Source organism: Columba livia, chromosome 13, assembly GCF_036013475.1.
Source record: "Columba livia isolate bColLiv1 breed racing homer chromosome 13, bColLiv1.pat.W.v2, whole genome shotgun sequence".
NCBI classification, from domain to species: Eukaryota; Metazoa; Chordata; class Aves; order Columbiformes; family Columbidae; genus Columba; species Columba livia.
The window spans coordinates 9,941,686-10,085,864 of NC_088614.1; the positions used below are offsets into that span (position 1 = coordinate 9,941,686).

Below are 144,179 nucleotides of genomic sequence, written 5' to 3' on the forward strand. Positions count from 1 at the left end.
TCTCATTACTTCAGGATCACTCAAGCCTAACAGCAGTTTTAAATTCAAAACATATGCCTTACCAAAAAGGAAAGGGAAATTACATTCTATTATTCTAATTATTACAGTCTAATATTTGTATAATGGCACTTTAAGAAAATAATTTTGTAATTTATGTGAGCTAAGAGTTGAACTAAAAGATTAGATAGATGTTCAATCAAAAAACATTCCCTCTGGAAGAAAACTGAGATCTGGGGCTATGTTTTAGTTACTTTGCCCTTCCAAAGAAATCCATGAAAATATCAACAATAACACAGAGATAGCTAAGCAGATATTTCTGAAAGAATATAGAAAAGTAAGCTGTACTAATTACATGAGAAGAAATGTGTATCATTTTTGCTCCTTACGGCTGTATGGGTTTTATCTATTATAGAGAAGGCTTAAAAAGTGTTGGTTAAAAGAAACCTGAAAACTCTTCTTGACTTCCTAAGATAAGATGCTGTCTACAGTGAAAGACTGAAAACCAGTGAGTTATAACAATTCAATAAATAGATATTTTGAACTCAGCAATTACATTTGGAAGAGTCCTTGCAATTAATGTAGCTAAGAACTAGATAGCCTCAATTTTTGCATCACCAGTGGAGAAAAATGCACGTGCTGGTTAAAGAAACAGCTCGACTGCAGTTAATGCGGAATACACATGGGGCTTAGAAGCCTTCCTCCTTCAGCATCAATACATTTAAACTGTTACTTTTTTAAACAAAAAATCACAGTTCTTTTCACACATCTCGTCTGTTCCTTCTATGAAAGCCGCTCCCTCCCCTCCCGAGGGCTGGTATTGCTACCGAGCACAGGCTTTTACCAGCTAAATGCTGAATTGCACTTGAGAACATTTCAGCTGCTACAAGGGACCGAAATGATGCAAAGCCAGGACTAAAGTCAAGACCAGCTGGTGCAGATGTCCTGTTCTGAAGTACAGACTGCTAAACGGGGTTAACAACACAAGACTATACAGACAGCTACATATATTTACACCCACCGACAATCTTGTCTTGAAAGATGGTTACACTTCAGAAGGCCAGATTCCCAGCATAATTCAATACACTGCAGCTTCCATAGAGAACGTTCTCAATGGAGACTGCCCGAAGACAAGTCTCCTGGAAAATCTGGCCCAAATATTAAATATTTGTCTTCAGATGTGCAGGTACATCACATCGTGTCTTCCTATGTACAATCATGGTTTGTCAGTTAAAAAAAAGAGAGAGGTTTACATTCACCACATGCTCACAATTTGTATCATTAACCTTTAATGACAGCTAGAAGCTACAGGTTTATAAATATATATTTTTCATAACTGTGACAACCAGTGACTAGATGCAGTTTTGGTGGAAAATAGTCTGAAGTACTGTAAGGCTAGGTAAATTACAAGGCATTATTAGAAAACATTGATTTTGAACATTTGGTGACATTACATTATTTTTACAAACATTAGAAACAAACATTACTTGGTAAAATATAAATATTGTAGAAGAAACCACAACCAAAAGTAATTTCCTAGTTAAGTACATAGTTAAGGAAGAACTTGGTGGGGGTTTTTAGACAATTCAAGGTAATTCAAGGAAACAGTGATAAAAACTTGCATGTTACACTGTCCTCAACAGACAGCAGCTCCATTACAGAGAGAAATAATCTGTGTAACACTGTAAGGGAGTTCGGTTTGCTTAAACCACGCCAAGAACAGTAATTTTCTGGCACAGCAGTCGATGTCCCTGCAGTGCCCCCTGGACTCCAGTCCAGACGCAGGCAGGTTTTGCACCCAAGCAATACTGATTTTACATCAACCTTAAAACCAAGCCAGTTACAGGACATACACAAACGTTTGTTATACCACAGTTTAGAAACTTCACTTGGGAGTAATCCCAACCAATTATAGTTTTACTACTTTTGATCAGCTTTAAAAACATATATGTATATTAGCTCTTTGAATTTAAAATTATCATACAATTTGGCTTATTTTTTAAATACAGAGATACAAAAACTTTAAAACTCACAACAGTAACACAACTTTTTGTCCTGGAAGGTGATAAAGAGTATAGTGTAACGCAGGAGACTTCATTACACAGTTTTATGAAATATTGTCTTGTTATTGTTATTCAAAGGAGTAGGATTGTGATTTAGTGAAGTCAGACTGGACAAAAAAAGAGCCTAAATATAAAATACTATTTAAGACATTCAGTTTCCTTAGTGACATTTTTAACAGAACATTCTATACACAATACACCAGTACAACAACTATACCGATCACGTTAATCGTTAACAAAGAAACAAAAGAACCGAACACATGAAAAACCCACAAATAAAAGAAACCAACAACAAACAGGTGCACCATAATATTGCATAGAAAGAAATCCCTGGTATTAATACACTGCAAGGGAGACTATGTCTTTTTCCCTGCCTTACTAAATCAAAGCACATACGTTTTTAAAAAGCACATCTCACATTTGACATTTTTCCTAGCTATATTCTTTGGAATCACTAGTGCATGTGTTATTTCAAGGACATTTTAAAATATACAATAGCACGCAGAATAAAAAACTAAAAGTGAAAGGAAAACAGCTTTCCAGCCACTTCCCCAAAAATGTAATGTAAAATAATCTATGTTGTATAAAAACAAAATCAGGACTTTGTCAACAACAGAAAGCTCAAACAAAAGCCAGGACAGCTGGATGAAGAAGATATTCATACAACATGGGAAAATCCAGGGTCAAAAATCCCCTCTGGAAAATAAAAGTTGTATTTTAAAGTTGGATAAAGGAAGAGACCAACTGATAGCCAATGTTGTATAGCTCAGCGTTCCCTCTGCTCAGGGCAGAGCTGTGCTCAACCCCACACACGGATTTAAGGGGGTCCCTTGTTCTCCTATCGCTTCACCATTCAAACCTTCCTATTGAAACAGGTACAGTTCCCTGAACAGATTTCATTTGGAAAAACGTCACCATCTTCCATTTAGAAGAAATACTGAACAGCTCTACATAAGGCTATTTCAAAAAAGAATTATTTCACAGCAAAAATGACTATACTTACTTCTAACCTTAAACGATTTATGCTCGAAAAACCTTAATTTCAGTGCTCAAAAATAACAGTAAAAGCTGAAAAGACCGTGTCTCCACAAATTGATTTCATAAAAAACTAGAACTTCTGGTTTCAGATAGAATATATATTTAGAATATCTGTGTAAGTGAATATATACAATAAATATATTTTGTTATATTAACTATAGTCACAGTTGGTGGTTTTTGCTTAAGTACAGAATTGCACAGGTGTACCAGGAAGACATCTTTCTGACTGTAATTTCACTGTAATAAGAGAAAATATTATCGAATTCTTCTGGCTGCTACAGATACAGGATCTCCAGCACAAGTGAGAATGTGTCAAGAATTAGAACTGACTATTATATTTTTAGTATAAACTTATTTTTAATGACAAAGCCGTTATCGAACTTTTGGTAAGAGAGCTAAGGAACACGTGAGATTTCTTCCTAGGAAATGCTGAAAGGCACATAAACATTTCTTTAACAATATGTTAAAAAGCAGCTTCTGTGTATTTCTGTGGGTGACTTTACATGAAGATACAGAATTAGCAGATGTTTGCCTGTTGGTGCTGCGGAAAAACATTTCATGTGTCTGTAAAGAGATCACGCTTATGCATGAACAGACATTTGTTCACTCAAGTGACACATTTTCCCCTCACACAGGCTGAAACAAAGAGCGTGCACCTATTCTGTTGTTTCTGAGACACCCGGGCACGCATGTCCGCATCAAAAAGTTACTTGCAAATGGTAAAAGATGAAAAAAATAAATTACCTGAAATTATGTACATTTATTTGAAATGAGTACGACAGCTTCAGTTGATGATTGTAGGCTAATAAATAGTAATATGTTTACCTAGCTGAAATTCCATCTACAGTCACTGAATAGTTCTGATTACTCTTAGGATTTCTAATTATTAGGGTAGATTTCAAAAATATTGCCATGAAAGGCATAGAATCACATGCAAAAAATCTACCCGTTGAAGCGTGAAGCAGCAAACATCAATGTATATGAGACATAGAGTACAATTTGACTCACTGCATCATTATATTGCACATAAAATAGCATGGCACATTTCATAAAGCTACAACTGTGCACAATAAATGACAGACATTTTTACATCTGCAGAGACACAAGCAATGAATGATTCACTCTAAAATGAAGTACAGGACCCCAGGATTATTGCCTTGCCTAAACCGTTCTAGTATCACTTGGAAAGGAAGGTGGCGTGGGTTCTATTCACGCAAATAAAAATACAAAGAGCTGATATTTTTTCCCAGGAAAAGGTTGGCTTAAAAATTCTCAAATATTTCACTTTGCCTGTGAAAGTTTGTTTTGTGGAACTATATTCTTCAGAAATGGAATTTTTAAAAGTTGGTTTGCTCCTGCTCCCATTAAAACGATTGACATCCCGCCAACAGGAAAATTCTCCTCTCCACCACAGTTTTAACTCCTCCAAGTCATCACTTGTATAAATATTATATAATCATTATTGGGGAATTTTATTTCATTTCTGTTTATCACAAAGCTTCTAGCAAGCAACAGATTGAAATCTAAAGGACTGGAAACTGCACATGAACACGGCCAGAGGAAAAAGCACTCCCGACCACTGCAACTGAACATGTTCCTGCAAATATGAATAAATCTTGCTTGGAAATAAATTGATGTGATAGAAGTGAAAATGTGTAACCGATGTAGCGCAGCTTTGGCATATACCACTGATAAATTTCTATTAAAACACCTAGAAATTCTTCCACAGACTTGATCAATAGCATTGCCTAGTCGAAGGTGACTGGGCACAACCTTACCTTGCCAGGCTTTAAAAAGCAGGTTTTTATATAAACTTCTAGAAGATCATATATTTTACTGGACTTGCACATACATCATTGATAATCTGTGATCAAGCCCGTAAAGTTACTCACAAAATGATGTGTTCAGGACAGGCTTAACTGCTGAAAGCTCAGGAGTCTCTGCTTTGCAAACCATTCTTCTGGTACGCTCCATCCTTAAGAGGTTTAATATTCAGATTTGTGTTTGACAAAGGGGGTCACAAATAAAAGAGCAATAATATCTATAAAGCCATAGCCCAATTCTGCCAACAAAATGTCAACCGAGAGCAACAGCAATTTCACCTAAGTCGTGATAAAAAAAATGGGTAATACAATAACTTGCTAGTGTATGCGATGCATGTACATCCATTCAGGAATTCCAAACCTGAAAAGTTTAAGCCACAGTTGCTATAAGGAGGTTGGGGGTTTTTTAATGATTAGAAACCTGCAGATGCTGCAGAAATCAAACCACAAGGAAAAGTGCCATTCACTGGAAAATTACTTTGAAATTCTAGAATTAGAGTTATTCACTGTTTAAAACGGTTTTAGCACCGTTCGTGTTTCTAAAGCCATTAAAACACGAACACTTGTTAAATCTTTATAAGCAAAATGCCTAGAAACTGTTTTTCCTCCAAGCATTTTCATCAATCTACGGGACAGTTGTTGGTTCACTATTTGGGTGAAAAAGGCCAAGCAAGAAATGATTTAGAAAGCTATAACACATAAATAATAGAGGTTTGGCTATAGTTCCACCAGATTGCAAAGTGCTTTCAAATGGAGACAAGTCCTTTTCCTTCTCTCCGGTATTAAGGCTCTTATAAAAACCATAACTTGAACTAAAAGACACTTGGGCTTTCTTTATTAAATATACCACTTAATACGCTTTAACCATGAACATTTTAAGATGCTAGTTCTGCAGTTCTAGCTGTATAAATATGTACTAGCAAGATATAGGATTGCTTTATTACATGATCAGGGCCTTAATATTCTAAAATGTTAAATACTCAGGAGATATTGACAGCATATTTCTTTCATATTCTCTTTCTATTAAAAACAAAGGGATTAGAAAACTTACTGGAAAATTAAAACCAAGTTACTAATACCACAGAAAGCCTACTCTTGATATTCTTTCTATTAAATCAGAAACAGTAGTCTAGAGAAATTTAATGAAATACTGTTTTCCTGCCAACTTTCCAGACCTTTTTTTCTCCCTCCCAGAATTTGTAACTTTAATTATTCTGACTCAACCAGACCCTTGGGAGGCAAAAGTGCTCTCAACTTCCACCAACATCAAAAAGTTCTGTGAGAACTCAACATTGCTTAAACTGTTTGGGACACTTGACTCATTCAAGGGACACAAAACCACAGTTAAAAATCACATTTCTTTCCTAAACAATCCACAGAAGATCCAAAACATTAAAGACCTGATCTTACAGCCCTTCAGAGTCATATCACACTGACACCGGTGCAAACACATCCCTCTCTACAACCTGGAAAATCTGCACCCGATTTAGCACCAGCACAACCTGTGTTCAGCCAAACTCTTGAAAAATCAAGTTTAAAAGGGAAAATACTATATTTACTGCTAATACAATTCATAACGTATCTCTGAAGGCAGAAGTCAGCAAGCTCTGCAATTTTCGTTGATATATCTTATCTGGCACGATATGACTCTCTTCAATTTGTCTGACTAAACTTAGCCAGCTTTGTGAAATCTGCCACTTACTGAAATTATTATGAACAATTTGGAGCATTTTGTTTTTCGGAAAGCAGGCTCCTGCACTGACACCTAAGCACAATAAATTCAATTAAACTGTTAACAGAAATAGAACTGAAAGTATTGCTTGGGGTGCAGACCGAAATTATGGATTCAGCCCTTGACATCTCTAGTTCCTTCGGTGCAATTCCACGACTTTCCTGCTGACCTGAGCACAAGCAGCTTTTTGGGACCAATCTTACGGAAACAACCATCAGATCCTGACACACGTTTACAACAACATACCAGGCGAATTATAACACAAAGCATAGGCTTTATAACATCTCCCAGTGGGGTGCATTTCAATTACTACGTGACGTTATTTTTCTTTTCTAAATACGCTTAAACACAGCTGAGTTAAAATTTTTAAAAGAAATATATCTTTGCTTTGAACCAATCAATCCTTTTCACAGCATAATGAAACAATTACACCTGGGAGCATCCATACTCTTGGCTTTTGGATCGTAACTGTGATCTGACCCTTAACCCTGCAGGACAATGAACACGAATGGGCCAGGGTGGCTCTGAACACGGGCCCAGCACCTCGCCAGAGCCAGGCTTTGCTTAAGCAGGATTAGGCAAACCAGACAGTTGGACAGACACTCTGTGACCCCACTCCCTGTGTTTCCAGAGGTGACAGCAGTTGATCCTGACCCCGGGCACCCGACAGCATTTGTTTGCACCTGTGGATCCTGGTCCTGGCCAGCAAATTCTGCAAATCCCCCGCAGCCCCCGTCCGCAGAGCCTGGCTGGGCAGCAGGGACCAAGGTGTCCCCGGGCTCCCTGCCCACACCCCCGCCACAGCATGGAAGGTTCCCCCTCGACATCGCTAGTGAAATAGAAAATATATTATCCATCTGTAAACAAAATTCAGAAAAATGTCTTCCAGCGACTTACGGAGAAGCGGCTGGACAGGAGGCCTGCGCTGGGCTGCGACCCCCGGGCGGGCAGGGCGGCCGAGGAGGTGCCGAACGCTCCTGCGAGGGGACTCGCCGGCCCTGGGCCCTCAGCGGGGGCAGGACCGGCCCGCCGGCCCCACGGGGCTCCTCGTTCCCCCGCGGGCAGCGGCTCCCTCAGGAGGCGGCGCCCCCCGCGCCTCAGATGAAGTGGATCCAGGCGCTGCTATCGGGGTCCTGCGGGGGGGTGGGCGGGAAGCGCTGCCGGCCCCGCAGCCGGTAGTTCGCGCCCTCGTTATTGTCCCAGTACTCGGCGCCGGCGACGCGGTAGCGGACGGCGAACTCCAGCGTGGGCTCGGCGGCGGCCAGGGGCAGGAGGAAGGCGAAGCGGTCGGTCAGGCCGTCCGCAGGGCCGCCCGGCTGGTAGGCGGCGGGCACCTCGGCGCAGCTGGCCCAGCGGTTGAGCGTGTAACGCACCGACACGGCCTTCTCGTAGGCCAGGTTGAGGACGCGGACGGCGCCGCGCAGCCCCGCCGGCTCGGCCCGCACCCACTCCAGCCTCACCTTGTGCTGCCGCACCCGCTCGGCGAAGCCGGGGCTGGCGCCGGGCTGCGGCGGGAAGAGCGGCTCCAGCAGCGGCGGCGGCGGCCCGAACAGCACCGGCTCCAGCTCGCCCAGCGCCGGCGGTTTCCTGGTCTTGAAGAGGTCGGCGGTGCGCGGCGGCGGCGGGGCGGGCAGCGGCACCTGCGGCAGGTCGGCCTCGCAGAAGTGGCGCACGGAGGTGAGCTCCAGGCCCAGGGAGTCGGCGAACCGCACCGTCTTGCGGCGAGACGGGCTCTGCTGCAGCGCCGGCCGGAGGCTGCGGTCGCCGGGCGTGGGCAGCGACTTGGCGCGGCGGCGCTGCGTGGGGCTGGGGGGCACGGCGGGCAGCGAGGGCTCCCGGCCGCGGGGCGGCGGCGCCGGCTTCTCCCCCGCCGCTTCCCGCACCACGGGCGTGGGCGCGGTGTCGCCGTCGGGGCTGCAGCCCCCCTTGCACTGCTCGGCCAGGCTGCCATAGAGGCAGGCGCTGCAGCTGAAGTTGCGTGGCAGGTAGAGCCGGGGCGGCGGCGTGGGCACCGAGGTGTGCAGCGAGCCCGCCTTATCCATGTGGGGAGCGGCGGCGGTGCCGGTACCGAGCGCACGGCCCGGGGCCCGCCGCCCGGCTCCCTCCCTCCCGGCTCCTCCTCTCGGGGCGCGGCGTGCGGATGGAGAGCGGCTCTAGCGCCCGGTCCGCGGGCTCAGCCCCTCGCCTGGACCCAGGGGCAGCGGATTCACGTCGGCGTTGTCCCCGTCGCGGCCGGCCCGGGGCGATGCCGGCGGGTGCATGTGTCCGCGGCGCTCCGGCTGCCGCTGCTGACGTGCCGGGGTCAGCCAGCGAAATACGCCCCGAGTCATCCTTCCTCCCCCATCCCTCTGCCCGCCCCGGCGTCGTCCTCGCCACCTTCCCTAATTACACCCCCGCGGCTGCCGGCCCCGCTCCCCCTTCCCGCTTTCCCCGATGCAACTGCCGCACCGGCTGCCGCCTCCTCCTCGCTGTGTTCTGGGTCTTTCCTGGCGGATCTCATCCAAAAAGAGGAGGCGGGAGGGATTCCCCGGTGGAAACATTAAAATTCATAGCGGCGCGCTCCCTCGTCCGATCCGTTACAGAAATAGCCGCTCGGAGGAAGAGCCAAAGCCGGGCTCTGGCAGATTAAACGGGCCGGTAAGAAACAGCTGGCTTGCAAGTTGGATCTCACAGTGTACATTTAAAGGAAGAAATCCAGCTAATCTGCTGTAATGCGTTTACAGTACATGTGCTGAATAAAATACACCTGCCGCAGCCCTGCTACAGATTTCCGTCTGTAGTAAAAGCAGCTCCAGTCTGAACCCAGAGGGCTGGTTATAAAACATAAACCGCGTTTGTACTTTTTGGAAGAGTCTTTAATAATTGCCGAGCAATATTCAAAAGAATTATAGTTTAATGAGAACCGAACTCTGGTGCAGACAGTTCAGGGAGTTAAAACACTATTTTAACACCTCACTTCATTCCAGACTATCCGTAATCTGGTATTCATTTTTAATTAGTAAATTGCATTAAAACCAATGATCCTGCCATCCTGCCAGAGACTGAGCCTGAACTGTGTTGACATGTGATTCTGATTTAGCTTCTGAGCAGGAGGTTTTACACCTTCATCATTTTATCTGCAACACTTGGTGTTCCTTTGAAAGTCACAGCAGTGGAAATGCGGCTCATGAGATTAAGAATGGGACAAGTAAACCTGGTAAAGACCAAGAGTTAAAAAAAAGAACACCAGAACACAGGGAAAAGCTCCCCCCGTCTTATAGTAGAACTATCATCTTTAACTCCTTTATTAAAAAGTATGAAAATAATTCCTAGGTTATTGCCCCTGGGTTCCAAATATTTTAAATGGCAGATTGTTCCTAAGTAGGGGGTGAAAAAACGTTCCCAGCAGTGTTAAATTTGACACCATTATGCTTCCCAGTGATTTGTCACACCATTGTCTTACATTCACAGGATGATCACAGATATTGCAAAATGAAATAGCAATAACGTAAAGGATTATGTCTAAAATCAGTAGCCCAGGATCTTAATATTATCTCACTTGTCCTTTAACACACACTACAGGAAAGATTTGTCAGGCCTCTTTCCCATGCCTCCCTCCCAGAAATGAGGATTTTAGGAAAATACCATAAACACGTTTGGTTTTCATCCACTCATACTGATTTGAGGAAGAAAAAGAACAAGTCCAAAGAATTGTTCAAACAAGTTTTAAGACTACATTCTTTTAAATTATTTAAAAAGTCATTTCTAACTGTTGTAATCAAAATTTTCTAAGGAATGAACACTTGTTTTTACTGATGTTAATTTTCCTTTAAAACCAGCAAACAGTAAGATCTTTATTTTTTACATTAATATGCAAAGTCTGCACTTTTTAACTAATGGGAAACTATTGGAACTAATAAACTAAATTGGGTTAAACCTGATTACATATTCAGTCCATTTTGGATATGTCTTTGTGGTACATGTGGAGAACACGACTGTTTGGAGTAATTTCGCATCTGCTATACTTTACACAATAGAAACGCCTTAGCAGATTTCAACTTCCCCTGCCTTCTGGTAAGTTTAGTTGCTTAACTTCTTGTGATAAACTCTTGCTTTTTCAGGCTTCTTCTTTTACAACTTTGGTAATATTTTACAGAACAACAAACCACCAAACAACTGCTTTCTTCACTGGTGATTTTAAGCAATGTAGTTTGTGTAACTGAGTTGAAAATACAGATCCCCCAAAGCTGGTAAATCAAAGGCTGACATCTTTCACTTCTGGGGGTGTCTTCCTTGCCTGATGAATGTAAGACAGACATAGTAAATGAAAGTTTTGGGCACTGAAATTAAACCAGCATACACACAGACATTCCCTCAAATAGCCTGCAGCCTTGTGCACCCTCCTGTGATGTGGAAACTGTGGCACAAGTTCAAAATAGGAAGCATCAGGCACCATTTGTAAAAGGAAGTTCTTTTGGTTTCGCCTACTGTAAATATTTGTACACAGCAAATGCTTAAATCCTTGGAAGGGAGCGAGCACTGCCACACATACAGAAACTATGGCTTAATATATGCAGTGGCAGGCATTCATATACCACCCACTCTCTATCTTAATTTAGTTCACAAAATTTTGAACGTGTAAGTTTGAAAGTCTAATCTGTCCATTCGTTTGTAGTGAAACATTAAGGACATTATCCAAGGCTCATTTCTAAATAAACTGTCAACAACAAAGCTGATAAACAAATTATTAGTACTGATCTAGCTAGCCCCTTTAAAGAAATATGTATTATCTTTTCACTGGAAAATAGTATTTTTGTGACATGATAGTTTTGAAGGTGTCAGCGGGAATAAAGCAGCCATAATGTAAATTCTAGGGCTATACAGTGTTGCTCTACTATAGGCTAAGAAAAGCAGAAGGTCTTACATTACAATCAGTGTTGACAGACTTAGGAAATGGCACTCGGGCATTGTTTTCATTCCTACAGATCCCTCTCCCTCTGCAGATTTAAATAGCATGGTCATAGGATAAAAGTTTGTCCTAATAATTTTTTGTGGACCCATCTCTGCATCTTCCAGCTGACATCAAAAATTGTAGAGACAGCCTCTTGTTCTGCCGATGTAGCACGGAGTGACCCTGACAGTTCTGTCGTGCCAAATTGCATTTAAAATCTGCCTGAGAACTTCCAACTAACTGAACAGAGATGCTGGGTCCCCTCTTTGCTTGAGATTTAAATGACTGGCAAAGAAAAAGGCAAAACTGGTGCAGACAATGAGCTGGGAAGTTTATTTTGCTGCATTTATCGGTTGTCTTGGCCCCAGGTAATGTAGGAGAAAGCAGAGGCGGGCGCTGGGAGCATTAGGCAGAACTACAATGGAACCATTAACAGGGAGGAGTGTCTGAGAGCCGGGGCTTATCCAAAGTGGGCACTGTCACATGTGCACTTCAACTTTCCAGAACAGGTTTATTTTTAGTAATGAGAACTGTGGGAAGATAAAAGGGATGTAAAGGCGAAGTGCATTACAATTACATCAGCTTTCAAGATGAAGTGGTGACTCAGTATGTGAATTGGAAAGGTCAGCTTCTGCTCTCGTTTGTGTCTGTGCCGCTCTCCCGAAGCTGATGAATTGTGTAGGTGTTACACTAGAGAGTAATATCACCCAGGAGTAATAATCATATGTGACTACCCGAATCTGACAGTGGTATTTACACTGACAGCTGTAAGCCTCGCGTGATACGCTTGCTCTGCATGCATATACTTCAAAAATACCTTCCCACACCATTTCACATTAGTGATTGACTCAGACTTTATTTATTTCTCCAAGAAAATATCTTAGTCACATCTCAGGGAAGTGCCAGATCAGAACTAGATAATACAAAAGAAATAGTATTCTGTTTAAGAACAATGGTATTGATCTTCCGTATCAAATATTATCTTCACCTAACCAGGATATGCAGTCTTTCTCTATTAAGATGCAAGTTGTGTGACTCCCCGAGTTGTATCAAGGACATTTGATGTCAAAGATCAGGGAATAATTTCCAAAGGGCTCCATGTTCTGCTAAAGAGATGTGACACTTGGAAAGGCTGCTTTGCGCTTGGTTTTTGGTTTGCGATTTTTGGGGTTTTTTTTTAATATGAGGATCCAAATGGAGATACAATATTAACAAGGAAATAAAAATGTAAGAGTTTACCTCAGTTCATGACCTTGTGGATCTGCCTTGCTATATGATGAAGCTCTCACACAATTTTATTAGTTAAGCATTAACTGTCTCTCTTGACTCTAAGTGATTGGCTTAACACTTCTGGAGAGAGCGACAGCTAAAAAAAGCCCCAGTTAAGACTACAGTGGAAGAGAAAAAACCCAAACAGATATATCTCATTTTGTGGAGATAACGAAAGAGCATTAGAAGTATTTTTCTTATATAAATAGTTGTGCTGTTTTTGCAAGGATTGAATGTTTTTAACAGGGATTAAGTAACACCTAGCAGGGCTAGGATGCTTTCAGTCCTAGAACTTTTATCAGAGATTTTCATGCAAATATTTGAGTAAATCGTTGGGGTGTCCCCAAATCCCAGCCTGTGGCCAGTGCTTGTGGCTCAGTCTTCATGCCACATTATAATATAACCACAGGACTGTTGGTAGCAGCGGCAGATGGTCTCAGTAGTGCTAGTTAATGATTTTAGATACAAGAATATGCTCATTGTATGGTTGTCATTTTTGTATTTTTTTTTAATATTTAAAGATCCATGGGTCAGGCAGTGATTCATCGTAAGCGATTATTTCATTCCTTATACTGTAAGATCAATTTGCCTCCTTATTTCTTCACCTAGCTCACAGATTTTTCCCTTTTCCTCCTATTTGCCCATTTCACATCCATTTTTCTCATACACGCTTACTCTTCATGTTTTTAAACATCCACGGAAATCCCAGCACCCAGGGGAGAATTTGAGGTCAAGAGGGGCCTCAGGAGCTTCCCCGACACCCACACGGCGTTTTCCCCTCACGGAGGACCCTGCCAGGCCCAGCGGCTGGTTTGGAGGCAGCCAAGATCAAGCACCTTGGCCGACAGCTTTGAAATCATTTTACAGAGATTTGGGGATGTTTTTTTTCCCCATCATCACTTTTACACCCACAGTGAAGAAAAAATGTGAAGGGACCTCCCCAACAGTGAAGGAGGGAGTGGGGTTTGGGTTTACCTGTCACAAGTGACCACATCGGAGGTTTGATTCATCGCGGGATAAACCAGAAAAGCCCTGTGAGGGACTATGGAGTGCCTCAGGTTCTTTAGTTTGGGTCTTTCACTGTGCAACAAAGTGAGGAATTATTTGTTATTTTATACCCAGAAGAAAACACAAATAGCATGAGTGCTCAGTTTTGTTTTTTTTTTTTCTTCTTAAAATGCTCTGGTTTGTCTTAGATTTACCATGCTGCTTTATTAGCGAGCGCAAGGCTGGGGTTAAACCGATCCACTCGCCTGCTTCCAGCTGCAAAAACAAGCCAAGAAATCAAAGGCAAATTAAATTCCCAACAAGTGCCAGTTTTGCTTAGACATGTTGCAATCTCTTGACAACGGCAAGAAGCCCAGGAAGCCCAGACCACAGAAAATCAATCAAAATCAGAAGGAGACTTAAGTGTAGATGCCCTGGCTGACACAGCTTCAGAAAATGAAGAGATTTCAACCCATTCTAGTAAGTCTAACTGTTGTCCTACAACATATGGCATTAATATAGAAATAGATAACAAGTTACACTGATCAAAGAGCCCAAGGTGAAATGAAGAATCCATCAGTAAAAAGAACACCTTATGTGGAACCGGGAAGATGTGAGAAGTGCAGAAGCTGTAAAGCATAAAGAGATTAATGTGCCTGATCCAAATGGTTCTGAATCTTTGACTTCAAGTCTTCATAAGTACTTCCACCTGTGAAAGATGCCACTCCCAAGGATACTTCAGACCCTTCTTGGAAGAACACAACTGGCATTGTCTCTCAGGAGATGCTCAGTGGTACTTCAGCTGAAGTTGTTTTCTGTAGTCATGATACTAAAGCAGCAGAGCACAAGGGACCGACATCATGAATGATAAAGCGAGGGGAAAAAACTAGAAATTCATTAATCATTATTTATCTCAAGCCATACAAAGGTCTCACTCCTGCAGGAATATCCTGAGCAGTTATACTGGCACTGTGCTTTTATATCACACTACTGCAACCATTTCTGATCCTATTGCTTTTAAAAAGAACAGTCGTCATACCTGTCTGAAGATGCCACACACAAACCAAAACCAATGTACAAAACATGATGACATCCCAGGCTCTTCAGCCAATAGTGTCAGGACAGGGATGCTGAGGTCAAGGAAGGAAACAAATAAAAAATGCAGGAGATTCTGGAGCCTTCTGAACTACCCCCTGTAACAACCATGTTGCAGGAGCTGCAGCACTCTATAGATTGACCCAGCATTTCTATATTGCAATTTCATGCTTTTCTTAAGCTTGTTAGACTGTGAGAAACAATCAAATTTCCCTGTGAGCAACGTGGATCTTTGTAGTTTTTGAAGATGCTATTAATAGCACTATAAGCTGATGAATGCCAATTACTTTCAGGTAGGTTTAGTTTCTTCCTGACCATAAGATTGATTCATTAGAGCCTTAAATAGCTTATTCTGGGATGAAGCACAACCTCTTCATTTAGATTCACTCTGAATAACTACGGTAGCCCAGCACGGTAATTAGGTATTTGATGCTGCCGAGCACTGAAGCAATGCCTAACTGTAGGAACATTCTTAAATCCATGTAGACTCCATAAGGCATTTAATAATATTCTGTTCTTAAAGAGTCCTAAATCCTATTGAGCTTTGCAAGCATTTGCATACAGTCCTTACTAATTGGGCGCCTCAAAGAAATGGAAATGACCTGGAAAGCAGTGGTGGGACTGACAGATATTTACAATTACTTTTCCTTACTTATTATAATTAGATTAATTTTTTAAAAAATCCTGTTAATGTGTTCTTTGCTTGTTTCTGTTTAATATGTATTCTGTGCATGCTGGTATTCACCTGATGCAAGATAATATTTCTAAGAACCACACTCACAGATTATCATTACAAGACCTGTAGCAGAACACCAGAAAAGCTGCTACTTAAATGCCTAGAAAATAAAGAAACAAATATTCAACACTTAAGCCATTGAAAGCTTAATCAAGTTACGTGCCCTGGAATACACTGGGTTCTTCCACCACAGGAAACTGCAGTTTCTTGTTTACGTGTAAATTCTCTCAAGAAAAAACCATTCCTGTTCAAGGAAAGGAAATCAACCTAAGGGCTTGATCAGCTCTAAGTGCTTCCTGGATTCAAGGTTCCAAAACAAAACAAGCGAAAAGAGAGTTGTTGACAACAATGTAAAATTACAATGATGGAACGCCTGATTGTTAAATCAACATTTTTTCCCTTTTGTTTCAGGTCCAAGCTTCCAAAGAACTGATTCCAGAGGACTCGCCGTCAAATCCAGGAGCCAGAAAATGTGCCTCTGTCTTTAATTCCATTGTTTTGATGGAAAACAATCAGCTTGCCAGCATGTAATTTCTTCAAGCACAGAGAAATCAGGAACTAAACACAAATTGGGCAGGGATGCGTTCACTGCCAGCACAAGACATAAGTGAATTCTCAGCAACAGCAAACAAGAAAGCATTTCAAAAATACATGAGGCTTCCCTTCTAAACAGCCATTATCTTCTTCTCAATCTGTTCTCAATCAAGAGTTAAGGTTTGTCCTGCCTTTTAGGCTGCCTCGCCATTTGTGAAAGTTTCATGAGGATCACTCTGTCAAAGCTGCTGACTTCTGTCCATGGGCCAAATCGGTTCTGAATAATGAAAAGCCTGAAGCAACTCAGCCTAAACAAAGCAGAATCACCCCTGCAATAAGAATTGGGCACTTATTCCTAAAAGGCGTATCAGCATCTTATACACCTGACTCTTTCATAATTTTAAATGCTCTGAACAGGAATTTAGTTTCTGTGTACGCGTGATGTGCTCCCCTCTGCAAATACCCTCCATATTTTGATGGCACTAGGGCTGAACGCTGCCTTGTGCAAACACCTGGGAGTGCGATGGGAGTGCGAGCAGCAACCCCCTATACGCTATACGTCAGAGAATGCTTCGTGCGTCACGAGAGCTGATGTAACGGTACAGACCAACTTTCTAACAAGGAGCTTCTGCTCGTTCACCTACTCCGAATTCTAGATACGAGATATACAGGCAACAGCAGAAATCAACATTTTACATCCTTCAGCTAACAGAAAACGTTGGGATCACAACTAAGCATGGGAACTGTACAGGAAAAAAGGGACAAAGTATGATCCATACTCCAACCTACTCCAGCTTTTTTTTTTTAATATTCATAGTTGTGAAAATTATTTTCTCAGTTATAACATATTGCAAAATAAGCTGTTAGAGAGGACTAATTTTCTAGTGGGATATTTTGAAAACTAATCATCATAATGCAACCGAATTTCTACTTGATGTTACTCATGATTAGAGAGATCCTGAAAATTAGAGGAGTGGATGGTAAGGAAGAATGCAAAGTAATCCTTCTGTCCTGAGAGTCTGTTGTGGAAGAAAGGCATCTGGTGGTGAGCTGAAGCTGCAGAGATATTCCATCGTGCACACAAGGTAATTAAAGATTAGACTGTGCACGCGCTGCTGAGAGGTTTGAGACTGAGCATCACTAGTGGGGCCTGGATGCTGCTGGGCAGAGGAATGTGGCCCTGGCTAAACGCAGCAGATTCCATGTGAAGCGTGGGCACAGGGTCACGGTGGAGAAACTCTCAAATGGATTTGTTCATGTTTATGAAATGTGGCACCTTGACATTCCCATTACATTTGTGTTGCTAGTTGTAAGGATTCACTGAGAAGCAGGACTACACAGGAAAACTTTTGCAGCCCCTAGAGATCAAGGACTGACATTCTAAGATAGTTTTAAATTACAAAATCTCTACCAATGCAAAAGACACCCAGTTTTCAAAAGGTAAGACATTAAGGAACAATGGGGGCTACTTGCTAATAGGCACTGACTACCCCAGCCATGCTTCTGGAGGCAGGAGAGCAGAGTCATTAAAACAAAAGGCAAAACTGATTGAAGTTAGCTTTATTCCAAAATATGTATAATTTACAGGACTAAGTGCTTCATTTGTGAACAAAACATTTCAATACTTGTGAATAACTTACTAATAGCTTTGTGTAACACTTCAGTTTCCAACAGAGGGAAATATGAAACAGCATTTTGGCACAAGTTTTTCTCTGCATGCATTAATATACTTAAAAGTTTCACAATTACTAGGACAACATTCCTTCTTTGGGATTGTCACTTGTAAAATAGTCTAAGAAATGAATGCTGCTCATTGCAAGTTTACTGGCTTAAACAGCAAGAATTAAACACGGACATCCTTTGAAAACTAAAGTTGTCCACCTGATCGAGATCCCACCAGCGATGGGAAGAAAAATATTCTAAGGACATTTCTCAGCCTTACTGAGAATAACTCACACATGCTTTGGGAAAGACTCACCCATGAGATTTATTACTCATCCATTCCAAATAGTTACAAGTTTAAATGAGATCATAGTCAGGTGTTGAATTCTGTAAGCTGAAAAATACATGGCTATCTTCCATATCTAGCTTTATCGCAGATGCGCTTGCAAGTACCTGTAGGCAGCAGTTCTGTCAATCCAGCTCTGCATGCGGCGCCTGCAGCAGGCACATAAAGCACAAGTTGTTGTGAAACGGAGGTTGTACAGTTTACATCATCACGAGTCATCTATTATATTCATTGCTAGTTGCACTGAAGATACTGCTGTAAAGCCAGGACATGAAAGAGAATCAGAAGCAAAAGACTTCTGTTATTTAACTCCAGGAGGTTCCACTGTTTCGGGCTGTCTGATTTCATTTTCGGTGAAGCGGAAGAGTCACGCACACAAATACAAACATACCCTCAACCTGACTGCAAGGCAACGCAGCACAGAACGGTGTAGTCCTTGGTTCTGTTCATTGCATAGCAATGGCATTTTAAATGAGAAAATTAAGTCATGCTCTAAGCAGCACACCCTTCTAGCACACAGTTAAATTCACATCAACAGTTTAAAAACAACAAAAGGAACAGAAAATAGACATTTGCACCATGCATTGGAGCTTGCTACAGCTAGACAACCATGTCCTCATAGTGTTCACAAAAAGTGATGGCGCGAAGTCTGTTCACAGCGGGCCTGTTCTATTAGGAACACAAGCACAGCAGCACCTTAAACCAAACGTGAATGACAAAGCTGACAAGGCCCAGAATGTTAACAACATTTTGGTATGAATGTATTTGGAACAGTAAACTGTACATTAAGATCATATTTTTAAAAAACAATGCATCAGAAAAAGATTAAAGCAAAAGAAGCTGTACAACCTTCATGATAAAGGCAAGTACATTTGGTTCACCTCTCAGTCGTCGTTTCAGTAACAGATACTCTCTTGCAAGTCGAGCACCTTCTGTTGATCCAGGATGTATTGTGTTAGTCCTATCAACTTCTCTGTGAAATGCCAGTGAAAAACCCTTAACACTCTAAGATCCCAAGCCTCTACCCAACCTCACAAACTCAGTTCAGATCTGACTAAGCACATGAGCATGTGTTGGCAGGATGAGGATTCACAGCAGTGCAAGGCAGTCATCTTTCTTTGTTCTGTTGCTCTACACAATCAAGGTACACGTGACTAACAGGGAAATGCAGCCTTTTGTTTTCAACAGAAAAAAATGACTGTGTGTGTGCCTTGGAATAAGAATTTGTAACAAGTGTTAGTTTCCTACATTAAGTTACAGACACTGATTGAATTGTTCAAAACTAGACAAGGTCTCCCAAGGCTTGAGTTACAGCTGATTCATTTACAGCTACAAGTATATATAGTTTGTAAGATTTTGTATCCTTTGGAAGAAAAAATTTCTAGACACAATCAGCTTTGCATAGCTAAGAATACGTAGTGTAAGTAAACTCTGACTTTAACCTACCAGTTTCTCTAGGCTGGGGGTATGATTCCCTCCATACTTAAAACAGAAAGAAGCATTTACAAGCACAATAGCAGAAGTAGATGCAAATAAAGCCAAAAGTAGCAGAAACAAACATCTACTGTTGTACAAACTTTTAGCATTGCGACAAACACGGAGGGCAACAAGACAGACCTCTCATCTTTCAGCTGGTTTGTGTTTATGTTCTCACAGAATGCACGTCCCAGATTCGATATGTTCATTTGTTTGATTTTTTTGTATCAACCTGAAGATGCAACATTACTAGAAAAATACTGTGGTAGAATACCTAATTTTGTCATTTATCTTAATTCTCAGTTTCAAAGTACGAAGGTAAATAAGGTTCAGTTGTATCTTCAGATGAAACAGAATTACAAGTGATGCCTTCCTTTTTGAATACATCCCAGCTTTAAAATCAGAACTCTAGACATTGTGAAACCTGGGGGGAGACTCTCCCCAAAGCAAAATCACTGTATTCCCCAGGAAAACGGCTTGATTCCTTTCTGCAGTTTCTTCAGCCAAAGACTGGAAGCGTCTGAACTCACACCCAGAAATGCCTAAAACTTAAACAGGCAACACAGCTGTGGTTTCAGGGTCAAAGTAAAAGCAGAGATGCTTACCACATCCGCATGTTAACTATGGCCATTTAAAGAGTGGTAGGAAGAGACAAAATTAAGAGTGTTGCTCATTTTCAAGAAAACAAGCTGGCTGCAATGGATGAGTAACTGAACCCCCACATCTGAGTTGAGGATATGAAGCACAAAGCATCGTGAGTCTTCAAAAACTAAGGCTTGAATGTACATTGCTGATGGGCCATCCAGTAAACAGGCAGCCGATACCTCTCACAATGGAGGAGTAAAGCCTGTGACAGGCCCAGGAATTTGACATGAAGAGGGTCCTTTTCATTTAAGGTAACATAAACTAAGCCTGCCTGGGACAAAAGCAGAGGCGTACACTTTACAGGTATTATAGTAAGAGATAAAATGAGTTAAGGCCAAATTCCGACATACATTCACAACTGGCTTAATTTTTTTTTCTTACAAATGAAAAATACTGCAAACAATGGTATAAAGGGTAAGATGGAACGTCTTTTCTCTGAAAAATCAGTTTGTTTGAATTTCACTATACTCAGAAAACCTCTCTAAAAGCTGCAGGAACTGAGGCCTGCAGATCAATGTGCAAAAGCAAGTTACAGCTGTTCTGACCAGGTTTCTGGGATTCCAACTGTTTTTGGAAGCTCAAAGTCCAAAAACAAGACCCTAGGTGAGTGTTTCAGAGAATTTAACTTCCCATTTCTAAAGGTTTCTATTAAGGTAATACAGGTATAAACCACCGTAACATTTCTCAACTTTCATCTTAATAGAGCTAAGAGAACTTCAGCAAAAAGAAATTATTCCAGTCTTTGAGGCACACACATTGTAACATTTGCATCTTACAGTCAGAAATAATTTAAGCAAATCCCTCCTGAAGACTCTAAAAATGGTAGTCCCATTTATTACACTAGCTAAAAGGATGATATACTAATTTTCCCTATAATTATGTATTCCAGGTTCTTTTCCTACCCTTCAAAGGGCATCAGTGCCACTCAGGGAAAAAAAAACAAACAACTAAGTACTGCTGTCTACATATTTTAAATTATAAATATATTCAACAATTCCAAGAGTCTATATCTAGTGTTGGACAGGTATTTGGAAAATACCCACTTATTCAGGAGAAAGAGCTGCAAAGGCATAAAGTAAAAGAAGACAATACAGCTTATTATGTTCATGTCAAATTTCAAATACAAGCTACTAAAAAAAGTAAACAGAAGCAGCTTACACTAATAGAATCCTCCCCATAAGTTCAGGGAAGCATCTGAATTGGACAGGTCAGAGTTTTGGTCCAGCACATTGGAACCGTATACATAAGCCAGGAATAGAGATATACACAGAACCACTTTACAAGTTCTTCCACTTAAATGAAAGCAGCATCAGCTTTCTAAAGAAGTTTGAGGAAAAAACATAGGCACCACATAATATTTTTCAAGGTTCAAACATACATTAACAAGTTACAGTCCTCCCTTCCCCCTTTTACAGACATGTAGCTTATGTAATGTTACATACGCAAACAGGACCTTCAGCATGAGAAGCCTCTTGGGCCAACTGCTCATGACAACTACATTCAATGATGCAAAGCGGATATCTTGGTCAATCTGCCTCTCCCACCCCAATAACTTAATTTCAAAGCACAGAAAAGAGTTCTGTTCCGTAGCGCTCAATGGCTGGGCTTGGCAGAGCTCTGAAACAAGGAGCACAGCTCTTCACAGGTCTGTGTTTCCACTGAGCTGAACTGGGACTCCATTGTATTCCAGGCCAAGTCAGCCAGAAGAAAGTCATCCATTGCTGTCTGTGTCTCGTTGCTGGTGAGGAACAGACTCCCTAGATTCTCGAAGCAGCTATCCATAGTCTGTGTTTCAGCACTACTGAGCTGGACTTTGCTTTCCATGTTCTGAGTAGGTATATTTTTAGTAGTCGGATACACTTCTGTCTGGGTTTCCGTATCAGATGAGTCAGTACTCATGGAGAAACTAGACTGCTTCAGAATACTTCCTAAAGGCAGATGGGTATTACTGTCCAAGAAGAAATTCAAGTCTGTCTGTGTCTGTGTATCAAACATCTCCAAACCTAAGAAGTTAGAATTTCCTCGGCAGCTATACGATTGAGTGGCACTGTCTGAAAATAAGAAATCAGTCTGTGTTTCAATGTCCAGTGACTCCAAAACTGGCTCAGAGTTCAGGGTACCAAGCTCACTCTCTTCAGTCTGAGTTTGGATATTGGATGCTGAAAAGAACTCTTCAATGTCAAAGTCTATTCCCGTGCTCTGTGATGGACCAGATGGCAGATGTGTATCAGCATTAGAACTTGTCTGAGACAAAAGGCCACGATTATCCAGTGTCTGGCCAGACATATTTCCTGAAAAGATGTTTTCCAGATCACTTAGTAGGTCCATTGTCTGGGTTTGATTATCCGTTGTATTTTGAGGTGGAAGTATGTTAGTCTGTGTGTTGAAGCTGATAAGGGATTCAGACTTAACCGTATCTTGATTCAGGCTCTTGCAATTACTCCTTTGCAGCAAGGTTTGATCTATATTTGCAGGCATTAAGCTGTTTTCTGGAAGTTCAATGTGAGTAGAAACATTATATGGCGGATGAACATTGTCAAAGATGTCCGAGCACATCACAGCCTGGTCCATCTGCACTCTGCCATCCAGCGAGTCCTGTGTCCTACTGGTTTGAGTCTCTCTAGAAATGCCACACGTTGGAAAACAAACCTGACTAAATGCATCAGTCTGAGCAGCTATGGATGAAGTTAGTTTGGAAGCAGGCAGCAGCGTCTGCGTTTGTACACTGATGGGTAACGAAACCTGTGAACTGAACGACAGATCTGTCTGAGAGCAAGAGGATACAGAGGAACTGGGAGTCCAGGCTGCAGCCGGTACAAAGTTCTGTGAAATATAAGATAGGTCAGTCTGTATATTTATTGAAGAAATTTTATTCTTGGGACAAACATTCCCCAGCTCTTGCCCCGTGTTATTCGATGCAACTTTATCCAAGTCAACTTGTACCCCAGTACTTACTGGTTCATGATCACCAGAATTTGTCACCTTTGAAACAGGCATACTATCTTTAAATACAAGTGTTTCTGCCTCCAGTGCTGGAATCAGAATTCCTATAGATTGAGGCAATAAATGAACAGTACTTACAACTGAACCGTGATTATCAACAGCTACTACAGCAGGTTTGACAGCAGAGTCTGTTGCAGATACATACACAGGCAGGGGAGCCAGCTGCATCACTGGGAGTTTAACCAAAGCCATCTTGGGCTTTGGTAAAAGCATCTTGGGTGTACATTTTGGCTGCATTTGGTTCGTGAAGTTAGAACTGCGGGAGCCTTCAAGAGAGGCCGCTAGTTTCACTTCCGAGGACTCCAGTTCCTGAGTGCCAGGATTATTGTTGTGTGTATTGACGAATGCTTCGTTTGCTTTCTCTGCCAACTGCTGATTATGGATGGAGCTTTCCATTTTTCTTTTCTTACTAGGAGGATCCCTGTAAACATGAGATTAATAATTTACACTCCTTTCAAGCACAAAATATCTGCTTTCCATTCTTTTGAGTCATGGCATTTAAAATAGAAACTGAAGTCACAGATGAGGTTGGATATGAGAAGACAACTAATCCTGATTAAAACATAAAAAGACTCCACGAACTTCAGTTTTGTAAAATTTCATTCCTAATTTAAAAAAAAAAAAAGGCTACCTCTTTCATGGAGACCTATTTCTAAATGTAGGTGGAATTTTAGATGGCTTCTTCCCCTTTGTACACTAAGGACTCCGATCCGAAGATGTTTAATTTGTTACTTTGCTGCTAACTCAGATTGAGCACTGAAGGTCAAAATTAGTGTATGGGTAAAGGTCTCTCACAGAAACTGAAGATACAATTAGCACTGCTGCAAAATTAAGTTTTGCATCTCCAAGACAGGACAGGCCTCAGGAAACAGATTACTCTTTATGAAATAGATGTACACCTTAAGACAAGTATAAATCTAAAAATGCATATATAGGCATTTAAAAAAAAATCCACTAATACTTGCAAAGTTGACTGACCTATAAAGAAAAGACACTGAACTTCATTCCACACCACAGTTATCAGCTGTAAACATTTCCAAATCATCTCTACTGTCAGAGAACTGTAAAAGCAACAAGAGCCAGGAGCATTTATGCCACGCAAGGCAGGGTCACCGGTACTATCACACTGACAGTACTTTTTGTTTTATATGTGGAGAAAGCTGATCTTATTGATTAGACAATCATCATTGCCTTCAACAAAACAGGAACTACTAAAAGCAACAGAACAAAGAAACTGCAAACTGCTTTATAGCTAAAACAATGTGAGCCTATTTCCAACGTAATCAACAGAAAGGAGACAAAAAGCCAGTACATGCGAGACAGAGGACTTGGTGATGAATGTAAGTATCAATACTTAACTGTTCACTTTTACCTGTGTTCTGCAGGAATTTCGTGGCCAGTTCTGTAAATATGAGACAGTAATGCGGTTCTGCTGGCATAAGGGCACCCACAAGTACACTGGAAAGTCTTGCCACAGACCTCTATGTGCCGTTTCAAATACCATTCTGTACCATAGGAGTTACTACACTTATCACATTTGTGCTTCTTTTCAGCATGCATTTTCATAAAGTGCTAGAATACACAATGAAAAGTAAACATCAGCCTTTAGCTAAGATAAAAAAAGAAATCAAGTTTAGGGGAGACATTAATATTTACATTTTTTTAGTTGTTAAATAGCACAGAAGAGTAGAATTAAATCTCTTTCAAAAGTCTCATTAGGATAAGTTACAAGCTTAAAGAAATCAACAGAAAGAATTTTAAGTTTGCAAATCTGTTTGTGCTACATGCATCTTAAAAGACAGATAAACATTTATGTGTCCTAATGCTATTGAAGGTTTCCTATGGACATTAATAAATCTATAGATAAACCTTGCCAAAGAGCATAGTAAGTGTATGTTGCGACATGTGCGCACTCCTCAAGATCTACAACTGAATAAACGGCCTCAAGTCAAACAGGTCAACTTCAGAGCAAACACCAGAATTTTTCCTTTTCTAAGTGCCAGCCACTCAACTCCCATGGTCTCCCCAGGTTATCACAGGTAACCAACAGCAGAAGAGTGCTCTTTTACTCACTCATGCAGAAACAAGGCTTACATGTTTGCTGCAACAGGTAAACAAATGCATTTTGATACTAAAGTAGATAAAAACTCTTAACTCTTGACCACTTCAAAAGCAGTTTAAAAGCATCAGCCACATTTTAAGCCTTTGTTAGTTCCTACTGTGATTTGCCCACACCCCCATCTTCAATCTTTATCTTTTTGATTTGTGGAGGGGGCTGTCTTCTAGTTTAGCAGAACATACTGGGCATCTGCCTGAGCAAAAGGTTTGAGTCCTCTAATATCAACATGCAAATTCATTAACCATATGGCCATGTGGAGTTTCCGCATACAATTCTCCAACTTCTGGATATATGTTGGGGAGCTTTGCTCGTATCTGAATGTAAAAGTGCACACTCTTCGGAGCAGAGACAGCCAGGACCAAATCAGTATGAAAAGAATACTCTAGGAAATAGGAATACCTGTTTTACAAGAGAAAACTGAGAAAATGGTCTGTTTGGTCCTCTAGGACAGCCTTCAATAGGACAGCAGTAGAATTTCTGTGAAGTTTTCAAACCTTTCCTTATTGGCGCATTAAGTTTTCCATCCTGAAAAAGAACCAATTGAAAAGTTGACAATTCTACAGGTTTGCATATTAAAGCCAACACTGAATACACATCAACTTCAGCTCACTGAGTTTACACACCCCGATGAGTTGAAGACACTTTCCCAAGTGATTTGAAAGTTCAAATGGAATTTTCCACCTATGTGGACACTACGTTGCAAATATACCATCAAAACTACCAAGTGAAATCACAACAAGCTCTATAGAGCAGTGTTACCATACTTTTACTCGCTGCCCCTAGTCAATTATAACCACCTTTTGTGTTATTTGAGCCAAAAGCTTTCCCCACAGATATTGCACTACACTGCCAATTCAATGTGCTTTTACTGGTTAGCAGCACAGCCTACTTGAAGCTCCATTAAAATTAGGCACACACTGTGTAACACAACACTGCCCTGATGCTGGAATTCTGCTGGCATGATTTAGAGTTTACTTGTAATAAAATGAAAAATGCCAAGTACACTCTGCCACTTAATTCAGATCACAAACCACATCTCACTTAAGTCTACAAAGATAACAACTGGTATGCTAATTCTGAACCTCCAAACATTAAATGGCTGCTATAACTGCGCTTTTATGTGATCTGCCTTCAGTGACCATCACACATACACAACAGAACTAACAGAACATGCTCAAAAAGGACCTAAAAAATACGTATTAAAACACACACCCTAGTGGGATTTTCCACATTGTTCAACCACATAGAACCTATTTCTATTGAGGACACAGCCATGGAAACCAGACAAGACCTGTCCCTCTAGGCACATCCTATCTGAAAGAGGCTCAGTGGAAACACCAGGCAACTGTGTCTAAGCAAAAAATTAAAATGAACTATTAAAATCTGATGCTCAGAGTAGACGTGAGTGCCCTTACAGCCTGAGACCAAGTAGGAGGCCAACCAAGTCCACAGAGCCAGTGACAGCAGTCCACGATGGCATCCCAAGATAATTATTCAGGGGAGAATCACCAGAGCATGCCCTGTTTGAGCTCTGCACCTGATTTTCCAGAGCATGAGCGCAGTGACAGTGAGCACAGTAAGTGGCAGAATGTTGATTTTACAGCAGTCACTCCCTAGCTGCCTTCCCTGGGCAGATCTCCAGCTGCTTCGTGTTTACACAAGTTAGACCAAACATAAAGAATCTGCAAAGCACAAATCATCCCATGTGAAGCAAATAGAAAGTATGTACCTTAAAGGGGTTCCCTGCTCACACCCGCAATTCTTACTACCTACAGTTAGTCACAACCCTCTGTGTTCTGAGCTTTTGAAGTGCTAATTTAATCTGCACATCAGCAATATCATGAAGCAGATGAGTGAGACACTTAAACGATTTGGGTTTTCCTCAAATCATCTTTCAGTCTAAGATACTTTTGTAAAATGTACTCCCTTCAAGCAACGTTTCAATTGTATTTCCACACACTCAACACTGCTACCTGCTGACATGGCCATAAGTTCATTTTTGTTTGTAACGCACCATACTCAAAGAAGCGAAGTTTAGAGTCTCTTGACCAAACTGATCAGCTGCCATTTCATCAGGGAAAAACTGGGGTAATTCTCCAAAAAGGGAGTTTTCATGTAATGTTTTAACCTTCTAAACATCTCTATGTACAGCAGTTTTCCCCATGGACAAATGATTCATAAACAGGCCTGGTTTATCTCTGCTGAATAACTACTGTGATTATTCTTCTGCTTCTGAGAGCCACCCAACAGGAACACGACCCAAAGAAATCTGGTTGTTCCAGCCCCACTACCCCCAGTTACACTTTTTAACCCTGAGTTCACCCAGAAACACTTTGACCAGATGCCAGTCTCCAAGTCTTCAGGAGAAAAAAAGATTTGCCTTTAAGTCAAAACTATGGTTGGTCTCTCCCACCGCAGACAAAAATCAATACACTTAGTAAGCGACAATCTGAGTTACTTCTTTCCAAGTAAGAAGTTATATTTACTTTCCAAGTTATATCTACGTTCCAAGTAGAAGTTATATTTCCAAGTAAGCGTGTTATATTTACTGTCACAACCCAATGAAAGACATGGTAATATGGGAAATATGTTCAGGCACTTAGGAGGTAAACCATAGTCAGGTTATTTAAAACTACTTAACTACTAAAGGTATAGAATAACACCAAGTGTTTAAATGCTATATAAACAAGAGTAAAATGCTTTTTTAAACAGCTGCAACATAGATTTTCAAGGCACAAATGACAACAAATTTGTTGTGACAAGCTGAAAGATACTCTACACATATAAATAACCCTATTCAGACAGTAATCTTGTTTTGACCCTCTTCAAAGTCCTCCAGGCTCTAAATGATTAATCTGATATCTTAAAAACCCGCCTGGCCAGTCACATTTCAGATGTTCTCACAAGTTCTTTCCTTGTATGTCTGATTTTACTTCCCCTGTTTCTGCAGTAGCCACCCACCACAATTATTGGTAGATATTTGTTCAATTAACTTCACACAACGCAGACACTTGTGTTGTAAGGAATCCTGGCACTGGACAGGGTTTGTGGCAACAACATCGAAAATGGAAAGTAACAACCCTGGCTACTGATTTAGTCAAGGTGAACTTAGTGACGTCTTGCTTTCCTGAAGCAGCAAGGCTTACTCCAAAGGATTAATTCAAAACAATAAGTTACTGTAGGCTGTAGCCAACTATTTAAAACACTTTTTTCTTTTTTTTTTTTCCAGCAGAAGATCATGCATTTCTTAACTAAACAGGCTGGAGAGAAATGCCTTTATTCTTATTATGACAACTATCATTGTAGTTAATATTTGCACATGGGTAACCTACCCCTTCCAGTTTAGCACTGACCGCAGCCCCGCTGCTATCACAGGAATCCACAGAATCCTTTCCTTTACATGAACTCCTCTAGCTTCATTTTTCAGCTACACAGAAGTCTTCCCCTTCTCCCCATAAAACAATACAGAGAGAAGACCGAAGAATTAAAAAAAACCCCAGGCCTAATATATTCAGTGCCAGTTTGCATCCACTGTTCTCATTTTTTATTGGCTTAGTTAAACTAAGGAGCCAGAAGATAAACATTTGTATATCAACACTTCATCATATCTTCTTGTGCTTGGCCAAACAAGGCAAATTCTTTTAATGTCCCTTTGTCAGTGACCCTTGCCATTCACCCCCCTTAGGAGCCCTTTTCTATATCTCTTCTGCTTTCATTTTAGCTTATTCAAATCAGATTTCTACCCTACAGCAGTGACAGAATATCCTTCTGACATATTTTAGGGCTGCCCTTCTCACAGCAACGTTACCCTAAGTGCTCATACACATATGACCAAACAGCTTTTGCAAGTGTTATTTCTGCTACAAACCAGGACTGATCAAATTGTTATCACTCCTCAAGACTCTAACCTCGTACTACTGCACTTGACTCTGTTTTCACAGGGAAATCTTGCTTTCCTACGTACATGTGCTTTCTCTGCAGCAACATGACCTCATAGTTTCTGGTATCAAAAGATCCTACCGGTGCAACTTTTATTAATGAAAATTAACCAAGTCAACCTCCCTTCTCTTCAGCACTATGTTCTCTCCTTTCCCAGTAGCTTCTTACCGTCTCATTTACAAAGCTGCCTCTTCACTAATTCCTCATGTTTCACTAACAAATGCAATCTACAAAATTATTTTTGTCTGGACAATCGGTTATCTCTTAAAAGGAAATATTAGTATGAAAATGTTAGTCTGAGTCCATCTCTTTCTGGAGAGACAGAGTAACACACACCTCTCTCATATATATATATATATATATTTAACCTTCACATCTTTATCCTTTCATTCAAGATGCTTTGCTGAGCTATACATAATACTGAAGATATTTTATCTAAGACATAGTACAGAAAAATTAGCCTCAGTAACATTTTTCTCTCAACTACAATGCCCTTGGAATACACCAAATGTTCCTGAAAACCTGCATCCATCCATGTTTCGGTATTTATCACAAAATTTAGTAATTATGAGTGAGAAATATGTTAAAATTCTAAAAGACACCAATAGTTAACAGCTATCTAAGCAACTGGTGAGAAAGCAGCATTTCCTCACCCATCACAGCCCAAACATGGGTTACAGAACCCACCAGCCGCAGTCCTCACTGGCTGCTGCATATCCTCAGCATACAAGCTCACAACCAAAATAACCGTCTGCCGAACCCAAATGAACATTTTTAACTTCTGTTGTACCTCCACTCATACGCAGAGGTGAGATATAACACATAACACCCACAAAAGTTGTTAGTGCATACTAGGAAATTAAATAAAACAATCAGAGATGGGAGATGCTTGAAACTATTTGCTTTTGTCCATCATCAATGACCATCTGTAACACACACTTTATTCTCCAATTAGCCATTTCACAAAACAAGTATGTTTATTGTTTGCCCACTGGGGCTGCACTTTCAGAATGCAGCTCTGAATGCTCCGATTTCCAGGAATAGGACTTGTCCTTACACACTTGGCATTATGATTTTGAGAACAGGGTATCTTTCTGAAAGGCCCACGCTCAAATCCACGCTTGCCGAGCCGTGGCTCTCCTCCTCCCCAGCATACGCTGCGTTTTCTCCGAGCACTATGGTAATGAGGGCTTGTTTCCAAAATGGCATCCACCTAGAGCTTTTTTCGGCTCAGACACTTTTAAAAAACAAACAAAACCCCCAGCATAACAGCACTCAGGGTTCGGATTATGATGGTTTGCCAACTGCTAAGAGTAGGAGATGCAGCATTTCTGCACAGCACCTCACAAGCAGGGGTACAGAGTCCTCCTGATGAGAGACAAGCGATAAATGAGTGAGATAACAGACACTGAGCACCAAAGAACTTTAAACTGCTCTAGTTATGCTTAATGCTGGTACAAAATCGGTTATTTTCTGTAAGCAATGTTAGTGGAATTCCCAAGAGGACTGCTCGGGCTGTGCGCACTCACTCGTGTATTTACACATACACCGGCACAAGCTTAACGCGTGGGGCAGATTTAAACAAGAGATAAGGAGAAACGCGTCGTTACACCCATGTGGAACAACCCCCTACCCGGTCTCGCGACGCTCCCCAAACCACAGCCCAGTAAAGCCAAACGCCGCCGCCCCCCGGGCCGGTCCCCAGCCCCCGAGCCCTCCCGAGCGGGAGCGGGTCCCCTCGCCGGCCGCAGCCGGCGGCCCGCGGCTCGGGGCGACGCCTCGCAGGGGCGGGGGCGAGGCCAGAGCTCCGGTAGGTCCCCCCGGTGGCTTCGACCCGGAGCTCCCCGTCACAGAGCCCCCCAGCCCGCAGGGCGGAGCGGGAGGGAGGCGCCCGGCCCGGGCTGACCGCGCGGCGGGCCCGAGGCGGTACCTGGAGCGGGTGGGCCTTGCTGAGGTGCATGTTGAGGGCCGGGCTGTTGGGCAGCACCTTGCCGCAGCCGGGCACCGTGCACAGGATGTTGGTCCGCACTTGGGACAGCTCTGTCACCGAGGGCCGCACCAACTCGCCGGCGGGCGGCAGGTCCCCCACGGGCACAGGGGCGGGCGCCGGGGGCCGCCCCAACCCCCCGCCACGCCGCCCGGCTGCTGCCGCCGCCATGTTGCTGTCAGCTGCTCGGCCCCCCCACTTCCGGGAGCGGCCGCCAATAGGCAGCTCCGCTGTTGAATATTCAGCAGGCGCGTGGCGCGGCCGCGCCCCCCTACGTCGACGTCGCGGGCGCTGGGAGGGGAGGGGAAGCGCCGGGGCGGCCGCCTCAGCGAGCGGGACGGGGAGGGGTGGGCGATTTCAGGGGAAAATGTACAATAACGGTGAAGACAGCACACGGAGCTTATAGAATCATAGAATGTCAGGGACTGGAAGGGACCTGGAAAGCTCATCCAGTCCAATGCCCCCGCCGGAGCAGGAACACCCAGATGAGGTTACACAGGAAGGTGTCCAGGCGGTTTGAATGTCTGCAGAGAAGGAGACTCCACAGCCCCCCTGGGCAGCCTGGGCCAGGCTCTGCCACCCTCACCAGGAAGAAGGTTCTTCTCAAATTTAAGTGTAACCTCCTCTGTTCCAGTTTGTACCCATTGCCCCTTGTCCTATCAGTGGTTGTCACCGAGAACCGCCTGGCTCCATCCTTCTGACACTCACCCTTTACATATTGATAATAATTGATGAGCTTGAGCACTTGAAGACATGTCAATACCAACGTGGATGGGGCTGCAGTGTCACCTCCACGGCTGGGATAGTTTGCACTTATTCCCTTGTGGAGACTTGAGTTTTAAAGAACCAGTGACAACACACAGGAGTGTTTTCTCTTGGAGTTTGGCCAGTTAGAGGAAAAAGGGTACACGGGGCCCATCCTCAACGGGAAGAGCGCGGTGACGTGCGGAGCTTCCAGGAGGGACTGGGGCCTTGGGCTGGTTCTACGGTCCTGTCCTGCGGCCATTCTGTCCTTCTGAATTATTAAATATTATTCATGCCTGCTTTCCCGAATTGCTGCGCCACCCTTACAATAGCCTCGGTGGAGATAAAATGCATATCTGAAAATAAGACCAACTTTTGGGTTGTCAAGGGGATGGAGAACGGAGCCTGCCTTTCCCAGAAACAACAGGCAGAAACAGGCAGTGGGCCAGGTGCAGTGGTTTACAGTATTTTGGAACCTCATGGTAAATCATTATCATCTCAGGTGTTCGAGCTATTTGGGAGAGAGCATTAGGAAGAAAAGGTTGCAGAGTGAAATGCATACTGGAATTTTAATGGGTCTGACTCCTGGGAGGCTCTGTGAGGGTATGAGAGACGGTAAGAGCCACCTCTGAATGTCCATCGTGCATTTTGTGTATTGCAATTGTTTCAAAATCCTAACATGGCTAAATATTTTGTCAAACTAACATTGAAATCACACAGGTGTAAGTCCTAAAAATATATCACTAGCAGATAGTCCTAAACTAACATTTTATCTGTGAGTTATACAGAGATGCTGAAAACCAAAACAAATGAAAAAAAACAGTCTGTGTTAAGTCACATTTCAAAGTCAGGCCAAACAAAGTTCTAGGAGAAGACTTAACTTACATGTTTATTTACAGTTTTAAAAATCAAAACATTCCCATACAACCTCTCCAAATATTCACTGTGTGTGCCATGATGCTATGAAGAGCATCTCACCACACCGACCTACCTAAAGTAAATCGGAAATTCCACATACACAAAGTACATGCACAAAGTTTCCAGCTAACAGAATTTAAACAAGAAACATTTGTACGCTATATCTGAATTTTCAGATCAAATCCATCTCAAAAATGATGCAGCAAGTTATACAAAAATCCCTGTATTACCAACTATAAATAACTCCAGTATAAAGCTGTTGTTTGCATCAGTGACTGTTGCCATCTCGATTCTGCATCTTTGTGTCCCCAAGCACAAGCAAGCAGTAATGTGCAAGGATTGCAGAGGGATCAAATACTATTTGAAATATTCTAAACCATGGAATTCTTCAAAAGAAAATTATTGCCTGTTTCACTGTATTCCTTTAAGATCAAATTTCACAAGACATTAAATAACAAAAAACCAAACCTAAACAAAAAAATCAGTCTGTTGGTATTAAGTGTTTGTTATTGGCTGTTGAGCTTGGTCAGCAAAAACTCTGGATCTGAATTAATACCCATTAAAGCTGGACTGAAACTTCTTACTGACATCTATATTCCAAGAGTCTCTTCTTCCCCTTGCCCTATAATGGTCTTTGAATATCTTCCTCATCTACCGAGACAAAAACGTGCCTGACTGGCAGACAAGTAGTTCTGCGTATTTGAATGGGGCTGTTCCCGTGATGAAGTGGGGCAGGTGTTCTGTGCCGCTGCTGGGCTGGAACCGAGACACGGCCACCTCCAGTATCTTCGCCATCTACGTCATGATAGTAAACTGGATCGCTACAGCTCTCTTCTTGTATCTTTAGCTTTAAGATAGCTTAACCTTCACGAATACTACTAGAAATAATTAAAATAACCACACATTCTCTGTTTAAGCTTTGCTACTAACTTTTGTTTTAAAATTATTGAAGAAAAGGGCTAACTCTTCTGTTCAAAATGAGTGTGGAAAAATAATTCAAAGTAATAATTTGGAAGAAACTTCAAAATTTTAACAAATACGTTATTTTTTAAATATCTGGTTTAAGGGTTATGATGATTTAGATTAATACCAGTAATAAATGACATGTATATTTCTCTATGAATCAATTTTAAGTTAAGGGCTTACAAAGCTTCCTGGAAGTAAACCTTTTTTCTCTCTAATTTTAAAGTAATTCCTAGCTTTATGTGGTATACATGTAAGTAGTGGTGAAAGTGGTGCGTCAGCCATACCTAGAGAGAGAGACAGATAATTACAGCTTAACTCAACCAATATTTACCTTTCATAACTGTTCTAAAACTAAAACCACAGCTTGAGTATCTACATACAAACTAGTAATTCTAAAACCAATCTGGTTGTATAGAGACACAAGTTTTTATAGTGGTAACATTTTTATTCTGCTAAACTTCTATGTATTTCTAAACAAACTCTGAAGGTTCTCCCTTATGCAAGATACAAGCAGAATGTAAGATGCCAAAAATATTTAACTGCAGATTTTCCTCCATTTTAAGGAGTCGGAACACTTACCCGCGGGTGCCAAGGATTTCAGCGATTCTAAAAGATGTGGGCTATGAAACCTGACCATGCATCTGAACGGTTCTTTTTTATCCAAAACCTCCAGTTTAGGATCACTTGTAAACATCGTCTCAAGCTGTGAACACAAAATTTAACCAGGGAGTAGAAGCAATGAATATATTTTCTTTATATGTTATTATTTAAACATTACATTGAAAATGTAACAAAACTGTATCTTACTTGCCTATTATTTTTAATGTTAACGTGATTCCAGCTAGAGGAATATTTTAATAAAATCAGAGGGTGCCACCATGTGGTAAACAGTTTTCTGCTGAAAGGGGCAGCTTGTTCAGTAATATTGTAAAACATTAAGTATCATTTAGAATGTCAAAATGCTTAATTCACAAAGCTGATAAACATGATCTAGTAGTCTGAACAAAACTCATACCTGTAATTATTTTATTTTAAAATGTCCTCCCTAAAGTTTATTTAAAAAATCTAATATTTCTTCAATTTGCAATTCAATGTAGCTACAGCTACACTGACGTTATGGAAGAAAAAAATAATTGTTGCTTTTACTACCTTATATTCTGCAAATTCGAGTTTTGGTTGGGGACCATCACCGAAAGCTTCCCGATTCACTCTCAGTATTCTTTCTTTCTCGTTTATGTCTTCTTGGACTATCCTTAAACCTGCTGCAGGGGAAAATTGTAGGGAAGAGAGAAAACAGAAAGACAACTTTGTCAGTGGATACAATATTGTTTTTCTGCTGAGGGGATTACTCCAGTGAAAATCTCAAAATAATTTTAAAGAATTCATTGCGATCTTTTTTTCATAAGCTTGCTGTGTCCATCGTTTGTATTTTCAGTTCTTACCAAGAGATAAGCCTAAGATGAGGTGGAAGGAGATGCTGGGCATTGGGTTGTTTTGGTTTCATAACCGTGTCTGGTGACAGTCAAGGGGGAAACACGCCTTGGAGTGACACCCACCAGGGTGGATGATTATATGTGAATGTAACGTATGTACATTTCCTGTTACGAGTCTCATTTCAGAAGCCAGCAGTAATGACATTCAAGCTGCTGTTTAATTTAAAATATACATACCAGTTTCTTGTGCTACAGTGCTTTCTTGTAGAGGTCTTGGGCAATAAGTTTCGAAGTTCTAAATGGAGAAAAAAAAAATTCAGTTCACTTCCACTTTTAGAGGCTGTAGCTGAAAAGAACTTTCCAGATTTCTTTTTACTTCTCATTCTGGAAGTATTCTTCCAATTTTTGACAACTACTAGAAGTCAGAAAGCCTAGCTTTATTCTGAGAAAAGAATGCCTATCCTATATTTGCGAACGTTTCCCTACTTAAAAGTTTTACACAGAGGAGCAAAGCTAAGTGTCCCTTTCAATAGCCTTCAAGTCATTTCTCTTGAAAGTCTAGTGAAATGATGCTAAAAAATCCTATGACTGAATTGTTCATACCATTTTTTAGACTGAGTTTAACCACCAGGAATAACAATAATGAAGATTAGATGGGATACCAAGTAATTACATTCCCATTGTGATGTTACCTTAATGAAAGGCTGTCCAGCTCAGTAGTTCAATATTATTTTAATTTGATGGTCTCTTGGAAAAGATTAATTTCCCCCCTGCTAGGGGGTGAGAACTAGGCCTGAAACAAAAAGCAAGACTTATCTTAGGATGTACTTGTGAAGCGGCTCACCTGGCTGTATCTTTTAAACACCATATCTTCAAGGGAGTTTAAAGAATGACTTCGAAGCTCCATTTCATGGATGTCTTGGTAATTGGAAGCAACAACCAGGGCCTTTAAATAAAAATTGGAATTGTTTTAACATCAGTCGTAATTATTACTGTGTTCATAATATGGAAAAAATACATTATTTCTAGACATTGTGATCTTTTTGTTTCAAGGTAAGCAACTGCCTTTAACTAGAAGGATTCTCGTATCTGAAAAAAAATGTTGAATAGGCTGCTATTAAGCTCAGGTTAATATTTAAAAGCATTCACAGGATTAACCAGATAAGTCATATAGCCTTATCAGCTGAAAAATAAATAAAATAAATTCATTAATAAAATAATTTAATTACTACAACAGAAGTGTGCTAGAGGGAAAAAAAACTACCAAAGCTGACAGCAGAGTTCAGAGAAAATGTCTTTTAAAACTAATTAACAGCATTCCTTGATGAGCTCTTACATTTATTGAAGTTGCTGTGATGATGTAATATTCAACTTCTATGAGAAAATTTAACTGAATACTCCTAACAAGAAATTAGAACAATTCAAGGTCATCAAAAATCCCAATAAACTGAATTTGTTCATGATACACCATTCCAAAAGTCACAAAGATCTTGTGTTTTGCCCCATTTTTACTACATAAATCGATACATTTAGTGACAAATCTTTACCCATCCTCTTAAAAGCTAACACAGTTCTAGCTCTACATGACTGTGGTGAAGTCAAGGTCCGCACAATTTTATTCTGTACCTGGCATAGCAGAGGCAAATTGCTCTTAAGCACTGAGAGTGAAATGAAGGCGTAGGGGGTCTGTGAGTGGTAGACAACATAGCTGGTTTTGTACTGGTTCGGTTTTGTGTACGGTGTTCCCCAGGCAATTCGGATCCAGATTGCATTATTCTCATATTCTCTGAAGTTGATGGTGACCTAACAGAAAAATAAAAGCTTTGATTTACCAGCACATTCAGGCTCCCAGAAAGATTTTATTGTCTCTTCACCCCAGGTTCACAAGACTCAAACATAACTTAGTGCACCACTGCCTGAATAAGAAATAGATCCCACTAGTGTGGTCAGGATTGTATTGAAATCAAATTTCCACAGAAACACGACAATATTATAAACTGGAGAAAAAAAAATCATCTTTCACACTTTAATATGACTTTTATCCCGTTGATGTACTTCTGAAGGGTGAAAATCAAAATAGCTTATTAAAAATGCCTCTTTTTAAAAAAATAAAACACCAACACAACAGAAAGATTTCTATGTAGAGGGAGAACTAGTGGCAATATTGCCAATATGTCCAATTCTTGAGAAACTCAGCTTTTGATCAGCTTGTGATTTTAGACCTGAATGTAAAATTTATCACTGCTCAAGAGTACACAATCAGAAAAAGGTTCCCTTTCCTGTTTTTCTGGATTTGCTCCTCGCTCGGTTACTTCTTTTTACCTCGGCTCAATCTGGGTGACTTAAAAGTGGGAAAACTTCCTTTAAAAAAAAAAACCACCTCCCTTTGACTGAGGCACATCTAGTCAAGCTTTTAGTCCAACTAGGTCATAAACTATTTAAATCGCTGGACCAACATAACTTCTCAAAGTTTTAGTGGATTTTTTTTTAAATTACAGTATTCCAAAACTTTATTATAATAGAGTTCTATGAACTGCAGCTGATTATCTGTCAGTCTGATTTGTATTTGTTGCCCTCTACTGTTGCCAGCAGGAATCCTTTGTGTGTCAAGAAGTGACTCAGCTCACGAGCCAGAGGTGTTTTCTAGTATCCAGCTTAAATGAAGCTGGTGAGCTAAAGCAAGATAAGGCTTTGGCAAATTGCTCAGTGAAAAAGTGAGATTATAATATTTCCTTTCTATTTTTTCATGCCATGCTCATTTCTGTAGTCTAGAAGCTGCTTCTTGCTGTTGACAATGGTCTTTCGGTCATTACAATGTAACGAGATGCCAGGGCCAAGTTCTCACAGCCATCACAAAATATCATTTCAAAACCAGAACTAGAAGAAACGGATACAATTTTGCTACTAATCCAAGTCATAATAACTGAACTTCCTTGTCCTCCCTACTGGCTACTTCAAATTCCCTCATATTCTGTTTGATCTGATTTTTGGTTTTGTTTGTTTTCCTGTATTGTTATTGGGTAAAAGGACAAACCAATATCAGAGTTGCCAAGCAACATATACAGACAGGACAAAGATTTGATGGAAAACATAAATGTACTGCCTTTCTTGAAGTCTGCCATATTTTAAAACAAACTTACATTTTTATTTCACTCCAGCATAATTGCAAAGTTGCTAGAACAGATATGCAGTACGTTTTCCTATTTCACACGCAGTTCCCACCATTCCCAAATGAATAATTCCATTTAATTTTTGATGCAGACTTTAAGAAAAAAAAAACAACAAATAACAATCTTGCGAAAGTTATGAAAACAATCTATTGACACCAGAGCAATGTAACAAATTTAGAATGGATTTATTCTTACATTTTTCAAGGTTGACCGAAGTTGTCTTTTAAATTTTTTTCTGAAATCTGTTAAGTCAAAAAAATCTGTTTCTTCCTCTGTTACACAAGGGAAAAAAAAAAGATTTGTGTTTACATGAACTAGTTAGGAGATGTATTTACATTTTTGCCGAAACAAAATTAAGCAGAAAAAGCTGAAGTTGTATAGCCTTATGTGAAAAGATGTTCCTTATTATTAATTTGAGCCTCATTATTGCTGTATAGAGAAAAGTTTAATATATAATTAGTAGTTACTAACTTCTAAAAATTGCTTGAGAAGTTAATCAAAAGTATTCTAAAAACACTAAAAATATTTCTATTGAAAAAAACATACTAGAATATATTTGTAATTAAATTGTATGATATGAGGCAGCACTGCAGTAAATTGCTGAGAACTTGAGATTACAAGAAAAGGCATTTTACCTGTTTTGTTCATCTGGTAAACACTCCATATTCTTTTGTTTGGGTAGCTGTGGTTGTCTAAGAAAAATATGAATTGCTCAAAAACAGTGTATTATCAAACTGTAATTAAAGGTACAAATAATTTTACAATACTTTTATGACCAGATTATTTGAAAAATATTACTTCTGATAATGCAATATAATTTATTCAGCATTCTTAAACTACCACTTAGAGTGAACCTAAAAGCAAAAATGTTTTCGTTAAGAAATGGGAAGATCTTTTGTAATTCAGTTAAGCAAATAATAAACGGTATCTCCAAGGTTCAGTGTTTAAAGAAGAATTTTGCCTGAAATGACCAAAATTTAGTCTAAACTCAAAAGAAAAAGTGTAGACTGGTAAAAGAAATCTTGAGATTTAAATTATTGTATAATGAAGTTGGGAATTGATATTGGAGTTAGGAGTTCCACCAGGAGCACTTGCCAATAGTTTAGCCTACGTCACTCTCTGCTGGAGCATGATATTGCTGATTTTAGGGCCTGGTGCACACTGGAGACAAACAGCAAGGCCTGTTGTGACAGGACAAGGGGTGATGGTTTTAGGCTAAATGAGGGGAGATTCAGGCTGGACGTGAGGAAGAAAGTTTTGACACTGAGGGTGGTGAAACACTGGCCCAGGTTGGCCAGAGAGGTGGTGGATGAACCATCCCTGGAGACATCCCAGGCCAGGCTGGACGGGGCTCTGAGCAACTTGAGCTGGTGAAGATGTCCCTGCTCATGGCAGGGATGAGACTGAGTGAGCTTTGAAGGTCCCTCCAACCCAAACCCTTCTGTGATTCTATGATCCCTCTGTGTGTGCTGGTTGTGTCTTACCACAGTTCACATCTTTTAGACCTCAGAAGAAGCAAACATGTTTTTGTTGATTTTGAGCTTTTGAAAGTTTTTTTTTTTTTTAAGTCAGCTCCAATAAGTTTCATCATCTAAAATGCATCTGTACCTCACTAGAACAATTGCTATGTAATTAAGTGCATTATCAGGTTACTCAGAAAAAATATAAATATGTTATTTTTATTAGGTGTTTTGTTTTGTTTTTTACTTACAAATTATGTCTAGGACAGCTGCTTGCTTTATGCTTGCAGAATTCTCCTGGAAAGAATAACAGTGCATAGTGAATTGCAGATCCAGAATTCTCTATCACACCGTTCACTAGGTGAAAAATCTCAGCATTTGTAGTTGAAATTATACTGCACTGAAATCCACACATTCTCCTCAAAGACACTACACCTTCTCCCAATGTGCACACAATTCAGTTTTGAGAAATCAATAATGAAAGATATTTCATCAGGGTTTATGTGTTTCTGCAGTGGCAGCAAGAACATTGTCTTTATAGTATGATGTACAAGCAATTAGAAAGGAAAATTCATGAGCATTCATGACATTATGCAACACTGATTAGTATTTCATTGTCAAAAAACATACTTGATTCCTCCTAATTTAACCTTTACAGCCTGAAGATTTTTAAGAACTTCCATAACAATACTTGTTACAGATAAGGATGTTTCAGAAACAAAAGCTATTTTAAAACATTACATTAGCTATCTCACAAGAATAACTTGACCATTTCTTGCCTGCATCCTGATCTACACCCCATGTAACTAATATTTGGGTATGATATTCATAAAGAATGATACAAAAAGCTATACAATTTGAGATTTTGGTAATAACTGTACCTATCTGGGTTTTAATACTCTATGTAATGACTCCTGGTACATATAAAGATTCCTGGTACACCAAAATCAGAGTACGTAAGTAGGAGACCAGAAAACTTTCTCTGCTTACAGTACGCAGAATGGAAGTAGCTGTGGCCAAGGAAAAGTCTGAAAGCTATAAACTAGTGCTATCATTACCTGTACTAAATAGATTTAAATAAGCACTATGTAATGAGTAGACATCTCAATAAATGCCTTTATTTTACAGTTTAGAAATACACCCATTTCTTACAGGTTTATCACACAGAGATTTTATCTATGTTGTGCAACTTAGAGCTCAGACATGTACTTCCATACTCAGTAATGGCCAATCCTGCACTCCTATCAATAAGACTAAATTGGTGGTATTACCAGGTTAGCTTTACATTTTCCAGACTACAAACTGCCACCTGATGCTGTGTTACAGTCAAAGAAAATTCAGTTATTCATAAGAATGTTTTTCGATGGTGCTTCAACACATGTCCTGTCGGTCACTGACAGGCAGTTCCCAACGCAAGGATTACCTCGCAGAGCTGAACAACGTCTTGAGAAATGTTGTCCTTCATCTGGTGGAAGTTTATGGTCTGCAGCTGGGCCTCGGAGAGAAAACCCCATTTCTGTAGCATTGTCTTGATTTCATCCCGTGGGATTTTTAGTACAGTCCTTCGGATATACTCAGCAACAGTTTCATCCATGATGAAGCTACCTGAAAAGTTGAAATGTTAACGATGAAGGCACAGGCAGGCTCGAGAGGCTGGCTCCCTTAGAAAAGCACACAAAGCTGCACCCAGGCTCGACTAGAACACTAGCATCAATCCTAAGTGTGACGCTACCACAGATTTCGGCGGACGCCAACAACAGCGAGGTTTTTTTCCCCAAGCCCTCAGAAGTTTCCCTCACCAACCGAGGCCTGGTGTCAGTATCTGGAAAGGGACGGGGCGGGGGCCCTCACCCAGAGCCGTTACTGCCTGTCCGATCCCATAAGCGTCCAGGTGGCCTCAACGGACACGAAGGAAGCCGCGTATCTGAACAGAATAGAACAAAATAGAACAGAAGAGAATCCCGCACCCCTACCTGCGCCCCGGGCAGCCGCTGCAGCCGCCCGGCCGCGGAACCGCACACACACCAGCGCTTCCCTCCCGCCAAGCGCTAGGCACCGCCCACCTTTCGAAGTGACCAATCATGCTCCGCAAGGTGCCCAATCACAAGGCGCCCCGCCTCCCGCCCCGCTGCGCGCAGACGTCGGTGCCGTGATCGCTCTTCCCGCGGCCGGGTGAGCTGAGGCAGTTTCCGGTCGGGTCTGGTTGGGCCACCCGCGCCTGTTCCCGGCGCAGCGCGGCTGGTGGGTCGGTCTAGGCGCCGGGCTCGTCCTCTGGGGACCGGAGTAAGTGCGAGGATGGCTGAGAGGGGAGGCTTTGTCCTGGCCTGAGCGGGCAGCGTTGTTCGTGTTTAGCCCTGAAGGACACACGGGTGTGTGAGGAAGCTCCCCCATCCCGTCGTCCCGGGGGAGCCGTGCTGCGCCCTGGCCGGGCTCGGGGCCGCCTTCTGGACTCCTGTGCATCCTCCTCCCGGATTCGGGGAGGGCTGTCCTGAATGGGAATATGGAGTTTTTCATTGCGGTGTCATAAGCTTATTTTTCTTGTGTCGGTGCCCATCCCGCCACCGTTTTAAGGACCCCTGTGAGCACTGAGAAGTGTCCGTGTGTCCCACCGCTATTTTAAGGGCTCCTGGGAGCACTGAGAACCTCCAGACCGAAAACTGTGGCTTAGTTCAGTGGGTTCCATTTCTGGCCATAACTGTTGGTAACAGCATAGCTGCCGCTGGCAGCAAAGCTGTCACGCTAACTGTGTCCATTCTGCCAAGGGCTCTGCACCTTTCTTCAGGGTCCTGCTGCACAAGGGCTGAGCTTCTGTCTTTTCCATCAGGGGAGCGTGATCCTCTTGGTCCCTTTCTTTCCGAAGGCAAAGAGCAGTTCTACAGTAAGGCAGAAAATCCTGCTAGCAGTACAAAACTTACAGTGTTCTTATCTGCTACATCAGGAAATGAATGCAATGGTAATGAAATGAAGCCAGGTTTGGTGGTTGGCACTCAAGTTCAAGAGCAGCTTGCAAACAGGAATTTGGTGGCAGCACCTCATATTTGGTGTGATTCAGTGCTACACTGGCTGGGTCTTGTCATTCCTGACTCTATATTCTTCATAGATACAGTAGTCATAGAAAGAGATTGCTTCAGTAATCTTTTGGGATACAATGTTATGTTGTGCAGTGTGACTTGCTACATACAATGATAAAATATTCTACTAATTGTCTCATGACTTTGCTGACGTTTGTTTTGTGAATATGACCTTAAATAATTGGCAGGAGGTGAAAACACCCCATTCTGCTTTACTTGATCATTTATTTTAGCCAGAAATAAAGTTGTAGAAATTACTTGGTAGTCAAGTTGGTGTTCAACTTGCTGTATTCGTTATGACTAACACATTCTTAACTTGCTTTACTAAGTATGAAATCAAGTATGATGTAGTTTCATCAGATAGTTACTGGTAATTATAGTAGGTGAGTGCTCATTCTGCTGATGTGAGGGGTGTTGAATTGTTGGCAGAAAGTGGTTATGTAAAAAACAAACAAACAAACAACAAAACACAACAACAAAAAAACCCCAAAACAAAACTGTTAGACTCGGTATGAATCTTATTTATTGAAGTGGGTTTTATTTTTTTTATTATTTAGGTTTGGGGAAAGTAAATGCAATCTACACCGTATAAAAACATTTTTCAAGTAGACATAATCTCCCCTCCACATTTTTTAATTTCCTTACTATTTACAGGTTTTCATAGATAGGTATCTAAATTATTTCTTCCCCCCCCCATTCTAATAGGTAATACTGGAAAACCAGTGCATAGATTTGAAGACTGAAATTCAAGAGGTTGTGGCTAATTTTTATAAGATTTAGCTGAACTTGGCATATTAAAGTGAAGGTGCCTGGCTAAACTTCTTGGAAAAGTTGGAAAGTTAGAGGTCATTCCCAACGTGCCTAATTGCAGCCTTAAGGAGAGCAGCACAGAATGATACTTCATTGTCCTGATCTGGAAGACGTTAACCATGTCACCGAAAGCTGGAAAGGGCGTCCTTAGTTCAGAATTCCATAGGTTTTTGAAATGGTATTTAACTGTGATTTCTCATGACTGATCTCCTGAGTATTCTAAGCTGTTATAATCAAAAATATTTATATATTGTGTATGATAGATAGTACTAGGAATGCAGAAGTTCTGCTGTAGTGACATGAATGATATCTTCAGGTCACCCCAAATAGGTGTGGAGCTGAATCTGTTTTTATGCTAAAACTTTGTCTAATCTTACAGAAAACACCCATGAGTTGAGTAAGCAAAAGAGCTGGTTGATTTGTAAGTATTTTTCTCCAAAGCCAAACAGAACAATACTATGTAACTGAAAACTTAAACCCAAAATGTCTGGTCTTGCTCAAATTAGGCAGTGAAATGAAGTGCAAAAGTAAATGTTGCACATGGTGAGTGACACAGTGGCTTTATAGGAGTCTGCGGATCTGTTTGCCCTTCCCTCTGTCAGTGCCTGTTCTGGTTTGCACGGCCCTGCTGCCGCCTGCTGGGAATATTTGAGTGTTTGCAGACAGCATGTGGGGTTTGTGCTGCACACAGTTCACTGGTTCGGGTTAAGCAGTTTAATGATTAGCAATGTAGACGCTCAGATACAATTTTTTGTCTTCAGGGTTGGTACATGAGGATTTGCGTTTTGCTTTAAAAAGTAATTTTTCAGAGCTATATGTAATTTTTTTAACTCTTTACTCTAGACATTTGAAAAAATTAAATTACTTGTTTGTGCAACTTCTTAAATGGAAAAATTAGCAAAACTTGGTTTAAGAAATAGTCTTCTAACATGTTTTAATGAAATATGGAAAAAGCATCTTAGGAAAACAAGTATGTAGATTTAAACCTTTCTTTCATTGTTGTATCCCAAACCTGGACATATTACTGTGAATTCCAGAATATGTGTAGGTTCCTTTTGCACAGTAATATTAAATATTTAATGTATTGAACATGTGCACAGATCAGCTTTTGGGTTGGGAATGAGTATCATTTCTTGATAACTTCCATGTTATTTCTTGTTAGGAAATCTTTAACAATTTGATGTGCTTAATGTCCAGGATTGCTTATGCAAGAAATTATGAGTATTATTTTTCTGAAGAAAAATATTAGCATTGGAAAGTCAGTATCGTTGTCAGAGAACTTCTAAGTCTTTTTTTCTTTGTTTGGGGTTTTTTATCTGGCTTAGGTTGGAAACAATAAAACTAGAACATCCCCCATTTTCCCCACTTTAAGATAAACTACACAGAACATGATACTGGATCCAGACAATTACTCTTTTTTTCTTCTTTCCCCTGAAGGATAGTGTAGATATAGAAACTGGTTAAGGAAGTTGAAAGATTAATCATCTTTATCCATGTCTCTTAGCTTCAGAGGCTAATGGTTTATAGAAATTTGCAGTAGTTCTTAAGGCATTTCAACAAAATCATTTAGTTACAGACATAGTGTAATTTCAAATAAGGAAGGAAAAACTGCACAGAATTCAAAATCTCATATAAACCACATTACAGGGGAGACCAGTTTTGTGCAACCCCGTGAAATATGTCAGCGCCTTTATATAAAGAGTTCATCTAAATGCTTCTGTCCAAATATGCAATTCGGGTATTAATTCTTGCTTAACATTTTGCAGGCCATTTTCCTCCTAAAACACTTCCTGTATTTTCTTAATATTGTCCTTCTACTTCACTGCTAATAGTTCTTCTACAGCAATTGCACGTTTACCTTGACATTATCCAGCATTTCTTTTAGTGGTTTTCTCAGAGCAGTTGATATTGCTTACTTGCATTTCTTTTCTGTGAGTTTTTTTGGTTTTGTGGGGATTTCTTTAGTGGTTTTTCATACTTAAATTTCTTATGAGCTACCACCTATATAAAATTCTGTCCATGTGGACTTAAATTCTGGTAAGATGGCAACTTGCTGTCTTTATTTTAGATTAGAACATTATTAAAAAGAAAATGAGGAAACCAATAGCTCATTCTGTCCTTTTCTTCATATGTGTGTTTGTTACTCTTGAAACTCTTTTGTCTGTTAGTCATTCCCCTCCAGCAGAAATATTTTAACCTTCTCAGATCGTTTCTAGATCACTGTCTAATCTGACACTCCTAAACATAAATAGAGTATTGAACACTGACAATGCTGTTCAGTCATGAACTTCACTGGTACTTAAAGGCTCCAGTCAAGCCTTCCCTGACCACTGTGCGGTGTTTTGTTGCTTTAATCCATCATGGCCTGTGTGAATGGAGGACCATATCTGGTAATTGAACTTGCAAGTTTTTAATATTAAATGTTATTTGAAAATGAATTTCAGGACTACTGATCCATGAACTGGTGTGACAGGCAGGGCCTCTGATTTGTAGCATCTGTCCTGCAAGAGGTGCCATTGGAAAATTCATTTGAGTTGTTAGAAGGCTTTTAATTGATGACACGCAGCGTTGCCCATCTATTTGTGGCATTAGTAGCTGTTATCCACTTATCTGGGAATAATTTAGTAAACAATGGCAGTGATTACCAACCTTAGTTTAGACATAATGATTCTTTGCTTGAAATGCTCGCTTTGACTTTCTGGCCCATGCTGATGTGTTTGGCACCTTTTTCAGCGGGACACTGGTCTCAGGTTCTCCTGAGCCAGCCAGCCCAGGTGACAGCTTCAGGAAGAGCACTCGGGGGCTGAATGATGAAGAGGTTTAATAATCAACTTGTAACGCAGTCATTGAGCAGGTTACCCTCTCAAGGGAATGCTAACTCCAGCGCTATCAAAAAAATCTACTGATAAATTTAAAACATATTGACTTTGTGTGGCATGCAATCAAAAGCTGGTGGCAATAACACAGCAGGGTTCTTAATCACTTTGCTGTTTCAGTCGTGCTCCTGCTGTCATATTTCTAAAGGTTCATTTGCTAATTTGTTGAATAGAATGCTTAAGCAACTTGTACAGTTTCTAACTTCTGTTCTAAGAGTATATGTAGTGTAATATTAGACTTCCAGATGATATGGGGGAAGATTTTTTGAAATAATTTCCTGCATGTGTTTGCAACACTGCATGGAACATACTCTCATGGGTCTTAAGAGGGTTTAAATCTGTTCGGATTTTTAAAAATTTAGTTTGCTTGTGGGAATATAACTCTTGTTAAGATGAACACGTGATGGGAAATATTGTGTAAATGAGTGTACATACCTCTTCAAGCCGAATATATTACTCGAGTATTCTAGGAGTAGTAGTTTAGATTGTAGCTGCCAGCACTGCAGCTGAATATTGGGATTTTGCAATTGGAAAATCTGACACTGGCTACTAGTATTTAACTTGTCTGTTTAGCTGGAGTGTTAAAACAGTGATGGCTGCTTCATACAACTGTAGTGGTGTTTGCCTGATGGATTGCAGCTAGAAACATGATCTCTTTGGGAGGAGGGGGAATGACAAAATACTAAGTAAATAAACAGAAAAAGGCATCTCTCTAATTCAGTGGCAGTCATGCAGGTAGAATTTTGTCAAGATGAGACTATTTGTCCTGGTATGAACTGGATGGTTTTTCTTTCCTCCCTGGTGGTGTTATCTTCCACAACAAAAAACATCTTATTTCAGCCACTGTCATATGGTGCTTTCATACTTTTCAACGAAATATCTTGAAAATTACTTCTGGATTTTTTTTTTTTTTTTTTTTTAATGACATATATTTAGATTTTTAAAGCAAGAAAGAAGAAAACAGGAGTAATTTGCAGTTCTGCAAAGATTCATGCTACTAGGGAGTCCCTGAAAATTAAAATCCCAAATGCATGTTTATGTCCAGGATAGCAAAGAATGTAAACTTGTAATTAACTTTTAACATTTGGGCTCTATAGAAGAACAGATGTGCTGGTTTTAATTATTTTAAATGTGTAATAGAAATTATGCATATTAGGCTGCATGATAATAATGCGTCCTAAGCTGTGTGATAATATCTTAAGTCGTACAGTCAAACTTTTTATTTATACTTTCATATTTTAATGTTGGCAGGTGGAAGTTCTCTCAGATTCTTGTCCTTGTACTACTAACATTATCCTGAACTAAAGATGCATCCAGACCTGTCTCCTCATCTGCACACTGAAGAATGTAACCTAGTTATCAGTCTGCTCAAGAAGTGTCACAAGGAGGTAAGGAGTTTTTAGCAGAGAAAAGAGTGGGTGGGTTGGGGAAATGAGTGTCAGATAAATGAGTGAGACTATTATATGATCATAGAGAGGAAAAACCTCCTCTCGGCGGAACAGCCATGAAATGTAGCCAGTGCGTGTTCACTGAAGAAGTATCTGATGACTGTGTGTAAAATTTTGCCAGTGATTTCGTTAGGAAATAAACCATGCCTTAAAATTTCCTGTCCTACAGCTTGAGAAATGTGGACCTGTTTTAAGAACTGAAACAATTTCTTCACCTTTTAGTACTGTGTGCCTCTCGAAAAAACAAATAAAAGCAACTTCAAATGCCCCCCCCTTTTTTTTTTTTGTATGCTCACAGCATTTCCATATTCCAGCTGTCCACTGAGCAGATGCTTCAGTCTATTTGTAAGCAGATGTGCTGATGGGGATCCGGACACGCAGGGTGTCCTACATTCAGTGCTTGAGAGCTAAATGCCAATTACTGTTTGACTTCCACCTTCTTAATAGGCACCTACCCAAGGATGTAAAACTCCAAATTGGCTTCAGGCTTCTCAAGGCTCTTCATTGCTTCAAGAAGATAGAATCTTCATCTCACTCATTTAAGAGCCTTTTTAAAAAATCTGCTCTGTTGTAAACCTCTAGATGTAGAAGAGTCAGCCCCTGAGGTGGAAGCAAAGATATCTGCAGCATTGTTGGATATTGTTCATTATTTTACCAGTTCTCTCATATATTCTAAACAGATGTTCTGTACAGACATATTTCTGTATTAGTGCATAAAAAGTTCAATTTAATAGTTTCCACTGAGGAAAGGTTGTAAAAGCAAGATCAGCTGGCAGTGAAGTGACCGTGTATCACATGCAACTGCTTCAGAGGGTCATCTGCTGCCCTTTATAAAGCAGAGAGGTATAAACAAGCTAATTATAGCACTGCTATAGTTAAATGTTTGTCATAATCTTTATTAACCCACTTCTACTTTCAGGCATGTTCTAGTGGCTGCAACTGGGCCACTGCTTGAATTCTTAATAGATTTTCCTGTGTTATTTGTGTAAATCCATCTAGCTGCTCATCAGCTGTAGAAATGCACATAGGTTTCCCTCTGACATATGGAAGTGACTTCACTCTTACCTCTTCTGTTCTTCATGGCCTTTTTTTTAAAAAGAAATTCATTAGTTCTCCAGAAGATTGGTCAAATAGTCTGTATTGATTATACAGCTGTAAATATCGATTAAAATCTCCACTCAGGTCTTCTGAATTGCTCAGATGCTCTGCGATGAGATTCTGTGGCATGTTAGCAAGCATCTCTGAAAAAGTTGTCCTGTGAGAAGGATGCATTCTGAGAGCTATTTGATGGCTGATAATATGAAATCACTTCAGGAAATCCTGGCTAAGAGGACAGACTTTTATGGTGAATATCCTCAGGTTAGCTGGGAAATGCCTTTCTGAAGACAGTGCCTGCGGTTGTTCAGTTGTAACACTTGAGTATGCGTAAGGCCCACAGTTGAGCTGCGTCGTAAAGGTGGTAAATGCATCTTATTTGTTAATCTCAAGATCCGGAGAAACTTAATCCCCTGGGTTTTATACTGTTTCTAACATTTCAGTCATTTAAACCCAGTGCCTGCTTGTTTTGGACCAACACCACATTCTTCATGTGGTTGAGCTGATGGAGCATCAGGTCCTTTGCCTCTCTAGGTCGTGAAGAAATAACGAAAGCTAAAGCACAGAGGACACTGCCTCCAAGATGCCTCTAGATCTCCTTACATCTTTCTGTATCACAAACCGGAGTTCAGAATAGTTATTTTTTGTACATTATTCAAACTAGTGTGAGTGAAAGCTGTAAGAAGACTGATTCCTAGATCAATAAAATATATGTTCTACATTTAGACTTTATAGCTTCAGCTAAGGTATCCTATTGTAGCCTGGTATACAACATGGTAGCTTCAACTTTCAGCAAGGTTCAGAGTGGTTCAAATGAGGTTCGGGAGTAGCTCAAACTTGTGGCTACTCAGTAAAAACCTTACAAAGCACCTTTTTTTACAAAAAGAGAAAAGGCAATGAAGACCAGGAAATCTTGCAAAATGTGACTTCTATGAAATTTAGAGCTTCAGAGGAAGGAAACTTTGAACTGTAAATTTTGTTTTTCTCCCTCTAATTTATCAGCACAACATTTTGAAATTTTTTGGCCATTGCAATGATATTGACCGGGAGATGCGGAAGTGCTTGAAGAAAGAGGTAAGAAACAAATTTACTACAAGTTAAAAATTTAATTTTTTTAACAAAAAGGTCTATGGACTAGAAGTAGGATTGCTTTTTACTAAGTAGTAGAAATCAATAAATAGGCCTTGAAAAGTTAGCACATTCTGGAGTGGCATTGGAGACCAAATTTAAACTTTTTTTGATAAATATGTCTGAGAAAAATCTGGCTTCAGCAAATGGCATGGTCTATTTTTGGATATACAAAAATAGGCAAACACTCATTTTAACCAAACAAATATTGCAAATAGGAGCTGATGCTTCACAGGTTGCTTGTTATTTTTCTTTTTTTCTGTTTTTTCAGTAGTGGTATTTGCACAGAATAGACTATAAAGCAGTAACGGGCACTTCTGCATGAGTAACACTTGCTACTGAAGTCAGTTATGTTGTCTGAAGCTACTTGATGAGCTGCTGAATTAGGCCCTAGATGAAAATATTGCTGCTTAGGATGAACTCATTGTGGTGCTACAAGTGCAAGAGAATGGAAGACTTGAGGAGTTAAAGTCGATGAGCCAGCTCATGGGCACATCTTCAGAAGAGTATCAGCTGCTCTGTAGATTTGCAGTTGTCACATCTACATGACAGAACACAAAAAGGAACTTTTCACACACCTTTTCACTTGAAATTGTACTTACTGATTTTGACATGAATTTCATGATTGTGTCTAAATAAGGAGATTTCAAGTGCGTGACAGCCGGGCCAGTTTGGGCCCGCTCTTTTCCCCCAGTCAGTCTGTGGGAATTAATTTCATTTGCCAGTGTCAAATACATTTTTCCCCCCAACCCCTGGAAAAAACTGTAGCCCAGATCCAGAAAAGAATGAAGTACCATTTCTTCCCATGTAATGTTATTTTGTTTCATTGAAGCCTTTACATTAAAAGGAGTTCCTGATGGGCTATATTTGTCTGCCTTCTTAAAATACGGCTACACTGATATGGCATTACTAGGAAGCCCCCAAAAGGCTGTTCACAAGTACAGAACTAGGTACAGATGAAGCTTTTAAAGATCCATTGTTCTCATTCTATAAAAAAACATGCATGGATTATTGAAAAATTAAATATTGGCATGGGAAAAAGTGAAGCATTCTGTAAATGTTAAGTAATGCTTTGGACCATTATTACAGTTATAAACGAATCAGTACAATGAGTGAAAAACTGCAACTCCTTTCCAAAAACAATCTACTTAGTAGTTTATTACATTATATGGAGAATTGAGTATTTGTGCGTTACTTTGGTTTTGTTCTTATATAAATTATTAAAAAATTGAACAAATATGTGCTCTAACTTATGGCCAAGAATAATCTGCTTCTCATGAAGTATATACCAAATCATGCCTTGATTTTAAATTTTTCATTTCTTTTAGCCATGAAAAGGTTTCCTTTTTGGCTGCAATGAAAGGAAGTTCGGCTCTTCCGTCTCCAGGCTTTTGCTAGTGCAGGGACACACTTGAAAGCATGGTGATCTTATGAATAAACCTAAACCACGAAGGCTTTCTTGATTTCATTTTACACTGGATTCCCATCTCTGTGTTTCTTTTTTAAACCATAAAAAAACCCTCAAAACACCCTACCCTCACTCAACCCAGATTTGCCTTTGGCCCTTTCATCTGGGGATACTACTTTATCTGTGCTTATAATTAATGACCAGGATCAAAAATAGACCAAGTCTGTGATGAAAAATTCTTGTTTCAGAAGGCAGACACGCATTAATCAGTATCTTTTAAAAGACCTGTGCTCTAGAATAGCACTGAGGCAAGTTTTTTTCTAGTTTGTGTGTGAAGTGCAGCTGTAGTATATAAGATGGCTGTATAATTAAGTTCCTTCAAAGATTAACTGCATGTTCTTTATTAGAATGTTCTAATACTCTTTAGCTTAATAATCTCAAACTTAGAAACAGGTATTTTAATCAAGTAAATGTTAATTTCAAAGTAAAAATGAACCAATATATAGATATTAACAAGAACTGCCTTTCCAGTGCATCAAAGATATTGTTTCTGTTCCTGAGAAACAAATGCTTGCTACACTTTTAAATTTGACTTATCTGTTTAATGTTAACAGCTGATCTATTAATTTCCTTATCTGTCTTCCAGTTTGAAGAAAAAAGGGCCAGGAACCAGGAGATACGACGGAAACTAATTAATGCTCACAAAAGCTCGGAGAAGTGAGCAGTGCTGGAGCTGGACAGCTGCTCCTCAACAGGGACGCTCGGCTGAATGTTGGCAAATGCTTCTTTCGCATCACCAGTGCTCAGCCTGCGGTTTGTGAAATGGAGAATAAAGCAATGCACCTAAAACATACTCAGTCAGCAAGGCGAACAATGTGGAAAAAAATATATCATAAATGACCACTCACAACTTAATTTTTGACCTCTGAGAGAAAACGATGGTGGCAAGTCTTTGTTCGGGCATAGCTTTGTTATGATTGTTAAGTCATGAGGAGTCAGGGTGTGTGGAGTATTATGTATTCAAGGTTGCTATATTCCCTGCCTTGTGCTGAGTTGCATCTATTTCTTTGTGTTTAACAGTTTTTCTTTCATCTCTTGGTTTTTTTTTCCTTCTTGCAAAACACTGAATGACTTTTCCATCACTCTTTGTAATGTTGTGATAACACTGCTTAAATGAATCGGCAAAAGAAATTTTAAACAGATGTGGATTGAAATTGAAAATTGCCTATCAAGTAATAATTGGTTTTCTGGTATTTTTATTGGAGCTAAAATGATGAAACTACCATCTTCCACTGAGAAGATTAAAAATCCTTCCTGCCAACCGTATGTACAGTGTAGACTGTTGTAGGACAATATGTTCATCATACCCAAAGCAAGCGGCTTTAGAAATTCAGAATGGAACATTTCCAGGGATTTGCAAAGCATTGCCTTGATTTTTGTTGAGTACAATCAATGTGTGCTGAGTGATTTCTGAAGAGGAATGCTGCCAAAAATACAAGCTAAGTAGTTTTTCCACATACTCTGGTACAAAGTTGAAATCAAATTATGACTGTTGCTGTTGACGGAAAACTAGTTGAAGTGAAATAAAGTGTAATTTGCCTTTCAGTGAGGCAAGTCAACTAGTGTTCTACTAACCAAGTTGCCTTGTCAGCCCAAAAGAGCTGTTCACTTGCTGTCAAACTGCAGAAAGTCCTGAACAAGTGTCTGAATTCAGAGGATTTGATATTAAAATACATTGGTTTCTGCAGTGATAGAGCTGTTTCTCTGATTGTCTGCTGGATCCACCTTATTTTTAAATGACTCTTCTGATGTGCCTACCAACAAAAGACTATTTAGAAAAATAAATGTTGTCGAGCCAAATAAACTGTCTCGCTTAGGCACACAGAGTAGGGTGTCTATTCTACAGTGGATTCTATGGTTTGTTGTAAGAACTTGTTCGCACTCAATCTTGAAATTAGTACATGCACCTGTTTTTGGAAGAAAGCTGTATTTTGTGATCTACTTTGAGAGATTAATTAGAATAATTTTACTTCTTTTTCAATATCTGGATGGACCCAGTTAAATTTGTAAAACTTAATGACAGTTTTAAGTGGAAGTTCCATGAAAACTAAAGCAGTTGTTTCTGCATCTTTTGACATGCTGTCTGCTTTCTTAGAACAAGTAAATGATGCATTATTTGAATTAAATACTTCAGTGGTTGGAAGTGGTGCAGTCTTTTTATGGGTAGTCTTCAGAATACTTTTGAAGAGTACTTCATAGTGAAGTTCCCTGACTGGGAACTCTGCATCCCTGGTTCTTCTTCTATTTGAGATGACAAAATCTACTTCAGGCAAACTCTTAAATAGCATTTGGTGATGCTTATAATCTTTAAATATATAAATAGAGAATTGTCCTAGAGATAAGGCTGAGAAGCTGATATCTGAGTACAGAAGCACTGAAGCTTTTCTTTCTTTCATCACCTTTTTTGAGTCCAGATCTTTCAGTAGAATAGTAACAAACTGTAATAAAAATCCAAGAGCCACTTAATACAGCTCATTAGTGAGAATCATATTTTCAAAGATCAATGTGCTTAATGAATGAAAGACCAAATGCCATGCACAGTTTCAATTAACACTTTGAACTCCATCTAGCAATAAACCTATTTTCCAGATAAACTTAGTTTACCTGGTGAAATACGAGCACATTCATCCTTCTCTTTGCTAATTGCCCACTAGTTGTGAGATACGATTCCTGTGGGTTTGTTCCATTTTTGAGAGGGATTATGTTCCCTATTTGATCTTGAAGCAGAGAAACACTATTGTAATAACATGTTGGATTTATCCGACAGAGAAAGAGGTGAAATGGTAAATGTGTTTTTTCCTAAAGTGACCTGAGTGATGATTAGGGCACACGGTGGGTGAAATAAACCTTATATGTAAGGACTGGGAAAGCACTTTATTGTAATAATTAAGGTGCTGAATGAACAGGTTTAAAGAAATAGGTTTTTTGTTAGCGTGAAATCGGTGGTCTAAAGGCAATACTGTATCTTTACAAAATCTTTGATTACAAACTGTTCTTGACCTTTGTTGCCAGCAACCTAGGGCTAGAGAATTTTGTCAGTAAGTAAATATGTGGAACATTAAGCCGATTTCTCCTGGAGCATTAAGTCGAAGTGGTTCCATGTTCTGTTCCTCGGTGGTTTCCAACGCCATGTGTTGCATTGGGAACCCGAGGGCCGGCGGCAGCTCCTCAGGGCGCTGCTCTGAGACGCCGCTGGGAAATGTTTTACAGCCCGCAAGAACAACACTGCGAGTTTTTGGGTATTTTCCCCGAGCCCCTCAGGCTGTCGCGCAAACACCCGCCGGACGCGCCTCCCAGCCAGTCCCACACCGCGGGAAACGGCGGCCGCACCGAGCTCCACAAGACAGCCTTGGCAACCTACTGGGGCTGCTCCGGGGCCGGCCGCCAGTGCTCGGCGCTGCTCGCTCAGCTCGGCCGGTCCCGTTTCCTTTCACCGCCCGTAACGCCGCGGGCCCCCGGCCCGGCCCGCTCCCGGAGACAGCGGCCACCCCGGCCCCGTTCCCGCTCTCGCTCTCCGCGGCACCCGCCAGCGCCGCCCAGCGGCCGCGCCGGCTCGGCCCAGCGCCAGCGGGGGCGGCTGCGTGTGGCCGGGCCGCCATCTTGGACGGCCCAGGGTGGCGCTGGGTCGTCCCGCCCTGCCCGGCCCTGGGTCACCGCACGGCCCGGCCCTGCCCAGAGGCTGCGGGTGTGCTGACGAACGGCCTCCGTCCCGAGAAGGGCTGTGTGCAGGGTGCTGGTGTGGTTGGCTTCGTCCCTGGAGGCTGTGGGTCCAGCTCTACCTCAGGTAAAACGACACCCACGCTCCTTCAGATTTACAGGTGCAAAAACAACATCCCCCACTCCATGACTCCTCACGTTCCCTCAGTGGGTCCTTCGGGACAAAAGTTCTCACAGATGTACCCCATGCCATGAAATACTCCGGAAATGTTATTGGTCACCCATTTTTGCCAAATTGTCTTGCACAGTCCTATTTTACCAGCCACTTGTTTTTAAAATTAAGTTGATGTTATGCTCAGAACAGCATTGTTGAAATAAGCAAATTCAGTTGGACTTTGCTGGGCTCAGCTTTGAGCAGGGCTGTAGCTCAGAGCCTCATGTCATCACAAATCACAGAAGGGAATGATGCGCATCTTGTAAATAACCCTCTTTATGTTGTTTGGTAGGAACAGAAGACTACACCTCCCTTTCCCCACGCATTGGATTTGTAGTTATAGCTGTAACAGGATTTTAGAAACAGCGATGATGTGCCCCAGCACAGTCTTTCCTCTTGCCCAGAGTTCAGGAGGGTGTTTGAACAGGCTGATGTGCCGGCTCTGGAAGCGGCCAGGAACACAAGGTCATCCTCAAAGACAACTGGCATTGTTGCAATTTATTTTATTAGTGATTCATTTTGTGGAGCGTAGTGGTTGGTTTGTCACTTGCTTTATGTATTCTGTAATATTTTAATTGTTTCTCCCAAGGCACCTTAGACTTTGGGTGCGAAACAATCCACCTGAGCTGTCTTTGAACTGAACTGAAAATTCCAGCTTTTAATTCCTACATTTTTCTGTAGTTTTCAGAACTAAATGTTTGTGTGGATTGCTTGATAATTTTTTTACGCTGAGGGTGGTGAAACACTGTCCCAGGTTGCCCAGAGAGGTGGTGGATGCCCCATCCCTGGAGACATCCCAGGCCAGGCTGGACGGGGCTCTGAGCAACCTGAGCTGGTGAAGATGTCCCTGCTCATGGCAGGGGGGGCACTGGATGAGCTTTGAAGGTCCCTTCCAACCCCAGCTATTCTGCAATTCTATGATTTTGGTTTCTTTTGTATTCTGACATTACTGGTAATGAATATATAAAATACTTTGTGTATAAGTGGTGTTAGACAGCTGTGGTTACAAGCAGCCCACATAATCATCTTAAATCAATATTAAATATGTGCTACTGAATAGTTGTTTTTGGGATGCTGATGGTCCCAATTTAATTTAAACTTCATCCCACTAGTGCATCTAAAAAACCTCAGAGGAAAACAAATAAAAAATCAAATCCCCAAATGAGTAATTCCAAATGGAATAACAGATCTTTCATAATTGGTCCACAGTGGCTGTGTTTAGGTGGATACACAAGTGTGTGGTATGTGACAGCAACCAGTCCAAAATCTGGTCACTGCCATACCGCTGGCAGGTGGCGACTATGGAGAATGGGCTTTGAGATACTCTTTTTGTGGGAAGAAAATTTGTTTAAGTAGGAAAATAGAAGAGGCTGGTTTGAGTTACAGTATTTGGTGTGAGGAAAAGATTTAAATACTACAAGTTTCTTCAGAAAGCCAATTTGCCCTCACCCTGATGCAGCTGTGCTGCTGTTGGTTCTGCTTCGCAGGATGGCCAAGAATAAATCGCATGAAGGGATAGCAACAAAGAAACCTGAAACTCTCCTCTGGAGCTTCTTGGTATTCAGTATGGAAACACTTGAATTATCTTCTAGTTATAATAAGAGCAAAACATCCTCCCTTGAATTTTTGTGTGCTGGGCTTGTGATCAAAGGCTTCTCGTTCTGTGCTTGGGGTTCAAGGTGAGGGGGAAAATGACGCAGTTGAACCAAATCTCCTAGGTGAGAAGTCACATATTATTGCAGGGAGTGGTGCATCACGGGCAAACCAATTCCAGTGTCCAGTACTCACTGGAGATGTTGTAATGTTACTGCTAAGTGTTTATTTGGTCTCACCACGTGTTACAAGATATTATACATGGTCACACTGAGGAAGCAGGAAGGCCATACCTGCAAGTGAAGGAAGAACTCTCCCTTTGGGCAGAATGGCATGTCTGTGTGAAAGGATCTCTGGTTTAATAGGTTGAATATCTGGGGAAGAACTTGTGACATTGTTCATAGGGACTTTTATTTGTGTCTTGATGGGCCTTGCATTAGTGCAGGCCAGTTTTAGTGTATTGTGGCGCTATTGAAGTTTCTTCACATCCTTACACCAAAAATGGTGCTTAAGAGATGTTGCTCACATCTGGCAAGTGCAGCTCATATGATCTGGGTCTCTGGTGTGTCCTTTCCTTCCCTGTGGTGTTGCCTTCCATTTGCAGCCAAGAGGGTTCCAGAGGCTGCACACCAACACTTGTCTGTTTTACGTGAGTGAGTTACTAGGGAAGAGGAGAAAGTAAAGGCAGTAATGTAGGGTTGTAGAACTTATTAGGAGCATGCAAAGCTACGTTTAAGTGGTAGTGTGTGTGTATGTATCCATATGTTTATGTATCTATGTACAAGAATTAGTACAACAGTGAAATAAAGGAAATGGCAAATGTAGCCAACATTTCAAATATGAAAAGTATACGGTTTTTGTTTTCCTCTGAGGCTGCCTGCTGTGTTGAAACCCTGCAGTAATACAACAGGGCAGCCTTAATTATGGCACTTACTTTTGGTTTGGGGGGTTGATTCAGCATATGAAAAGTGAAAAAAATTACCTAAAATCAAGAGAGAAAACAAAATACATTGTCTGTTTTTATTTAGATGTGTTTGACTTGGCTTTGACAGTGAGAGGAGCTAAAATAGCTTAGTAGCAGCAAGAAGTTTTGAATTATCATCATCTGCCTCAGTGCTAACCTGCATCTTAGAACTGTTTAAGCTAAATACATAATTACATTCTGGATCTTGCCATTATCAAACAAATCAGATTGCTAATAGTAATGAAGGATGTGAATGGTGTACAAATACAGCAAGTAAGAAATTTGCCATTTTTCAACCCAAGAGAAGGCATGACTGGCTAGTAGATTCGCCTGCAGACACAGATGCAAAGTATTTTTCCTTAAATAATGATAATGATTTCTTTTAGTAAATACCTTTATTTCAACATGATCAGCAATGACAAGTAATAAAAGTTGTTGCCATAAAATCTTTTAAGTATTCATGTAATGTAAGTTAAGTAACTCTCCAAAGTTAAATCACCATATTCTCATCTTCATTTCAGCTTCCTGTCAAAGTGGTGTTGAATAAATGTTTCAGCGTACCGTCCTGGGGTCTATGGTACATTACAAAGACCCAGTATTTAGCAAATATAGCCAGAAATAGCTTGGAAAAACACTTCATGATGGGCTCAAAAAAAAAGCCATGGACATAAACATCTGTGAACTTTAGTTCAGATTCAGATCTGGTTTTATTTTACAGCTTCCTCTTATCTTTGTAAGCAGAACCAAAACCATGGTTTCAAGTCTCTTTTGTCCTGAGGATTAGATGTGTGGGCTTGAAACTAAATCCAAATTTGGTGGTTTAGGCTTCTGCTAGTTTCATCTTTTTTGTTTTGTTTCTTAATGAAACAAGCTATGAACACCACTTTAGCAGCTGGCCATACAAGCTGCTGTTTTACCGTAGCTAAATTAGGGTTCTCAGTTTAAGTGTAAAATTGGTCCTTAGGAAAGGGAAGAACACAAGATGCTGCCCTGAGATGGTTGGCAGGTGGCAGGTTGATGTAGCATTTTCCTCCAAACCTATGCATGGCCCCTCAATCTTGACTTGCAATGGAGTACTGGAGTGGTAATATATTATTACTCTTGAGCAGAGGCTGCTTACAGCGTAGGTCAACAGTTGCATACATATAAAGTGTGTGAAGGCATCAGATTAGATACAGTAGCAATTTTCTGTTATAAGCAAGTATGTAGACAGGAATTTGTAATTGCAGTTGGTTTTCTGCAGAAATTATTATATTCTGTTACATTCTTTTCACAGCAACATCAGGGAGTTCTTTCAATTGGACATCTTTTGAAATTGGTTTAAATAATGGTATTCTTTTTAGTTTACAAATAGATGCTGGAGCCAGGGTCGTGGTTTTGTTTTGTGTGGTTGTGGGGAATTGTTTAATTCTCCTTTCTGAGTCCTCTTTCTCTAGGTCAGCAGCCAGCAGTGAGGAACATTAAGTAAAAATAAAACTCCTATTTTTAGTTCAGCTACATAATGTCCTATTTATAATACTGAAATTTCAGCTACTACCTGACCCCTTTTCGTTCAGTGAACCATCTCTCCTCTGTTAGTCCTCATTGCTCTTTTTTCATATCTGCCCCATTTGATTATTTTGCAGTTGTTTTTATAGGTTTGGGGATGTTTTTCCAACATGGCTCTTAATTCTGCACAGTGCTGTCAGCCATCGGTTCAAGTCATTTGAGTAGAAGTAAGAGCAAGTAGCAGCTAGCAGGGGATACTCAAATCTTGGCATAATTCATCCTCAAAATTTGAACACCATTATGCTCTTGAAAAAAAAAAAAGCTGCAATCATAATGATATATCAGTTTTTGCAACATCCAGATAGATGTTTTGCTTCTGGTTTCAATCCCTCATGACTACTGAAAATAAGATACTTTAACTTCATTTTCCTCAGGATGATACATGACAGTCATTTGTGGTTTTTCATCCTCTTTTGTTTTGTATAAATTTTAACACGCCTCACCACACTAACAATATACCAGTGAGAGGGAGACACAGAAGAGCATGTACATAAACATCTCCTGGCCAGCCAATAAGTTGCATAGTATTTGGAAGTGAAATTGTTAAAAATGTGTTGAAAACCTCAGAGTCTAGCTGAATTCTGGGGTTTGGCAAGTAAAAGCTGGTCCTCAGCAGAGGACCTTAGGAAAAATGCATTTGTGCAAAGGCAGTTTTTAGCCTGCCCCCCGTCTGGGAGATGAGGCAGTAATTGTAACAAGAAGAATAGTTCAAAAATACATTTGTCAGCTTAAAGAGTTAGAAGGAAATGTTGACGTGCCACTGGGCATGGTTCTGCTGCCACCATAGAGTGGGCTGCAAAATGGGAATATCACTCTGGTTGAGCCAAAACTAATGTAGAAAAGCTCCCAGTTAGAAGCAGCTTGTGAATCCAGATAGACCCTATTATGCACAAGGAAACAGGCACTGAAAATGACTTTTTTAAAACATTTTATTTATTTCCTCCATATGATGTATCTCACTTGAAAGAAATGAAATGACTTGTAGACCTACTGCTTTTCAGCTGGGTTGAGTCACGCTAGAGGCTGCTGAGGAACTGGGTGGGGGTGGAGGAGGAGGGAATGTCATTCTGGTAATGTGGAGCCCTTGTCATTGTGTGGCAAAGTCTGAGTTTTAAGAGCCATGATTATGCCTGAGATAAATTGTTGCATGATATGTATGATATGTGACGCCAGATAATACTGAGCTGGGCTGTGCCGCGTTGGAAACTGAATAAATAGATCGAGAACATAGTTGGCCAGGCATGGCTGGTTTGCTGTAACAGAGGAGGCAAGGTCTGATGGCTGGAAACAGCTGTTCTTCAGGAAGATGGGGAGCTGCTTTAAGGCAAAAATAATGTAAAACCACAGTTTTTAAAAAAGCAACAAACCCAGTAACCCATGCTGCTTTGCAAAATTCAGTGGCAGAGGTGTGGAACACTTTATGTAATTAGAATTAATACATAAATAGCTCTAGATTTAATGAAATTTCAGTTATCTTCTGAACAACAACAGCTATTGTTTCTTCATGTCCTGTTTCATTTCCTTATTTGAATACAGGTCCAAAGAGAAGTTTTCGTTCTCAGAGAGCAATTTTTTCCCGTTCTTTAATATGCATTTTAAAATATCAGAATAAATGATAAGAAAGAATACATGAGGTATAAATAAAGCAAAAATACATATTTTATGGCTGCTCTGTCTCAAAGCCTTCATCTGTAGTTGGGTAAAATATTCATCTTGGAGAGCAGGGCAGCGGCTGGAATGAGGTTGGGTGGGATAAGCATGTAGTTCTAGTCTTACATTTAGTATTGTGGTATCTGTGAGAGGAGAGAAAGGTGGCAGGGTAGAGATCTGCAAAGGGGGAATATTTGAGGGTTGTCAGTCCCTGCTTGAGGAGAGGCCACACGAGTGAATGAGGTCAACAGAAGGGTAAAAACAGAAAATGTGAACAAGTGGTAGAGTGAGAAGAGCCCCTCGGAAAATGCCCACGGTGTATGAAGGGAGGAGGAAGAGGAGACAACTGAACGTAGCTCTGAGAGGAAAGCCAGGAAGGAAGCCAGGGAGGATGCAGCTCTGCACCAAACTGAAGATTTAATGGGTGATGATAATTTGTGGTGTCAAAGGTATTGATGGGGGTTTGTAAGAGATGATAAGGAGAAGACAAAGTTAGGTCTTGGATTTAAGAAGGCCATCAGTGATGCCTGTGACAGCTGTTTTAGCAGAAGCTAGAAAATCCATTTCTGTAGAGCTGATGCAGAGAAATGTTCTGCACTCAGAACAGTGAAGAAAATCCCACTTTTAAACTTCTTTTCCTTTAAGAAGTTATGATCATTTCGTGTCTCTTAACAGACATCCTCCAGCTATTCACTGAATGACTAATATTCTTGCACTTTGTACAGTCATAAGTAATGTGTGTTAGATGTGACCATTCCTGGCAGAGCTCCAAACTCTGTTTCTGCAAAGAAGCATTTGTTTGCCTTCTACTTAATAACAATGGAGGGGATTAAGATACTGCTATAGTATTTTTTTGAATATTTGGAGTGTTCACTGCAACATAATACATTTGCTAGTCATTGCACTCTCCCAAATTATGTTTTTAAATGACAAACACCTCCTTCTTGATCTCCCTTCCACTGTTCACCTTTCACTTTGAGCAGAATCCTTTCCAATGCAATCAGCTGGATCTGACACAAGTAAAATATGCAAAATTACACCATTGTTCCTCTGTTTTTTCCAGAATTTTATTTTTCCCCCTCATTTAATGCAAACCGATACTGTATTCTTGGCTTTGTGGCACATGGTGCATATATTTAGTATAGTGTTTCAATTATTTCTGTGTATTAAATATCTTTTTGGCTTGCTTTTCATAAACAGTTCCAAACTGGTGAAGTTTTCAAACCTGGTGCTTTACTTGTTTGTAGAGCCTGAAGTGCCAACATAGTATGGCTATATCTGCATTTGGAATTAAGTATCTTCACTTACAGACTGGTGTAAGACAGGTGAAAAGTAATACTGACATGGAATTCAGTAATTCCCTTCATTTGTGTTAGAGAAGAACACTTAGTGGAGGCAGTGATGACTTCAGATATTTGAATTAGATTAAAAACTACTATTGCTCTAGAGAATAAAATGTGACAATAAAGTGGGAATACAGTGCTTGCTTTTGCACACATGCATTCTGCCTGCTCTGGATGAAAGATCATAACTGATAATGAAAAAAGTGTGACAACAGTTTGCATCCCTATGTCTTTGTTTCATGAACGTAGCTAGTGCACTGAACTGGATTGAAAATAAGCAGAGGGAATATTTACAAACACAGATGATGAATAATTTCTTATGGTGATGTAAACTGTTCAAGCTTGTCTGTTCCTTGGACACTAACGGAATGGATTGGTTTTGTTCCTTGTGAAAAGGGACAAGTGCCTATCTGTTGGGTTGTATTAACCAGTGTTATCAAATTAAACTCTAGGTGAAATTCCACCAGGAAAGTAGCTGATCCACAGAGCAAACAGTATGTAACTCTCTACCACTGAGATGGAGATAATGAAGCAGAGATGAAGTAGAATTTAAGCTTGAGATACAAACCGTGGCTTCAGAATCCAGAGGTTGTTCATTAAGTATCTTGGAAACCGAGAGCCTTCAAGATGCTGACTCTTCCTTAAATGTTTTTTTAATAATTAAAATATCAGATTAATCACAGAGAAAAATGTTCTACATATTTTGCCCTAAAATTAGGAATCTCAATTTTTTTTTCCTCATCCTAGACAGAAAATTAGTACTTTTATTCAATGAAATTAGTAGGTGAAGAAGCACAATCTTGAAAACAGAAAAAAGAAAACTTCTTTAGTGTGGGCTGAGTGCTGCAGAATCCAGACTTATGTCCTGTAGAGGTGAAAATGCCACCTGCTGAACCAGGAGATGGTTCAGAAAAGGCAGAGATGCTAAAAGGTGTAAGCTGGATAATCTGAGCGAGAGCATGTGTGGACCTAGAGGCAGTATTTTGCAGAAGGTGCCAGGAAGAATCAGGAGGCAAAACTGTCTAGGTGGAGTACATAAAAATCTGGAAATGGAATAGAAAGAGAGGGAGAAGAGAGTCTTTTAGTAATTGCCGTCCCCTCAGTATGTTTTTGAAGGTCCAGGAGAGACGGTTTGGTTTTCTCAGTGAATGAACAAACTCCTCTTGTTACTGTAGTGCAACCCCATACATATCTAACGATACATAAACAAGTTAACAGAAAATAATGTAGATGACTGCTGTAAAAACCTCATAACTCACAGTAATGCTGATGTGAGAAGCAGCTTGGATCTCGAACTAGTGAAATTAGTGCAGCATATTTGAGCTAGCAGTTTATTGATGTAGAACAGCTCATGAGCTCAGTAATTGTTTAAAGAGGGAAACTTTTTTCTAGGTACTTCAAGTTCCTGCCAGCCAAGTTCCTTCAATAAGGTGATGTCTGCTTTTGGCTTTGTTGAAGATATTTTAAGGAAATGTAATGATTAAGACGTCTTCTTGCTTGAAGTGCACTGTAATCCATGGATTGGGCATTTTGGTCATCTTGCCTGATCTGGAGGCATTCTTCAAGCGCAAATCTTGAGTGTGGCCCAAAAATTCACTGGACTGAAGGAGGACTGGCTTAGTACATGGTAGTATGTGTCTAGGACTTGAGAGGACCAGACTCTTGGCACTCTGCTTTCAGAGCTCATTTCTGACCTCCCAGATGAGTGCCCCACCTGTGAGCCCACGGGCTGTTCCGCAATGGGGTATTCCCAGTCCCTTTTATCAAGTCTGTTCTGCTTTGCATGAAGTATTCAGATGCTAATGGTTACTTGCTTAGCCTGTGTTCTGGTTTTGGTACCAGTAAATGTATGATAAGTTTTATATTGGGTGCTAATTCTTAAAACGGGGGACTAACAAACTTGATGATGACACAGGACCCTGTAATTTTCGAAGTTTATCAGTTCATCCTTTGACCTTTCTCTTCCGTTGCCATTTCTCCATGTGGTTTTCCAAAAAGACTGGTGAAGGGTGACCTATCTAGTGCAACAGCAGCAAACTAAATGTCTATTTGAGGACAGCCAGAGAAACAATTACTGAAATACTGACCAGTGTCTGTCTATCTTTAGAAAGTGAAGCTAGAGATGTTAATTCAGAAAAAAATAAATTTAGCTTAATGACGTGCTGAGATATTTTTGTCTATTCATCTCAATGTTTTTGTTGAAATTAGGTAAGTTGGTAGTATGACATCTATGATAGGTTACTATTTTTTCAATCTTTTCAGTAGTGTATTAACAAAGAGCTTAGTAGCCAATTGTAAGATGATCCCACAATACAGTGGATTCACAGGTTCAGTTGATAGGTAGCACAGTCCTAAAATCCTTGCTCTGCTGAAACACAGTGTGCTTAACTGAGTGAATCTACCAGAGAAGTACTTACTGGTGATGATAGCAACGTAATTGAATTTAATAGAGAATAAATAATAAACATCAAGGCCTTTATGATCGAATACAAGTCGTACTTTGTTATATGCTGAGAATGAATGATGAAAAATATTGCTGGAATTTTATGGTTTGCTACCAACTATGTTTAGAATTTAAGGTATGGCTTTATTGTGTATCCTCCAGGTTTTCAATTCTAAACCTGTTTTTCCTGAATAGAGTTGGATTCTGAAAATCTGAGTGATTGCTGTAATTTGCAAGAGCATTTGTGTAATCGCACTTTGCAAACTAGGTGATAAAAAAATGCATTTTGTGGAAGACAGAACAAGGTATGAATTTTTATGCTTCAGAAAAGCTTTCTTTCCACCGTTGAATATCATCATATCTGTAGGAAAATGATAAAGTATCAGTACTACATGAAGAAAGAAATGCACGGACCTCTGAGCACATATAGAGAACCTGGTTTTCTTCAAAGGACTGGGGATCCCAAGTTCATTAAAATGCCATGAAAGCTTTGGTTTTGAATACTGTTTTGGATCTCCTCTGGAACAAGAAGGAAAATAATGGTGAACTCCCGCAGGAGTAGTTCTGAATCTGGTCTGTTTCTGCAGACCATTTTTTTGCCACTAATTCATGTTTTGGGTATGCGTAAGTAGGACTTGTCTGTTCTGGTGTTGGATGTCCCAGGCGCCAAATCTTCTCACTTCAGTTGGATAAGCAGAGAAAAGCAACAATATTAACAGGTATATGTCTTGTCTGATTCAGCTGTGGAGAAATCCAGGTGCTCCCTCAATTTGAGTGACAGCTTTGGACAGGTAATTATCATGTTATCCCAGTCATCTTCCTCATTGTTAAGGGATAGGTGAGTAGATACTGTTTCTCTGCTGGTAAAGTTCACAGCAGCATAGCAAATTAGCTTTAAGTAGGTGTATTTCTGAAATGTATGTTTTTCAGTCCCTGTCAGGAATTGGAATTTGTTGGCTGTTATGGTTTTAGTTGCTAGTTAACACATTTTTGTGTTTTATTCTTGGGATCCATGTCACGGATGTCTGTGGCTCATCAACAGGTGATGTGGCTCAGCCACAGGCTCATCCGCATGTTTTGCATGCTCTGCATGTCCCATTTGAAAATGATTAAAGTGAATTGTACAATTTATTCCATGCAGGAATAAAGCAGGTAAAGATCCTGTTCACTTACTGCTCCTGACATGTTCTTCATTAATGGTGGCACATTAAGAGGAGGAGGAATATAGTATTGTTTCCTTACTGTTAATGTGAAGTAGTTATTCTTGATTGGAATTTGGTAAAAGCAGTGATGTTTCTATGGAATTATTCATTACTTGATACTTAGTGCTTCTGAAACTGTATAATTTTTGTGTGTTCTCCTGAATTTTATCCTTTTCTAAAATCTCTTAGTTTCGACCCTTTCTCCTTTTTCTGTGTCTCCATTACTGTGTATAAACATAAATAAATAAAAATTAAGACAAAAAGTCGTTTTTGATACAAATACATGCAATAAGAAACTTAAAGGAATTATGTTCCACATCGTGGTGTTGCCACCAAGACTTTCTAGACTGGTGTGATCCATTTTGTTTTTCAAGCAGAATGCAATGATCTCTGCGTTTCCCTGTCCTGCTTTTCCTGCTGACATTTTACTATAATTCTGGAGAAGGAGGAATAGGAGCCCTTTTTTAGACAATCACCGTGATTTCCTGGGAAGGAGTGTTTTTACTTTCTCCTCAAATGCGTGCACATCTTACAGACTCGTTAACCTTTGAGACAAACAGAACTTTTCTCATGCAATGTTGCATAAGGTGCCTAACGATAGAGGCCAACCCTTACAACATTTCTCCTCTTACTAGGTATGAAACTTGAATAAGCAAGTGTTGGTCTTTCATGTCTTGGCTGTTTGTCTTGGTGCTGTTCTCTTTCCCCATCTATCTGTAATATTGATCATAGCAGCCATCGAGGCATGTTGAAATGATCACTGTACTGTCACTACTGAATGAACAATGCATGTGGCTGTTTTGCCTCTGTGACAGTCTTTCCCTTGATACATTTGCTGCTTCCAGATGTGTGGGGTACCGAGCCGGGTAAGCTCTTTTCCTTGGACAGTTGTGCATCATGCTTAATTTTTTCCCTACTTCTCCCTGAGCTGGCAGTGATTCCAGAGGCAACAAAGCAGTTCATTGACAATCATCCAGGAAGAATCACTTTGTTTTCTTTATTAAACTGTGAGACTATAAGACAGGGACTGGAAAGGGCTTAGTTCTAGTAAGTTAGAACAGCCTAAAGGGTTTTCTGTGCTATACCAGCAATCTCCTGTGTACCAGTGGTAACATCCCTACTGCAGTGTAAATCACTGGGTAGCTCATCATACCTTTTATTTAGCTGAATATAAATAAACAGCAGGATACTTGAAAGAAATAACACTCCAGAGAAAACACAATCCTAGTGCAATTAGAGCATTTCTATTTAGATAATTGCTCACTGAAATTATAAACTTGGATCTAATCCTCAAAGGATACTGAAAATTGGCAGTTCCAGGATGATATGCTTCTTTCACTCTTCCACCCCCAACCCCCTCCAACATGAATATCTTTGTTTCTCAAACCCTGAACACTGGGGTTTGGGGTTTTTTTGGGGCCTTTTTTCCTGCTATAGTGAGAGTGATACTGAAAATTACAAAATAGCAAAGGATGCCCTGGAGATAATCGAATTTTTGAGGGAATATGTGTAGAGGAGCGATAACAAGCATGGTAATTTACTGCTGCTTGAAAGAAAAACATGACCTCATGCAGTTACAGAGGGGCTTGCCCTAATTATGGGTGCAGACAGGGTGGTCACCAGGGTATTGGTGAGACAGGCACAAATCACAAACAAGTATTTACCTCAATGTGGCTGTTCTCCCCTACCCTCTCTTTTATAGGACTATGCTTTTGGGGAGTATTTATTTCCATTTCTAAGAACTGTACTTGGTGCTTAGACTACGAGGAAGAGTTCTCTTCTGGCTTGGATATGAGTTTAGGTCCACTAACTCAATTTCTTTGGATCTTTCCCCCTATTTATAAAGGGGGGATTACCAGCCATGGGTAGGACACTTTGAGTTATTTCACATGCTTTAATTTGGTTTCTTTGTTCACTTCTCTGTTTGTAGATTTTAAAAAAATCCTTAAATTTTCTGTTAAACTGAGACCATTAAAAGCCAGAAAACTACGAGTACAAAGAGACTCCCCTGTTACACTACTCAGCACAGTGCTCTGAAACAATAATGTTTTGGCCAGAAAGAAACTGTTTTTAAATACTGATGTGTAAAACAAATCTCCCCTATAATCCATGTGACTGCTTTGTTCAGTTGCATTTTCTTAAATGTCTCCTCAGTTCTTTGTTTGCAACACATTTTTGAGACATTCTTGCACTTGTGGTTTATAGAAACACTTGCTGCTTTGAACACCTGCCAAAAAGTAGGGTTTTTTTAAAGGATGGAACTAGAGTAAAGATCTTAGGTATGTTGCAGTTCACATGATTCAAATCAGAAGGTTTTTTAAAATAACATTTCAACACATTAATTACTGAGAAATTATTGAATGCATTGATAAAGCGAAATGTGAAGCCAGTAAAGGTGTGTATGTAGTACCCTTATTGGTACTGAAAACTATCTCTGTATTTATGTAAGATTCCAGATCAGAAAAATTGAATGTTGCCTCGTGTATGACTTAGAAATACTTATTGGCTAAAGGAGTAAAATATGCCTTGAGATGGTTTTTTTTCTGAATATTCCAGAGCTCAGATTTTTTTCACAAATATGTGAAAAAATGGGTATGTATCCATATGCAGTTTCTGTGCACTAGGCCTCTTCCCCAGTGCTTTAACATTTAAGGGAAGGGAAAAAAATGTGGGTGTGAAAGTACGGGGGCAGTTTGAGAAGCCGCTCTTTAAATGGGATGGGATTGTGTCATTCTGTCTCATAAATTCCATCGTAAAACCATAATTTACTTCTTAATCCTACTTCTGAGTAATGAATATTCATCGTATCTGTTCTTGGTTTTTGGTTGCTCCCATCACTAGGAACATCTTTCCACAGCCACCAAAGAGCGCTCTGACCGTCACTCCTCAGGACCGCAGGGACGTGGATTTGCAGGGACCTGCTCTGCTGGGTTTGGAGCCTGGAAGGTCTGTGTGCAGCAGGGAGAGATGAAACTGCTTATTCTCCTTTCCACCCTGGACTGTGATAGCACGGATCAGTTCCAGTCCCTGGCATAAAGTCAAACGGATGCAGACTAAGCCTCTGCCTCAAAGAACTAGTTTTCTTGATTTCAAATTGGTAAAATACAGTGCCGGTCTGCTCAGTATCCTCCATATTCATGGTGTGTTTGACACTCCCAAATGGGAACAGAGCAAAAGCCACAACAATTGAGAATTCTTCTGAGCTGAGGAAATGCTTGTTGACAAATTTCCTTGATTTTAATTTTGGATCACACTGTTAGATCAGGGCACAGCAGACTTAATGGCTGATGAAATCATCTCCATTTTCCTTTGTCGCTTGTGGTCTGCTGAATGTTCACTTGTGTTACTGCAGGACACAAGTTTATGAAGTTGATGTGTTGTTATCAAAGCCTTTTAGTGTGGCCATTAGACACCTCTTTTTTTTTCCTCCTCTTTAGCAGTCAGCCATCTGCAAGAGTTGTGTATTGTATCCAAATGATTGTGATGGCATTCAGTTAGGGTACAAACAACAGCAGAGCTGGTTTCATTAGCAAAGGGCATGTGGAATCAATGTCTAGGTCTGATTCCTTCATTCTTAAACTTGTATCAGTATAATTTATATTTAAGTGGTTAACTTTTTATTTACTTGAGCTCCAGTGAAAACACATACAGGTCCACAGACAGATACTATTCATGTTGAAGGGAAACCATTTATATTGCTGCCAAATTGTTGGAGTTTTTTATTACAGTGGCAGTGAATAAAAGCCAGAGTAAATCATAAATTTCACTACCTATAATATGTGAGAAACTGATACATCTTACAGTAGCAGCCCTAAATTAATTCACAACATCATTTGTCTTCATTGTTTTCTACAGAGGTTGGCTGAACATTTTTAATACCCATAGCTTTATGGGCACTGGTTATAGAATACAGTTAATTTTCTTAGTGTAAAAACACTCTTCACTGATTATATAGTGTTTGTCCCAGAAAGAAAAACAGTAGAGGGGCTCCCATGTCAAATTTTTATTCCTGAAGCATCTCAAAGAATATATATTAAAAAATCCCAAACCAAACAAATAAACACCCCCCTACCGCAAGAACCCCCACACCCACCTCATGAATCTGAACTTAGGCTGCCACATTTCTCCATCTCTGCAGGCAGTATATCACAGATGAAGCAGGCTTTCTCAGGGGGGATTATATCTCATTACTTGGGAAAGTTAATTGGTAGTGCAAACCCCACAGAAACATTGACTTCATCTGCAGACACAAGATACCTGAGCTGTCCACAATAACCTCATTTTCTAGTCTTAAAAAGGAAAAGGCAGAGAGATGAGGTTTGTGCACTTAAATATTATGAATTTAACTAGGGCGAGTCTATAAGCTGCTGAAGCAAATGGTTGGCATCTTACTGAATGCTGGCAGGAATCAGGTTTACTGTGTCACCTCCTGCTACGCCACCATCACTTCTTGAGAGAGGGTCACTGTGCACAGCACTGAGGAGCACGTGCATGGAGTGTTGTATGTGGATGTTCAGGGAGGGAGGTTATGGCCAAAACCAGCTGAAAATGTCTCTGTGTCACCAGACTCCTGTGAATTTGTGTGGAAGACAGTAGGACTGGAAGGCAGCGGCTTGGCTGTATGGAACATATACAAAAGATGGGAGTCAGAGGGACTTGGACACACCACTATCTTCTGTCATATCATATAAAAGTCTGCCTGATACTTATCACAATGTACCTGATTTTCCATTTGCATAGACTTTTTCCAAAAAACAGGTTACTTTTTCTTTGAATCTCCTTTAATAGGTATATTGGTGTTGTTACTGGAGCGAAGATGCCTTTCATTTCTGTATGTCTGTGGGGAAGGTCCCATGTTCTGCTCAGCATCCAAGCTGAATGGATATTAAAACTGGTGCTGACAATATCATGTCATCACCAGTTCTTTGGAATAGGGCTTGTGCTCATCCCAATGTTGATTTTTTTTCTCACAGTACTGCATTCTAGAAGGCATAAAATTACTAGTGCAGGAAAGAGGCTGGATTCTGTGTGAAAATAAAAGCAAGATTATATGAAAATAAGACAATATTTGAAATGACAGCAGAGGCTTCTCAGCATTCACTGATGTAACTGTTGTTACCTCTTAGAGACAACTGGATATTAAATGCCTGGAAAGTCTATATCATTCTTCAAGGTTTTTATTATTTTTCTTTCTGCCAGTGGATCCCTACCTAAAATTGTTCCGAACATACCCTTTCTTGTTATAACTTGTCAAATCAGAGGAATAACTGCTGATTCAGGTGCTTCAGGCAAGTTTTGGGAAACAGGGACTGGTTTTGTGTCTAAGCAGTTTCGAGAAATGGCAGAGAATGGCATATATATATATATATATATATATATATATATGTATATATAATCTCGTGTACTTGAGAGGTTTTTGGGTGATGAACTGAAGCTCAGAAGCTCATTTTTGGGGATCGCTGAGCTGGTGGGGGAGTCTGCTGCCCCCAGAAACTTCTCTCTACCAGAAGTTTCTGTATTGCAACAGCAGCTGTGTGAATGCTCCCTAAGCAATTCTAACTAATGGCGTTAGTCTGCCTTTGCTGGAGGGTACTGACCTGGTGGATAATGATGAGAAGGTCGAGATGGTCCCAGACTTAAGCTGAACCTGGCAAAGATGTCTCTTTGTGGTTTCCAGCAGGTTGTGAACAGGTCAGCATCTTCCAGTCCTGCCAGTAGAGCTGCTATGCAACCAATTTCTGTCAAGTTAGAGACCTCTTCTACAGCTGCTTCTCGTTGCCTGTCAGATTTAGTTGAACCATTTGGTGCCGTGCTCACACAGCATGTCTGAGAGATGGTGGCAATGGCATCATACTGGAGGATGTAGGTTCCTTCTGTGGACATGGCCATTTACCAGGTTTGTGGTGCAACCCACGTGTAAGCACATGTAGCCTGTATTGGTTCACACCAACAAAAAATGTCACACATAAACACGGAGAAACAGGGAAATCAGATCAGAATGAGGATACAGGTGCTCTCAGAGATTTTTCTCCTTTGTATAATTCAGCCCACGCTCACTCTTCTCTGCTGTTCTCTGCTGTTGCTGGTTCTTTGTGACAGTTGCGCAGAATCTGAGAGTTTTGGTGTTAAAATATAAGGTCAGGATCAGCCAGGATATGAAGACAGTTTGTGTTGTCCCAGCAATCATAAGGGCCCTGGGTAGACCCAAATAAATGGAGAAATGCTTTGCCACCTTATAATCGCACGTCTCTCAGCTTGCTCTGACTCTCACAGCCATGGCATAAAGGCTTCTGTGCAGAGTCATCCATGGGTAAATGTAAGAAACCGGCTGAGGGGGTTAAGAGAAAGGGAATTTTGTGCACTGTGGGCTCAGTTATGAGGCTTCAATGTTTTGCTTGCCCCAGGATCTCAAACAGCTTGTGGTCTGAAAGCCAAGGTTGGGCTGGAGTTCTGTGCTTTGGGGTGACCCAGATCAATAAGTGCATGTTGGGAACAAAGGAAGAGAAAGTCTTTTCTTGAGAAAGTCTTATTTGGGGTCCTCCTTTCATCAAATACATGTTTTAGTGATGGTCCCAGTGAAAAGTTTAGTAATTTTACAGCAAAGAAGCAGAAAAGGAGGAGATTTCTTGCACAGCACAGTTTTTCTTGACCATGCAAGCAATGTTTGGATGAAGTAGACCTTTATTGTTTTGAAAATAAAGTAGTGCTCAAAGCCATATTTGGTTTAGTACTTTTTATTGCAGCATTAAAAAACCTAATTTCTGCCCTGAAGAACTTACACTAAACCAGACAAGGCAGAGGAATAAGGAAGCATGTGAAATGATGAGTATTTATTATCATTTTTCCAATGGATGGAATAGGATCAATAATTTGCGAGACTGTCTACTGTAGGAATTTGGAGGGGAGTGAGTGTTGTTTAAAGGGGTTATTTCCATCAAGATCAAAGAGTGTGTTGTTGCAGGGCTTTGTATCTGTGAAGTGCCTGGATTATCAGAGATACGCGTTGTATCTGGTGCTTGTTGATTGTCAGCTCAAGCAAACTAACCTTCAGGGATCTCCTCTTGTCCTCTGGATGTTATTGATCCTGCTGTACTGCTACTTATATATGTTCTTTCATATGTGGCTGAATAACATATTTCTGGCTTAATAGTAATATTTTGGCACTTAAAACATTTTATTAGCTAGACAACTTTCAAAGTGTGGGAATGAAATAATGTTTCTGGAATGGCATAGTAGGAGTTTGGACACCAAGTGAAGCTATTCTGGGTATGTGCTTCCAAAGGAAGAGATTAATGTTTGTGCTGAAATGTACTCCAGGTACAGAGGGAGGGAAAGGACTGTCTTGCACTGTACATAGACCACGCTGCATGCCAGACCTCGTGCCGTGCTTTATTTGCCAGTGTAAATCTCCACAGCTATCCAAGGGGCTGGCAGGGCTGGGCTGTGTGGAGGATTCACCTCCACGTACCATCTCAGCGTGAAGTGATCAAGCGGTCCCTTCTTGGTTCACATCAGTACTACTTAATGTATGTCACACCTGATGTTTTTGCCATCATGGACTGTTAGAAATATGATTGCTCAGCTTCTATAAGGAAAGATAATCTTGGAGTGTTCTGCACAGAGCAGTTTTAGTGAATAGGTTAAATTTGTCATGGTGAGATTTACCCAGAATGCATTAAAACTTGTTAGTTTTGTGAAAAACTTGGTGAGATTGTTACCCGTGCAGCGGGCAGGAGGAAAGTGAAGAGCTCTGAAAGTTTTGGTCTGAGCTTGTTGCCATCGTGTTACAGAAATGCAGTTGCCGTAGCTAAGGGGTAATTAGCTTTTAGGTTGATATTATAGAGCTTTTGAGTTACCTTTCCTAAAATACACAGCAGTTCTGCCTTTGTTGTTGTTTTGTTTCCAGAAATTAGACATGGCATATTAAAAAATGCTCCTATGTACACACGCACATGCACTCTCACACTGTTTTTTCCTTTTTTTTTTTTTTTTAACCAAGCAAACACTGGAATACAGACATAAAATTAAATATGGGACAAATGTTGTAGTTATCATATGCATAAGCAATAAGTAGAATTTTGAACATGACAGTATTATCTGTTGTACTCCAAAGAAGGGAAACTAAATCCTTTCTACGCTGACAGAAGCAATTGTAAAATTTAAAACATCATTTCTCAGGTTCTATAAACCAAACTGATGGATGTGCTGTCTGCTGATATATACATTGCCTCAAAATAGATGCTGCTGTTATTTTTTATATGTCTAAACTTTTAGCGATTTGTCTTCCTCAAAGACAGAAAAAGAGGTGGAGGAAAGAGATTCCTAGCTTTTGCCCATAATGAAGGATTCTTTTTACTCTGTATTTCAAATCTTTCTTGATCAAACCCGTGCCATTCTCTGAACCGCTTTTCAAGAAGGAAAGCCTTGAAGAAGAAGAAGCCTTGAAGACAAGAATTAAACAGCTTGCCCTAGAGGGCTCTAAAACTAATAGCAAGGGTGAACGCTCTTGTAATTATTCATTCTGCTGTTTCAGGTTTGGAAAACGTAAAGTGAAACAATCTGAATAGTCTTTCTAAATGGTCGCACAGCAGAAGATTTGCTTGTCTTGAGAAGGACAGGAGATCTTGATCCTAAAGGAGAGGAAGACCTGGGATGGTCTTCCTTGCAATATACTTACTTTATTCTTTTCTGGGCCATTACTTCTGTAATTTATCTGTTGAAGGGGAAACAATGTTTCTCATAAAGTGAAATTTCTCTCTCCTATTTATATCCTGAAGATAAATCCATGGCTTCCTCGGTACTTTAGTCCAGGATACACCAAGCCTGCAGCTGTGAAGGGTCTTCCTGCTTTCCCCCTTCCCCCAGTTTTTCCCTTGTTCAAGAAAAAGTCATTATTTATCTATTTAGCATCTGTGATGCCTAAAGGGGCCAGTTAAGTGTTGTTGTTTGCATGAAGGGGGGGATGAGTGGATGGGAAGGGGACAGGCAGGGCGTGCATTGCCAGTTTTCTTTACCCTACATTCTCTAACAGTATTAAGAGGCAGGTCTGTGCTAATCGAGTTTGTTTTGGCTGAAGCAGTTTTGGTACCAGTTAACGTGAACAGCTGGGAGCTGCTCTGAAGGGGCGGTTACCGCTACAGCTGAGCTGGTGATGAACATCTGGGGATGAACCCTTTCCACCAACACAGCTATTTGCAAGGTGGGTGTTTGTCAACACCCTTCATTTCTTCTCTCTGCACAGCTGAACCACGAGTCTAGTAAAATAGATGGCTGCATGCAAACCCCCTAGATAGCCATTTGGTGCTGAAAGATCTGCATGTTAATTTCTTATTATCTCATATTATTTCTTGTCCATTCCTAATTGGGCAGGGACAGTATTTTAGTTTATTGGAACAGAGCACAAGGAAGTTTTGCTACGACATATCTCAGGAAAAATATACTTAAGCATAATGTTCGTTAAAGGATTGAAATTTTACTTCATAGTTGCAAAAATATTTTGAGAATTTATTGTTCTTTCTTTTATGTTTCTCGCATTAGTTGAAAGACTGATTTCTTCAGGAATTAATAGACCCAACTTCTGTCTCTTCCCATCTCTTGATCAAGGCCACTGAGGATCTGCAGCAAGATAAAGCAGAGAAGAATCGGTGCCAGAAGTTGTGTTTCGTGGTATTGCCAGTCCAGTGTTCTTCATTCTTAATCAGGCACAGATTAAGAATCCATGGTGTTTTAATAATCTGAATTGTAACAAAGCGTGAGCTCGTATTTCTTTTTCTCCAGTCATCCTACACAAGGTTTTGGAGGAAACCAGGGTAGGAACGAGTGCCAAGTCTCTCCCCAGCACTTGCACCATTCAGGCAGCAGCTGAGTGAAACTGTTTGTCTGTGCTCCAGAGCGGCAGCTGTTGGGACAGTGTCTGGGTGTCCCCATCAGCCTCGTGACACTTCCATGCAGAGCAAACCTGTCCCATTTTTGAAGTTTGGGAGCAATGTTATTAAACAGCAATAAATGAAGCATGTTCCTTTATGCAGCGTGGGCTGTGGGTGATAGTGTGGACCTCTTAAACTTTGAATTCTTGGTCCTGGTAGAAGGTAAACTAGTACCCAATCTGTTATGAAAATTCTTATTATGAAAACTGTCATTGCCAGAGTTCAGTACACACAACACGAAACACACTTAAGGCAGGTAAAAATATTGACAGAAAGATTTTTCTTAGATTCTAATCTTCCTCATCTTTCTTGTCGTTGTTTTGTTCTTGATTTTTTTTTTTTTTTTCAGAAAATAATGGAAAATGCCAACATCACAGAGCTTGGAAATTTAAACTTGGATAAATGCAGAAACTGATGTATTAAAAATTACGGAAGCAAGTATCTTTTACTAAAGCAGAGTCTTCTGTGCAGATTGTAGTAGCTGAAGTTGGTTATTTAGCCTTTCAGTGAGCTGGCTTATATTTTATGATGGGAGATTAGAAGTGTTATTGAAACGTGATAAAAATCAGCTACATGTTCTGAAATTAGTGGCACTATTTCATCGGGCTGCTTTGTTTTTCGTAGGGTTCAGTACCTTCCGCAGTCTAGTGCACACCAGAGGACCTTCAAAATGAAAACATCCTAGATTTGATATTTGTATCATGACCAAGGGAAAAAATATGTCAGTACAAGTATATAATGAGCAAGATTCTCCATGGATGTAAATTATCACGGCTCCAGTGATTTCAGTAGATTATGGTATATAATGTAGAACTTGGGGATCCTTTTCTGAATAACATTCCTTACAATATTTGGTGCCATGAATATTTATGTCTGTCTTTCTTAGCAGCTATGCTAAACTAAACAACTCCCAAATATCTACATTAAAAAAAAAAATCCAACCAGAAAAATGTAATTTGAGCAGTTTGTGAGAGGAGCAATTGCCAATCCCAGTATTGTATTTGAGCTTCAGGCTTTGTTCATGCCTTGGAAATGGCAGAAGTCTTGGCTGGGATCATGTATTGGTTTTAAAACCGAGAAACCTAGTTAGAGAGATTGATATGATCTCTGCTTCCTGCTGCGTTCACTCACACCTGTAAGAGGATATTGAATGTCAGTGTGCTTGGATAGATTAGTGGTGGTTCTGGCAGATGATACAGACTGGTAAAAACGTAGTCTTGCTTATTACAGATCAGTAAGAAACAAGAAATTGGGTTAGCAATTTTGTTTTTAATACAATGTGCTTTGGCTTTCATTGTTTAAAAGTGTTATGAGGGAGTACTGTAGTGACTCTCAAATAAACTGTCTTCTCTAATGTCGTTCTCATCTACCCCACTTCTCAAATTCTGAAGTTAAAAGTAAAGAACAAAATAAGTGAAATACGTAAAGTGAGCTGCATTTGTGAGCTCATAAATACTACCAACAGCCCAGGTTCTTCTCAGTATATCCATTTGGATACTGGTGCCTTGTAGTAGTTCTGATGAAGTGCAACTGGCTGTAACAAGAGGCTTTGGGTTCATTCTGAGTACTGGCAAAAAGACCATGAGATGGGAACACAGGAAGCTTTAGGGCATGTCAGAAAGAGAAAATATAAATCTTATATTCAAAGAGGACTATGAAGGCTAAAAAAAACCCCAACCAGTTTAATTTTATCTATGGTTATAGGCTTTGCTACAGTAATCCTTGCACATGAGTGCATGCATTCACAGCTGGTTTTTAATGTACAGAAGCAGTGCACGTATTTTTTCTGTTCTACATTGTGCTGCTTCCTCCTCCTTTCAGCAGTGCTGAAAACTGGTCTTGCAGATGCTGGTAAAACCCTTGTACAAAGACTGTAGTAAGGAAGCTGGGGCTTTCAGTAGTAAATACTTGCTTATCCGGGAGTGTGTATGTTTTCTAATGTACTTATAGTCAGGGTTAAAAAAGAGCAAGTTATTTTTGGAGCTTTTAGTGTTGTTTCATGGTTAATTTTTTCTCTGTAACATCAAGAATTCATCTGTAGTTCCTGTTCCACATGTAGCAGAGTGAGAGGAATAGAAAATAAGCTCTGTTAAGAAAAGTGGTGTTATTGAGGAAGATTTGCTATGTGGAACACTCTGCAGCTTATTTTGCCGTGCTCAGAAAATAAGTGAATTTCAGTATGTGCATGCCTCCATCAGAAAGCTGAAACTTTGATTGCTGGTTTCCAGTTTATTGTAGACTTGTATGTCAGCTGAGTTTGATGTTGAGCATGGTATCCCTTCTGTAAATGCTTTATGTAAATTGCTGCAAGCACATTGTCAGATTTGCTGCAAAGGTGGTGATTTCAAGAGTGAAATTCAGGAACAAACATCTGTATGTTCAAATGACCAGCAACTTGGTATTTTGTTATTTTGCGATTTTTTCATGTGACTTATGCACAACATTCACCCTCAACCATGTAGACAAGAAGATTCCTTCAGAGGCTTTCTTGTATAATATGTTTGTTCTGTAATCATCAGGTTTTTTCACAACAGTCTGAGAGATGTGTGAGTACTATTCCCATTTACCAGGTAATAAACTGTAGCAAAGGAAAATGAATGACAGTTTATACTAATGCTGGTGCCTAAACTGAGACACCTAGGACCTAAGTTACTTTTTTTCAACCACCACATGGTACATACACTGGGATCAGGACTGGCTTCCACTGCAGCCAGTCACTGTTCAGATACAGTGTACCCAAGGATCTCCAGGCAGAAGCTCTGAAACTGTGGAACAAGTTTGATTCGAACGATTTTCCAACTATGAGAAAGTAAAGCAGAGATGGAGGTGAAATCCCATTGCGTCGTGCAATGTCCAGGTGTCCAAACATGAAACTGGCTTTCCCTTCCACCTGCAAAGTCTTACGCTGCCTAATGTGTTTAGTTCTCTTCCTTATTTATCTGCTGTTCTCCCCCATCTCAGTAGTTGACTGGCAGGGATGCTTGAAGTCTGACAAAGACGTTATCAACCAAGAGCAGAGTTGCTGGGCTTTACCTTGATGAGCTGCTCAACCAGAGGATTTCTGTGGCACCGCTGTACCTTACCGAGCTGCTGCCGTGCAATACCTGGGCATGTTTTTGTGAGAGACGCTTTGTTGGGCTTCGTGTGTAATGATCTGTTGACTTAAAGCATAAAGCAAATAATCAGGCTGCGTACCGTCCCTAAATGGAATCAGACTAACCTTGTGTAACCTCTTAACTACTTTTTGTGATAAAACCTCTTTAGTAGACAGGCTTGCTCTGTGAGATCATGCCTTGTCCTAGCGACTGGCCCTGGAACAAGACCATTTAACTGCTGAAACAAAGGTGCATAGAGTGTGGAAAACAAATTTTATGTGAAAAATCACTGCTAAGTCTGTGTGGTTATATGTTATTTTACATAGTCTCATACATAAAACATGCCACCACATTGGTTCTGCATATATGTGTAAAATAGGCAGCTCAGTTTAAGCTTCACCTATACATATATCCCTTTACTTTCTTCAGTGCATAAGAATAACCAGGCATCCTATTATTTTATTATTTAACAGCATGTTGTCTACCTATTCAGGGGTTTTACTGTAGGTTGTGATGGTAGAAAAAAAATACAGTGTATCTGTGGCCACTGCGTAGCATTGGTGGAAGAGCTGTATTGAAGCCTTACTCAGTGACACAGAGGAGGGAATTTTTCTATACAAATGTCATGACAGATGTAACGATAGAAAATAACAATATTTTAATGGAAGTTAATATTTCAAAAGTAATGAGTATATCGTGGCATTAGTGACTTTCTGCCGTTGTCCATGGAGCATCTCAAAGGCATATTTAAGGTGCATTAAACAAGAACTATTTAGTGTTTTTTCTCAAAACTCTCATGAAAGCTAGAGCACAATACAGGAGAACCTTGTCCGTCATCTGTCGTTTCGTTTGCAGTATATTCAACAGTCAGTCTGTAGTTTGTGTTTCCCTTTTCTGGAACAAATTGCCTTTACTTGTGCACTTACAAAATGTGCAAGTACAGTTGAGCATCTGTGGTCCTTATGTTTTGATTTGTGGGCATTTGTGCTTGTGTAAGCTGGGAGCTGCAAACTAAAACTCAGAGATTTATGTGCCCGGTTTTGAAGACATATCTGCAGTTTTGATGGTATGAACACCTGAACCTTTTAAAGGTAACAGAGAGAAGAGGGATGATTTGAACTTGTTGAAATCTGTTATTGGAAGGGTAGAAATGTCAAAGGCTGTTAATAGCTTTACTTTCCCCTATGTGAATTATGTATGTTGTAATAAAAGACCAAGTGTATGTTGGGATGAATGAGTAATTGAATGAACTGTCATATCTCTTTCCCACTCACCAGCTCGTGGAATCTGTAGTTAGGGACTGTTCGCTGGGATCTCAGCTGCAGGGCAGGAGATGTGAAGTTCACAGCTAATCTAGCACACGCACAGTTAAAATGTGTGCTTATTGCTTCAAAGGCATCTCTGTGAACTCTCACGCTGGGATTCCAGGAGACCTCATAAAAAGTTACTGTTGGTGAATGTGCAAACACAAAAGGGAAAAGGCTCAGTAAATAAAATGGCCCTTCAGTCTTGCAAGTAATTCTTGAGATATTCAGTGCTTGGTTTATGCAGTTGATATTTTCAGGTATATTCTTCTCAAGTGTAACTTCCCTCATAGATCGTACCAAAAACCATGAAGCTCTTCAGTTCAAGAGTTAAAATAGCTTGATCCAGCAAGGAAGCAAAGTTTTGAGGTTTAGAATGACAGTCTAGATGGAGTAAGTAATTTCTTCTAAAAGTAACCTTACCCGGGTGTGATGTATTTTAAAGTGTGTTTGGTAATGAATGCTATAGCTAAATTTAGACTTGCACACTAAGCCTGTTTTATAAACTCATTCCTTTTCAGCAGTATTTTTTCCCATCTTAGAAGATGATTCTGTATGATTTTAGATTTTGAGAAAGACTGCAAAATCTTTCTTTTCCTCTCTTCTGTCCAAGCTTCTTATATACATTCAGACTACATAATAATTTCTGAGTGGTTTTAATATTCACCAGGGTCACAAGCCATACCACATGACTGATCTCTTTGGACATTTTGTTCCCCCAAACTTCACCCCCTTTCACTCTTGTGGCCTCCCTCCTGGTCCTGCTTTCATTGCTCCTTCCCCAGGGAGGCCTCTCTCTGCCTTGGATACATTTCTTCCAAACTGGGAACTGTTTTCACCCTTCTGCAAAAGAAAAACTGTAGAGAGCTTGGAAATTCCTTAGCTGTGTAAAAATGCAAGCCAAGCTCTGGAATGCCTGCAGTGATGGAACTGGTGTCACTTGATTCTCTGAAGTTTCCTGACAAGGACAGGGAAATGGAACTCGGTATGCCAATATTAAAATAAAATGGTTTAGGACCTCTCTGCTTCCAGGTATGCTTCCCCCTCCCCCCAGCTTCTTTTTACTTTTAGAGGCACAGAATCACATACAATATTGTTGAGAAATGCGAACAAAAAGAAACTTACTCTTTCTATTTCAGCCTGAAAAATTATTTCATATTTTAAATTAATAATCCCTGAAAGTAGAAATTGTACTCATTTAGTGTTCATGGAATCACCATTAATAAGAAGAAAAACCTCAGCTTTTTGTATCTCAAATGAGCGCATTATTCACATGTTTAGGGTAATGTTTTCAATATGCATGTGTGCATATGTTGAAAAAAGCTAAAAAATAAATTTATCCGTTAACATTAACAAAATTTCATGAATAGAAATTTGATTAATTTAATACTAATATTTTCTAATTTCCTGCTCTTCTGAGAATCATCTTAAAACAGGATATTGATTCTGTTTACAAAAAAGAGCCAGTTATTAATACAAAATTGGAGTTGTGCCCAGATGGAGATGTGCACTCCCTTGCAGCTTATCTGCCTTTTATTGGAGCTAAATGCTGAGGTTCACCCACCATCCACAAACAGTACCTGACTTGACAGTAAAGGACTTTTGGGACTTCTTTTTCTTTTTCTTTTTTTTCCTCTGTGGATCTTGGTAGATTTCCTGTAGAGGTTACATGACTGGGATCTGCTGAGGATCTGACCCAGAGCCAGTTCAATGTCTGAGTTCTCAGTAGAAGCCCCAAGGCTCTAGTCCTGACCTGTGGAAATTAGTCTGTATTTCATCATTGGTCTCAGTCCATACAGAGTTATGCCCTTTCAAAGAGAGATTTCTTGACAACTTTTATGCAATATGTATTAATTTATTTACAAATATACTTGTTCAGTGACTAATTTCTTCATCACTTTGTTTTGCATTTACTTAACTGAGGAGCTGGGAATTTATTTCCTGTGTGCATGAATGGTTACTCTGTGTGGTGTGCGTAATTTTTCAGAGGAACCTCAGTATATCAGAAAAATACGCTTAACACAAGTGTAGAGTGGTGTGCACGTATAGAACAAAAAATCTGAGCTTTTAAAAAAGCTTATGTCTTTATTTTATCTCTTTTGGCTTGTTCAGTTGAGCACAGTTTTGGAGTTTAGCATGATAATTTGGATAGAAAAGGAAACTGATGGTGGAATAAGGTTCTTCATTGATGCAATGGTGGAGGGGATCACAGTGAAAAGTACCTGAATATCTTTGCAGATTGAGACCAAAAGCAGATCAAGCACAGCACATGTTCTGCTGGAGCAGAGCACCGAACATGGATTTTGTGTAGCTGAATCTTCCACCTTAACCTGCTGACTTGTTTTCGTTCTATAAATTGGCTAATTCAGTTGAACTTCAGTTGAAGTACGAGCTGATTCACTTGAATGATTTGGATGTACTGATTCATTTAGAAATGCACGTATGACCATGAGAAAAGTAAACAGTAGATTGCAACAAACTGATATTGCAAAGACGGGAGAGCAAATTCGATCTGCTGTGGTGTGTTCAGCTCTATCGGCTGGAGTTTAATTTGGGGAAAAAATACATTACTCGTAAACATGATTAAACAATGCAGTAGAGCATCTGATATTTTTCTGGTAAATGACTGGTCATGTACAAAAACCTCTCAGTCTTCCACCCTCACAAATCATTTAAATTCCATCATTCCTTGGGGTTTTAAAATTACTTCCAGTATTTTTAGAAGGGGCTGTTGACTGGAGATGAGTAAGCAACCCTGCTCTTGAGATAAAATAGACTCTTTGGCTTGCAGTCCCTAATTCATTTGTCTTGCTATCGGTCACAGTGGAATTATCTTTGTATTTTTTGAATCATATGTTGTTCATAACAGTGAACTCAAAAATCGATCATGTGATGCTCACTAACTGCTCGTTTGCTTGTTAATGCCATTGTGCACTTTGAGGACAATTAATTCTCAGCATCCTTACATTTCTGTGGTTATTTTAACAATTGTTCTTTATAGACTTTGAAATATTATGTAAATTAATCAGTGCTTTACTCCTTCCCTCATGTTTAGGCCTGTTCCTACCTTCCTTCAAATCACTAAAAGCTCTTTTATCTTCATCTTTTACCTTTCACTATGCAGGCTGACAACAAATCCATAGATGCATTGACTAATTCCGAGTCTTGATTTTGAGAGAAACATTTTATTTCCCCTAAGTTGCCTTAATAAAAAAATGTACTCAGCCGCCCTCTTTTCTTTTAGTAAAGCCCCATTTTCAACCTCTTTTTAGTACTTCACCCTGTTGGTTTCCAAGCCGTGTTCATGGAGTTGTTTCACAGTTCTCTTGGAGTTGCAATGATTTGTATCAGCTGCTAACCTGCGCTTCTTCCTACTTTTGCCTCATTGTCTCTCTGTCCCCAGCCTCAAACCCCATTTTTAAATCTCATACAAACTTACTGTGTCTCTTTCTGCTTTGTATTGATCCCGAAGGCCTCCCTCTAATGTGATGATTGTGATAAATGGGACTGTGCAAAGACTGGGTAGAGTCTGATGAACAAAGCTGGTGTATTTCCCATCTCTGAGCTTGATCCTATTTCCATTCAACTTGGTGAAAAATCTCTCATTGATTTTAGTACAGCAAGGTCAATATTAAATTTCCATGTATCTGTATTTATAACTCTGCATTTCTGATGGTGAATTTTCCTCCTTCTGGGACAGGAGCTATGTCTTTGTGTTACCACAGTATCTTGGCAACTGAGCCAGGTTTGGGTTTGGGATCTCATCTCTGTTGTAAGAGAATCATAGAATCATTTAGGTTGGAAAAGACCCTTGAGATGATCAAGTCCAACCATTAACCCAACACTGCCATGTCCACCTCTAAACCATGTCCCTAAGGGCCATGTCCACCAACATCAAAGATGGAAAGAAAAAGAGGGGGAAAGGATTTGGTTGTTACTGACCCCCTTGCTGCCACAGTGGAAACAGGGACTTTGTCCACTCTGTGTTCAGTTTTATGAATTCTTAGGTGAGAGAAGTTTCCCTTTTTGCTTGGCTATATTATTAACATGTGAGCACTGTGTGTGATCTCTGTGTCTACACCTGTTATCATGATCCTTTTGTCAGTTTCCAGTGACAATGAAGTGTCATAATGCTCCTACTGTTTTGGGTTTGTTTTAATTACATGACTTAGTGTTATTTACTAATCAGTCTGGGAAGGTTCCTTGAATTTAACTTACATTGCTTTAAGTTAACAGTAATAACCTGTTAAGCAGTGGATATATGCCCTGTTTCCCCAAAAATAAGACAGGGTCTTATATTAATTTTTGCTCTGAAAGGTGTTTACTTTTTTACATGTATAGCTGTCTGGCCATTATTCAAATTGACTTTTTAAATGAACTGTAACTAGGGCTTATTTTTGGAGTAGGGCTTATATATCCTCAAAAAGCCGGGAAAATCATGCTAGGGCTTATTTTTGGTGTAGGTCTTATTTTCAGGGAAACAGGCTAATACCACAAGAAATAAAAGAAGACATAATTCTCATAAAAATATAACAAAATTCTGCAGAAAATGAACTTCTGGATTCAAGAGGCCTGTCTTGTAGCAATCTCTGAAATTATGCTTTCATCTGTAAAACTTGAAGAACTGAGTATATGGACTGAGTCTACACTAGTTAATTTAGATCTTGTATTGGCCAGCATTGCAATGCTGCAGTCCTAAGGCTGATGAGATCCACGGCCAGTTAGATGTCAAGGTTACTAAATGAGTTAGAGCAGAGGATCCAAAACCAAGCAGGAAAACTCAAGAAAAATTTAAAGCTCGTGAAGATATACTATTTGTTCTATCCAGTATCATTGCTTTTTTTCCAGAATATGGAATGTGGGAGGTGTAGCTGTAATTTCCTCATCTACTTCATGGATTCAAGGCTACCTCCTGCAACATCCAAAAGTATCTCCCAGATCATGCTTCAAAGTGAGGAGGGCTTCTCAGTGCCCCCCATGGAAACCGTTCTGCTTTGCCAAGAGCTGATAAATGTTCAGTAGGGCAGTGAGAGAGAACAAGCACATTGCTGGCACTTACTGCTCAGGGCACTGGTCTGGGTGGGTGGAAATGAGGTTCCCGTTCTGCGTTAGCAGTGTGGCTTTGTGGATCAGCACATCTGGAAAACAAAGTGCTGTACATTTTGTACAAGGGGAATCCTGAATAGAGTGTGGTGACTCAGTACAAATGGGTTTGAGCAAAAACAAGGTGCAGAATTGAGCAGAGGAGATGCAATCTAATCTTTGTTTCTTGGCCAGTGCTGCTGCTCAGTGATCTCCTTGATGATTCAGTTCCATGGTGAAATCAGTTTTCTGAATCCAAAGTAAAAAAGTGGCTTTTATGACAAGGGACAATTCTTTCTTGGCAATCTGTTCGCACAGTAGAACATTAACTCACTGCAAATCATACTCCCATAATATAAATGTCATCTTTCTTAATGTTCAAAGTGCAGGTTTTACACTGTGAAAATTGAGAGGTCTTGTAGAATAGAAATGAGAACATTTTAGAGCATTAATTGACTTACGGGGTGAGAACCTCACCCCAAGCATGTGGCTTTTTGTTCTTGGTTGGTTATAGTTCTTTCTCTGTCAGTTGAAGATGACCTATTTTTCTAGTGGCAAGATTCGAATCTCTAAAAAATGTACCATTGTCAAGTGAACAAGACCTTACTCCTATTTTAAAATTATAGTTATTTTCGTGCATATAACTTGTGGTCAACTGCTTTAATTAAAAAAAGAGAAGTGTGATTTAGTGTTTTTGTAGATCATATGCAAGTAATACACTGGCAAAAAGAATACAAACCCCTGCAAATGCAGAATCTTTGCCAACCTGTGTTTTATAAAGTGATATGAAGGCTTATTTTCAAGAAATAATGTTTTTGAACATAGGGCGGTTACACATGTTAAGAATATGACTCTGAAAGCTCCATTAGTGAGCACGTGCTCAAAATGCCACCTCAGTGGACATAGTGGAGTCCGGCAGCACTCACAAAGGGGACACTTCTGGATTTTAGAAGGGATTATTGGCATAATTCTAAGTGAACAAGGACTTTGCCTAAACACTCTGAGAAGCCTTTCCAGTGAAAACACAAAAGACAGGTTCTCAAAAGCAGTTATGTAAATCTGGTACCTAATTTCCATGGCTGCAAATCTGGAAAAAATTGCATGAAGTGGTGCCCTGTTTTCTTTGTCTGGGAAGGAGCTCCGCTGCTGCCGTGACCTGTAGTACCGTCATTCCACAGGTTGTCTTAAAAACAAGTGAAACTCTGGCCTCAGGAAATCGGAGGGTTTTAATGGTGCACAGACGTGCCAGGTTAGTCTGCAAATCATAAAATAATTTATGCTGGAAGGGCCTGCAAAGCTTTAGTTTAACAGAGAGTAAAAATAAAAATAAGTTTTCAAGTTATTATGTGTATTATAAGCTATTTGCCATTGTAGTAATTGTATGAATGTTACTTAGATTTTATTTCAGAACATCAGTACGTTCTCTGGAACCAGGGCCCATGTTTGCTGCAGCCTGTCATTAATTAGTCCAAAAGACACAAATTGTTATTACTGAGGAATATAAAGATTCTGTGAGCAACTTTGGGACATGTTAGACTGTCAGCTACACAGTGCATTTTTACTACAAGTAGAAAACTAGTGTCATCAGTAAGAGCTGTTAGAAAATCAGAGTTTCTCTGTACTTGATATTAGTTGTTATCTTCTAAAGATAATAATAATATAAATTATGTCTAAGTTATAAACATTTTTCTCTCCAGCGCATTTTATTTAATTTCTACTACGAAGGCAGTTTTGTGGGACTGCATTTCAACATCATCCTTATCATTTTATGCCCTGAGTTTTTGTCTTCAGTGATGTATTTTTCAGTTCTAAATATGTGCATTTTCTTTTGGTTGAAATTCATCCTGGTTGTGCTGAGTTTCTTTTGCCTGCTGCACATTTTGCTAACACACCCAGAATTATACCGGTCCATCCGTACCGAGCCACAGCAAGACATTCTGGTGCCTGTTCCACCAAGGTCACTTGTGAATGGAAAGCCTCAGCCCTTTGCTGTGTGCTGCTGGGGACAGGTTCATGCAGCATCCCCCATGTGTTCAGCGGGTATCGTGTTCTTCCCAAGAGGCTCTTCCTTGTTTTTCTGGTAGTTTTTCATTCCAACTGTGCAGAAGAGCTGCCGGCCTCACTGCTACTGTGGGTTTATTTGTTCCTGTGTGTTTAGAATGTAATTTTATTAATTTTTTCATTTACGATATAATCTCGGTTCATGTATGGTGGCATGTCTCTGTGCTTCTGGTGGGCTTCTTCAGTGCTTTGGATTTTTTTTTTGTTTTTCTTCTGCAGCTCTTGATAGAGACGCTTCAAATGTGCTTTTAAATAAAAGCCCCTCCTCTGTGACTTAGAGCAGAAGTTCCCAGCTTGCCTGTCCGCTGGCCACTGTACAGTGGACATTGGAAGCCTTTCTGGTTTTAAATGGAATTGCACAGCGCATGAAAACTGAATGCAATCTTTTGCAGAATAGTTTTTGCACTCTTTTTAGTAATTACATATCATTATAGTGCTATTTAAATGCAACCTGATTAAACATTTTACTAGTACTTTACTACTTAATTAACAACTATTGCTGAAAACAGTCCCCATACTCAGACTTATTTCCAGTTAAGCATCCATCCTGATGAAGCATAACTCCCCATTTGAAGGAATATATGACATTCTGTGGAATATTTTTTCTTGGTTGTTCCTTGAAAGTGAGCCACTTATTTTGTGCTGAATATCTGAAATGATTTAAACCAGTCTCTGCTTATGTTTTCTGCATGAAAATTGCAGAGACTATATAAATAAAATTTGCACCAATAATTCACACTCTTATCTGGCTGAAGAGCTTTCATCCAACAAGCCGCCAAGTTGTAAACCATTCGGATTTTTCTGCTGCTAACTCGACAATTGTGTTAGTCTTGTGGTGCCACTGCACGTGTCACTTCATTTGGCCTCTTACTCTCCTGGTCTGTTCAACACGTTCCAAGCAGTATGAGCAACCAGTTCCAACTGGTATAACCTGCATGTGTTCACATTTCCCAGCTATGTGCACAGAGTCCAAAAAGGTGTCTGGGTATGGGAGTGCAAGAATGGGCAAATAATCTTCTGGTTTGTTTTTTTCTTTAAAGACAGTTTTTGATGGAGGAATGCTGGGTGTATGAAATAGAGCTCTGGGGAGTTCTGGAGCTCTGCAGGATTTCTGGGAATTAGTGCTGGGATGATGATGGAAGATTACTTAGAGCTTTCTGCATACAGGAAAGATGTGTCATGATTTCCTTCCATAAACTGCAAGCTTAATACTGCAAGCTGACAATCTTTTACATTCCTCTTTCTTTATGAATTTCAGATGGAGGAATTTAACAGCATACACAGGGAATTTACTTTCAAAACTGAAGTTCTGCAGGACTTGATTCTCTTCTCAACTTGTGCAAGCCAAGTGCAAATCATGACAGAGTAATTCACAGTGAGTGACATTGATTTCTCATCAGAGTTATCGTTTGGTCATATTTCTGTATTTCCAGTCCATAAGATCATGGTGGAGAGGAATTTGATGTTTGAGGAGACAACCTCCTTCTTGCTGCTGTGTTCCTCTGTGGGAGGTTGCCATCTTTCGAGTCTCCTAGATTATTGTCCACCATTTAGGGGCCTGGAGCACCTTTCTTATGAGGAGTGACTGAGAGCTCGAGCTGTTCAGCCTGGAGAGGTGAAGGCTGAGAGTGGTCTCATCAATGTTTATAAATATCTCAAGGGTGGGTGTCAAGAAGATGGACCAGACTCCTTTCAATGGTGCCCAATGACAGGATGAGGGGCAACAGGCACAGGCTGAAGCACAGGATATTCCATCCGAATGTGAGGAAACACTTCTTTATTTGAGGGTGCCAGAGCCCTGGAACAGGCTGCCCAGAGAGGCTGTGGAGTCTCCTCTGGAGACATCCAAACCCACCTGGAGGTGATCCTGTGCGATCTGCTCTGGTGAACCTGCTGTAGCAGGTACGTTGGACTAGATGATCTCCAGAGGTCCCTTCCAACCCCAAACAGTCTGTGATTCTGTCATTTGAGCTCACAGTCAGCTAAAACTGATCTTTGTGGAGATGTGGCCATCTAATCTGCAGCCCCTGCTACAGTTGCTAACATCTGACAGACAGATGGAGCTGAAGGATGGGGTCAAAGTCTTTTCAGCCACCCCAGCAGGGTTTGGCAGGGCTTGTCTCTTAATGCTGTAGGTGTGATGGTTTTGTCTAAACTTTGGGCTTAGGCTGTTAGACAGAAGAAAAATTATTTCAGGGATCTGTGCAGGGAAACTAACTATGAGTATTTCTATCCTGGGCATACATTAGATATTTATACAAACTGATTCTTATTGTATCTCCATAGTTTCACAGCCCAGGCTTAATCCAGGGCAGGACAAACGATAACATTAAATGGATGCTACCAGCTGTGAGTTAAGTTCCTGCAGAAGACAGCTCAGGCCATGGAGTTTCATGGGGCAAGATGTGTGAAAAAAATTATTAATTTCTGTAGGTGTTGGTAGGATTGAACAGCTTGAGGTGCAGCAGAGCTACCTGTTCTCAGCCTGTAACTGGGAGCTGTAGTGTTTGTTAATGGGGGAAAGCTGTGAGTTCACAGCTGGTCTATAATTACCCTTGACTAACACTGGGAAGGTAATAACTAGAGGTTTTGGTTTCTCACCCCCTCCCCCCACGATTCCCCTCCTTCACAGGTGTCCAATGTGGTTATTTACACCTGTGAAGAGTGAGAAAGAAAGTAGGTATAAAATGCTGCCATTCTGGTTTGGCAGTGTTTAACAACCTTGTAAATGAGTGTACAATTTTTTAGGTGGAAGACTGGGTCATCATTAAAAATATTTTTAAAATATTTTTAATCCTCAATCTTGTTATCCTTTTTTGCTATCCTGAGTAGAATATCTGGCGGGATCATGCAAAGTGATGCTTCAGTGGGGAATTTCTTAAGGGGGATTAATTTAAAAGTGATTTAGGAAATCTCATGATTTCATCAAACACTCCACAAGAACACTGTGAAGCAAAGTAGCATGTGCAGATACTCCTTTGGGAATATGACAGATCCTTTGAACTGTATTTTCATTAGGAAAATATACTCCTTTTTGTATCTGTGCAAGTATTTAGTATTATCAATTCTAATGCTCTCATGAAATCCTTCTGCACTCAGCCTTGCCAGATTTATCAGTGGGATTTTTGTCGGAGTAAGGATCGTAGGACTGGACTGACACGTGTTCATGAGCCTCTTTCTCAACAGTTCGCAATTGCTATTTTCTTAAGCATTTGTCCTAATTTACAGTGTGAGAGCTTCTGTAAATTGGAAGAAAATTGAGACACTTGCCTGTACTAATGGAGAAAAAATATCAGTAATTTTTTTTCTTTTTATGGAGCATTTTCATTCTGTTCGTAAGAAAAGTGTTCTCTGGCGTGAGGGTTAAATGCATTCTTGACACTCGACTCCCTCCCCTGCCTGCTGACTCACCGTTGGGCTGGCACCCGGCCACGCTACACTTGTGAGGGTGTTTACCCAGCGCTTGAATCGCAAATGGAGCACTCTTGGGTTTTCTCAGACTTGAAATCGTTGGGAGAAGTTTTAGCCTTCCAAATCAGCTGTCTCGCAGCCTACTTCTTTAAAACTCAGTTTAAGCTTCCAATAGATTTTTAGAGAAAGTGGATTTATTTAAGAAACATTGTTTAGAGAGTGACAATGTCTTTGCCTTCTAACTAGTTCCAGACATGTATGGAAAATGAATCCTACCGGGTTTAACATGTTTTGGGATATTTCTTTTCAACTGACATTACATTAGCATCCTGGAAAACACATCTATCTGTTTTATCCTGTTCCATGTGAATCAATATCCTGTTTTTCTGGTCTGATTAAGCTAGACACAGCGTGGTGCTGGGATACTATGGGTGATGATCACCTTGTCCTTGGCTTTTTTTAGGTGAGCCTGGTCACTGGTGTAAGAAACTTGCAGGTTGCTTTACAGTTAATAACTCACATTGCTTCAGATGTCATTCTAGGGAACAGCCGCGTGCAAAGGAGTGATGAAAGGTCATTATGGCAGGAAAACCCGCAGAGGGCTGGACCACTGATACCATTAGGGCTTGCTTTCAGAAATAAAAGCAGAATGAGGGCTGAGCAATTGTTGACTCCAAACCCTGCGCTGCGAGCAGTGGGCACGCTGCTCAAGGTCAGCAAAGCCGCGCTCAGCTGACCTTCACCCTTGGAACAGCGGGGAATCCCTTGGCAGCTCAGCTGGCAGGAGCTTTGAGCTCTTGCTCATTATGAGCCTAATGGGGAAAAAGTGGACTTGGAGGGAATTGTTTGCTGGAGCCGGAGTCCCTGACAAAAAACTTGCTGCAGCTGCATACAAAATAAACAAGCGAGAGGCTAAGATAATGCAGATCTTGAATAATTAGGCATGGGAAGAGTTTTATGTGAATGCCTTTATCCATTTAATGAACCTCTTGTAGAAAGTGAATACCCTGGAGCCTGGTAAGCAGTACGTGTAATTGCCACACAGAGGGCTGGAAGGACAGCGGTGTGGAATCGCTGATCTTTCTGGAATAACAGAAATTGTAGTGCTTATTTACAGATGCATCAAAAACATTTCTGAATGACTGTGAATAACTTACTTCTAGATTACAGTAATTAATCCTAACAAGTCAAGATTGCAGCTTAGTGTTTCAATCATTTTTCGTTACAGAAACTCTAATGTTAGATGCAGCTTTTCATCAAAGATCTTAGGAGGCAGTGGCAGTTCAATGGCCCCTGTTCAAACATGACTCTCAGTTGCAAAGAGCATTTTCACTTTTCTCTTTATAGTTGTTCACCGACATACTTCTGTCTGTGTCCAATGTATAAAATAAGTTTCACAGATATTACGGAGTCATTCAGAATCCAAGCTCATATTAATAAAGGTGACTGAAGGGTTGAGGAAGGTTAAAATCCAGCAGAGCATGTATTTCTAACAAGAGTCAGTGATAAAATGGAAAATGTTGAATTTTATTCAACATTTCTTACACAGTGCTGTTAAATTTTGAACTACAGATATGGAACCCTGCCTCTTGTGCTAATTATGTCCTTCTGATCAGTGCTACATGATTTTTTGAAGATGCTTACAAGATATTCCCTGGTGAAGGAGGTTGCTGGGGTATCTGTCAGCCATTGGGGTTGATCTAGAAGTAACTGAAGTCAGTGGGAGGATCTCCATTGATGTTGGTGAGTTTTGACTTAGATCTGCTGAATTTAATACCGTGACATCAGTGCCAGGAAGCGGCAAAGGAAAGGTGATATGGTTTAGTTTAGGAATTTTAAGGTTACCCTCTGCGTTACTGACTTCGGCTTCATGTGGTTCATATATTGTGGGAAAAGTGTTGTGAAGGCTTAAGTTACAGATTTCCTTTGGCATCATGACACTCCATTTTTGCTGGGCATGGGGACATCAAGTCACACTGACAGTGCTGTATCTGTCACGTACAGACCTCAGGTGTTAATGACCTGGATGGGTTATTTAATTTTGAATAATTTTTGCTTTCCTTTAAAAATGAGTAATTTAAAATAAAATTCAAATGTTGCAAATCTATGTTAAGACCAAAATTTGTCCATAAAACTTTAGACAAGAAAGGTGACATACTCTGTTCACCATGTGCACATTGCTTACAGCCCAGTGCAAGCCACGATAAGTTAATTCCCGACAAGAGTCACCCTAAGAAATAATTGGATTTGATGGTGAAGCAAGACTAAATTGCTCAATCCTCTGCTCTAAATAGCTGCCCACAGTTTTTACTAACAATGTCTGTCAGTTAAAGCTAACCGATATAATTGCTAAAGCATAATTGTTGTCCTTTGAATCAAGGGTAGGTCATTTTATTCAGACCTTGTTTTATAGGTGGTTTGGGTACCACTGTCTCCCTGTAAAAATATCCTTCCTTTTCTGCCCCAGGCAGAAGTAATTGAGAGTTCCTCTTTTAATCATGGGAGATACATGGTTGGAAACAGCATCCGTGGGTGCTGCAGCCAAGCGATCACCTTGTGCCCCAGAGACCCTGCGGCAGGATCGTCATCTACAGCCACGCAGGAGCATCACAGGGTGATCCAACTTCACACCGCTCTAGGGCAGGTCTGGGCTGAATCTTGACCTCCCTGGCAAATACCACTTCAAAATCCAATTCCCTTGTGTGGAGCTGAAATGCTGTATGCGGGAGTTGGTTCTGGGCAGATACGCTCTAGGTGACGTGCACACATCAAATAGTGGAAGTGTATTTATGGACAGTTCTCGGTGGTTTTCTTAGATCTGATCATGAGACGATAAATGAGATGGATCATGATGAATTATTTCAGAGAGATAGGTTTGCAGTGTCTTTTGGTGCTGTGGTTTTTGCCCTTTGAAAATGAAGTTTTACGTGTCTCTTTTAAAAAGTCTGCTTGCTTTCAAATGGCAGGAGTCCATCAGTATCTTTATCATATATTAACCAATAGCACCTATTACAAGGGTCTGTGGCTACTACATCACATTCATTCTGATTGTGTAAAACTGAAAATCACTGCATCTAAATGAAGTTTCAATGTTTTTATTCAAAGCAGCTTCTCACAATGTATAAATACTGCATATTAACACACATGAAAAATACAACTTCTAAGGCACCCAGAAATGTGTCCATACACTAGTTACAGGACCATCAACAAGTAAATTGTGTACAATTTGATCTAGACAGTCAATATTTGATATATCAGAAGATACAAGTCCCTCCGTACTGTACCAGTTTCAGAAAATATTTACAACACTGTGATATAGGGGTGCCTGTACCCTTATAATATTATAGTATATACTCATCATTACAAATATTAGAAACTGTTTTAGTCTGTTCCATGGTGTCCCGACAAAATAACTTAAGGGCCTAATTTGCAAAGTTCTACAATTAATTATTTGTGCAAGTTCTGAAAATAAATTTACATTGACATAATTTGTGAATTTTTGGTTCTTTGCTTCGTCTCCGAGGTTTGGTAATAAGCCTTACCAATAGACATGCCATCCTAGCTGAGCGACACTCCGTTCCCAATAGGTCTGTGGATACATCTTTTCCCCTTACACTTGACATGGATGAGAATGCAGCGTTTGTAGCAGAAAGAGACTATTTGATCTGCAGTAAAATGTCAAACTAGTTCACTGGCGAAGGAACTCATGCTTTGTTAGAATAATGCGATTCTTTGGTCCTTTGTTTTTTATGGAAGGCATAATATTTTTATTCACTAAAAATTGAAATCCCGTCTGTGAGTAAGCAAGCTAGTGAATGACTTTCAGTGTAGTATTTAAAGTAGCAGTAAAGAGATTTAATATGGCTTAAAACATACGGTTAATTGGGCAGACACAGATAACACATCTAGGATACCAAGTACCCAAATGTACTATGATTAAGATTGTCTATAAGTCTCTTATGTAAACTTCTTTAGTGTTTCCTAAAGAGCGCTGGCTTTAGCCAGATTTGACTTTTATAGACCCAGCCACACAAAGCCTGAGATTAAACTACTGTGGTTGGGAGCACAAATGCACAGTTTATATATAACAAAGCCCATGCTGACACATCTACCTATGTTGTTCGAAAGAAACAACCCGTATTATCCTTTTCACAAGAAAAACTTAAGGCCCTGTACTCTGATTTGCAAACTTTCTTACAGCAATTATTTGGGGAAGTCCTTAGTTACTACATAAGGAATTATGTAGCTTTAAAGATTTCTGGTACCTAATGGTAAGGCTTATTCACAAATGCAATATATTTATAAATTACATTTAAAACTGTAAAGGCTGGCAAAATAATAATAAAAAAAATTAACAAAATAAAACAAACCCCAACGAAAATTGTCTGTTTACCCCTAACATTAAAAGAGCATTTTATTCTAATGAAAAACTATTGGCACAAAACCATTATATTATAGATTAAAAGAACAGTTAATAGTAGTGAAAAAGATTGCCTAAAACGCATACCCTAACCTACCACAGAAATATAAAAGTTTATATTCTGAAAATATATACTGTATTAAAGTTTGTAAGCTTATTCATTTAAACAGAAATGTACTGAAATAGTAAACTAAGCAACACTTATCTACAGCAAAAATATACATGCAGGACAACACAAAATAAATTGCCTACCTTTAATATCTACAAATGCAAAACTGTAGATTTTTAAAGATTGTACAAAACAATTTACACAAGAATAAAATAACATACTTAACAACAAATTGCATTTATAATCTTAAATACTGTGAATATTAGTAAAGGTACCCAGACTAATATGTACAGTACATCTAGATATCTGAATACCCAGTAAGGACAGAAACACAAGAGAAAATTGATTCTGATCTTTAAATACTGGAAAAGAAGCTTTTGACATTGTTATTACTCTTTTTTTGAAGGGAAAATAGATTCCATGAAAACTAGATTGTAACTGTATAGATATGAATAATTAAAAATGTTAACTATGGTTAGCGCTTGCTTTAATGGAAAAATAATTCTAGAAAATGTATTTCAACCATTCCTTTGTCATAAAAAATGCTAAGATACAGATATCTGAAAATTCAGATGAAACGATGCAGTTTAAAGATCTAACAAGTTATGATGCTTCTCTCTCTGAAAATCTCCTATGGAAAGCATACCTTCACATTGCTGAGCAATTTCTCTATATTTATCTACAAAAACAAGCATAGTATTGAAATAAACATCCTAATATCTTATTAACACATGACTAGGAGTTATGGCTCTCTCGACGGGAAGAAAGGAAATGAAGGAAATTGAGGAATCATGGTACTTTCCATTGCTTTTTGTCTGTTTGATTTTGAAGTCCTATGCGGGAGGCCTGATTGTGCAAACACGTACGCATGTGAGTGCTTGTCACTTGAGTCACCCTCTGGTTGCGCCGGGGGCTGCTCGGTGGCCTCGGGGCAGGTGGTGGAAACAGGCAAGGTTTAGTATAAAACAAGCGGTGCATCTGTCGCTTCAAAGACTTATTGAAAGAGTTCCGTTTCAGACATCTAAAAATCAGTAAACTTGCTTTGATAGGTTTTTGGAAAGCATTGAAAACAGGCGAACTAGAAGCCAGGTTTTTGTCTTTTTAATGAAGAATTTCCATAAGAACTTCTGCCTTTAGGGTTTCCTTAAAATTCAGTGGTACAATTAGGCCACAGAAACAGCACTTCTAATTCTTTGTGGAAAAACAAATGTTATATTAATATATCAAAGGCTACTGTTTGCTATAATCACCTGTTTGTTAACTTTACAAAGGCTTTGTTGAAACTCTTCATGGAAATACGGGGAGGGAGAAAACCCATCAGCCTCATTTGCAGAGGTTTAAACCATAACCAACCATCACTGAGCTCAAGGATGGAGAGCAAGTGCACAAATTACAAAGCAAACAAATGTGCAAAGCTTCTGCTTCAAGAGGTTTTAATCTGGGCATCCTAGAATGGCAGGGGAAGTCACAGAGCGTGCTTGTGTTATTTCCATATTAATTGCCTGACTAGCAAGAAAGAAATGAGAGCGATCCAGTGTTCAGAAGTCAGTCAGTGTCACCGAAAAGTACTAGGATCACATTCTGAAATAGTGGATTGGGTTTGTGTCGTTTATCGTGGACTGCTTTTACGGATAGCCGTAAGTTGCTGGAACAGATGGTGGGGTGGCCAGATGTGGAGGGCCGGGAAAAGCAAAGCAAACCCTCTCCCTCCACTGAGTTCAATACCTAGCACCTTGTATAAACTGCTGGCGCACACCCAAAGGCCTCCAGAGCAGAAATTATCTCAGACCTGAGGAATCAGGCAATTAGACTAAGGCTCATAAGGATTTGCTTTTAGACTTCAGACCAAAAGGGGATGTTTAAACCTGAAAAACAGTACGATGCCACATAACGGCACCACTCACCCTGTTCCTGACATCCGGATAACAGGAATATAGTAAACTTAAATAAAGCATCTTGCTGGCAAGCCCTTCAATGCTCCTCAAGAAGGCAGAAAGTGAAGAGAGACTCAGGGGGGACTCACTTTCAGAATCCACTTCTTTTTTTTTCCCTTAACCCTGGCAAATGAATCTATTTCATACATTTTTTGTACATTTTTGCACATAGAGGAGCATGCACGTGGCCGTTTCTTTTACTGCCCACAGCATTCTGTGTGTTTTCTACATATTCTTTATTTTCTACACAATTTGCCGCTAAAAATGTGTTTCCATTCTCATGTGATGCCACCAGTTCAGTCAAGGGAAGTATGAAAATAAGATCTGTCATCAATAAACAGCTGAATATGAACACAAAATAAATAAGTTAAATAAATTCAACAAAGAAAAAAAATCCTAGGAGTTTTTGTAAACTAACTTTACATATTATACATATAAATTATCAGATTTTTCCATTACACTGTTAGAACTTAGAAAAAAAAAATCATTAAAGTATTTCTAAAATATGGTGTTTGGGTCTACAAAATATTGCGCTGACCCAGTTTTTCGATGGAGCCCTCTGTGTCAGCCCAGATGTGTTGCAACAGCGAGAATAAGTTATAAGAAGGACAGACAAAATCCACCGTGACAGCCGGTGTGCCTCACTGGGCCTCCGCGGTGCTTCTCAGCACATGGAATGTACACTTTTTATCGGGATGAGCATGTGGAAGATGCAGCCCTCTGTCGAGATTACGTGCACGGAACAAGCCTGCCTACGTCTCGCTTACACAAAATCAAACCAGCTACGAGCAGCCGTGGAGCTCACAAGGATATCGACACAACCATATGGATTAGGAGACACTGTCACAAATTCCTCAATGATGCGTTGCCTCTGCTTTGCAAACACAGCTAATGTTCGACTCTGGTCACAAGTGGAGCGTTTTCTCGTTAAGTTAGGCCAAGACATCAGACTTCATAAATTTTGTCTTGCAAGTAGCTGAATAATGAATCTAGTCCTTTGGAAGAACTCCATAGCTGCTTTAGCATCTGACACTCTTTCTCGTTCACATCTTCAAGTCCGGATTTCAGGAAGCTCCGCACGAGACATTTGGACTCTTCCAATACCTAAAGCCAAAATATTGCTCAGTATTTTATTCTGAATCTGAAAACATTATTATGGATAACGGTGTGAACAGCATTTTTACACTACTGACTGTTTCAAAATCTAAGTAAGTCCTTTGGGCACAGAAATTAGCTCTGATTTACAGCCATAGCTCCGCTTGCTGATAGTCAGCATCTTTAGGAATTAAGGACTTCTGAGGTTTATGCCTTGGTGCCAACATTTTTAAAAGGAATGAGGGATTCTGAAGTGCATTAGTTTGTTGAAGGGCTGCCATGAAGCACTAGAAGGAGCTGAACTCCCTCTTGTTGAAAATGCGATCCCTTGAAATGAAAATGTGCGAGGCACGATACATTTGCTACCTGTTGTCTGGAAGGCAGTCTTTAAGGTTATAGAGGTTGGAAATGTCCATCATCTTTAACAATTTTCCCTCATGCATCATTTACTTAACAAAACAGAAATGAACAGGAAAGGGCCTTTACTGCAAATACCTTTTAAAGTTTATACCAGTGAAATATTTTATAAAGAAAGGGTGTTACGCAAAACAAGCACCCTCTGGCTGTGTTCTGGATTTAGATTTGCTTAGCGTACACAAGTAGTCATAACAAATCACCTGAGGTTTTTGCAAAGGAAAGCCCAATCTGAAGCCCTTCAAAAATTGCTGCAAGTTCCTAAAGGCCTGACCAGCAGGTCCAAGGTCACTCCCATAGTTCAGCTCGTTTTTCCCAGACCCATTTTTTGAAATATTGAGATTGCCTTCTTTAAAATTCTTTTTGAAATACATCACACCAGGATGTATCTCACAAGGAGCCCAGCTACTCAAACAAAACCATTAATAATTCATACATTACTGTTTTTTGGGGGGCAGAAGACAATGTAAAGTAATACAGTGTTTATGGTAAGGGGGATGCATGGTCTCCAGTCCGCTTTGTCAACATCTACATGTTAATTCCAGTTCCTACGTGTTTTAGGTTACAACACTGCTATTCCAAAATAGTATTTTTCTTTAACTCAAGTAAATGGTGTTAATTGCAAATCGTGGGGCCTGTGTATTTTTTTTTTGGTCTGTTTGTGAACAAGTATCCACAGTGACCTGGGATGAGCTCATCATATTCATTGTTTTTGTGACTTCAGCCTGATTTGCATTTGGGATCTTGGAGAGTAAATCTAGTCTTTGACAGTTTTACCTCTGATCCTTGTCCACAAGTCAGCACCAGTCTTCCCAACAGGTCTCAAGAGAAAATTGCATTGGCAGCCAGTAACAGTGAAGGAAGGAAGAATTCACAGGAGGGCCCAGAGGTTTTCCCAACTCATATAATACACGGTATATCAGCATGATCAAATAAGCTTACGCTACGTTTCCAGGGAGTTTCATTCTGAATGTCTTTTGTGAGATCTAATCTACACTTCATTTAATTAAAAATCTCCTGTGTCTCTACCTTCTCTTTTACAACAGATCTTTTAAATGAAACTGAGGGATGCTAAGACAGTTTCAAGCATAGGAAGTACAGCAAGAAACTGTAACAATTTGCACTTTAGTGCAGTTTTATTGCAGCCAGTGTCATTTTCTTCACTGCGTTGTTTTCAACAAGGATGTGCCCAGAATAGGAGTATATCTGCCTGGAGGGAAAAAACCTTAGGATGTAAAAATAGGAAAGGATTTTCTTTCAACTTATATGTACACAAAAGGAAAGTTAGAATACGGTGTGACCAGACTGTTCAAATCCCCCTGTGTCTGGATCTCCCCTCCAGAGCAGAGGTTACCTGGCACTATCCTACCTATGGGTAGAACAAACTGCAGAATCAGGAACTGCGCAGGTGCAGAAAAGAAGGCGGATTCAGCTGAAACACAGTAGGCCAGCACAATGTGAAAGTTAAATATATTTTCTTACTGACCCTGTGGAGATTTCCCAGTACAGCTGTATTGTTTCCAGACTCTTCCACCTTCATGAAGGAAACTTATGCTAAAATCCTCTTTCAATATCTTGGAAAAGGAGGTTCCACTCATACTGAATAAATGTGAAGATGGGGAAAGGAAATAACTCTCCCTGCCCCCGAAAACACCAGGAGCTCACTTATCCATATCCAGATTTTCTGCTGTTATCCCCCTTCTAGAGTTATGGTTGTGGAGACTGAGGACCCGTGCTTCTGATGTGATGAGCCTTGGGAGCACACCTGGCCTCTCTGAAACATAATTTAATCACAAAGGAGTTTGATTCCTTACCACTGCACTGCAGGACGCCATCTCCTTCACTCGTAGCATCACTTCTTGGCTAAATGTTGTTGGCCAAAATACTTGTGACACTAGTCCTCTGCTGCAGGCTTCCTGCGCCGTCAGCTTTCTCCCACAGAACAGCATTTCATTTGCCTGTGAAACCAAAAGAGTATTTGTGATCTTGGGTTATAATTCCCTTAAAACGTATTCCATACTTGCCTGTTATTTTCAAGATTAAATTTAAAAATGGCATCCTCTATCTTTCCATACTGCAAAATACTTAAAAAAAAGAGTTTCGGTAGCTGTTTAAGGATCGTGCAGGTGGCCAGAACACAGCATGGGTTTCATTTAAGGGAAATGTGCTGGCATGCGTGATGAATCTGTATCACTGGTTTTACCAGAGTAACTGTCAGTGATACAGTGACACTGTGTCAAGTGTCATGGAACTTAGTACGAAATATTTTGTGGGGCAAACTCTGCTTTGTTATACTGGTAAAAACTAAGTAACCTTACTGGAATCATTATGGATTGTCTTTAGAGATAGGAGAGCAGTATCTTGCTCTGTTACTGCACAATCCTAACACAATATAGACAAGTGCTCTGCAGCATTATTCTGCTAGTGCATTTCTTCACTTTCCTACCATGATCTTGACAATTTTTGCTTCTTCAATCTGTGTTCAACCTTTTCTGTACAGAGCATGTGTAATATATTGAATTCTGAGGTCATTTTGTGATAAGAAATTGGTAGGGATTACATGAACTTCCTACAGGTTTCATTTGCATTCATGGCAATCAAGAGAAACAGTTGTTTTCTGTTTTACTTTTTAAAGGGAGAAAGAAGAGCATGAATTTAAGAAAGGTTCTTCGGCAATTTGAGGTGGAAAACCTTACCAGTGCAACACCCAGAATTTGTGGGAATGTATATGACGAGCAGCCAGCCGGAGTGAGTCGGATTGTTGCGTATGGTGTCTGAAACCATGCCTTCTCACTTGCCCAAACGATATCGCACAGGGGTAAAATAGAAGCTCCTAACCCGAGAGCAGGGCCGTTGATAGCAACCACAATTGGCTTCTTAAACTGAATAAAAGCTTTTACAAAATCCCTAAAATAAAAAAATAAAAGAAAGATCTTGAATACAGAAGTTACACTTAGATAAATACCCAAGCTTAAAGTACTTAATCTGAAAACAAATCAGAACCACAGATGAACAAAATAAAACGCCATGGCCCAGATTTATGAGGTCAGAATTGCAAGCTACTTTCTAGTTTGCACATGGAAAATTTTGCTTATATTTAGTTATTTAAGCTTTCTGAGGACCTGGGATATTAAATAGTTTTGTATATGTTGTATATGAACTGACTCTTGTACTTTTTGCAAATGGTTTGCTTGGGTTTAGTTTTACTTCTGGACCAGTAACTCATGAGTTACACACAGCTCATCTCAGTTTGTTCCACAATGGACTCTGATGATCTGGTTTGGCTAAACTGATGGACATATTGTAGTGTGAAAGACAGGAAACTCCCAGGTGGATTGGGGAATATTTAATTATTTCAAAAAGTTCTCTTAAGATCCTATGCAAAGGTTGCTGCAAGTCCCATCAATGGAGTGGGAGACAGGGAATGTTTATGGCACACCAGTGGAGAGAACAAGACTCACAAAGGGGAGAGAGAGAAATGTTTGAACAGGGAAAGAATTTGGTGAGTGATCTGTTGGATCTTCATTGCAAACGTCTTTGGCAAAGACATAACAAAGTAGATGCCCCTGCCTGCCTACAAATGTGAAGCGATGGGAAATAAAGGGGAAGTAAATGTGATCGGATTTGTCTGGATGAATGAACATGTTAAATTCTGTGTAACGAGGAGGTATTTTAAATGTTACCTACCAGCAACTGCAGAAAGACATCTGTTGAATGGAACAGCCTGTACACCAATTAGGGAAAAGCATGAGTGTAATTGTGGGCAAATTACGGGCTCCAGCAGCTCAGTGCACAGCAGGTATATGGAGGCAAAAGAGATGCTCAATTACTTTAGAAAAGAGAAATGTATAAATCAAATTAAGAACAAAAGATGAGATTCTGTTCCTGCACTGGGTATTTATTAGATCCAAAGTGCATCTTTGCTGACAGATTTTAGGAAAGAACATTTTGTCAAACACGCCCTTTGATGAGTTGCAACTTTCTCCCTGAGGTCAGAAAGACCTTCTCTATCTGAGAACAGGAGCTGTGCCTTGCGGGTCAGAGGGACCATTTGGCAAAAATGGAAAATGTACCGAAGATAAGTATTTTATTGGGCTGAAGTGCAGGGGCATTGGCTATATTTTAAATGAAAACGAAGAGTTTGAGGTGACCCAGTATTAAATGTTCAAGGAATGAGGTCTGGTTTTCAGGCCATCTAGTAAGAGTGGATTTTTGACCACAGGAAAATAGTGACTTGTGGGAATTGATGCAGCTCTGTTCACACAGTGAGTAATAAAACAGAAGATTGGAGGCAAGACAAAGAGAGTGAAATCAGGAACGCCCTATTTGTCTGTTCAAGACCATTTCTTTCTCGAGGATTAGCATGGTTAAGGAGAGTTGTGGTTCATTTTTGTTTGCAGAAGAAATGCCGTTCCCTTATCTCGTTATTTCTTCTGTTGTTTACAGTTGAGTAATGACTGTGGATCACTGCACCTGATTAATTCCAGAGTTTTGAGAAACTTAGTAGTTAAGCCAGTAAGCCTTCCAAGATGGGAAGAGGGATGTGACGAATGATAGGGAAAATAAAAAACTATGGGTAAGTGGTGGCAGCAGGTCTGGGGATCATGTGGAGGCAGAAGAAAAGAGTGTTGTGGAGAAAAGCAGGAGGCATGTGGTGATAAATGGGACTGGAGTGAATATGGAAAAGCAATTAGGGATGTGGAGAGAAAATGGTTGGATGATGGGGAGGAAGAACAAAGCAGAACACAGTAATGGAGGGGAAGGGCTGAAGGAAATGTGGAATCTTCATATGAGTGAGCAAGGAAGGGAGGACCTGAAGATGGGGAAAGATGAGAACAGCACATTGAGAAGACACAACGAGCCTCTGCCATGAGGAAAGGATGGTACAATGGATGGGTATGAAACATGACACCTATGGAATGGAGTGGAGTGGAAGGCTGAAATATTGGGAGATTATCAGGGTAACAAATGCCTGCATTTGGTCTACAGAAGTTGCAGTGTCCAGCACTCCACTTGTCCGTGTTCCCTGTTTGGAACATCTTTTGTTTCAGCAACTTGTCTTTGTACCCAGGACCCAGGATGTTTCCATGTCTCTGAACTGTAAGTTCACGCATGTAGTTTCTGGGGTAGAAGATCCTTGTTTCAATTCAAGGCAGTCTTTGAAAAGGACTTAGAATTGTAACTGTTGTTCCACAGCAGAGCCAGAAGCTCAAAGACAGGAAAAACATCACATGCAGAAGACTTTTGGGTTCGCAAGAGAATATCCGGGAAGCTGACCACTGAGTACACTTTGGGATGCTCAGATACCTTGGCATCATTGCAGAGGTCTTGCTGCAGGTCAGGGCTCTTAAGTACGCCAAAGGGTATAAAGAAGTTAAGCGAGTTGTCCTTTGCTTTCTTCTGAGCACACCCAGAATTTTATGTATTGGGTCACGTAACTATGCCCAACTGATGATGTGACAAGGGAGCCTGGTGCCGGGAATGCCAGTGCCTTCCAGTGCGTCATCCGATTGCAGGGCTCTATAGGCCACAGCTGCAGGGCAGTCTGTCTGTCTGTCTGCCCCTTCCCTGCTCTGACAGCACAATGCCGGACACACGGCAGATGATGGCAGCTCAGGTGATGATCTGTGGTCAGCACCCAAGGAAGCTGCGGTGCCGCGCACCTCTGAGCTGCAAGCCCCAAGGGACAGGGGCCAAAGGAAGAAATCATTCACGTGAGATGAGATGAGATTCGGTGGGTAATTCACCTTCAGTTTTAACTTGTGATCAGTATAGGAGATGCACACTATATAAAGTGGAAACACGGTAATCAAGATAGTAATTTCATTTTTATACAAGTCTAACTCGATGCAAAGCAGTGGAGGCAGAAATCCGTTCATGTGTTTTAGGACATCCTAACCACTCAAAAAGAGAAGTGTGCTTTTTTTCCTGCTCTTATTACAGTATATTTTCCATGGGTTGAGTCCTTTGTTCGCATAAAGCACAGAGAGTGCTAAATGGAAAATGTAGTCTATTGTTTCAAGAAGTATAATAAAAATCTGTTTCCAGTGGGCCTGAAACCGACAGTCTTGACAAGGAGCAGTCCATTGTACCAGTGTTTCAAGAGTGTTCTCTGAGTCCAGGGATGGAAAAACTGAGTATCACAGTCTGGCTTATACTCATTTAGATGTTGAATTAAGTATGCCTGTATATTAGATGTATGTAGATAAATGTATACATATATAACAATACCTATTTACACAATATTTACATGAATCATATTAAATTTGTAGCTTCTAATGGAATGTGAGTGTGCCTGTGTTTTCAAACAAGAATAGTGATTTTCTTCCCTCACGTTGTTTTCGGTTCTACATTATTAAAGATCCCTCATGTTAAAAAAGAAGTATAAAATAGGATGTGTCCTTCAATGGGTTTTTCTTTTTTAAAATATCACTACATGATACTCAAGCATAGCCAGCGTCTTAAAAACAGCTCATAAATTATTATTGTTAAGAAGTACATTTTAAATTCTTTCAAAATATTTACTACTTTGAGAATTTCAGAAGTATCAAACGAAGAATCCAAACTGATCTGCAGTAGTTGTAACCAAGATAATTGGTGGTTAATACGTCATGTAACAAATAAACCTGATCTTCTGTTATACTAACATATCCAAAATATAGATCTGTTGTAAAACAAATCCTTTCATATTCCTTCATAGAATTGTTGCATAAAGCAAGAATAATACTTATTTGTAGGGAGTGGGGGAAAAAAAGGGGCCAAACCCTCTACTGGTGCACACTGGTGAAATACCATTGGTTTAGTGGAGTAATGGTGATTTATACTGGAAGATCTGCCAAATATGTATGAAGTATAACTTGTGGAAAATGGAAATATTTGGTGATGTATTGTGCAGATTGATTTGGAGACTGCATGTCATAAACCCTGGGTTTCTATTAAGGTAATGTGATATACATAAGGAAAGTCGCATTTTAGTTATGAAAAGAAAACTATATTTACATGTATATTAAATAATTCAAGTTTAAGAAAAAGAATGGAGACCCTTCTAATAAGGTTCTGAAATACAGTGGCAGATTGCTCTTCTAACAGGGTATGAGTAAACCATGGATTCCCATTTGTACTGAAAATCATTAAAATAATGAACATTAAAACAAGTAAAACATCTGCCTTTCAGGAACCACTTCAGAACATGAACCAACAGCCAATTTGGAAAAACAACAACAAAGTTGTATTTGAATTTGGAGGAATGATTTGAAATATTAAATACAGAGAAGTGGAATAAAATAATCCCTATGGATATTAGCACTGGAATAAATGTGCTTTCTTTTCTCATACGGAAAGGTCCAAGGTTCTTCTTACTAAACAAATTTGTAGGACTATAATTAGAATGCAATCAACATTTACATATACAACATGTTTGGACCTGATCAATATCTTTATAATCACACACTGCATTTCATAATTTAGAGATCATAGGTAAGCTTGGGTCACCTTATAGCTTCTGCAATCCTAGTGCTTTCCTTTCTTCTGTCATTGGATAACCTGCCAATTAAATATGAGTAATCTAGGCCACTACAGAATACACTTCCCACTGCGCTGAGAAGTAAGAGTTTACTGTCATCAGCTGATGCATTGCACAATGCTCTCCGAACTTCCTTCATGATCTGTGGATAAAGAAAAGTAAACAATTCGACATGCATGCCGTTGCAATATCATTGCCCTACATTTACAAACCTTATTGATTTTGAGAGACTTAAATTTTCGGCACTATTAATACTTACATCAATGATAAATATTTATATAATTTTAATAGAATGAAAACACTCTGAGTTTACAAAGTATTTTGTATTTGGCAGTGCTTTGTAGATGCTTATTCAAAGAGTTTTTAGAACTTGGCTGTTCTTTGCTTATTCTGTGGGAAATTCTAGCTAGCTTAAGCTATTTGATTGCAATTTAATAATTCCAAATATCACTTTTTAATTTTCATAGTGTATATTCTGTGTACATCACTGTGTCCTCTGCAACAAAGTTATCACAACAATAGCCTATTCACCTCAAAAGGTTGTAACCAAAATGTGTAAAACCCACTTTTCAGTTCTTCAACTATTTTGGTTTATATGACTTGAACCAGAGCAAGGCAGGACAAGAAGACATCGTATACATCCACATGACAAATCTATTATTCATTTTTCAGTGGTCAGTGATGCTGTTAAAGTCTACAGAAATTAGAGCAAAAAAAGCCACTTGAGAGACATTTTTATACGCTGATTTACAACTGGATCAAGATATTAATTACACCATAAATCAAACTTAATCAAAATCTGTACAGAACTGAGCTGCTGATATTGTAAGAAAATGGCCTTTCATCTGAGCAGAATTGGTTTTCTAATGATTTTTAAAAGGAAAGATTATTTCATAAACTTCTGATGGGCAACTTGTTTGGTCACAATTCAGCGTAGCTGTGAGCTGGAAGTGATTTGGCCATTTGAGATTCTTCTATTTAGTGATTTGCTGCTCCTGAAGTCAGGCCATGATTTCATCTAGTGGGACACTTTCTGTGCTTAAACATACTCATGTGTCCAAGTACTTCACATACACAGGGTCTTGTTGAGTCCAGTTTTTCTCTTTTGCACTGGAAGATTTGCTGTTAGTCTAAACTTAGCTAGAAGAAGTCCTTTATTTAAGAACGGTCCCTGAACACAGAGTTTTGTTTATACCATTCTAGGCAGCATTTTATTAGAAATCCTGAGGCTTGTGAGCCCAAGCTTGAACTCGTATATTCAAACCACGCCATGCGGTGGTACCTGTGTGAAAATGATTATTCCTGAGACCAGGACAGGAGAAGCAGGTGGTGAACTTTGCGATGCTTCATTTTTACATGTGCACTTCAAAATGCCTGTAATACCGAGGATGTGACAGTGGGTGGAAGTGAAGTAATTAAGAGCTGCAGAATTTGGAAGCATATCTGAAATTCTTGTGCAGGTACAAAAATGTCATCAGTGATTTTACAAGAACTGTTTATTCGCAGAGTCTCAGGGGCTGTCTCAGCCCTCAGCTGGTAAAAACACAGCAAACCCATGCATTTTGTAAAGGAGAAACAAGGGAAAAAGCCACCTAAAACCTCCATTCAAAGTTAAAAAAGAAACTTTAGAAGGTGGTAGATTTAAAAGAAAAAAACCCAACAACATATTTTTATTTTCCTAGTTCCACATGAATGCCAGATTGTGCTACTAGTTTACTTCAAGTCTTCTCAAAATCTGCTCTTTCTTAGGGAGGATGTATAAGTAATATCAGAGAACACCAATCAAACATTTTTATGTACAATGCTTTAAATATGGTGCCATGATAGGATGCTCCATTCAGCAGATTTCCTCTCTGTTCTCCTTCCTCCAGTGCTATTTGTGTATGTACCAGCTCCTGGATGTCACCACTGCTGTCCTTCAAACGCATCATTACCCTTACAAAACTGTCTCTCTTTCATCTTGCCCCTCATTGATGTGGATGGCTAAAGCCATCTAAAAATACACTGAATTTTTGAGCAGCGATTATACTACTTGTAGGAAAAACCAATATTGTGCTATCACTGTTTTTTCGGTGTTTTGGAGAGGGTGATATTAAAAGTTCATTATTAGGAATTGGCTTCTCCGATATAGTTGAAAATGGGAAGGCTTTGACAGCATCTTGGATGGTATTTTTGAGCAAGAGTGGAAACTGAGTTCCACTGCTCCACTAGTTTCTAGCAAAACCATATCAGAAACCAGGAAACCATAATGTATCGGTGTTCTCAGGCTCCAAAAAGTACTTTTTTAAAAAAAATATCTGTATGTTTGTCATTAGCTTTAGCATCAAAAGGTGCTTGGAGGCTCACTGGAATACACCAGTGCCAGCCAAGTCAGTTCCAACTTGCTTGTTTTGTGCAGGATGCCTTGGCTGGTGCTGTCCCATGGTCACCTTGTCACCGGGGTTTCCTCACCAATCATCTGCCTGTGAGGATTTCTCTGCAGATGTTTATAGGGTTATAGGAAAGCTACTAGCAATAAAATAAAGACAAGAAGATGGCTCGTCTGCGGGGTTGTAGAACTGCATATTAAACTGCAGTATTGCAAACAACGTAATCTTAGGTGAAGACTGCTGTCTTGTTTTGAGCACAAATTTCCATTTAATGGAAATATAGGGATACTACGTGTCTTTATTTACATTTCTTTGTCAGATCCCATATTCTTTTTCTCTCTTCCGTACTCCTTAAACCTTCTCTCATCTTGGCATAACTACGGCATTTGTCCATTTTACTTTCTCTAGTGGACCAGACCTAATATTACTATTTGCAGAGCTTCATAGCAGTATTCTCCAGTTCCATGCTTTTTTAAATTAGCTTTTTCATGGTCTTTCAGGTAACTTTCAATTGTGGGGACAGTATTCCTGTTCTAATGCATTGGACTAACATTTTTGAGGAAGCATTTACAAAACAGTATGGGCCAGTATGATAATCTATCAGATTATAAATTTAGACCAGGCCTAAAGCTTCACTTAACTGTTTTATTGGAAGTCAAATATATAATAAAATCATCACTTTTTCAAAAGTTGCTTATTTTTTTTAATCCTGTCAAGAAAATAAGCTGGTTATTTCTTTAACAGGACACCTTATATAGCAAAATAAACATAAAAAGTTTAAAAAGTTCATTAAACTTCTAAGAGCTTATTTTAATGCCTTTCACTGGACACAGGAAATTTTAAAAGGCATTTGGTGCCCTTTGCTTTTTAATATTGCTTACATTCTGGGGAAATCAGAGAGCTGGAAATTTATCAGCATAATTACACAAAGTATATTGAACAGAAGTCTCTTGTTCATATAAACAGATGTACTAGTTTAGAAGGTGAACTTCTCTGAATCTCTAAGGATTCACTGTTGATATTCTTAAAGGTAAATATTCTGTAAATATTACAGTAAACCAACACTTTGAAGACCTTCAGTTGTTCTTAGAACCTCTTCCACTATTTCACCACTTCACACAAATACACTCTGTGTTCCTTACCGACTCTTTGTGCAAACACATTCGGAGTCCTTTCTGTTTGAGAAATAAAGGACTTAGGAGCCTATATGGTGGTTTCAGGCAGAAGTCCTGGCCAAAACTCACCATTTCTTTGTATGAGAGCAAAACTACAGGTAACAGTAAACTTGTACCTGCCTCTTTTTTTTTTTCTTCCTTTTTTTTTTTTCCCTTCTTTTTTTAAAAGTCAGGAAGGGTTGTAATTACGGAAAAGGGAAGGCAAACCAGCGCTGCATGCAGCTGGGAGAACTTCAAACACTATAATTCTCATGGCTAGAAATTTGAAACTCGATTCTTTTGTATGAGAAGTGTACCTGAGGTAGTTCTATCTTCAATGGAAACATTAGCTGTTTAGGGTATGTTTTGCTTTTAATTCAGGGGAATATTCATTCCCAGCTGTATTAACAGTTTAAAGTAAAAACAGCAGATGGATCCATTTCATCTTAAGTTTGACACAGCATTTGGATCCTTGAGAAGTGCCGAGTTAAAATCGCAATATCATCATTGGAGAACCAACTTCAGAAGCAGCAAAAGACCCATGAGACAAAATGCCCTAATGGAATTTCTAATGCTGAAATATTTTACATATCTATTTTAGAAATGAATTTTAAAGTACCAGGCCTAAGCCACTGAAATAAAAACAAGCTGTGCTGTTTCATGACACTGGCTTGGAAGTTTTATAAGGCCTTGTAAAACGTAAGAAAGAATTTCTATAGTGCCCTGAACATTTTTGTAGAAAACACTCCACTACTAGAGTGGCACTGAGCCGAGTTCAATCAGTGCAAATGCTGCTGGAAGGAGCATCGGCGCATTTCATGCTAAAATCACCTGCACACACCCACAGGTGTGATGTGGTTCCCAAAACCGTATGATGAGGATTCATGTAGACTTCTCTAAGCTTTTCTTTTTCTTCCCTTTTTTTTTTCTGTATAAATAAGTTCTTTGTTATTTTAATTAAATTAGCATAAATAGCAGAGGCCAGTGGTTGAACAAAACTATCAAATTTCATCTGAAGATAAAGCACAAAGGGAAGCAGGGCTGGTTGTTTAGGAGTGCGAGTGATTTTATATAAGCTTAATTTTATAATGACTGTGGGCAGTGCACACCTTTTCTTTTTTTCCTAACATAGAATGTCGAGAATAACCAGACCACTATTTTAACCACACCAGGTAGACCTGCTCTGAGTTAATTAATCATTCACTATTTTGAAAACATAATTTACTGAATGTCTAATAGACCTTGAAGTTAGTGTTTCTTTTGACAAAATGAAACACACTTTCTTCATTTTGTAGGAATTTTGTAGGAATTTTGTGTTTGTACATTCTATTTTCACTGGTAATAAAAAGCATCAGAACTGTAAATGTTGTCAGCGTCCCTAAAACACTCTGTCAGCTTGTCTCACCTAGGGCTATGGGTGACAAACTGCGGGGACAAGGCAATCAACATATTCCTCCTTTCAGCGCTTTGGATTTTTGCTGTAATTGCCAGCGAGGATGTGGAATTGCCAATACTGGAGGTGCTGGGTTTTGTGGTGGGAATGGTCCTGGGCTGCAGCCTGGGCCAATAGAAAGAAGCTGTTTGGTGTTCGCCAGCGAGCGCCTTCAGAGGGCGAGGGCTTTCAATTGCTCTCAGCCTGGATGAGTTTTAAACAGACAATCTCAACGTGGAGAACTCATTACCTTGATTAATTCCTGGTCTGTAAGGTATTTTTCAAAAATGTATTTAATGGTTTTCGAGTGAGCTTTAATAAAGGTTCTAGAAATAATCTATGCCAGTGATGCAAGAAGAGGATTATTATATACTTATCATCTCTTCTTACACGGGGTGGGCTCCTGGCATATTGAACATTTTTGAAGAATGAAACGGATTGGTTTGGCAGATCTGAAGAGCCTGAATTAATTCACTAGTTAGAGCATTTGAACGCTGATGTGGAACAGCACAGCCAGCAATGGAAAGGTACGTCTGTTCAGCCTGAACATTGTATGGCCTTGATTTCCTACTTTTTCAAGCCCTTGAGCTCTTCGTTTAAATTACCTGCAGTGTCAGTTGGTGGTGATTAATGCATGGATGGAATGGTGGATTTCATAGAATCATAGAATGGTTTGGGTTGGAAGGGACCTTTGAGATCAGCGGGTTCCACCCCCCCTGCCCTGTCAGGGACACTTTCCACTGGACCGGGTTGCTCAGAGCCCCGTCCAGCCTGGCCTGGAACACTCCAGGGATGGGGCATCCACAGCTTCCCTGGGCAGCCTGTGCCAGGGCCTCATCACCCTCGTGGGGAAGAATTTCTTCCTTATGTCTAATCTAAATCTGCTCTCAGTTTAAAGCCATTACCCCTTGTCCTGTTGCTACATGCCCTTGTAAAAAGTCCCTCTCCAGCTTTCCTGTAGGTCCCTTTTAGATATTATGAGGCTGCTATAAGGTCTCCCTGGAGCCTTCTCTTCTCTAGGCTGAATGACCCCAACTCTCAACTTGTCCTCATAGCAGATGTGCTCCAGCCCTCTGATTATTTTTGTGGCGTCCTCTGGACTCACACCAACAGGTCCATGTCTGTCTTATGCTGGAGACCCCAGAGGTGGATTCAGCACTGCAGGTGGAGTCTCACCAGAGCACAGGAGAGGGCCAAAATCACCCCCCTTGACCTGCTGGCTCTGCTCTCCAGGACGCGCACCCTGGTGCCCGCAGGTACTGACGTCCCTTTTGTTCTGACATGGGGCAGGTACCGCTGGGCATCACCGTCCGCTGTGCTGGGATCACAGGGAGGGGAAGGAAGAGCTGCTCAGCCCTGCAGTGACCCATATATGTACAATATATATGTACCATATATGTACACAGGTGTAGTACAAGCTACAAGTCCAAATCTGACCTGAAGTGCATAATGTTTGGAACAAGGGAATTCATTAATATCATTTATATGTTGTACTACTTTATGAAATTCAGCTGAGAATAGAGGCCCTAATTGGTTCAGATTTCATAAATAAAGACTCATGAAGTGATTCAGAGAAAAAGCTATTAGGGATCAAGGTATAATTTTAAAATTACTGTCTCAGGATATAGCCTGAAATTCTCCGTATGCAACAACTGCAGCACTATTTAAATTAGTAAAGTGAAAAGAGACCAGATTTCTCCTAAGGATAGTAAATATCAGTAACTTGAACATGTGAAAAACTGCTTCACACAACTCCAGGCTGGAAATACTGACTCTACCATTCCTTTCTTTACTTCTGATTTTTTGTTTCAGACATGTAAGCTAAAAATTAATTTCCTTCACATTCTTTTTGATAGGAATCCCAAGCATGAAAGAGATATATCTGAACTCCATATTTCTTTCCTAAGATAATCAATTAGGAAAAAAAAATACATAAAATCCAGTTCAAGTGCAACGTTTCCAAGATAACATACACATTAGGATGGCTTTTCTGGCTTTTACAGCTACGTGCTTACCTCTGGGGTCAGTGCATTGTTATCTGAAGTCTGACTCGACAGCAAAATATGTGTGAAACCATCTTCTTTCCGGACTACAATGTCCCTGAACCGGCAGTTACTTTCGTTTTGACGCACGCTGTATCTTAGTCTCTTATCGAAGACATAATCTTTCTCCCCATCTAGTTTCCTTTTCACAGTGCTGTGTAGATTCAAGTTTCCATTGGCCAGAGAAGAACCTTTCAGATGGAAAGAATCAAAGCAGAATTATGTCTATACCTTCAAAGAAATGGAGTGATACTTTCTATTCGCTTAAACATAGCTTGGTATTTGCAATAGCCTTTGATAAATCAAAAATATGCCTGGCTAGTCAAATGTGGCCTCAAGCCATTGCTATTATTCTATATTCCAACATGCAGCACTTCTTGGAAGGTACCCAGCATTAGGAGAAAGAAGGGAACCAAGACAGGAAAGATATCGTTCCTCCTTAAACAAATGAGAGAAATAGTACGTCAGTTTAAAAAGGGAGATTATTCTGACACTGTGTATGAACTGTCAACTATTACTTTGCTTATGTTTGCAGTTCCTCGGTAATAGGCAATAGGTGAATATTGGTAACAATGCTGAGCTGGAATGTTGAAAATACCTTTACAAGACTTTTATGCAATATTCCTAATTACAGATGTTTCACACTATTGCTATTAAAAGTAAGGCAGAGACAGGTTGTTGCGGAACAGAGATTAAAGCCGCTCTTTTCATTGAAATAGCTTCCAAATCTGTTTTTTGTTTAAATAGACATGAGCCCACAATACACCATAGTTAAGAAAGGCCAAGAGCGAGCTGAATGAAAACACCTTTGTTCCATTCTTTACTCCTGCCAAAGATGACCTGTTCCTGCTTCTGGTGTCAAATAGGCAGCCAGTAAATTGGATGGTGAATTCATAAGAGTTCACTCTCTAAACCCAAATCACTTACCCTCCTTTTGGATTACCATGGTTCAACTCAGTGTTTATGAAGGTAACGGAGCTAAGAGATGATACCATCTAAAGTATCACCTCTATGATGCTGAATAAAGGATTTAACTAGTGCAAAGCAAACATGGACAAATTATATTAGATCATCAATTTGAAGAAAAATCATTTGAAGCCAGCAGAATATGAAATTTGTTTTCTTGACAGGAATTATCCACAAGTGTAGAAATCACCGTGTGCTTGAATTTTAAAAGTGATGAATAATTTCGTATGGCATCTTTCTTCTTTTTCGTAAGGTTTTGCTACTGCATATATTTTGACATCTATTCTTACAAACAAAAGTCAACTTGTGAAATTACTAATGGAAAACTAATAGCGTTGGGAATAATATACTGAAACAAATTAATTATTTGACTGAGGCAGATGTTTAAATATTGATTTTTTATCTATTCAATCCTTACTATGTTGCTTCACTCAGCAATAAGCTACTAAGATGTGAAATCTCCCCCAAAAGTGTAAAGAACTTGTAAAATAAGAGGCAAAAATGACCACTCAATGGAAGATGTGTCAGACTAACTGTACTGATCATCTACCTAGTGTTGAAGAATATGCCACATCTGTTTTACTGTTTTAAATACAGATGGTAAGTGAATGCTAGAAGATTAATTTACACAAATAATCCAGCTCAACAAAAAGCCTCATAGTAATGATTTTATTTTGATTTTTTGTTGTATTCTTCTTTGTTTGAGTAATATATTCAGTTCGTAAATTAAATATATGATGTAAGAAACTATAGATCTTATAAAATATTTTAACTATCTACACACCAGCTGACAGAAATTTAACCAGAGGAAAGATCTAAATTAAATATGAGAGAAGCATAAACGGAAAAGTGTCATTTCCAATAATGGGTGATTAACAGAACACCACATAGTGAGTAAATTGTTGTTTCGGTGTATACTGTGTATGCCTGTAATCTTGCTTAATCTTATAAACTGGAGGAAATGATCAGCAAAATCCAAAGACAACACTCAAGTGAAAGCGGGACAATGGACCATGTCTATCGCACGGATGTGCTGGAGGTACCGAGGCTTTGCTCTGGAGCCACCAAAGCCTCCAGGCTGTCCCTGCGTGCGGGTTAATACTTGGCACCTGCTCCATGCACACAAGGGTAACAGCACCTTCCTCTGTCAGGATGAAAAACGACTGTGCCATAGGAAAAAAGAGGCATTCTCAAAGCAATCTAAGGAACTTCCTTAGCAAACTAAGGAAGCTTTAGTTACTTCTGAATGTGGTTTACTGGCTTACTAGTATTTGATGCTCAATCTAAGTACAAAGAGAAAACAGAACAGCAGGATATATTCCTTCCTTTAGTGGGAGTTTAATTATTACCTTGTTTTTAATCAGCAGTAGAACTTACAGAATACCTAAACCACACTGATATTTAGAAGTTTCAATATTCTTTAAGGGAACTTCAGGTACCACTGGTGCATCTAGTAATCCTCCTCCAGGAATAGCAGGAAGGATGCTATTTAAGGAGAAAATGCAAGCTCGGCCACTTTCTGCGGTCCTTTGCCCTGGTGTCATCCCTAAGTGCTGTATAGCAACATGAGGGGATTTATCCTTCCAGTTTCCTTCAATATTTACTTGTGGACTTTTTCTTGGATTTCTGTAATCCCCTTTTGAGCCTGTTGATGCTGTCTGTCTCCACAGCCTCCTGTGGTATGAGTTTGCAAAGTTGTGTAGCCACTACAGAGAGAAGAATTTTCTTTCATCTGTTGTGCTTTTATCTGATGTTCTACCAGTTTCAGTGAGTGGTCCCTAGTTCTGCTATTGAGGGATTTTGTGAACAACAGTTCTGCATTTACTTCATCTGAGACCTTGATGATTTTGTAAACTTTGATCATATTCACCCTCAGCCTCCCCCTCTCCTAACTGGAGCCTCTCTTATTCTTGTAATCCTCTTCATTTGAGTTGCCTGTCCCTGTCTCTTCTCTGCTACTCCGCTCCTGTCAAAGGGGGTAACATGTAATGATGTTACTGATGCTACGGTTGGTACTAGGAAGTGCTTGAACACTCCAGATTGAGACTGAGACTGAGACCGAGACCAGGGCTCCATTACACTGGGCATTACAGAAAACACATTAGAAATTTATAGTCTAAAAAGATGAGGCAAAGAGTAGAAGAGGAAAGAGAAAAGATCACAACGAGCCTCATATCACTCAACACTTCAGAGGACTTGGATCTTCCCATCTCCTTCCACTGGCAGAGAACACCTCGAGCTGCCGTTATTTTCAGATATATCTCAGCATTTCATCGCAGTGAGTTTAGTGGTGCGGCCTCTGTGCCACCACCCTCCGTATGGTCCCTGTGCTGGAACTCCAGGCAGGTGGGTCACATTACTGTGAACTGTTCTGGCTGGTAACTCACCCTGCAAAACTGTGGTTTGTTTTCAAACAGGTGAGGTTCACCTTGTGGCCTCAGGAGTTCTAAAACAGGGAGCGGGATGGGAATAATGATCAGAATATGAAGGGATGGAGGGCTAGGCCGTTCCTTTCGCCAGCAGCATGCATCGGTGCTGAATGGAAAGGAGCGTGGAGCCAGGGCTTTAATTTTTCTAGGTGAAAGAAACCATGCTCCTTACTCTCTCTGGCAAGAGGGCTTGGCATTCCTCAGTCTTCCCAATAGCTTTTCTGTGTCTCCTTTCCGTCTTTCTTGTGGGTAATGGTAAATACTGTACATACTTAAAAGCAGTGCTCTGTTGATAATTTACTAATAATTCCAGACTTCTCCAACTAAGGGAGCATCTGTAAGATATCTAAAAGCAATGAGTTTTTATCCAAACTGAGAAAGCAAACATATTTGGTTGTCTTTTACTGCCAGTATTGCTCCAGAATAAATAAAACAGAACAAGCTAAAAGAGCAAGAGGAAGCAGTGACTAAGTTCACAGAGAGTATTTAAATTAAGGGCACCATGAGACTACAAAGATTTTTGTAATGGAGAAAAACAGTGGTTAGTGATACATGACAAGCAAAAACCCTTCAGCAGATGGTACAGAAATAGAGCAATGTACAAAAGGGAAAGAGAAAATTAAAAGGGGATATTTTTTCATGCTGTCAAGAAACTTGACAAAACAATCACTCTCAATTACAGTATCTGGAGAGAAACAGAAATGTGGTAACAGAAGACAACTACTATCATCCGAAAGAACGGTACTGTTAGCTCCTAGGGAGCATCAGTGGATGTTCTCCTGCAGAGTTTGTCAACATTTTCCAATTTGCAAACCCTTAGAAAGCTGACAGTTAAGATGACTCTGCTCTCCTTATTATGGGATGTGTAGAAGGTAGGAAAGAGGTTTGGATAAGAAAGGTGTGTCCCAACTTCAGCAAGGTTCCAGGCCTTCACTAGGGTGCATAAATGATTTTGTACATACATCTGTAGGAATACAGCCATCTTTCTGGGGTAAATAGCTTACTGGTGAGAGTTTTATCTATAGGTTGAGAAGGAAACATTTGTACCCAAGTGGATGTATACACAAAACCAAACACACTGGTGGAAGTCCATTCAAGGAGTCAACAAAAATTAGTTTTCCAATAGCTATTATTTGTTTCAACATAACTTGGATACCACAGACAAACAGAATAGGTGTTTTCTGATTAGTTATAGGATATAAATTACTCATTGTATTTCTTGGCTTGACATGCTGGTAGTTGAACCTTGGTATATATGACAGAACACTGGTTCAAGTTGATGGGTTTTGGAGGCCTTCAGCCACAGGCCAACGCTGGTAGCAGAGCTGGGCCTACCGCTGGGTTTTCAAATTGTGGTGAATTTTTGAGCTTTCCAAATCTGGGCTTCAAGACCAACTTAAAATGTCTATATACATTTTACGTGCACTCTTCCACTTATCTGTGAAATGAGTCTGACATACATTCGAGCTCCAGTCTCAAAGGTGACACAAATCTTTGCTTCATCGGATTCTGCACAGGCTGCCCAGGGGCCACAGCTTCTGGGAGCCAAACCCGGGTCCCCCAGCCTCCCTCGTTGTTCTGCATAGAGTGTGTGGCAGCCCTGGCAGCGCTGAGGGGACACGCTGGGCTTTCAGCTTCCAGACACGATGGCAGACGGCCTGAAACCTCTGGCACAGCTGGCAGCCTCAGAGCCGAACATGGGAGTCCTGCCAAGCAGCCGCCACATTGCTCCCAGTCTCGAGGGACAAAGACTTGGCATCTTGGCTTAGATTTGGAGAAAGTTTTGAAACCCAAGATGCCTGGAACAAAACTTCTGTTATTCAACAAACATGCGTTTTTCTCTGAAACTTTCTTCTTTCGGAATTTGTAAAATTTCAGACTGGTTTTAGTGGACATCTGTCTTGTTTAAAATGAGTTTGTGATGCTAACAGGCCACAGGGCAGAATCACACTGGCATCTCCTGTGCTACTTCCCTGTGAGTGTAGATTCTGAGGGAGTTCAGTAAACTGCTGGGCTCGTTGAAGAGTAGTGCGAGTTTCTTCAATTTGACATTTCAAATGATGCAAAATCCTGTAGCAGGAAATGTGACTTCTCTCAAGCTAGTAGGGCAATAGTAGAAAAAAACTAGTATTTTTATTTTGGCCTTTCTTCACCAGTTTCTGTCTGCTCTTACTTTGGCAGACTGTTCTCTCCTCTTTGTGTCTGCACTGTGCATGTGCTGGGTTATCACAAAGCAAGACTGGAGGGATTTCTGACCTTGGAAGTGCTGCTGAGTGTGGAATTTTCAGATGAGAACCGGGCAGAGATTTAAAGATCTCTGGCTTTTGCCTACAGGGAGGTCAGAATGCAAGGGAGGAAGGAGAACAAAGTACAGAAGTGATGGATTTGGAGAATGCAAAAACCATCAGAAAGAAATGTTTTTAAGGAGCTGCACACATCAGCATCCAGGCCAGGAGCCCTCTGGTCACGGCAGAACACCCGGCTGCTTCTGAAAAGCGGGGGGTGGTGGATGCCATTTATTAGCTCCTGTGGGGACAAATGGAAGGTTTGTTTGACCTTTCTTTGTAGCCCTTTAGTTCTTCATTAAAAAAAGAAGGCAGTAAAATATGGGAATTAATGCATTCCTAAAGATGCGTTTTGCGTCAGAACTTCCCCAATGAATAACATAAAACAAATGATTAAAAATATTCATTAGAAACAGTAAGAAATCAAAGAAAAAAATCTTTATGCTTATCTGTAATGAGATATGAAGCAGGTAACTTTTTAAGCAGTCTCCTGTGAACTCCAACTCATCAAAATACAAAAGCCTGCACTCTCAGTTTTAAGTGTCATTAACATCATTGGGGCTACTTACGCATTTAAAGCTGACCACACATTTTGCTGGTTTGGGAGCCTGTAACAAGATATTTGATGGCTGGATTGGAAGGTCCCAGCAGTTCCAGGAGGCACCAGACTGGGCAAGGTCAGTTCTGCTTCCCAAATCAAGGTGCATTTGCTGGGTTGCCAGGAGGGTGGAAAATGGAAAGCGGGGGGATATAATTGACGTTGACTTTTGAAAAGTTTTTGGCAGGGCAATTCACAAGAAGCCGTTAAGGAAATGAGTGCTATCATGGGCTACAGAAAGTGGCTAATAAAAATAAATAATTGGAACAAATGGTTACTTTTCATCATGTCAAGTGATTAGTAGTTGGCTGCCCCAAGGACCTGCAGAAGGAGTAGTTTATTTAATGTACGTATTAATGAACTGGGAAGAGAAGTATGAGAGGAAAATTTGAAAGGAATACAAAATAACTAGAGTAAAAACTAGGAAAGATTTTGAAGAGCTTCACTGAGTCATAAGAAAAAGATGAATTGGCAACAGTAAAGCAGATTAAATGCACAATGAAAGGAATTATACATATAGCTGTGTTCTAAATTAACTGTAACCAGCAAGGAAAAAAACCTGAGAGCAACTGTGTATTACTCAATGAAAACCTTTATGCAGTGTGTAACAGCAGAAAAAATAATACTCAAAAGGTTGTATCGCCACTCTATCAGTAAGCAGTAGGAAATCATTTGGAAAGCTCCTGCTGTTTTTAAAAGGTATTAAAAAGAACACCCCACACACCGAATGCACAAGAGGATACTGAAAACTACCAAGAATCTTGGAAGACTTCCACATGGTAGGAAGGCTTAAAAGGATGGGGCTGCCGACAGGTTGACAGGACGTCTTAGTGTTTTTCCTTTCATATAAGGACAAGAGCTTATTCAATGAAAGTAAAGGTCAAAACCCCCCAAACAAGACACCAGACCCAAAAACCTGCTGAAATAAAATGTGCATCTCACTGTTAGCTCCTGGAAATTACTGCCACAAAGCACCATCGCAGCTTTAAGTTTGGTAAGATTCAAGAAAAAAAAGATTGGACACATATTGATAACGAGAAGCTACTTAGTTGCATTAAACTGAATAGTGTTTTACAGAGAACAGAAACCTTTATTCTTTAGAACTACGCCAGGCAGTGACTATGGGGATTAGGAATAAATTTCTCCTGTTTCTTCTTGTTCACGTCAAGGCTGTTTGTACCTTCCCATAAAGCATGTCCTGTGGCTTTTGATGTATCCAGCCACTGGCAGACACAAGGACCTGCCAGTTCTGAGTATTCCTGTGTATGACTGGCATTAGTACTGAGGAACTGGAATGTTATTCAGACATACCAGATACTTTAGCAAGAGTGGTATTAATTACGTTTCTAAAATAATCTGGATCTTTCTAGACCACTGGGTCTGTGCACACGTAACTGAGAAGTGATTTGTTACCTGGTGATGTATCATCCATACCTCCTTTGTCATTCCTGCTCCATGCCTGGTCACCATTTCCCCACAAGAACTTTACGCTGCGCAGGTGTGTAACAACACCCACACCGCCTTGTGTTCCTCCATGGGAAATGGGAGGAGAAAAGCCAACTGATAAGGAAATGGTATAATATACGGTGAAAGAACATGATACCTGTTTATGTGCCTCTCACCGTATCACTTTTGTAACATAACAATGATTTTTCCATGAGGGGACTCTCTGTTTTCCATTGCTGCAATTAACCCCCCGCCCCCAAGACCATAGTTGTTTAAATCACATACCAATTCCATTCACAACTGGTGAATCATTATTAACTTCCAACACGCTGGGCAAATTTTGTTCTCCTTCGTGATCATTTAAATCCATGTTTTGCTGTTGTGAGCCATTCCCAAAATGTCTAGAATCTTTATCGTGACTGCCATCTCCATTCTGCAGCCCATTATGTGGCTTTTTCAGTGGCATGATCTGTAAACCGCTGGGAGTAGTTCGGTAAGTCACAGTTTTAGCAGCCCTGTCATTAGCAGATGCTGGCTTTGCTGCGTATCCTCTTTTCTGTTTTTGAAGAGATGGATTAATTCTCTTCCTTTTGTGTGTTGACCCTTTAGACTTCCCAGATTCAGAAGGTCTATGTGGGATTTTCTCAACAGATGATCCACGGCTTTCCCGTAAAAATTTGGGAGCGCTGGCCTGTTTCCCATGCCTCGATCGCTTTTCTCTAGTAACATGTAGTCCATTGAACTCATCAATAAATTCCTCACAATGTAGGAGGTGATGTTCAGGTTCCCAGGTGTCTTCATTGCTTCCGTAGCCTTTCCACCTGATGAGATATTCCCATTTTCCCTTCTTGTTCTTCCTTTTGTCTACAATCCTCTCTACCTAAAGGAAGAAAACAAAAATTAGAAAGAAAAGTAGTTTGGTCATGACGTTCTTCATTTATAGCTAGGAAGGCCTCCCTGACGCTGTAAAGGTGCCTTTGTATTCAGGAGATTCTCCTAAAATATAGTGTCTAAAAGATGAACTGACTCTGACTTGGAAATCTACCCAGGCTAGAGAAAATGTAGCAACCGATTTCACAGGTTTAAATGTACCTTGACTTCAAGGACGCACCCAACACTCCATTCCCGTTGGATCCTACAGAGACCACGCTGACTGCAGCTGTACATTCATAGAAATCTTGGTGGGTTCCCCAAAGTAGTCTAAATGTAATTAGCAACTGAACATTATACTTCTGTCTCCATTCATTTACACAGGAACTGTGCTCAGACGTGTGTGGCCGAGTCCTGGTGGACACTCTTCCTCCAGCTCCAGCACATTCCACTGCAGCGTCCCAACCAGCTCGTTCCTGTGCTCTGTACTATCAAATATCCGCCCAGAACCACCACAGAGGCAAAGCAAAGCACCAGCTTGACTCTGAATTTAGCACAGTCCCCTTCAGGATTGCTCAGTGTGGCGAAACAATTAACTGAAGCTCAGCCCAGGCAACTTTGAGATCATTTGTCTTAAAAGAGGAAAACTACTCACAAAAAAATGAACTGGCATTTTTTTCCCCCTCATTTGGGATGTGTGGCTTTCAACTGTCAAACTAATAGACTTATTATGGTCTTGTTGAATTTATAGAGAGCAGCTGTCCAAATTATCCCTGGCTTTAAAATATTTCTCATCCTCCTATTTGGGACTGGCCAGAAGACTGTACATCGAACCCTGGAACACTGCAGTGGCCTATGGGTTGTCTGTGGATTTGTTACTTTAATTAGTGCAGCTCACTATAACAAGGAGCAAAACATATATGTTTGTGTCCTGGGGAAAAAATTGAATTGCTGCAGAACTCAGCGGACCACAGCTATCATTACTGTAGAGGATCTGGTTTAGAGCTATTCCGTGTGTACTAGCTAAACAATACGGGCATTCCCTTCCCTTTTTAATGCAGGAGTTTGCACTTGGAACACAAATTCTGCGTCAGGTTGATGATGCCTCTGAATAGCTTCTGCCTTTCTTTCAAGGGACTGCACCAGCTGCATGGGGAGGAACCTCAGGAAGGACGGACAAAGACCTTCCCATTTTCACAATCGCATGCAAAACGTATCTCTTCAGCCTCACCTTTTCTCACTCGTGCACTTCATCTTTAAATTTAAAACTCTACTGATTTCTCATGTTTACATTGTTGCTCTCTTACAGGGAGCAAAAGTGAAGGGAAGAGGTTTCTTGGAGAGCATTTTTAATATGGTAAACGCCTAAGTATTTTGGTGATGAGGCATTATGCATTTCAATTAAGAGCCTAAAAGGAGAAAACATGAGTGGTCTTTGTTTCTGGGAGACAAAATACTGGCAATGGAGAATGTGATTAACCAGTTCAACACATCATGAAGGGAGAATAAAAGTATTCATGAAATTGAGTCAAATTTAATAAATAGTTTCAGAAAAAATATTCAGAAAGCAAATATATTTGGGAAAGACTAAACATTTCATTACAGCATTTTCAGAACAAAGCTATTGATGTTTAACTTCCAATTTAACTAACAAAACTAAAATAAAGAGGAACTAAATAAACCAAAGACAAAATATTTTGTCTCTAGTCAACCCCCTTCTCAGTTGATTGTTTTGCTGGGGAGAAAATGAAAAAAAAAAAAAAGTGGGTTGATCCAAAATTCGTTGTTTTCCTTGAGCTTTTGGTTCAGCCATCATTCCCATTGGCTTGAATAAAGATGCATTAAAAGTCTGAGCAGACATTTTTCTTGTCCTCACTGTTCACCACCGAATGCATCTGAGGGCAGCACCGACATACCCAACCCCTCAACATGGTCCCTTTCCTTCCCGGGTTTAAGTTCTTCATTGGTATTTATCCCCTTCAGAGTGCCACTGTGTTCTTGCACTGCGTACAGTGAAGTGCTTCAGTGGAGGCATAAATATCAGGTCTTTGCCCAAGCCTGGTACTTTCTGACCCATTTTTCTTCTATTCACAGTCCACAGTAATAACAAACATCACTATTTTTTATGATATGTATTTGTTTTAACAGGTTGTATATAAAGTTATAATCTTGCTGCATTTATTTCAGGTTTCACAAATTCATATGAGTTTTCTTAATGAGAAATAATTCTGTGACAGCAAGTGATTAATGGTAATAATACTTTCATTCCTTCCCTAGAGTAAGCCACACACAATTATGAGCATATGCAGAAAACATCTACGGCTTCGATGTCTGATTTTCCATTTTCCCCCTCAGTTCTGTGTTTAATGAAAACTGAATAACATCTTCCCAAAAGTCACCTTGGTACTTACAGTTTGGCAAATCCCTGAATTCAGTATACTTGGGTTGGAAAACTAAGCAGTTAAATCTAATACAACTGAAATGACTGCAAACAAAGTTTGCAAGGGTATCACAGTTAAGACAGCGCTAGAAGTGACATAGACCATGACTTGCCTGGACTCACTCTGTCTCTCTTCCTGCCCCAGCTAATTCCGGATGAATTGAGGTGCTGATATCTTACTATATAAATATGTTTAAAGAGAAAAAATAGAACAAGACCACGGCATCTGTGCAAATGCATTTGCAACACTCGTTTCAGCTTCCAGCCAGCCTTAAACCTAGTGCTATACACAGCTGCACAAACTAGGATGAAAGTCATAAATTAAACCTTTAAAAGTTTGCATTCTAAACGTAATGTGAAATTTAAAAAATACTAATTGATTACAGTACAAATACGTAGAGCTTCATAAACGTAAGTGTTGTGAGCTGGCGATCAAGTGCTTATGTCTGTAGAGTAAAACACCTTCCAGGAGACCAATGAACTTACAGAAAAATTTGGAAAATTGCCTATCTACTTAGTGACTTCCAAAAGAAGTACATGTCATCTCCTCTTCTTTGACCACACATATCTATGTAAACTATTTCAGCTGTAGTGTGTGATGCTCAGATGGTCTCTGTTAGTGCCCAGCACAGAAGAGCACACCAAGTCCACGACATGCACGAGAAAAACTGCTTTTCATTACTATAAATTACAGGACTTGTACTGCTTTATGTGTTTTTCCACTGGAGGTCTTTGTCCCACGTTGTGCCTCAGGGTGTTGAAGGGTATTTGAAGAAAGTACCAAGGAAAGAAAGCAAGTAAGATTTCTGAGGGAGATAAAGGTCATCGGATTCAACATGTTTGTCTCTTAAAAATTCATTATTGCCCTATCTTCCTCCTTTTTGTTGCATTTGCTTTAAGAAATAATGTATTTAATTAGTGGTAAATCGCTTGCTTGCATTTGTAACTTATTTGTGTTTCTCTTGTATTTGTATTTAATTGCTCAATATCTGGTCACTGGAGCATTTGTTCCAGATGTACGAAAAATGTGGCACCGTATCTTGTGCAGCAGTCAGTGCTCACGTTAGAAAAATAATAGTGGAATGGATGCTGGGACTCTCTTCGGAATCTGACCCGCAGTTTAAAACCAGAGGAGATCCAATCAATGTGCCAGCTCTGAAACCCCCCTGGGAGTAAATTTGTGTAGTCACCCGAAAGGTCAAAATGAAAGCGAAAGGGCTAGATAGTCATAAAAATGAAAGGGAAGACATTCCTCATCTGCGTTATTCACCGGCAGAACGTCAAATGACATCTTCCCAGGAAGTTCAGCCAGCACCCTGTTAATGTCAAGAAGACACTGCTTTGTATTCAGTTCCTTTTTTCTCTTTTTAAGCATATGGATTTTTAATTTTCGGCAATGTTCTCAGAATCAGAAGAGGTGTTAAGCTTCCTAGGGAAATCCTGAAAGTTCTGCATTTTCGCTGTCATCAACCTCATGTTACACATGGGTGCAAACCACTGCGTTGAGTATACGTGTCCTCCAACACATACGTATGAAGACTTAGGACAGACCAAATAAATGCTGTAAAAGCTCCTGCTGCTCCCTGTACGTAAACCTACAACTTCGATCTTCGCCTCCTGACGCACAGTAACACCGTGGAGGATCCGGCTACGTGATCCCACGTTGGGGGTTTATAAAAGCAGAAATGCACCGCAAGTCAGATGTATATTACAGTAGTAAAGTGTAAATTAGAAGTTACTGCTAAAAGTGGTGTTTTCACATTCCTAGGACTTTGGTGGACCCAGCATTTTGCCTGCTTAAGTATATTCTCTTAGTTACCTTCCCCGGCATGCAGGTGTTTTAAAGAAATGGAAAGATCAGCCTTGCTCCGTGCTCACACACGCGACAAGATTTCCCCTTTGTGTGAGGGCTCTTCTGGCCTTTCTGAGCAGTTGAGATGAAACGGAGCCGGCTGCTGGCCTGCCAAAAACCAGCCAACCACAGCTCCTTGGAGACGCACTCATATCTCTACTGCCCTTCTGCCATTTTTCTTGGAAGTCCCACCCTTCTCTGAAGTTCAGTCTCGCTGAAACTGAAATTCTGCTCGGGTCTCTCAGTTGTTTGTTTCTGGCTCTTTTGAGAACTGTCCTGGTGCCACATCTCCAGCTCCAGCAAGGGCTCTGTTTCCCCCCTTGTTGCCATCTGTCCCCATTGCTGACTCCACTGACAGATCTCCCAGTCTGTTAAAGCCATTTCTCTCTCCCACTATAAATTTAAGGGTGTAATCTAAATCGCCTTCTTTTATTAGAATATTTTAATGTATGGGTGTAAAGAATACCTGTGGTGGAAGTGCCACAATCATTGTGGTTTTTGGAGCAAACAGCAATAATAATATCGGCAAGGATCTTGCCCTGGAAGAAGGGCCTTTTTATATAGACTGATACAGTCCCTTGGAAAAGGACTGGAAAACTATCAGGTGGCACAGGGATCAGAAAGCGACTTCTTGGTCAACATGTAGTCCCTTCAATCATAAGGTATTTCATCACATAAGCCCTTTCATATTGGTTATGTTCATGATATGGAACATATTTCTGCCTGGGTTTACTGCTGATAGGTTGCACAACCAACAGCTGTTCATTCTTAAATGTAAGCATTTTGTAAAAAACATTTTAGCTTTTCATTTGGAAAGGAAGACAGTTTTCAAAGGTGCAAGAAAAGCGCACTGAAAAATGAAGATACTCTTTAGCAGGAGGTTAAGGTAATCTTGACAATGTTCTTTTTATGGAGGAAGGGCAGGATCTTTTCCTTTGTAGTCCACGTTGAATTTGTGTCATCAAAAGAACTGTCATGCAATGTGGGGCAGAACTCCGTAAGGCTGCTCCTCTGGAAATGGTTTAAATCCCTTTCACTTACAAACATTAGTCAACACACTGAACACATTGTGGAAATCCAAAGAACGCAGGATTTATAATGTATTTTAAAGCATAATGATGTATCTCATTTATAAAATCCATGCTTGCTTTTGTACAGTAAATCAGTTCATTATTTTATTTCAGTGTTCATATTTCTTGAGGAAAGGAAAGCAAGAAGCAGGCCATACCAAATTCTTGATGTCCTTTAAGTTAAAAAGTGGTCAGATCTGAACACACTCTCTACGAACTTGCTGGCACAATTTATTTCAGAATGAATCTGCTCCAATGCTATCTAGAACATTTGAATTTGATGACAAATGCTTACTTTTATTTCAGTACTGAAGTACAGCTGGTAACTTTTACTATCCTGCTAAATTCATTTAGAACGTTATAGCGCACACTTTAAACTTAGAAACAACAGATATTTCCCTGCTTTGTAGACCAACAAAGTAAAAAATAAATTCTGTTCCTATTTACTATGGTAAGAAAGATTTAAAACCACAGCTAGTGTATGCTGCTAATCTAGGAGAACTGAGACACGGTTGAAGTTTGCTTGAAGCAGAACTGTTCTTGTACGGTCTATTTCTGTGACAAGCACAGATGACTAAAAGATGAATGAGAAATCTAAATTCAAGAAGACAAAACATTTTCCTAAGTTTTACAAAGAGCTGGCTGGTTTGGCCGCATGTGTGGCTCTCAGCTTTGCTAATACCGGGGATTTCTGCCTCAAATGTTTCTCTGCTGAATTCAATGGGATTCTCCAGAATTTTAGATCATCTGAGAGTACGTGTGTGGGAAATGTGTGTGTTTATCAGAAGAGTTCAGCACAACCTGGTAAGGACCCGATTCGGCCTCTGCTTCCTTCACAGTGCTGTAAGTCAGCGGAGTAATTCCCACTTAGATCCAAGTAAAATCAAAGTAGGAATCCCTGGGATTTAAACCATGAGGTTTTTTATTTGTATTTTAAAAGCAGTTTATAGGAACAGGAGCAGGACTTGAGGAGACTTCTAAGCCAACCAGTGTTTATGTGGACACATCACAGTTCTTTCAGTACAACTGCCTGGAATTTGTTTAAAAATACTCATGTTTCCAAACAGATGTGGAAATGTGTAAGCAGCAGTTAAAAAATAAAAATAGGATTATCACTAAGGTTGCTTTTCACCAACATTAAAGCAAGTCCAGAAATGCAGGAAGCAATTATTAATTTACATAAAAGCTTCACCTGATATGATTAGAAAAAAATAATAATGCTGGTTTATGTTCATGCACAGTTTTTTTTCCTTTACCTCATTCAGCTTATTTTAGTGTTCTGTTGTACAGCTCACTCAAGTCTTTTTCTCCACCGTATGGACTTCAGGCAGATTCAATTTAAGGTCAGAACATCGGTTCAACACTTTTACATCCATCCCAAAGCTTAGCCAGAAGTGACGATTCCACATTAAAAAATACAAAGGTCCGGCTATCATACAGTATAAATAAATATTTGAAGTACTCTGCTGCACTACCACTGACTCACTGCTTTACAAACGCCACTGGTACGACTGTCATAAAATAAGCCACATGTTCTCGTGTGGTACGTAGAAAAATATTTTCTTAGCCCTTTTGCAGTGAAGCGGTAAACTTGAGCACCAAGAGGTGAAAGCCTAGATTTTGGGGGAGCTGTTTGTCATTTGGTGGTCTCCATAGGTGCTGAGGACTTGGATTTCAGTGTAACCATGAGCTTCAGCTCTTCAGAGAGGCTTTGCCAGCTCCATGTGGCAACTGAGGAGAAAGGTCCAAGTGTGGCTTGCTGGCTTTGCAAAGCTTATGCACCAGAGAGATGAGAGACAACAGGAGGGTGCAGTGTGCTGGGAGTACAAGGTGATACTGGGCAGTCCAAGTGGCCATTGTGCTGGTTTGGCTGGGATGGGGTTAATTTTCACAGGAAGCTAGGAGAGGTGAGTGAGCGACTGCGTGGTCCTGTTTGCTGTCTGGGAATAAAGCGTGACACCATTGTACACCACACTCTTCTTACCAAAGGTTTTGAAGTGAATTTTGGTGACCTTTGAAAGAGGACAATGTAATAGCTTTGCAGATAATGTTGAGGAACACAGCCTCCACTGACATGATGGCTTGGTAAAAGTTGTACCTCTGTGTTGCAAAACAGGACAAATGGACAATTAAGTAGTTACTCCAAGATACAGGATGTGGAATAGCAATTTTTGAGTATGGTGTAAAGACTATCCAGTGACAGGATTTGTTTTCTAGCTGCTGTATACAGGGAGAGACAAGTATTTTTGAAACGATCAATACGTATTTGCCAGAGCAGCAAGCCAAGAAGAATTCCCAGCGTACAGGCCTGAACATGAAGGAGGATGGTAAAATCTCCCCCGTCACTGAGACAGCAGGGAGAGGAAAATGAACTCTGTCCATGTTATATTAATGGCTGGACAGGGATAAAGAGATGTCAGAAGGATAAATCATATATCCCTTTCATGTTTTCTATCCAAACTAGGATAGAAGGCTACTGGTTTGCAGCATCCGTATAGCAAAGGTAGTAACCATCAAATCTGTGAATAATACCACGCAGGGATAAGTTTCAGAAGGGCTAAAAATAGATAACTTTGCACACTATAGAAGGTTGGGTGATCCTCTGAGTGAAAAGCTGAAGTAGCAGTTTGTAAAGTAGAGAAAAAAGTCATGAAACACAAAGGTTTCTTTCAGAATTCAGAAGAATTCTTCATTTTCTTGGTTACACAAATGAAGCTGATGTGATGGCAGAATACAGAAATGAGCCAAAAAGAAAGGTAGAGCAGAAAAAAGGAATAAAGAAACATGCTTTAGGCAACTATAATGGCATGATAAGAGCACAGAATTTTATAAGTATCCAGGATACCGCTGCAACATCACAGAAGAATGGTACGTAAAATTTCAAAAATTATCTGTGAAAGAGTAATTGTCAAAAAGGAATAATAATACATCGTTATCCCCTCAGAAACAGCATTCAGATGAGCAGGGTCAGTAGGCCAAGTTCTGGCCTCAATATTGCATTGGTTTGCACTGCAGATTTAATCTGTGTTCGAGATGTGAATTCCGTCCAGTGTAAAACCAACTTACTGCTGGTGCCTGGAAGGAACCAGCTGTCTTACGGACAGCAGGACAGACAGCTCTGAAAGCTGTCAGCGTTCATCAGACAGATGCATTTAAAATCATCTGAGAGTGCAGCTAGTTAGAAATCTGCATGTAAAACATGGGGATGGTGCTGTAAATGGGGAGGTGCAAAGGCATAAAAGCATATTCATTGATTTCACATGAGAGCGTGTTTTGGAGCAATCAGACAGACTCTGTGTGAGGATGTCTGCTGACAGGGGAGACGAAAGGCTCTAACACATCTGTGCTGTACAAATGTCTGCCTGAGTCAGACCGACTACGCTCCCATAGCTCCTCCGGCAAGGGCAGAGTCCCCTGGGAGCTGCCATCGCAGGAGCTGTGGTGGGGACAACCACGGTGACCCTTCTGCTGTCCTCAGGCCCCACATCCTCTTGAAAGCTCTTTGGCAACAGCTGCTCACCACTCCTTGACCTCAGCGAGTCTTGTTTCAGCCTTGGTAATTCACACAAGCCAAGGAAGTGTTAATTGATGAGTCCCAAGTTCTTTTAGACTGTCATTATTCCTGATGATAGGGTTGCAGCCAAGTGCTGGCAGGACTTCCAGCTGCAGGGGTTGCTATGGGCTGGAATCCATTACTCCTTTCAGGGAGGTCCCCAGGAACACCACTGGGGTTTTTCTGGTGGAGAGGTACAGATCTTGCTCAAGATACCTGCCGGATTGCTCCGAGGGTCGTGGTGCGGGTGTGTGCCACGTCTCCATGCTTATGGCTGTCTTCTCTTTTTGTTGATAGGTGATGCAGATGTATCGAGCGTCAGGGTGAGACTGGAACTCTGATGAAGCCAAGGAACCATTTAGAAATGTCTGTGCTCGAAGCAGTATTGAATATGTAAGTGGTGAATATATTACTGGGGGAATTTTCCATGTATTTGTTAGTCAGATTCCTAACTTGGCGGTTGTGTTAATACTTCAGCTGCTCCTGGATGCATTTACAGCAATGATGTGGCAAAGGGCTTTGTTCCATGTGCCTCCGTAGAATGGGCCACTATATTTTTATAAATGTAGGGTTTCTGAGATGTATTCCCTACATTTGTCTCACTGGGATTAGGCTGGTTATGTTGTCTCGGTGGCGCTGTGCCAGCTGTGGAAGGCTGCAGCTGTCTGCTTGCTATTAATTGAGGGTTAGTGCAGAGACCGACATACACTGGTGCTCCAACACCCATACGCTTTTCCAGGTACTTTATGAATGGATGCTTAAATTCACGCTTTAAGATAAGAAACCTCTGAGTCACATATAGTACTAAGATCCCACTTGCAAATGGTTTATGAAATTGCAAAAAGGAGTTTTAACAAATGGCTAATAAGTTGTTAGAGACTCTGGCAAATCTCACACCTAATTAGTCTTCTAATAAACTTCTGATGTTCTCGCAGTCATCCCTACCACAAACTACACATATAGTTAAATGCTGGAACAGATGTCCAGAGAGGCTGTGGAACATCCATTCTTAGAGACACTCAGAACTTGCAAGAACAAAACACTGAGTAACTTAATTAAGTTGGTGCTGCATGAAGCAAGGGGGTGGATCAGATGATCTCCAAAAGTCCCTTCCAACCTCCACTATTCTATGATTCTACGATACATATATTTTACCTAAAAGATTTACTAATAATTTACTGATACTTTATTAATTCTTTTCCACTTGGAGAAGCAGCTTCATTTGGAAAACTGAGTTCTATGCAAACTGTAGAAGTGGGTGTATGAACTAACTCAGTTAAGCTGAGTTTAGATTCACCAGGCAGCTGGAAGGGAGTTTCCCACAAGCAGCTCTGAACTCCCTTCTATCCTGGACCTGATACCATCAGGGTTTGCTGACTTGCAGGTCATACGGCAAGAGCAGTCTAGTCAGAGATGTACAAGGAAGAGATGGGTCAGAGGAGAAAGCTCAGCTGATCACAAGGTTAAAAAGGTTTTCTTAGTCATTACGTGGGCACTTTTTAATCCTGAGATCCACTGTGGAGTAATTATTGTGTTTTCAGCGTTTCTATGAACATTCATTATTTACAGTATAAGCAGAACATGGGATGTGCTAAGCTGGGGTGTGAACATACAATGTGCTCCGTGATAGCAGCTACGTATTTGCTCTTCATCCCAAATGAGGGAATTAGCGGCAGCTTCCTCCTCATTTTCATGTGCCTTATCTGAAAAGAGCATCCTCTCTCTAAAGTGATTTCAGACCTTGTCTTGAAAACGGGAAAGGTGCATTGAAATAATTGTTATGTGTAGCAGTCTACAAAATGAAAATTTTGATGAAGCAAATGTGTTTTGAAGCCCAGTGAGCAATACAAAAATAGGAAAAGCCAACAGAGTAACTTGTGCGCCATATCTGCATTTAGTATTGGTACTAGCTGCTGCTTGTATAATATTTAGCGGTTTTGTAGTAGATTATGCAGTGTAACGTTCTCACAAGACCAAGGGGTTCCTTGCATACTTGAGATGGGTGAGAGACTCATAAAATGACATTGTTGGGAAAATGAACAGACCTGGGTTAGATGGCTCTGGAATTACATACGGAATTTCTGAACACACATTGACCTGTCTTTTCCACCAAAGAGCAGTTGTGTACAAAAGTGTTTGTAGAACAAATAATGTAGAAATAAAGAGTAACACTCGTGATGGAGGAGTGTTATATTCTTACTACTTCAACAGAAATAAATATTGATAAATATTGGGGAAAGTATTGCTCTTATTATGCTTGCCAGCTACAGCCTAATAAAGGAACATAAACCTCATCCTTTTGGAATATTTTTAGGGATATTAACTAAACTTGGTAAATTATCTGAAATGCAACTAAACTTGCCTCTACATAAGACGAAAGAAGTATTTTATATTGTGATGTTTTGAAGATGATACTCACATGGTTAAAGTTTCTAGTTTAATTCCAAGGAAACAAGGTGGTCCCAAAAGGATTTTAACAAACTGACAGTTCGTTGTTACATAATAAAAAAATTTCCTTAGAGAGTTTGTATTTCCCCAATTACTACTCTGAAAGGTTATTTTCATAGTTACAAAGCACCGTGCCAATCTATCCTACTAAATGGATACTAATGATCATTACTATTATTTAACAGCAGAACAGGAGCTCGGAGCAGGGAGCACTTTCCTTCAATACGTCGTGTGCCGTAATGTTTTCCTTGTTCTGAACATTAAATGGTCAGAATATGTTAATCACAAAATCTAGTACAGGGTGTCTGCCAGAGCGGTGCTAACAATTGCTCAGTGTGCCCCAAAGACAAAGATGTTAGTTTGCAGTATAAAATTGGGTGTTATTGTAGAAGAGACCTTTCCCTTGGCTGCTGGATGTCCCTCCCAGGCAGCGTTCAGAACGCACCCTGCGCAGCACAAGGCAAATCCAACGCCAGCCGGACCGTATGCTGCATTATCTTGGCCATTTCTGCCTTGTTGATTCTGTTAATGTGCACAGTTACAAACAGCGCAGGCTTCAAAAGGCAAGTTCACACTGGTGAATTACTTCCAAAGGCAATCTGAGATACTTTACAACACCCGTAAGGACATATGCCAGTTAGGTGACAGCCACTGGGGAAAAATGAATGGGGAACGTTCTTCAGTTCCTCTCTAAGTGGCTGGAAAGTCTCTTCTGAAGGTGACAGGAAGGGAGAGCAAAGTGTATCAATCACCACTACATCTCCACATTTTGTTGGATATTTTTCTTACTCAGATGAGCACTCTGAAGTGTTTAGTAACCTCCTCTGATGGCCATATAACATGAAATCATTTTCAGTCAAGATAACAAAAACATCTGAAATCTTTCCTCTTACAATTGTTTGCTGACGTACTTTCTGATTTTTTTAAAAACCCTTCATAATACCATACATCTTAACACTGGAGAGTCCTGTCCAAGTTATCAATAAGCCACTTGAATTTTGTGTAAGGAACATAATTGCATTTTTTCTTCAACGTAAAAATTTGACTTCAACTTTTTTACGGTACATATTCAGAGAGCAAAGAGATTTTTCAAGCTCTCTTGTACCCCAGTTTGTATATTAGGATTTCGGTTCTTTCCCCTGACTGGTTACAGGATTTGTAAATCAGCAACACAAAATCTAATTATGTAAGTAATCATTCCATGAACGGCATCCTGTGATAATATAAATATGCTATACGCACAGTGAGAAAATTTATAATTCTAAAGACTTATAGTCTGAAATAGCTTATTTATAACTGCTTAAAGTAATGAAAATTTCTGCTACATGAGAGTGATACATGCTGCATGTAGTTCATTCACACACTACAACTCATTCTTCAACAGGTGGCCACCACGCGTTTCTTAGAACTCCAGGTTTTTAACCACTGTTTAAAATAAAGGGCTAATAATGTCCTGTTCATCAGATGTTCTAATAATAATGGTGAAAGAGACTCAGCATGTTTGAGCTCGAGCTTTCTAGGATTTCATGTGGTTATTGTGTAGTACAATCTAAAAATGAAACACATGAAACTATTAAAAACTTTTGGGGATGTAGTGTATTGATAACGTTTTGAAAAAACCTACCGATCTACAGTAGGTTTTATACAGCACAGCACTGAACAATTACCAAAGCCACTGCCATTCGAGAGGAACGGTGTTCCCTTTCAGTGCCATGGCCCCGACTTGACTATTTAACTGTCGTGGCTTTACCTACAGGCTCCCAGATTCACAGATCTGGAGGCCAGCAGGGACAGTTCGACCCAATTCTGCCTCTTTTGGGTGACACAAGAATGTGTTCCATTCAGCAGTTCCACATCAGGTCCCAAATTCCGATTCAGTTAAACAACTTCTATTAGAAAATCTTCATACTTTAATTTGAAGTGATTCACAGAATGTACACCATTGCTCTTAGTGAATCTTTCATGTGCTATAAATAAAATGCTATAACTTTAATGTGAAAAAGTGCATCTCATTTCTAAATGACGATGGGTAAACTTCCAGCCACTGATACCTTTTATATCTCTGCTAGATAATTTCATTTTCCAGACCTTAAATCCTGCAAAGTGGTTTGCAGCTAACTGAACAGATGGTCTCCATAGTTCTTTAAGTTTTGTAAAATGTGGGTGCTAATGTGATGGCTCTGTCTAAAATTTTGTAGCTGCTTCAGAACCCATATTGTAAAATTTCATCCTGAGCGTTAGGGTTCATCACTTGTGTTCCAAGTTCAAATTCAGATTATTTCACATAATTTTGAAGAAGAACATTTTTATGAAGTGCAGGACTATAATAACCGCATTCACCAGATCAATATAAGTCACCTATTTTCTTTGTTTTATTGCGTAGAAAAATAATGCATCTCTTAAAGGCGGCACAATTTTGACTAAAGGAAATGGAAAAACTAAATGTGAGGAAGACGTGCAGTGTTCAGTTCTGTGCTCCCATTTTATTCCTGCTATGCCAAAAGTTTATTACTTATTATCTTAAATCTGTACCCATGTGTTCAGTCACCCCTGTGCTATACGGGGTCATTGCATACAACTATATCATTACCCACATCTGTCTACAAACTGTTTTACATCCACATAAATCTGCACCCTTTTGAAAACAGGACAACAAAATCCTCATTTGTGAAAATTCGAGTGCTAAATATTTATTTGGAATCATAATACTACGTAAGTGCAAAACCTTACAGAGAAGTCATATAGGAAAGTTACATTTTCAGTGTTCGGGTTTTTTGAAAGCACATGCTATAAATTAAAAAATACTAGGTAAACAAACCAGAACACTTTAGGAATGTTCTGAAAGCAGGCACATAAAGCACTCATCAGAGTTTAAATACTTTGAGGTTACTGGTTTGTATTTCTTTTTGCCATAGTAAAGTACATTCAAGTCTATCCAAAGATTACTATCCTTTGGATACATGTGCCTGAAAATAAGAAAGGAGTTGGTTTTGCTGACCTGAGAGACCATTCACGAGGCACAAGTCATTCACCACAAGAGGTGTTGTGGGAAATGAAGAAGTACCAGCATTTTCTTCTCAACCTCAAACTTATTCAGTAGTTTGTTGGGACTGCTGGGGTATGTAAAAGAACTGCTGTCACTTCAGAGCAGACAGCAAACCAAAAACAATGTGATTTTCTCAAATGATATTCATGACTAATGAGTCAATTTCTACCAAAATAACCCAGTTCTGCATTTCAGAGAGCAAGGAACTCGGTGGGGTGGATTCAGTTGGTCCTTTGCATTAGTGAGGCCTGAGCTCCCTGGTCCAGGGAGTACTGATGAGATTTTCATTCACTGATGAAAGTCCATTAGCTGCACTTCCCTGTCCTTGTAAGACTTTCCTAGCCTACATGAAAGCTGTACATCTTGAGCTTAATTTTAAAGCCAATTTTCTGTGGACTCAGCTGTGGCCAACCTGCCTCACCTTCCAGGCTTCCCTGTGGGTGGGGAGGGCAGAGAGAGATGGGGGGGCTGGGGCTGCTGGGGGCTTCCCAAAGCCAAGGAAATTCCAGCAGCAGCACAAAGGGATGGGATGGGATGGGATGGGATGGGATGGGATGGGATGGGATGGGATGGGAAAAGCACAGAGCAGGGCTGAGCACGGAGGAAGTGCCTTGGAGCATTCAGAGGAGAACAAGTGGTTTGGGGTCAGAAAGGATCTTGAAATCACTGTATGTGTTGCCTAAATATGTCCCCGCTGGTGAGGAAAGTGACTGCCTTATCCATATGTCGCATGGGAGATGTTCTGCTTTCCTGAGCTACACATAGACAAAAATGAGCAGCACAGATTTATCGTAAGGACAGGTACAGCCACCCTTTTGGATTCTAAGATGCTTTTGTTTTCCTGAAAGAGAGCCACAAGCTTTTGCACCACGAGCATTCTGCAAAGTTGTGAATATTTTCACTTAAGGGCCACATGCTAAGGTATTTTTTGGTTTTAGATACCTGAAAACCTTTTCAAAAGCCTTAATTAAAAAGGAAGAGAAACACAGCTTTACCAAATAGTAAGATAACATCTATTTTTTTAATATACATAAATTATGTTCCCGTAAGTGGCAGCAGAACCTAGCACATCAGGCATTACCCTTATTATCAGAGTCAAAAGCTATAGATTACATCTTGGTAGACGTCACAAAGCATTATACCACGGGTAGCTTCTGATATGTTATTTAAACAGTGCTATACTCATAGCTATGCACAACCAAATCTCTCCAGCACTGTGACGAGCAAGGTCAACTTGGTTAGCTGAAGTTCTGTTTTTTAAATTACTTTTATAAAAATATTTAGCCCTAGGGTTTTTAATTTTCTTGGTATATCTACCATTTTTCTCAGCTTTTCATATTAAAGCACACTGAAATAATTTTATAAAAGTAACTTTTTAGTTTTTGAGTGTTCCAAAGTAGACTGTCCAAGAATACATAATCTACAATACAATGTTCATTAATAAAACTGTACTGTAGCGAGAAAATAGGTGTGATGATAGCACTTTTCTTTTAAAATTATACTGGTTCATCACCCTGAGTCATTTTCAGGTTTCTATGGTGAACATTCTTTCTGCAGAGGAGGCCTTTGTGTTTGCTGGCTGAGTCTTTCCTCCAGTGCATTTTCAGTCCTAAACCACTATGGGAGGTGGGTGTTCAAACTCCTTTCCAGGAGTAACCTTTAAGTTCAGGAGGCGGGAATCCTGCTCGTTGTAAAAGCCAGTGTGTTCCAGACATCCCTTTCTTTTGGTGACAGTGGTTACATGGCACGGCTGACTGTGAGGAGGAGCCGATAGCCATGACCGTAGAATTAATAACTTAGGAGATCTCCTTCCATCCTGCTTTGCTAAAAGTGAGATAAATGGTGCTGCAATGAATTTTGCCCTTTGAAGGTCAGTGTCCGTACTGCACATGAAACAAATCCTTGCCGTTCATGTTTTACAAGAACAATATTAACATTCATAAACGTTTCAGCTTTAACCATGTGATGAGCTTGGTTAACAGAAAAGCCAACTCTTTCTCTTCTGTGAATACTTATTTCACAACGCAAATCAGTTTGTTTCTACATCAGTATGGACCTCCTGGACTTCTGGGAAGGTCTGCGAACGTGGGGACCTGGGCGGTGGAAGCCATTTGCTGTACAATGTCATTTCAGCTCCATTCAGAGAGGTCTGATCAACTTGATGCTGAAACCAGCTGCTAAAGCGGGTGAGCTGCTCGCTCAGGTTGCTGATGTTGCTGAAACTGGTGCAGCGCACAACTGCTGCCGTTTTGTAGAGCTCGACAGTGTCCACGGCTCTAAAGTCAGACCGAGAGCGCTGCTTTGCAGGACTGAGAACTCCAAAGAAACTCTCAGTCCTATAGAGGATTTATTAAGCTCATTAAAATAACATCCAGCCCTAAATGAGCCACAGCTTTACATACTCTCTGTTGTGGCTCTCGAAACTCAGAGAGTGTGATTCCCTCACACAATAGCAGCGAGAAGCCACAGATCGAAAGCAGCTGCCACCATGTTTGCAAAGGGGAACGTGCTCTGCACAGCCTGCAGTTTCTGTCCCAGACGGGCTGCAGCTACTGGTTTACCCCATTCGGAGATGGCTCTGTTTGAGTCAGAGGTTCAAGTAACCTTCTCAGAAACAGAGCTAAAGACCAGTCACTTCAAAAGACACAGAACACCCAAACTGACTGAGAACAGCCCTGGTTCATCCTCTGTCCCCCTCAGTGACACTGTATCTGGCACCGCAAAGCCCTATTACACCACTGTGCCATCAGACAGGGAATGAAAAGGTAGGTCTTGCTATCAGTTTTTCTGTGAGATCTACAGCTTATCACGCAGTTCCTCTGCTAACCCCGAGGCTTCCTACTCAAGTGCTTTCCAAATCTTGAATAAGTGATATATCAAATACTAAATATCTGTAGGCAATCCCCAGCTATCCTCTCGGTGCCTGTAAAAGCGTATGCATTTAAATACACATCCCAAACATATCTTTGTGATTCTCAGTACTAAAAAACATCCTCAGTGTGTAACCCTGCACTTTGAAAGGTCAACTGCCATTAGACTAAAACTTTTGATGGCCAGAGATGCTTGTGATCTTGGAATGGCTGCCTTTTGGTGGTAACAGGAGCAAGAGCAGCTGGACATGAAGAAAGATGTTTAGGGAAAGTTCCATTAGAGCTGGTCCAAGCTGCACGAAAATGTTGTCCTTGGTTTGTGAACTGTACTTCGGACACATATCTTGAAATGGGCAGTATAACAGCAATGTAGATTGCATATCCAAGAGTAGTTTACACATCTTAATTGATCAGTAAGCAAGACGTTTTCCCTGTATACTAAATAGGCTCCAAGAGCAGCAGATAATAGCATGGAAGGAAAACTGCATCATTCATGGTAGATGCAGAAGGTCCAGTTCGTGTGAAAGACCTGCCTTTGTCTTCTAAACACAGCAGGCTATCAGTGGTATGTGATAGGAGTGGATGAAGCACAAAAAGTAACAGCAGCACAGTTGCGGAACAATTCAAATCACAGCCCACAGTGGCCTGTCAATAAGTCGTAACCACGCACACACTGCAATACTTGATACCCCTAAGAGTGAGAAATGTGGTATCCCTGGCATTCACTAGAAATACTGTAAGTAATGTCGTGTCAGAAAGCCAAAGCGTAGGATGGTTAAACAATGCAGGAAAAAAATCTGCCATCCTTTGTGGTGCTCATGACAAAGTGAGAGGACGTGTTATTCAACTGGGAGAAACAGCAGTCTGCCATCAATTCGTCTTGCAATTCCGTGAAGCTTTCCGAGGCAGCGAGGACAACAGTTCATACAAGATTATGAACTACAACAGGCAGTCCACATGTTGAGCCATGCCGTTCTTCGACGAAAGTGCATTCTATCAGTGTAATGAAAGACTGATGAGAATAGTAATCCAAAGCTTGCGATGTGTACCATGAAAAAAAAACAGAGGGTGTCTTCCCTGGAGCTTGGAAGTTTTGTTATGTTGATCCACTTGATAAATGCCATACAACGTACTGTTTGCATAGGCCTTAGTCAGCAGGGAGGGATGACAAGCCACCTTGGCACTCCTGCTTTCATCTGTCGCCTGATACAAGTGCACGTCAGGGCATGGGGAGGCACTGAACGTCATTCACAGCTGGTGAGGTGGCAGCAGGGATGACGGTGGGAGGTGGGGAATGAATGGTCCGAATGGTCCTTGGCTGAGGACACGGAGGGGCAGAACCATCCGATGCTCCTCGAGTCTGAGGAAGGAGCTGATCCGCATCCCCTGGGCTCCGAAGGCATCGCTCAGCCCTCTGTTGCCAAACTGTTTTGCTCAGAGACCCACGATTCCCACAGTTAATTGATAATCACTGTTCTTGACACCAAGAGACAAATAAAACACAGCACTAAGAAGGCCACAGAAGGTGGCCAAAGGCCTCACCCTTTTTATTGTATTAAAAAACATGAGTGTTTCTGTGGGTGTAAAGTAAAAGAGCTGCTATTACCTCAGTATATGTAAAAATACATTATCAAACAGCTTTCTCTGGGGTTTCTGTTGCATCTTTTGTGTATCATCAGTGCCCAGATGCTCAGGGCTTCTGTTGTACATAAGACATTATCAGGCCATAAAGGTAAGTAATGGAAACATTCAATGTTACTAAATTTTGCAGTCTGGATTGTCTATTTTTTATTTAATTGCACGTCTCACACTCTCGTTTCATATATATAAAGACAGAAAAGCAGTCATCTTGCATTTCAACTGAAAAAAAACCCAAAAAAGTTCAGCTTTTCTGCTGCCAAATTGCTGAAGCTGGTAACTATTGCTTCTCTCAGTCTCCTGTTACTTTTAGCACTGTTTCCATACTAAGGTGTATTTTGCTGACTATATAAATACTGTATACTACTATGTATTCATCTGCATATTAGGCACATAATAGCAGCTAGTTGGATAAAACATTGTCAAGCTCCTCATCACCTCTAACACCTCCTTTTCTGGCTGTTACAGTGCATCAGTTCTGATATTTCCACACAGAAGAAAATGATGAACCAGTGGTAATGTTGAATTTCATAAGAGCTGAAGCGGCTTTTCAACTTTTCCACATTTTTGGATTGTGAAAAGCCTGGGTTTGTACACCCAGACTATTACAGTCTCGCTTCCAGTTGCTGCAGTTGAATCACAAAGTTTTAATTGCCCCTCATCAGTATTTATTCCTTTAAGAACTTCAAGGTTTTTTCCCCTGGAGTCATGCGAAGGCATTTTAGTACACAAATGTTGTTTTCCCTGTAATTCCTAGTACTTAATTTGGGATACTTAAGGTCTCCATCCTCCTCCCTGTATGGATTTTGATATTTGAGTCATATTCTTATTTAATTTGGAGCTATACTGTTGTGTCATGCCATTGCTGAACCCAAAAGGTTGCGACTTCCTCTGAGATAAGTTCTATCACTTCTCATCAAATTTCCTCTCATGCTGTGTCATCCTAAATTCATGCGTTCACGTTCACACTGGAGTCTGCTATTCTCCCTTACATTAATCACCAAAAAACCTTGTGATCGAGATCTTTGCAGTCCAAGAGTCTCAGAATCCATGTATGAGCCCGGTAAGCATTACTGTGCATTTTCTTTTCATGTGGACTGTATTTAGCAGGAATTCCCCAGCAATTTTCCTGCCGGATTTCTTGTGCTAAAACACCTGAAACCTTTTGCAAAAAGATTTCTGAAAGACAAATTCATCGGATGTATTAATGTGATAATGTGATTTTCTATTTTGCAAAACAGTCCCTTCTCCAAAAAAGGAAATGATTCAACGGTTTCAAAAATATTTTTAGAGCAAACTTCCAACTGCGTAACATTTAAAGGAAAGTCTATTAGCATAGTCAAACAAAGTTTACAAAGTAGTCTTTTAAAAAACTAGGGAATGTCACACTTTATTTCGTAACATCTCTCTTAGTGATAAGACTAACAAGATAGACGAGCAAAGCTCTCCTCTTCATCTGCCGTCTGAGAAGAGTTTACACTACCAGGGCTCATTGCAGTGACTGCAAACTGATGTCGAAAAAAAGTTAATTTTCTTATCTGTGAAATAATTTGACAAGCTGAGCTCATCAGTTAGAAATTAGGCTGTTTATATTTCAATATATTAGTAGTCACCATTTCTGGAAAAAAAACCCCAACAAAATAGCAACTCGAAGGGTTTGTTAAAAGATAGTGGCTTCTTAATGTATAATTAGGTAAAGCCTTTACAGATTTATATGTGTGTATTAACAACCCTGTACAGCATTAAGGAAGCCTGCAAAGAGCACTGAAAAATGTAAATACAGAAAAGTTGTGAATAAACAGTTTTAGATGCTGAAATGTTTTTCTCATAGAAGTAGGAGAAAGCTGGTTTTGTTCATCAGAAACATTACATTGATACAGTTTTCTAATTATTACTGACTTGATCATCTGCCTCATTCCATGCGTTTACTCAAATGTATTCTAGTTTATCCCTCTTACCCCAGTTATTAGCCAGAGCTACGGCAGTGAGCCAAAACTTCATTTTTATTATGCATGTTTGATTCAATGTTACTTCATCACCTCCTCCCTTCTACTCTTTTGTTTGCTTCTACCACCTGTTGCATCTTGTTGGAAGTCTAGACTGTGAGGTCTCTAAAACACAGACTGAATTTTCTGTTGGAACCTGAACCCACTATTCTGATTTATCCCTGCGTTTGCAAGGATGCTAATTGACAATGATTAGCAATTAGAATACCAGAATACAACTTGTAAGGCGAGTATGTTTGTGATCTCTGCAGACTGTATCAACATCTTAGTCAATACCTGTGTTTGTTTAATGACTGTATTAAGTACAAAACTAAGAACTGCCATATGAGGTCAGACTAAAGGTCCATTTAGTTCAACATGTTGTATATTCCAATAGAAATTAGTACTGGATGCTTACAAAACAGCATCTGTAGAGTAAGTGCTGCCCTTGCTCTACCCTCCTGACTTCTGGCCATTAGCAGTTTAAAGATTTTTTTGTGCAGAAAGGTATGAAGGGACCTATCCTCCAAGAAGCTGTTTTACCGTTCTTTGAAACCATTTTCAGTTCTGACTTCCACAACATCCCATGGCAATGAGTTCCAAGATTTCAATCCTGTGAAGAAGTGCTTCCTTTGTCTCATTCATTTGCCTAATGATTTCGTTAGCTGCGTGCCTTTTCTTGCGCAATGAGAAGTAACATTCATCGCTGAATTAACTCATCATCCCTCATT

The 144,179-nt window shown here is 40.1% G+C and overlaps 5 protein-coding genes across 16 annotated transcripts in view; 1 reads left to right on the plus strand and 4 right to left on the minus strand.

Annotated features, from left to right (window-relative positions):
* Positions 1–1,263: 1,263 nt before the first annotated feature.
* PPP1R3E (protein phosphatase 1 regulatory subunit 3E) lies at positions 1,264–17,541 on the minus strand. The gene has a single exon (XM_065028350.1). The coding sequence runs from the start codon at positions 8,693–8,695 to the stop codon at positions 7,751–7,753; it is 945 nt and encodes a 314-aa protein (XP_064884422.1). The 5' UTR covers positions 8,696–17,541; the 3' UTR covers positions 1,264–7,750.
* Positions 17,542–17,749: 208 nt separating this feature from the next.
* Positions 17,750–31,594, minus strand: ATMIN (ATM interactor). 2 transcript variants are annotated; one of them, XM_065028329.1, is made up of 4 exons: positions 31,325–31,594; positions 25,855–25,980; positions 24,709–24,908; positions 17,750–23,757 (listed from the first exon to the last, which is right to left on the minus strand). In XM_065028329.1, exons 1-4 carry the CDS (start codon positions 31,550–31,552, stop codon positions 21,927–21,929), a joined length of 2,385 nt encoding a protein of 794 aa, XP_064884401.1. In that variant the 5' UTR covers positions 31,553–31,594; the 3' UTR covers positions 17,750–21,926. The 2 variants fall into 2 exon arrangements, with proteins under 2 accessions (XP_064884401.1, XP_021146308.2); XM_021290633.2 differs by lacking the exon at positions 31,325–31,594 and having other exon boundaries at positions 24,696–24,908.
* Positions 31,595–32,990: 1,396 nt separating this feature from the next.
* CENPN (centromere protein N) lies at positions 32,991–42,143 on the minus strand. 4 transcript variants are annotated; one of them, XM_021290770.2, is made up of 11 exons: positions 42,046–42,143; positions 41,496–41,677; positions 40,324–40,369; positions 39,248–39,304; positions 38,808–38,884; positions 37,069–37,245; positions 36,287–36,388; positions 35,680–35,737; positions 35,159–35,271; positions 34,589–34,712; positions 32,991–34,293 (listed from the first exon to the last, which is right to left on the minus strand). In XM_021290770.2, the coding sequence occupies exons 2-11, from the start codon at positions 41,664–41,666 to the stop codon at positions 34,178–34,180; spliced, it is 1,041 nt and encodes a 346-aa protein (XP_021146445.2). In that variant the 5' UTR covers positions 41,667–41,677; positions 42,046–42,143; the 3' UTR covers positions 32,991–34,177. The 4 variants fall into 4 exon arrangements, with proteins under 4 accessions (XP_021146445.2, XP_013223196.2, XP_021146446.2 ...); XM_013367742.3 differs by having other exon boundaries at positions 41,496–41,673; positions 42,046–42,141; XM_021290771.2 differs by having other exon boundaries at positions 41,924–42,119.
* Positions 42,144–42,182: 39 nt separating this feature from the next.
* Positions 42,183–54,111, plus strand: CMC2 (C-X9-C motif containing 2). 2 transcript variants are annotated; one of them, XM_005504753.4, is made up of 4 exons: positions 42,183–42,355; positions 48,081–48,217; positions 50,375–50,446; positions 52,555–54,111. In XM_005504753.4, the coding sequence occupies exons 2-4, from the start codon at positions 48,137–48,139 to the stop codon at positions 52,627–52,629; spliced, it is 228 nt and encodes a 75-aa protein (XP_005504810.1). In that variant the 5' UTR covers positions 42,183–42,355; positions 48,081–48,136; the 3' UTR covers positions 52,630–54,111. The 2 variants fall into 2 exon arrangements, with proteins under 2 accessions (XP_005504810.1, XP_021146448.1); XM_021290773.2 differs by having other exon boundaries at positions 42,190–42,244.
* Positions 54,112–94,540: 40,429 nt separating this feature from the next.
* CDYL2 (chromodomain Y like 2) overlaps positions 94,541–144,179 on the minus strand; it is a 58,858-nt gene continuing 9,219 nt past the window's right edge. For 4 of the 7 annotated variants that reach the window (XM_065028336.1, XM_065028334.1, XM_065028338.1 and 1 more), the window contains 6 exons: positions 121,962–122,556; positions 113,926–114,143; positions 106,925–107,097; positions 102,130–102,340; positions 101,248–101,391; positions 94,541–99,028 (listed from right to left, as the gene is read on the minus strand). In XM_065028336.1, the coding sequence (XP_064884408.1) occupies positions 98,870–99,028; positions 101,248–101,391; positions 102,130–102,340; positions 106,925–107,097; positions 113,926–114,143; positions 121,962–122,556 (1,500 nt within the window). In that variant the 3' untranslated portion in view covers positions 94,541–98,869. Of the gene's footprint in view, positions 99,029–101,247; positions 101,392–102,129; positions 102,341–106,924; positions 107,098–113,925; positions 114,144–121,961; positions 122,557–122,768; positions 126,768–126,805; positions 136,431–144,179 lie in introns of those variants that run through there. The other 3 variants (XM_065028337.1, XM_065028335.1, XR_010465806.1) reach the window with 3 other exon arrangements.

What these genes read in the sequence shown, in the direction of transcription:
- PPP1R3E (XM_065028350.1), bottom strand. Translation starts at nt 8,695, where the DNA reads ATGGATAAGGCGGGCTCGCTGCACACCTCGGTGCCCACGCCGCCGCCC.
- ATMIN (XM_065028329.1), bottom strand. Translation starts at nt 31,552, where the DNA reads ATGGCGGCGGCAGCAGCCGGGCGGCGTGGCGGGGGGTTGGGGCGGCCC. An exon ending in AGTTTTCTCTTGTAAAACAG is followed by an intron (nt 24,909 to 25,854) that starts GTATTCCTATTT and finishes TGTGTATTCTAG; the next exon opens with CACTTTATGAAAATGCATGC. An exon ending in GAAATTCCTGCAGAACACAG is followed by an intron (nt 23,758 to 24,708) that starts GTAAAAGTGAAC and finishes TCATGTTTACAG; the next exon opens with GGATCCTCCTAGTAAGAAAA.
- CENPN (XM_021290770.2), bottom strand. Translation starts at nt 41,666, where the DNA reads ATGGATGAAACTGTTGCTGAGTATATCCGAAGGACTGTACTAAAAATC. An exon ending in ATTTGCCTCTGCTATGCCAG is followed by an intron (nt 36,389 to 37,068) that starts GTACAGAATAAA and finishes TTTTATTTAAAG; the next exon opens with GCCCTGGTTGTTGCTTCCAA. An exon ending in TCGAATTTGCAGAATATAAG is followed by an intron (nt 34,713 to 35,158) that starts GTAGTAAAAGCA and finishes TTGTGTTCACAG; the next exon opens with CTTGAGACGATGTTTACAAG.
- CMC2 (XM_005504753.4), top strand. Translation starts at nt 48,137, where the DNA reads ATGCATCCAGACCTGTCTCCTCATCTGCACACTGAAGAATGTAACCTA. An exon ending in TCAAGAAGTGTCACAAGGAG is followed by an intron (nt 48,218 to 50,374) that starts GTAAGGAGTTTT and finishes CTAATTTATCAG; the next exon opens with CACAACATTTTGAAATTTTT. An exon ending in GGAAGTGCTTGAAGAAAGAG is followed by an intron (nt 50,447 to 52,554) that starts GTAAGAAACAAA and finishes TCTGTCTTCCAG; the next exon opens with TTTGAAGAAAAAAGGGCCAG.